The sequence below is a fragment of the Alnus glutinosa genome, chromosome 1 (genome assembly GCF_958979055.1).
Source record: "Alnus glutinosa chromosome 1, dhAlnGlut1.1, whole genome shotgun sequence".
Classification (NCBI taxonomy): Eukaryota; Viridiplantae; Streptophyta; class Magnoliopsida; order Fagales; family Betulaceae; genus Alnus; species Alnus glutinosa.
Genome location: NC_084886.1, coordinates 28,509,669 through 28,641,926, shown reverse-complemented (window position 1 = coordinate 28,641,926; position 132,258 = coordinate 28,509,669). Strand labels below are relative to the sequence as shown.

Genomic DNA, 132,258 nt, shown 5'->3' with positions numbered 1-132,258 from the left:
TCTCAGTTGCATCCGTCTGGACGTCTCAGCAACACGTCCGAACGCCTTTCAGTGTTTGACAAGTTAAAAGATTTCTTTCCAAAACACAGATTTTGGAAGACACCTGCAACCGTCCGGACAACGTGGCTATTCCGCCCGGACACTATCCTTGAAAAGGCAAGTCGTGCAGAAGATGTTCAACTGTTCGGACGTCAGACTTCATGGTCCAGACGCTCAGGCCTTAATATGGAAATTGCGTGCAGCTGAAGTGCAACCGTCCAGACGCTAGGGCAACACTGTCTGAACGCGGCTCTATGCAGAAAAGAATTTCAAGCGAATTTGGAATGCCGATCGCATAGTTGTTCGTCTGGACGCCCTTAGCTACCGTCCAGACGCCGCCTAGGAAATTCAAATCAGACACGAATTTGGTTTTCTATAGCCTATAAATATAGGCACCTATGCATGTATTTTGTAGAAATTCTGTAGTGAATTCCGTAGTACTTAGGGAGTTTATTTTAGAAGCTATTGTGCTGATCCGCTCACTCTCAAGCCGTTACCAAGTGTTGTTGCTGTGCTGAATTGAAATCTATCTTAGAGGTTGGCCCTAAGGTAAAGGATTCCATTGAAGACCTCTTCAAGGAGGTGATTTGGTTGGGAGGCGTTCGTGTTGGGTTATACGTCAAAGTTCAAGGTACTACCACTGCATAAGGGTATGTGAGTACTACTGCTTTGTAACTAGCTTTGTCTTTTAAATAGTAGATATTCTGAGTTTGGCCGCCCCGGAGTGGTTTTTTTCTTAATTGAGTTTTTACTTCGTCAACAAAATATCTGTCTTTTTAATTGCCGCATTGTGATATTTTGTTGCACACTATTGCACACACTTGGTAAATTAAAAGTCATCTTTAATTTTCACTACATATGTAACACCCCCAGCCCGCTAGGGTTAGGATTGTCAACTGCTTTCTCAATGGTGCAAAGATTTCTAAGGTTTACCACAACAATTAAATAAATGAGATAATAAATGCATGTAAGAAAATGAGTTAATTTAAAATTCATCTAATGTAGAATGGTTGATCAAACCTTCTAAAATAATATCACAATAGTAACAAGATTCGAAACGAATATTCCTCATGCTACTGCACTTATTTAATATAAAGAAAATTTATTCATGATTAAACTCCCTATAGGTTTCCTAGCCCCACATTCCGGCCGTCTAGTCTTGCTCAACACCTGAAATCAAAATAGTAAACTAAATGAGCAAAACGGCTCAGTAAGTAAATCTCCAACCAAAAAACAGTTGGGTTAAATTCATTTTCTTTAAGACACAATTACTTAAAACGTCTTTGAAATCACTTCAAAGCAAATTTAACACATATCACTATTTAAAGGATGACACAAATTTATTTCGAAATAAATTAATTTCCAATAAAGCTACGATAAAACACATTCATCTTCTTTAGAACACATAAATATATTTATTTCTAACTAATATCCTCCTAATAGGGCCCATGCACACTGTTACCCTCGCGTACTAGGGTTGAGCAGTCATTGCGACCAGTGCAACGCATGCGGCCATAGGTGTGCCCTCTAGCTATCCGATTAACTTCTTGGGTGCACTTAACTTGGCAAAAGCGATGGAATATGGCAGGGCCTCCTTCAATGGTTGCGCCTCCATCCCAGCGTCGATACTGACCCGTGTTTTCTTTTAATTCTCTTGGGCCAAAATTATCTCCTCCACACGTGCCCTCATCTTAAAAACTTTTCCCATTTTTTTTCCTTCTCTTGGTGCATCTCAAGGCAACGTGCAGGAGGGTTTTCCATATTCATATTTCTAGAATAGTACTTTCCCAATTTGGGAACTTTCCAAGAATAAAATTGAATGTATTTAGAAATTATTTCATGTTAAGAACTTTCCAAAACAAATCTCTTTTCTCAATGATATATTTTCCATAGACAACTTTTCATTTTCAAAAGCTCTGTAGAAACCTTTTTTGAAAGCAATGTAAATTCATAATAAAGTAATAAAACAATTATTCACATGTACATATCTATAGTGCTAAAAACAATGAACAAAATAGCAATAGAGGATATACTTACCTCTCTGAATGCAATTAAGAGAAATCCTTGACAGCTAGATAGTCACATGAGTAAAGGTTTAAACAAAATACTACCCTCATCCCACAGCTAGGAAAGCATACTAATACAACAATGGGTTAGGCTTGCTAGTCGATTAGTAATGGACTCATGAGATATTTGAAATTAATTTGTCATGTTATTAACTTATACATTTCAGTCTTTAAGAAATTCTTTCTAGATAACAAAATTATCTCATATGAAACTGTGAAATCTTTATACTATAACACATTTGGAATTAATGTAGAAAATATACTATGATATACACACCCTTGGACCCACAACTAGGAAAGCATACTAATACAACTATGGGTTAGGCTTGCTAGTAGATTAGGAATGGACTCATGAGATATTTGAAATAAACTAGTCATGTTATTAACTTATACTAGTTTATTGGCTACATTCTATTGACAAAAACATTACTTTGTTGGTTGCTATTTGAAACAAGGTTGCCGTATTATTTAGAATCTTTAGTTATATAAGCGTTTAATTTTCTAAGATGGGAAGAGCCTTATTATGACAAGTTCAGTGTCACAAGCATCAAGAAGGCAATTTCAGTAGTTACAGGAAGATTCTGCGCAATTTACAACTCAGCAAAAGTCGGATCCCTTGTTTCTGTTTGGACGACCTAGAGACACGTTCGGACGCCCTTCTGTGTCTAGAAGATTCTGCCAGCACATCAAGCATCTGTCTGGACTACAGGGAAACACCGTCCGGACGCTTTCCAGTGTTCGAGAAGAATCCAAACTTCCTTTTCAAACACGGATTGGGAAACAGCTTGCAACCGTCCAGCTGCTAGGGCAACATCGTCCGGACGCGACCTTAATAAGGAAAGCGTGAAGCGCAGTATGGAAGGCAGTTGCAGTTATCTGTCTGGACGCACTCAGCTTCCGTCCGAACCCGATCTAAAGAAGTACGTTTTGAACTCGACTTAGGTTTTCTTAAGCCTATAAATAGAGGCCTCTAGGCATGTAAAAATTATAGAATTTGGTATTGAATTCCCTATAGCTTAGAGAGGGTGTAAAAGGAGATATTGTGAAGATTTGCTAGCTCTCTAGCTGTTGCTGGTGTGTGGCTACTTTCTTCTTGTGAAGTCTAGCTTAGGGAGGAGCCTTAAGCTAAAGGAATCCATTGAAGACCCCTTCAAGTAGGAGACTTGATTGGGAGGCCTTCACGTTGGGTTATGTGTTAGAGTACAAGGTATGATCGCTGCATAAGGTATGTGAGTGTTACTGCCTTGTTACTAGCTTTGTCTTCTGAATAGTAGATATCCTGGGTTTGGCTGCCCCGGAGTAGTTTTTTTTTCTCTTGATTGAGTTTCCACTTCATTAGAAAAATATATGTCTCATTTAAACTCTGCATTTAGATATTTTGTTACACATTGTTTACACACACACGGTTAAATTAGAAGTCTCTTTATTTTTCACTCTTGACTTATATCCATATACATAAAGGTTGACCAGTATAAAATGTCAACCAAGCTTTTGTTATCCACAGGATTTGGTGGATGTTGTGATTCACAATGGTCAATGTGATAACCAAAGCGTCAATGTAAGGGAGCGACACCCCTACATAGTCGTCATCCGAAAACCCCAAAATTGGAGTCTCCTTCTTTCGAGATTTGAACGGTCTCTCCATTGTGAGAACCTCCCAACTCCTTGCTTGTCTAGCATAGGCTTTTCTGGCCGAGCTAGATTCTCCTCCTCCAACAAACCCACTAGCTATAGAGTGAATCTCAGCTATAACATGCTGGTCTCTAGGTTCTTGGTGCCCATGACTCCTACTTCTACTCCTCTCTCTCCTCGGTCCCTCCCTTATTCTATTGTGTTCCCGAGGCTCATTCTCTTGATTCATGCCATTCCAGAGCGTTCAGTCTTGGTGTCTATCTTCTCGAGGCAGGTAATCCCGAGGCTGTTGGTCCTGGTTTTGACCCTGTTGGCCCCGATGCTCGGCAAGAAATTGCATGAGCTTTTCGAACTTTTCAATCAATAGCCTTATGGCTATACAACCCTTATTATTGTGGCCATTGGCTTCATGGAAAGTGCAATATCTATCTTTAGTTTTCTCTGGTGGATTTCCCAGATCTTCGGAGGGAGGGCAAACTCGGGGTCCTTCTTGATTTGCATGAGGACCTTAGTAATCGCCACATTGAGAGGTGTAAAGTTATATTCTTTAAATGTCATGCACGGTTTAAAGTCTATTGTGTCCTCCACTTTAGGATTTTTCTTCTTCTTCTTATTCTTGCAGACCTTCGGGACCGAGAATTGAGGTTGCCGGGATCTTATGATAGCTCGAAGCGTCTCTTCTTGGTTTATGAACTCTTCCACTTTGTCCATAAACTCTAGCAGGGTGTTTCGCTGCCTCTGAGCCAACTTTGCCATCAAAGATCTATCAGTCCATATACCTTGATACAGAGCCGCATACGTTGTCTCTTCCATGGGGTTCTCCATGGAGAAAGGCCCGGCAAGCTACCTCATTTGGCATACCGCACGTGAAGATCCAAATGAGCCCGATAATTGTTTAGATGCTTGGTTGGATCTTCAAGCCCGGTGCAGGTTGCTACGCTCGAAACCTTAAATTTCTAGAGAAGTTGGACTGCAACTATCTGATTGGTGAAGGGCAGGGCTGTCCCATGCAGCAGGTTATCCACTAGAGAAATTTTGCCCTTCTCCTTTTAGAGAATCTCTTATTGAAGGATATTGCATTTCTCATCCAAATTTGCCACCACATCCCTCAAATTTCTTTTCCCTTTGTGACAGATCTTCTTGGGTTGTTTTTGCTAGTTGTCATCTTCTCTCCGGGGACTCGCTTCCCGGTCCTTCCACCCGTTGCTCCGACTGCTTTGCTCTTCTCCCTCATTCTCCACATTTATATTAGATTCCTACGGGATTTGTCGCAATAAACTAGCATTTTGTTCGGTAAGGGCCTCCATATCTTTGAACATTTGGGCGATTTAAGCTTGCAAGCTGGTTACTTGCTCCTGAGGGTTTTTTGAAGGCCCACCAGCCTCCGGTGGAGGATTTCTAGTTCTTCTAGCATGATTAATAGAACGTGCAGTCACCATTGTGTGTGTGTGTCTATATATATATTATGAGAAATGAATAAATCGTTCATACACATGGCTCTAAATAGTTTCCAAATTAGTGACATACACCTTTTGACAATGTTTTCTCTAACAGCTGCAAAATAAAAAACCAAAAGAGCTTGCTGGGTATGTCGACGAGATCTCACTCTGATGCTTAAGTCAAAATCTTGCAGAGCAATTCGTATATAATAGAAAAGCACAATAAATTAGCATTTGTGATACCTAATGGTGCAAGCCTATTTATAGGCAAGGTTTTAACTTTAATTCCGGATTGGGTGGGAACTGATTTCGGATGATCGGAGATTAGAGCTCATCTCGGGATTTAGAGTTTCTGTAAAGACCAAGAAAATAAATAGGGCATTTAGCAATTAATAAGTCATATTTATTAAATATGGGATTAATAATTATATTTTCGGTATTAATATTTATGTTAAGAAAATAAAATAAATCTATGATAAAATAAGAGAACTAGAGTGATAGTAATAATGGACCCAAATGGAATAAATGATTAATTGAATGGGTTGAGAGTAATTAAATTAAATATGGGGCCAAATGTTAATTACTAAATGATAGGATTTTAATAAGTGGGGTTCCTGATATAAATAATAAAAAGTGGGGCTTTAAAAATAAAGGAAATCTCCCCCTGCCACGTGTCAGCATCCGGTTGGCTGAGAGAAGGTAGCATTATCTTCTCCCAACCACACACTCACACGCGTGTCCCTATCTCCCCAATCTTCTTCCTTTTCTTTTCTTCTTTTCTTTCTTCTCTCCCCTGACTCACACGCCTCTCCCTTTTCTTTCCTTTTTCTTTTCTTTTCTCCCCTCTCCCGATCGCACGTTCCCTCTTTCTTTCATTTCCCTCTTTTCCTTCTCTTCCCCTTCTTCTAATCACACTCTGCCGCCACCCTTGTTCCAACACCTGAACCCTTTTCCTTTCATATTCCCTTCCTCTGGCACACGAGAGAGGCACTGTGAGAGAGATATGATGTTGAGATTGAGAGTCACTGAGAGGGAGAAACACTGGGATCGTGAGAGATGCAGAAACATGGATTTCGGCCATGGGAGTTTGTGTAAGGTAAATCCCTAGCTTTTTGTATTTTCATTTTGTGCATTGAATATATGTTTTGAAATCTGATTTTCTTAGGGCTTGGTTGCAAAGTTCCAAATGGGTATAAGGGTGGAAATATGTGAGTGATGGGTTCGATTCTGTGGGATTTCCATGGGTCTTTTCTCATTGGCTGAAAGTTTCTGTGATGTTGGGTGGTGGTTTGGCTGAATGGGTCTCCCCTTTTGGTCCATGTGGCTATCGGTTGAGGAGTGGATTTTATGGGTTGGTCTTGTTGATCTGGGCAATTTTCTGTGGATGGCCAAATGGTTTTGGTTTGTTGATTTACATTTATGATGTTGATTGTTGGGTAATTTTCTAGCTAGGCCGAATGGTGCTTTTTGTTGGGGTTTTGGTTTTGTTAAGGCTAGCCCATGTATAGTACTCTAAAATAGATTGATGGATTTTTGGTTGAATTTCCAAAATGATGCTTTGATGGGAATCAAAATCTGGTTTGTGTTTGTAAATGAGATGATGATGTTAGTTTATGTTTATTTGTTAGGGATTAAGTTTATTTATGTTTTAAGGTTGATGTTAACTGAGTTGGAGATGGAATTTGAGGGTTTGGTGTGGAGATCCCAAATAGGCATTCTTGGAGTTTAGTTTTAGGCTTTTGATAATTATTGTTTTCTATTGAATGTTGCTATGTGATTCTAGTAGAGAAATCTGAATTGGTTCTAGACAGTTTATGGGTTATGATTGGAAGGAGGAATGGTGGATTGGTTGTGTTTAGGTTGGCTTTGTGTTGAATTTGTTAGTACCTATTGATTTAGGGATTTATTTGGATATGATATCCATTGATTTTTATGGTGTAATAATAAAATGGGTTATGGACTTTGGTGGAAATTAGGTTATGTGGTATATGAGATTTTAAAGATAAAAGTATGGTTTGTTAAATGATTATAGTTAATCTTTGGTTATTGAATCCTCTTTGGGAAATGGTTGGATAAAGGTATGTGAATTGGTGTTGTGAACTAGGTTGTTTAGATGAGCCCATGGTATTGGCCTAATAGAATCCTTTGAAGTGACGATGATCTAGGTGAGGGATAGAGAATAAAATAAGTGAATAAGTAAATAAACAACAAACTATAAAATAGGTTATTAAATTAGTATGTTAGATAAGATTAAAGTCCTAAACCTAAACCACTTATGTGGTTAGTGACTAATAAAGGTTAAGCATTAAAGTAATTGTTAAGATGGGAATGCCGTGAAATGATAATTATCCATGTAACCCTTAGACAACAAATATGAATTAATAAGAATGTAGAAGTACATAAATGTACTTTGAATCTAGTAGGAGGTAATCTAGTAACTAATTCACCTATCCATGTACACTAAATATTTTAGTGTATCATCGGATTAGGTTTAAGCTTGTTAAGCGTTGTATGCATATATGTATGTATATGTAGATATGTATGTCTATGAGTCAAATCTACCTTGTTAACTTAACAAATAAGCAACGCGTTACAAATAAGGTTAACAATAATAATGTGGTACAACAATAATGTATAAACCAATGAAAATAGTAAACACACCTTAGCATTAATAAACATGATATAATGTGAACCTAAACCTAAATGATGACATAATAATAGTTTATGATATTTGGCTAGCCTTAGAAGCGGTTAATGCGATGCGTGAGCACGTGGGTAGTCTATGTGTCATAGAGTATAGAGTTCAATGGTGTAGTCTAACGATACCAATGTTTGCAGGATAGTGTCCGGATCGGAGACTTCAAGGTTTCTCCAATGTTGAGTTCGAGTCAAGAGTCCAACACAGTCAATGTGATATTTCACTCACTAAGAAACTATTATTTTTATATATTATAGAATTGCAAAATATATATGTTTTCTAATCTGAACCAACTGTATGTTGAATATATCTGTTTTGGTTGATTTGAGTAGTTTTGATTATGTTCAAATAATATCAATGATGTTGTGAAATGGTGCATGAATGAAGGGTGTTGAATTGATTTAAAGTGTTTGAATGTGTGCTGCGATTGAGATTTAAATTATGCAAAGTAGAATGATAAAATTGTATGTTGATTGGTTTATCGGATTTGAAGAAAGCATGATTTGCAAGGAATATGAGTATAGAGTTTGAATTACAAAGCATAAAGCATGAACGTAATAACGAAAGAGAGGGTAAGCCTCATAATAACGAAAGAGATGGTAAGCCCCACAATGAATAAAAATACTATCATGAGCATGCATATCATCATTTAAATTGTGTGATGTTTTCATGATACAGAATATTGTAGTTTTTATGCTAGACGTATTAGTATGCCTAAGAGTTTTAATGACAAAGAGCTTATGTATACTGCTATCGTCTGGTTGCATGATTTAAGAACATTGAGCTTAGATGTACAAGGGTATTTTCATTGTTTGGGTATGAGTAATACAGTGTTTTGGGAGTAGGTAGATGGATTGTCGTGGTGCATCAGTAAGAAGTGCTTGGATACCATAGTTTTACTCTGATAACTGCATGGACAACTATGTGCTATAGACATGAAGTTGTAATGCCCTATGATTTGGTGTTATCCGTATTCGGGGGATGATAGTATGCTCATATTAAAAAGCAAAATGGTATGTTTTAAGCTTGATGTACTTGGATGTGACGCTATCGGTTGGAATATCAGTGTGTTTTGGGAGTAGGTAGATGGATTGTCATTGGTACATCAATAAGAAGTGCTTAGATATCGGAGTTTTACTCTAGTAACCGCATGGACAACTATGTGCCATAGACATGAAGTTGTAATGCCCTGAGGCACGGTGATATCACAGTTGATGACGTTAGATCTCTATGCATTTGAGCTACCAATGTAAAAGTATTATTGTAGATGGGTGTGTACGTAATTGCTTCCGAGCCATTGGGACTTCTACGTATGGGTCTAACTACATAGTATGTTTTAAATGCTTTCTAATAGTCGGTGTTTGCTATAACAACTATGGGGGTTTTCAAACTAAAGTTTATAAAATTGGTAGCTGTTATAGTGCTCGCAAGACTATAGAGGAAAAGTTGGTTCATTGCGAAAACTCAGTTAGTTTAATATCACTGAGGTCTCGGTATGTTTTATACTGAGACGATGGGCTCATAATTCCACCTGTGCCGATATGGCAACCCCCGCAACCGTGCAGATTTTGATGTTGGCTGCAGGTACTCTAGTCATAGTTGATGGTCTCGTAGATGTGTTTTGGAATATTATGACTGAAGCTCGACGCGACAGTTGTAGCGTGATAGACCGCGGGATGTCCATTCTTTTGGGTAATTTGTTTATGGCTTGTGAAGCTTGTGTCACATAATCTTTGTCAAGCCATTTCTGTTATGTATTTATATTGAGGAAATACTTAAACAGATAGATGTTAAATGACTCTTGTTGTAATTAATTTATGATAAATGTTAAAGATGTGATTTCTGCTATTAGATTTATGTTTTTTACTGCATAGTAGATAGATATTATATTCTGATTTACCAGGTACATATTATGGGGTATGTTCCATATGTTGGCTTTGTGACATATCGTCGTGTCACTGTGAAGATCCGTTTATATTTTAAGATATTAATATTTATGCAAATGTTTTGTATAATAATAGAAAAAAGGGTCGTCACAGCTTCCAACGATATTCCAGGAGTCTCGGGATTGACTCATCCCCAAACTCCATCATTTCATATCGGGATGTGATCTTGCACATCCGGTGATACGCTCATCAATTATCTCCTGGATATGGCACAAATATATTTCACAGTATCTCTAGGATTTGACAATTCTGGAATATCCTCGATGAGCACTATACTAGCAGCGTATGTAGATGACTGCATCTTGATGGCCTTTGGCTTATTGGTAAATCTTTACGAGCCTATGTCTTTATGGGCTTATTTAGACTCGATAAACCTATTCATTGGTGGTAGTGAGATTTCCCAACATATCTAGAGAAGGAGAAATGCTACACATTCCAACACTTTTTTCCCAGAATTTGGTTCCAAACTGATGTGTCACAATTCTATGAGATTGTGGCACACTTCTCAAAATGATAGATCTCATGGGATTGTGACACATCAGTTTGGAACTAAATTCTAGAAACAAGTGTTTGGATGCCTAGTATTCCTCCTAAAGAAGAGAAATGTTATGTTCATTATCGCTTACAAACGCTTTGACGTGATAGTAAAATTCATGTAAAAATCATTTTTAAGTGATGAAGCGAGGGTGGAAATAATAATTGTCACGGATGCAAGACCCATGAGAGTTGTTAGCAATTCCTTTATGTAAGATGAATGATATTTGGCATAATTATGACTACATTTGCTTCTTCTTTTTTTTTTTTTTTTTTTTTAATTAAAAAAAAACTACAAAACCAAGTAAATGGATTGGGTTGAGTTTTGCGGTTTTTTTTTTTTTTTTTTTTTTTTTTTTTTTTTTTTTGGTGAAAATAAAAAAGCTATAAAAAGCAATAATTGTGTGATTTGGGTGCCAAAATATCATCTCTCTTTATGTAAAACAATACAATTGCTTTTGGTGAGTTGCTGAAAGTTGCCTCACCTATATTTACTCACAATAATTGCATACCGTCTTTATTTTTTTTTTCCTCTATTCTCCTTTGTCACCTCTTTCTCTTCCTCTCCTTCAACGTATAAAATCCCAATCAAAATCCCAATCAAAATCGTCTGATTCCTTTCCGTCTCCCACCTTTTTCCCTCCAACCAATCGCACCTGGCCCTAATTCCTCTGTTTCCCCCTCCGATCCTCTCTTTCGCCTATTGCTTGTCTATCTTCCTCCATGGACTCCGAGGACGATATGCACGATGCCAACGATGTCGAGTCTGTCGAAGACGACTTCTACAGTGGCGAGACCGAGGATACGCCCATGGACTACTACTGCAGCGACTACGATCACAACAATGACGAAGACGCCGAGGGCGAGGACGATGACGATGACGATGACGACGACGATGACGACGCCAATTTCGACTTCGACGAAGACGATATGGATGATTCCGCTGATATCACGTCTCGGCGGCCTGAGGTTAATTCAATTCTCATTCTGAATTTTCTGTTCGTTTAATTAAAGTTTTCCACTTTCAATGAATAGTTGTGTATTGTCGGGATTCTGTGTCGTTTGGTTGCTGAGAAAGTTTGGCAAAGGGAAGGTTGGATCCTTTGGTCATGGAATTGTTGTTGTTTGACCCATTTATGGCTAAGGTGATATTAGTTTCCTTAAGTGAACTGAAGGAAGGGTAAGGAAAATCAGATATTTAAATCCGATGTGTTATGTTGTTGACGGTTCCCAAATAATGAAATACTCGCTCAACTAGGAAAACGAAAGAATTAAAAAGTAAAAATATTAGGCAACTAGATTCTTTGGGCGTGGTTTAGTGAAGGTTTACTCTGAGGAAGAGCTAATTGCTGAGAAAAAGTATGGGAATTGAAAGGGGAATTGGCTATTAATGAATTGTGTATATTGTGCAGTGGTAGAACAAAAAGATTATGTTCAACTGAGCAATACCTTGGAGTTTATGGTTTCTGGTTAAATTGATTAATTCTGTAAGAAAATTATAATTCTTTCGACACTGTGATAAGTATCATTTGGGTCCTGGGAGAAAGAAATCTATTATCAGTTGAGCCTAGGGCAGATGAGATATGATACGTTTATAACCTTTGTACAACTCATGTACAATTTCAAGAACGTTTTTTCAAACTAACCATTGGATATGTTTTCCTACATGTGGGTCCTACATATTCAATGGTTGATTTTAAAAAAAAGTTGTTGGACTTGTACAAATGTTGCACAGAAGTTATAAATGTATCATATCTCAATACAGATAATGTGGTTATAGTTCTCTTAGAGTTCTGGTTGATTGCTGAGAAAACTAAGAAAAAGAGAGGACGAGGGAATTGGTTGATGAATCTTATGTTACGTGTATTTCTTATTTGTGAAATAGTGGAAACTCAATTCATTTTTGTCAAATAGAAGGTGTTGAAGATTTTTTATTTGGTTTCCTTTGATGATATGTTTCTTGGAGACCTGGAGCAAAAGGAAAGAAATTTACATTTATGTATCTCATGGTGTATATTGTTCTGGAATGTGAAGAAAGTTTCACATTTTTCTTAGAAATATAAATAAACGTCTAGCATGAATTTTACTTTGGTTTGGCTTTTTGTTTGTTCTACATGTTTTTCCCCCCTCCATCATTGTAGGGGATTTGAAAGTGAGTTGAAGAGGGATTTAAGCCTAATTTTGAGGAGTAACAGAAGTCATAGGCCTTTACTTAAGTTGGTAGAGGATGATTGGATAGGTTTTAAGTTTGTATCTTACTAAGCAAATGAGTGTTTAAGGGTGTATGCTTCTTGTGAGCTCTGGGTTTGAGGGTCTTAGGGTTGAGGGTTAATTTGGGTCTTTTTGGGTTTCTTCTTGTGGGTTTTTTTTTTTTTTTTTTTTAAGGATTGTTTGTTCTTGTGTACGTAGGGGTGTCTTACGCTTTTTCTATAAAATTTATTACTTATAAAAAAAATGAGTGTTTATCTATATTCTTTACATTTTGAATCATTAATTTTTTTTGTTAATGCATAATAATAAGATTATTATTGAAAGAAAAGGGCAAAGCCATCATACACAAAAAGTATACAAGGAAGCTGAATACCCTAAAGGCTACTACAATCTAAAAAATTAATCAAATCTACCAGATTCTCTTAGTCAAAATTAGGAACATTTACAATAACCCAATCCAAAGAGATCTCAGAAGGAAGGACTTGTGAAAAAGCACATTATACTTGCTATCTTCAAAGAGACGCCGATTTATTTCTCTCCAAATGCTCAACTTTAAGAGAGGAGGAATAACTTTCCAGACTGCCTCTTTGGGGTGTCCCCGCCCTAGAAATTTCCAGCAATGAAGAAGCTCTAGGATGCTACTAAGCTTGACCCAAGAAACCTTGAAAATGTTAAGAACCAAGTGCTAGAGATCAGCAGCATACTCGCAGTGGATGAGAAGATGCTTAATAGTTTCCTCATTATTTTTACGAAGGCAACACCAACTAGCTAGATGGAAACCCCGCCTTCTAAGGTTATCTGCCGTAAGGATTCTACCCATTGTTGCTGTCCATAAGAAGAAAACAATGCGAGGAGGGGCCTTAACCTTCCAAATACTTTTCCAAGGGAAAGAAGTATGCCCACCTGATTGTAACAAATTATAATCGCTCTTAATTGAAGTGTGGCTGTTAGATGGTCTCTACAACATACTATCCACTTATCTCGGATGAGTATTCGAGGAGTATAATGGATTGAGAAAGGAATCAAGAGATTCTAGTTCCCAATCATGGGCTGCCCTAATGAAGCTTTGATTCCAAAGGATTGTGGAACTGTAGAAGTCCATGTAGTCTGACACTAAGGCCTCCTTGTTAAAGGCTATGAAATAGAATTCTGGAAAAGAATACTTAAGAGCCCCTTATCTGCACCACAGTCATTTATCTTACCATCCTATAGTATGTGAATTTGCTTTGTTTCAGCCTCACTTATGGGTGTCTAGTAGTTTGGATAAATTTGAATTGGTTTCTTGTAGTAATATGTCAGAATTTCTCATTCCAATCCAGTGTCATTGGCAGTTTTGGGTGATTAGAGACTTGGTTGAATGATATATGAGTTGCTTAGTCTATGATCAATTTGTGTTATGTGGTTGCTAATCCTTGAAGATCTTTTGACAATCCCAAAAATCTTAGAGAGTGTGGTTTTGGTAATGTGATAAGGCTCGGTTGCTATGAATGTCAAATTTTCTAATTGATTTGTCTAAGCAATATGACAAGAGGGTGGAAGTGTGATCTCCCCACTTGTGGATTCAAGTCTTGCCATGTTTTGCAAACTTGACTATTGTTAATTTCAGAGGTAGTAGGGTCCTTTTCTGGTCTCATAGCAAAATAAGTTCCCTTTCTGATGCTTGTAAATCCTTTGGATCTAATGCATGTGTCATGCAATGGAGGATTTAATTAGACAAAGGAAACCAAGTAGTGCAAAATTTGTTTGTCTAGTCTATAGGGATAAAAAGCATTTTTGATTTTCCCATGCATTCTAATGTTAAAAAATCCTTATTAATGTTAGTCACCTGACTTTCGCCCGATTAGTCTTGTGAGTGGCATTTACAAAATTATTGCTAAGATTTTACCAAACGTGCTAAAGATGGTGTTTGTAAAGATTGTCTCAAAGTCTCAAAATGCTTTCATCCGGTGTAGGGAAATCTTAGATTCTGTTCTTATTGCCAATAAATGCCTTGAAAGTAGATTAAGATCTGGGGAGCCGAGCGTTCTTTGCAAGTTGGACCTAGAAAAAGCCTATGATCATTTAATTGGGATTTTCTGTTCTACATGTGTAGCACCCTTGACCTCCTAAGGTAATTTTTATGATGTTGCTTGCTGTGTTATATTTTTATTTATTGTTTGGTAGCTATTTCCTTAGTTAGCTCTTCTAATTTCGTGGGTTTAATAAACCCCAAGGAGTTGGCTCAAGTAGTAAGGGTTTTGGTTTTGGTGGCATTTCCATCAGGTTTAAGATTCGAACTCCTTTGGGTGTAAACAATTTCTTGGGGTTAGCACTCGTGCGTAGTTGGAGTATTACCCGATTCGTGTGGAGGAGACGGTTTGTACGGATTTAAGGTTTATCCACAGGGGTGGGTATACGAAGTGACTCTCTCTTGGAGGTAGGGGTGTGCATGGGGCGGGGCGGGGCGGATTTTCTCCTTTTTTGCCCCCGCCCCTCACCCCTACGGGTTGCGAAAATAGCACCCGTGGCCTCAACTGTGTTTACTGAAGTCACAGGTTTGCAGGGGATGCGGGGCGGTTTCTGTGGGTGCAGGTTTTACGGGTTTTGGAGGGAGATCGATCTTAGTCAGAGAGGCAGAGGAGATCTGGGAGATTATAAGTGGTCAGTGGAGGAGAAGAAGGATGAGTGGTTTCGATCTCTTTGGGGCAGTGAAAGAAGGACACCAGTAAATGAAGAAGAAGGATATGGGGCAGTTTCATAAATGAAGACAACAAATGAAGAAGAAGAAGGATATGGGGTAGTTTCGTAAATGAAGCCAATAAATGAAGAAGAAGAAGAAGGCACATGTACTTTTGGTTATGGATCCTTCCAGCCTTCCTATTTTACTTCACACTTTTCTCCTTTTTCTCCTTATAGCTGTATTTTTTGTTTTTTGTTTTTTGTTTTAAGAACTTACGCAAATGAAACAACGTACATCGTATGGGTATTTGTTCAAAACAACTGTAAGACACTTTCTTCACATGGACGAAGGATTCAAAAAGAAATAAATGAAAATGGCTTACTACATTGGTTCAAAACGCAAATATCCGTGCGTTTTGATTCCTTTGAACCAACACATGGCTTCCAACTGTACTCTTGTGCGTTTTGATTTTTTTTTTTTAAGAAAGTGCGTTTTGATTCTTTTGAAATTTGAACCAAGTAACCAACGCATGGCTTCCAGCTGTAGGCTATTTTGACCAGAGACTGCCACGTACTCTTCTTTCTAGTTCTAGAGCCTTCTGTGATTCTCTCTGCAAACCCTTCTCTTTTTATTTCTTTGGGTCATCTTCTTCCTCAGAGTTAGATAACGAAGAGAAGATTAGGAGATAGGCTAATCGAACTCAACGAAGAGTGAAGAGAAGAGCAGAGAAGAGAAGAATGAAAAAGACTTTAGAGGCTGCAGCGCAGAGAAGAATGAAGAAGACTTTGCGTTTTTTTTTTTTTTTACTTCTTGTGGCGCGATTGGGGGCGGAGTTAGGGTTTTTTGTTGTATAAGTATAAGATGCGGGGCGGTGTGGGGACTCGGGGATTTTTCATCATGCGACTTGAGTCCCGCCCCGCCCGGCATAGTTTGAGGAAAACTCAAACCGTGACCGCACAGAATAACGTGAAAACCAAAAATCACTGGTCGGATTGGGACGGTTGGCGCGGGTCGGTGCGGATCCACGGGTATTTGCCCACCCCTACTTGGAGGGGTTACTCGTCATAAAAAAATATTTCGTGGGATTAATAGAGGGGTTTGTTAGATGGATGAAAAAGACTTAAGAAGGGCAAGAAAGTCAAGAAAATCGAAGTCTAAAACCAAATCTGGCCAGCTGTCTTTTTCCCCAAAAAAGAAAGTTTCTTTGTTAAAACAAGTCCTAAATGTATGTCAACACACTCCTATTTTGTAGGAGCTGTTTTCCTAAGCTATTTAAAAAAGAAAAGAAGTTTAGTTTGAGAAGGAAACTTTATTTTATTGCTGCCAGCTTTATTGTCCCAAAACAAGTAAAGGAAAGTTGTATTTTTTTTTTTAAACACGTGACTCTATAGCTACTCTAAAACCCTAGTTGCCCTAAAACCTAAACTCCCCTGCAGCTGTTAGTTTTACCCATATATTGCCAGCTTATAATTTCAACTTAAAAACCCTAAAGTTATACTAAACTGCCACCACTTTTTAGCAAAACCAAGACCCTAATCTGTTGTTAACTTTAAAACCCTAAAAGTCACATTTTCAGCCTTCAATTACAACCCCAAAAACACCCAATGTCAGTTTTCAAAAGTTAGCTCTCTTTCTCTTCATGCTAAGACAGAAAAGTCTTCAAACAAAATCCCTCAAGGCTGCAACCAGCAGGTGATTTCTCCATGTTTTCTCCAACTTTTCTATTTAAAACTAAAATTCAGATTGCTTATAACCTATCTAAAGTTTTTTTGTCTCTTCCATGCAAAATCAGGGGTAAGTTAAGCCCCAAAACTTCTCGTAGAAGCTGCCAACTGCTGACCAGCTTCTAAACAAGAATTTTATACGTTTTATTTTTTTGATGAGTAGAGAATTTTATAAAAAGCGTAAAGGCGTCCCTAAGCATACAAGAAGTATACAAAAGGACACCAAAATAGGAAAGAGAGGGGAAGGGGAAAAACACCCGAAAAACCCAAACAGAAGGAAACCCAGAAAACCCCTACAAAACCAGCCCACAAAACCCCGAGACTAATATATCACATTAGGCCGCTTAGCCTTGCCCCTACTAGAACCAAAACCTCTAGCATCATAATTAATCGAGCACTCTAAATTCTTCACTTCACGACTCCCTTTAAACTTAGAAGAGGAAATTGAAGCCTCTAGACGATGCTCCGCATCAATTAGAGTCATGAAGTCTACAAAGCCCTTCACATTCCCCTCGTGGGAGACCCCTAAAGTATTAACACAGAAACTAAGATCAATCGCTGCCCCGGGAGGATCACCAATCTCTTCAAAACCACGTCCCCTTGAAGATTTGCCCACCTCTGAGAAAGACATAGAAGGCGGGCACCCAAGCACAGACTGGACCGAAGAGAGTTGAACCACTCCCACTTTTGACGGAGGAAGAGCCGCGCCACTTGGGAGAAGGAAGCCACGTCGAAGGATAGGCTGATAGCCCTCGTCTTGAGCAGCCGTAGACTTTGCACGAGTTGACAAGGGCTTGGAGACAACCCCACAAACTGGCCTGGAAAGCTCCTTAGGAGCACTGAAAGTCTCAAGAGCCTCTGCAAGCAAATGCTTATCCAATTTGCCAACCTTGTTCTTCCGAGAGTATGAAAGCACCGACTTGGATTCCAACCGGTAAACAGGCGAGCTAGACTCCGACATCACAGGGAGGGAGTAACGCAGCCTTTCACCTAGAGCATCCGCGCCTAAAGAGCAAACGCAGAGAGCTGGAACAAAGAGATCCGGAGAAGGAGCCATCTCAGACGAAGGCGACAAAGGAGGATCCCCACCCAGAGCTGACCTCACCAAAGCAGAGACACCAACGCCCTCGGAACCAGAAGTAACGGCCGACGACGACACGTTGGGAGCTTCAAAATTGTTTATAAGTATTTTCAATGATTTCTTCAAGTTTTTAAGAGTCCCCTTTCAAAAAATTTGAGAAAAAATATCCCCTTTGTGTTTTTCCAGCAGATTCTGTCTCTTCATTTTTCTCCTAAGTCATGGCTGGATTTTGCTTAGTTATGAGTTCTAATAAGCCGTATCATTGATGTATAGTTTTGTTATTATAAGAATCATAACGAAACCTATTAATATATTAATAACTAAATGAAAGTTGATGTTTGATCTTCTTATACATGCTGCCAGCACTAAAGGAAACTTGCTTGATCTGATTTCTTCTCTTAACTGACATGAATATGGTTTTTATAACATGACTGCATGATGTTCCTGAGTGTTTGACGTTAGCACAACATGTATGAATGATTGTCTTAAAGAGGAGAAATTGGGTTTGCCCCTTAGTGTGTAAAGTAATGTTTAGGAGGATCAAACAATGGAAAAGAATGAATGGCTTACGAGTGCGTTAACAATAGTAATTGTTGTAAATGTTTGCATAGGATGTTAAGTGAACAGTGTTGAACTTTTGAAGCTAAGGAGCGAGGTAAGTAGATATGATTGTACATTTGCTTTCTTCCAAATGTCAATGTTATGTTTTTTCAAAGTTATTTTCAAAGTATATAAATGCAATGTTAGCCTTTAATTGGTGACTACTTTATACTTTATACGTTAGCCTAAAGTAGTCACTTTATTTTTCTTTGCTTACCTATAAAGTAAAATGTTAGCCTTTTATTGGTAGTCACTTTATGTATCCTAAACTATATGTTGAAAAAGAGTTTAAATGCAAATGACTTTATGTGAATGCTTCTGCTACGTATTGAACATGTTATAAATATGTTATGATATTTGATAAAAGTGAAAGAAATGAAAGAAAAGGAAATGATTGCGTGAAAGAATGAAACATTTTAAAAATGTTTTCTTGGCCATATGAATGATGTGCAATGGTACTAGAGCTAATGGGCAGGGGCAACCTTCTTGTATGGTCCGTCGGGAATGTCAATGGCTCACTTGAGAGCACCCTAGTTTATCGAGTGATGTCCATATTCTAGATGCAGCTCTAGCTGTGGCCACGATAATGGAGCCGGGATCCCAGTGATTTATATATTTTTTTTATGAATAATTCAGATCTTATTGAGAAAAAAAAGGGTTAAACACGAAGATTATACAATATGGACTCAACCCTATAAGCTGCTACAATGTAAAAAGCTAATCAAATCAACCAATTTTGTAGAGACAAAGTTAGGAACATTAACAAGAACCCAACCCAAGAGATCTCAAAAAGGAAGATTTTAGAGAGAGCACGTTAGTCTCACTATCCTCGAAAATATGACGATTCTTTTCTCTCCAAATGCTTCACATTAAGAGGGCAGGAATAACTTTCCAGATAGCCTCTTTGGGATGTCTCCTCCCTTGTACTTTCCAGCAATGAAGAAGTTCTTGGATGTTGTTAGGCATAATCCACGAGACTCCAAAAAGATTAAGGATCAATTGCCAGAGAGTCGAAGTATACTTGCAGTGGATGAAAAGGTGATTAGTCGTTTCCTCATTCTTTTTACACAGACAACACCAATTAGCTAAAGAGAAGCCCCTCTTTTTAAGAGTATCCACCGTGAGAATTCTATCAAGTGCTGCTGTCTACAAGAAGAAAGCAACGCGATGAGGCGCCTTGACCTTCCAAACACTTCTCCAAGGAAAAGAACTATGCTCACTTGATTGTAACAGAGTATAATAACCCTTCATTGTAAATTTCTGGCTGCTAGAGGGAGTCCACAACAAGTTGTCCACTTCCCCCGGATGTGTCTTCGAGGAATATAAGAGAATAAAGAATTAGTCAGAAGATTCCAGTTCCCAATCATGTGCAGCCCTAATAAAACTTGGATTCCAATGGATAAAGGATCTGGATAGGTCTAAATAATTAGCCACAGAGGCCTCATTGTTTTGAGCAATGGAATAGAGTTCGGAAAAAGAATGCTTAAGTGGCTCATCATGCCAGAAACTAATTTGAGAACCATCACCAACCTTGTAGGATAGGAAATTGGAAAAAGAACCCCAACCATTTCTAATATTCCTCCAAAGGCTCACCCCATAAGGACCTTGAGCTTCCTCTGAGCACCAATCTCCTCTCTTGAGCGAATACTTCGATTCAATCACCTATCTCCATAAGGAATGCTCCTCATGCCCAAATCTCCAAAGCCATTTACTTAGAAGAGCCTTGTTGAATACCATCAACTTTTTAATGCCCAACCCCCTGCTGGAAATAGGGTCGCTAACTCTCTTCCAATTAACTAGATGTATTTCAAGATCTCCGCCTGGACCATCCCAAAGAAAGTCTCTCTGAAGGAGTTCCATTCGCCTTGCTATACCTGCTGGTAACGGGAAGAGAGAAAGAAAGTATGTAGGAAGACTGGATAACGTGCTCTTGATGAGCGTAAGACGCCCCCCCTATGACAAGTAGATCTTTTTCCAGCTAGCTAACCTTTTTTCCATTCTCTCAATTACCCCATCCCAAATAGCTCCCAATTTGAAGGGGGGCACCTAGAGGAAGACCCAGGCATTTCATAGGAAAAGAAGAAATTCTAGAACTGAGAATACTGGCCAGCTCCTCTATATTAGGAACCTCCCCCACTGCGATTAACTCAGATTTTTGGAGGTTGATCTTCAATCCTGAAATGGCTTCAAAGCACATGAGAATGTGATCCAGATTATAGATATGTTCACTATTTGCATCGCACATAATAAGTGTATCATCTGCGAACAAAAGGTGAGAAACTTCCAAAGAAGTGTTGATATTGTTAGCCCGAAAACCAGATACAAATCCCCCAACCATCGCTCTAGAGAGCATCTTGCTGAAAGCATCCATAACTAGAACAAAGAGAAGAGGCGAGAGAGGGTCTCCTTGGCTTAGGCCCCAAGAACGCTCGAAGAAATCATACGTTCTACCATTAATCAAAATGGAAAAGTGAGCCGTGGAAATGCACGCAAAAATCCGCTCTCTCCATTTAGCACCAAAACTGCATCACCTCATAACATATAAGAGAAAATCCCAATTGACGTGATCATAAGCCTTTTCCAGATCCAGTTTGCACAAAACACCAGGAACCCCCGATTTAAGCCTGCTATTGAACCACTTGTTGGCTAGTAGAACTGAATCTAAAATTTGCCTCCTCCCAATAAATGTGTTCTAGCTGTTGGAAATGAGATCTCCCATCACATGCTTCAATCTACTAGCAAGAACTTTTGCCAAAATCTTATAAAAACTACCCACCGGGCTGATAGGTCTGAAATCCCTAACCTCAAGCTGTCTAGTCTTCTTTGGGATAATTGTGTGTTGGCAACTCAAGAGTTTAAAGGAAAGAAAGATTTATGATGATGAATTATTTGTATTTCTTGATGTTTTGAAACTTTTTTGATAAGTAATAAGCCCATCTCATTAAAAGCAGGAGACGCCCCTTAGTACACTTGGAGTATACAAAAGAAAACACCTAACTAGAGAAACGAGTAAGAAAATCAAGAAAGCTAAAAGATAAGGGGAACACATAAGCTGTATTCCAAAGATACAAAGTATGATAGAAGGAGGATAAAAGCTCCTTAGAGGTCTTCTCCACGCCCTCAAAGCTTCTGTTATTTCTTTCCCTTTATAAGCACCAAAAGAGGCAAGTGATTTCCCACACCGTAGCACTCCTCGATCGGCCCGAAGACCACCAACAGGCAAGCAGATCGATAACCCATCGTGACATAACCCAAGACAACCCAAAGCGACTGAAAAGAGAATACCACAAAGCAAAAGCCACATCGCAATAGAGAAGATGGTCCACGGACTTCTCTGTCCTCTTATACATGCATCATCCGTTTATCATGATAACATGACGCTTCTTGAGATTGTCTAAGGTGAGGATCTTTCTAATAGCTGTTGACCATGAAAAGAAGGCCGCCCTTGAGGGGGCTTGGGTCCATCACACACACTTCCAGGGAAAGCGAGTACTTATAGCACAAGTCAAGGAGTGGAAGAAAGACTTGACCTTGAATAGGCCTTTTTTAGAAGGGACCCACTAAAGCTTGTCTTCGCTGCCTCTTCTAACTATAATTGAATGCAACACCTGGAAGAAAGAAGCAAAAATATCCACCTCCTAATGTTCAACTGGTTGGAACTACCAAAAACTCTAGGTTATTTGCAAAAGAGGCGTCTTTTGTAGCTGTTATACCAAATAGAGTTGGAAAAGCTGCCTTGAGAGTCATATCCCCACACCACAGATCGTGCCAAACGCTAATCCTGGTCCCATCCCCCACTTCGAATCTGGTGTAGCCTGAAAAAGTCTCCCAACCTTTTCTAACATTCTTCCATAGTTCCACCCCAAAAGCTCCTGCACATGGGAGAACCACCCGCCCCGTAAACAACCAAATTTGGATTCCATGACAGTTCTCCACCAAGCATCTCTTTCAGTACCAAAGTGCCACAACCATTTACCTAGAAGAGCATGGTTGAACATTCTCAAGTTATGGATACTCAACCCTCCCGCAGAGATCGGAGAGCGAACCTTAGCCCAGTTAACAAGGTGATATATAAATTCTTCACCAATTCCTCCCTATAAAAAGTCTCGTTGGAGCTTCTCAATGTAATTAGCCACAGTAGCAGGGATGGGGAAGAGGGACAAAAAGTACGTAGGTAGGTTGAAAAATGTGCTCCTAATAAGGGTGACTTTGACACTTTTGGAAAGATATATCCATTTCCAACCGGCCAACCGGCGTTCAATCTTTTCCACAATGACATCCCAAATAGACTTTGCCTTGTGAGAAGCCTCTAGTGGAATACCAAGATACTTCAAGGGCAGAGAGGAAGTCCTACAACCCAAGATGCCAGCCAACTCACCCATTTCGTCCACATTACCCACAAGAGCCAAAACAGACTTAGCCAGATTAACCTTTACACCAGAAACAGCTTCGAAAATTAAGTGTAGAACTCAGAGATAGTGGAGATGATTAGGGTGGGCCCCACAAAAAACCAATATATCATCTGCGAACAACAAGTGTGAGATATTTACGACTGGAGGCCTAGAACCCACAGAGAAGCCTGAGAGAAAACCTCTATCAACATTAGTAGTAATCATTTTGTTCAAAGCCTCCATGACTATAATGAAAAGGAAAGGAGATGGTGGATCACCCTGCCTCAACCCACGAGAGCTATTGAAAGAGCTAGTTGGAGAGCCATTTACCAAAATAGAGAAACGAACCGAAGATATGCAATGCGCTATCCAAGAGCACCATTTCTCCCCGAAACCGTATCTCCTCATCATGTACAAAAGGAAATTCCAGATGACATGGTCAAAAGCCTTTACAATATCCAACTTGCAAAGTAACCCATGATCGCCAAACTTGAGACGACTGCCCAAACATTTGCTAGCCATGAGGACCGAATCTAGAATTTGCCTACCTTTAACAAAAGCGTTCTGAGGCTTAGTGATGATCTTCTCCATAACAGGACTCATTCTATTATTTAGCAAGGACTTTAGCGATGATCTTATAAACCCCATTGATAAGACTAATAGGCCGAAGGTCAGAGATATCGATCGCCCTAGCTTTCTTCGGAATTAAAGCAATGGAGGAAGCATTAAGGCTTTTCTCGAAATAGCTATGAGCATGAAAATCTAGGAAAACCTTCATGAGATCGGTTTTGATTACATCCCAACAGTCTTGAAAAAAAGGTATAGAAAATCCATTAGGACCTTGGGCCTTATCTCTATTCATACCTTTCACCACCGCTAAGGCCTCCCTCTCCTCAAATAGGAGCTCTAGCCTAGAGGCCTCCTCCACCTCTAGAGTGTCGAAAGCAAGGTTTTCCAATCTAGGCCTTCAGTTGTGATGTTCTGAAAATAAAGAGTCATAAAATTGAACAATGTGATCTTCGATAACTGAAGGATTGAAAGTAATTGAGCCGTTGACAGAAAGCGACTCTATAGAATTGAATCTCCTGTTCGAGTTAGCAAGCCAATGGAAAAACTTAGTGCATTTATCGCATTCTTTAAGCCCTTAGTGCATTTATCGCATTCTTTAAGCCGAAGAACCCTTGATTTTTGCCTCCAACTAATCTCTTCTTGAAGAGTAATTTTTTTCCAGGTAACTAGAGATCAGACTTTTACTCAGCTTCTCTTTGGAGTCTAACGCTCTCTCTACCTCCAGTCTATCAAAAGTGTGCAGTTCCTGGAGGCGAGCATGTTTAAGAGAATCGATATTACCAAACACCTGAGTGTTCTACGTTATAAGATTGAACTTTAAAGCCTTAAGTTTTTGAGCCAGAATGAAACTAGGAGAGCCTTGAAAACTATAAGATGACCACCATTGCCTTACCCTATCCACAAAACCAGTTTCTTTCAGCCACATTCTCAAATTTAAAAGGTTATTTGCCCTCTTGAATACCACTGCAGTCAAGGAGAATAGGAAAATGATCTGATCACAGTCTAGGAACCATTTTCTGAAGGAGCCTTGGATAATTAGTTTTCCAATTCGGAGAGACGAGAAACCGATCAAGTCTAGACCAAGTGGAATTGTTGGACCACATAGACAGCCCCCTAGAAAGGGGAGGTGTTGCTAACCGTATTGAGAATCTTCAACGTGATTTCTTATGGGTTGGGCTAGGCGAATTCAAATATCATTTGGTTAGTTGGTCCAAGGTTTTTTCTCTGGTCTCAGATAGAGGGGTGGGGGTCCCGAACTTGTTATTGTTTAATTGTGCTCGCCTATGGAAATGGCTTTGGCGTTATGTGCATGAGAGAGAGGCCTAGTGGAGAGTTGTGGTAGACTCTAAATTGGGTAGTTCGTGGGGGTGGTTGGTGTTCTGATGAGCCTCTTGGGACATATGAAGTGGGATTATGGAAGAAATATTAGGAGGGGTTGGTGAAAGTTCTTCAGCCATACTAGATTTGGGGTGTGATATTGCTCCAAGGTTAGCTTCTGCCATGATTTGTGGTTGTGGGGAATTGACCCTTAAAGAAGCCTTTCCAGATTTAGATGGCATTGCTTGTGCAAAAGATGCTTTAGTAGCGGCTCAATTGGAGATTTCGGGTGTTTCCAATCAATGGAATGCGAGCTTTGCTAGAGGGCTCATGACTGGGATGTGGTTGTCTTTGCCTCGTCCTTCAGCGTTTTGTATATAGCTAGAGTGAGATGGGTAAGTGAAGACAAGCGTTGGTGGGTTTCCTTCATAAGAGGTTTGTTCGCTGTTAGATCCTCCTACAGTGTCTTGGTTTGCAATGATAGCTCTCATTTCCCTTGGAAGAGTGTTTGGGGGACTAAGGTTCCTTTGAGGGTGGCCTCTTTTGCTTAGTTGGTGGCCTTAGGTAAGATCCTTACCAGACTATTTGAGGAAATAGCATGTTATCATGGTTGATAGGCGTTGTATGCGTAAAAGGAATGGAGAGTTCGTGGACCACCTTCTTTTCCACAGTGAGATTGCTGGGGCCTTATGGGATGTTTTCTTCAGTCAATTCAGGCCGTCTTGAGTTATGCTTAGACGAGTAGTTGACTTATATGCGTGTTGGTGGACTGTTGGTAAAGCTTGGAGTACTTCTGTGTGGAAGATGGTGCCTTTGTGTCTGTAGTGGTGCTTATGGAGGGAAATGAAGGACAAATTTTGAGGACTAGGATAGGACTTTGGAGGAAACTAAGGCTTCATTTTTCTATACTCTGTATCTTTGGACAGTTGCTTTTGTTTCCCCTTTGGTGATTAGTTGTCATGATTTTGTTGCTAATTTTTCTCCTCTAGCTAGGTGTTTTCTCTTGTATATTTCCTGTGTACCTGATGGCGCCTTATGCTTTTTACGATATTTTGATTACTTACAAAAAAGAAAAAGAAAAAAAGGGAAGTGCTGGTAACCTTCTCTTTTTCGCTCTCTCTCTCTTTCCACAGCCACTTCCTTTGTGCCATGCTTCATTTGGTTTCTGAGATACTGGAGTAAGAAGGAGAAAAGAGAGGAAAGACGAGAAATTATATTAGCTGATTCTATAAATTGAAAAATCAACTCAATGGATCAAAAAAGTTAGCATAAAATATAAACTTCAACTCTTCAAAAACTGTCTTGCCTGATTACTAGTTGAGGATTTGGATTTTTAATGAATCTAGCAGCAATATTTGAATGTATGCAAAAATGCAGAGCTATAAAACGTTACAATTTCCCCTTTGATTTCATTTAATTGAATTTTTATGGTACCCTGATAGACTGCAAGTTGTAGCGCATGCACTCACGTGTATAGAAGGACAGACGTGTACTCAAAAGTTGAATACATTGTGGAACATGAACTTTGTATAGAAAAAGTTGGAAAAAAATTTCACTTCTCTAGATGTGTTGCTGTTAGGATCCAGCAACTGAAATGGAAAATTACTACTGAAATTGGAATATACATCTAGAATAACCCGCTTGGCTGAAATGACCTAGCCCAATAGGGAAATCCAAATTCATTGGGCCTTTTTATACAATCAAATAGACCCGAACCATAGAGTACTTACTATTGGTGACATGAAGAGATATGAGTTTAGATCTTTGATTGAGGGAGATGGCTGAGTGGACTAAAGTGTCAGATTGCTTATCCATTGTACGGGTTTTCCCAAAAAGCGATTTTGGAAAAAGTGGGTTTTGTCAAATAAATGGGTCCACAATTGATCTTTGCAATGGGTCACTGAACCCCCACTTTCAACTTAAGTGGGTAGGTCCCACCTTAAAATGACCTTTTGAAGTCAAAAAGGTGCAAACAAAATACCTACACTCATTTTGGATCCTGAACTTTGTACTTAGGATGTAAACACATGAAATTGGAAGTTCATGTCTCTTTGGAGCACTGACATTCAGATGATGCCTTATTTTCTTTCATGAAACCATGAAACCACGTGATGCAGTTTCTGTTAAATGCTTACAATATATTCGCTTTTGCCTAGGTTTCGGCATTTTTGTTCTGTTTCTTCTGAATTTTACGTGTTGTCTTTTCTTTCAGCAAAACTATACCATCTTAAAGGAATCTGATATACGGGAACATCAGGAGGACGATATCGCAAGAGTGTCCACTGTTCTTTCCATATCTCCAGCTGCTTCAAGCATCTTACTCCGCCACTTTAATTGGTAGACCAATCTTTTCTCATGCTTCTCGCCTGTAGTTGACGTGGAGTTGTCTCATTTTCCTCATATCTGTTTCTTTTTCAGTTTGTTGAGTTCTTCGCTTCTACAGCAGTATTCTTTTACAACTTAATGTGTAAAAAGTAACATGGAAGCTATTGCTAGAAATTTTAATTTTTGCGACTTTGGGTTCGCCATTTGTATGATTCAGATCTATATTTCAACTGTTTCTAGTATTTTTGTATTCTGAAGAAACTTGGAATTGCAGGAGTGTCAGTAAAGTACATGATGCATGGTTTGCTGATGAAGATCGAGTTCGTAAAACCGTTGGGTTGCTGGAGGAACAAGTTTTTCAATTTGCCAATGCTAGAGAAGTAAGCTATGCAGACATTTCACTTTGAAATTTTGTGCTGACCATGGCTAGATTTTTCCTCTCTAACTCCAAGGGGTAGCTCAATCGGCTAGGGGCTACGTCTTATGAAGTGGATGTCACTAGTTTGAATCTGCCCTTCCCCTTTCTCCCTCCTCATTGGGCCAATTGCATATATATATAAAAAAAAAAGATTTTTCCTCTGTATTCTGTTGTCTGTGCGTCACTTGTAATGCTGATTTTGTCTGCAGCAGCTTACTTGTGGGATTTGTTTTGAAATCTTTCCTCGTGATGGTATTAAATCAGCTGCTTGTTGTCATCCTTATTGTACTGCATGCTGGGCAGGTTTGTCCGATCATCCTTTATTTTTGTTTTATTTTTAAACTGAGTTGTGAATCTGCATCTTTTGATTTTGTTTTGAGTTTGTGCAAATTGGTGATTTTTTTGTCTCGATAGCAACATCTACAGCCATTTCTATTGAGATTACTTTTTGCTTCACTGTTTTAGTATTATGTTTTAATAATTTTGTGCAAATTGGTGATTTGTTTGCCTCGATATCAACATCTACAGCCGTTTCTAGTGCTGGTTCTGTTGAGAATACTTTTTCTTTTTTCTTTTAATTTCACTTGAGGTTATATTTAAATGTTATGTCGATTTTCTTGTAGAGCCATGGAATATTTTTAATTTGTAGTTCATTTTGAATATTTCCATGCTTTTTTGATTCAGGATCTTGCTTATGTCTTATTTCCTGCAGTAATTTATTTCTGTTGTAGGGTATATCAGCACATCTATTAATGATGGTCCAGGATGTTTGACGCTGAGATGTCCTGATCCATCTTGTGGTGCTGCTGTTGGTCAAGATATGATCAATTCATTGGCATCTGATGAAGATAAGGAGAAGTACTCTCGTTATCTTCTTAGGTCCTATATTGAAGACAGTAAGAAGGTATGTAGTGTATTTATTTTCTCCGGGCAGGTATGTATTGTATTTGAGACCTGACTTTTTGATTATAATGTATGAAATTTTATCAATCATGGGTTCACTCTGTGATTCTAAGTTGCACCCTTTTTAAACCCATGTCTGTTCTTAAATTGGATATATGTTTTTGAGATAGTTATCTGTCATCTTTTATATATATTGCCAATGAGCTCTACCTCAATTGGCACTTCCTCCCCTAGAGAAAAAGTGGGTGGAGAGTAAGGTCGTGTGTTCAACGCCCACTGACGTATGTGCAACTTACCAATAAAAAAATATTGAAGACAATACTGAACTAGAGGTAGTAGTCACTTGTGTTTGTGCCCTTTGGGTGTTCCAATTGTGATGTTCTTACAGTGGCAATGCACTTACTACTTAGCTTGAGAAATTGTATTGTTAATTACTGCAAAAGAAGTTTGTAAATGCTGCATTCATTTCAGTTTGGATCTATAGGTATATCTTCAAATTCTCTCTACTATGAGTTGGTATCTTGTACATGTCATGATCTGCAGTTCAATGCTGCCTGTGTATCTTTTTACCATGAAGTGGTCACAGCTGGAGCTTTCCTTTGTATTTTTAGTTTATTAAATAGGAAATTTTCTGTTTATCTCTAGGGTTGGGATTTGTAAGGTTTAAGCATCTCATGTGCTGGTATGGGTAAAGCTTTTTCTTCTTAGGGGAAACTTTACAAAAACCCCCTTGAACTTCAATGCGTTTTGAAATTACCCCTCTAAAGTTTAAAACTCAATTTAAACTATTGAACTTCTAATTTTTTGCAATGTTCTCCCTCCGTTAGGATTTTCTATTAAATCCTAATGGATGCCTTGAAAATGACAAAAATACCCTCATTTTTTTTTCTTTTCATTTAATAAGAAAAAACAAAGAAATTTGTGAGCTGACCCTGCTAACCCACGGCGGGGTCACCCACCACCCGCGTTGGGTGGTGACCCGCAGCCATCGGTCACCTTTTTTTTTTTTGTTTGTTTGTTTTAATTTTTACTATTTTTTGTTTTAATTTTTAATTTGAAATTAAGGGTAAATTTGAGATTTTATAAAATTTTCAGGGGCATAAAGGTCATTTCACTCTTTTGCCGTCCGATTTAATGCCAAACCCTAACAGAGGGGGGGCATTGCAAAAAATTAGAAGTTCGGTGGTTTAAATTGAGAGTTTTTGAACTTTAGGGGGGGTTGTTCAAATCGAGTGGAAGTTCAGGGGGGGTTTTGTGAAGTTTCCCATTCTTAAAGCATTCACAATGGCCTCTTGATAATTTCTCTAAATTTAACTATAAAAATCTACTTTTAAGGGTTTTAGCTAGTCACTTTTTAAACCATCAAACAACAAATTCTCTAAATGTTAGCTCTCCTCTCCGTCTCTTCGCAAGTGGTGGCGCGTGTAGGCCTGTCCCGCTAGCTTTCAGCATGAGATCGCCTTCATCTCTCTTCCTCTACTCTTTCACAACAACTTCTCAAGAAAAGAGAGGATCTACAACCCCAAAGAGATCTGGTAGTTCTGGGAAGCTTGCGTCACTTTGGATTTCAGCCATGTGAGTGGTGCATGGCGGCGTGGCTGCTGCGAACCCCTTTAGGGGTTGTCGTGTGCGGTTGGGTATGGAGAGCCAGTTCTTTGTGGAGGCTAAATCTTTCATCTTCTCTGTGGTGAAAGGGTCTGTTGAGTTAAGGGTGGTGGAAAAGAGGAATGGTTCTTTGGGTGGGTTCTGCTGGGCGCGCGTTGCATTGCTTGGTTGCTGTCGATGGTAGAAGAGGTCTTGTGAAAGCTTGGTTCCGAGGATTTCGTTAAATCATTCAGGGATGGTTCGAAGGTGACCATCATTCGGAGATGTGGGAATAGCTTCGGCCGGTTCTTGGAGGTGGCGGTGTATGCTGTGGGTGGCCAGAGAGAGATGGTTGTGTTTCCTGATGGCCATGACGGGAGGGGTTGGGGTCGTGTTTTTGGGGAGCTAAGCAAAGCATTGGCTTTTTTTGAAACCATGGTGGTGTCGTTATCTTCTAGTAGCGCTCTGGTGGGGAAGATTTTGGGTAAGGTCGCGGGCTTTTTGTCGTTCGTAGAGGTGCTGCACTCGTCGGCTCCTGTTTTAGATGGTGGGCCTTTGGTTCAGATGGCGGCGATGGTCTGGTGTGAGGTGGAGAAGATCATTTTGCTGGGTCGAGAGTAGGAGACGATCCGGCAGGTGGTGGATTGCTTCGGAATGGAGAGGTCCTCTGGGTACAGACCTTTATGCTGATGGCTCCAGGATTTGAGATTCCAAAGGGTGCAGTCTGGCGTGCTCCAAGAAGAGGGTTGCAGTGGATGATGTTGAGCTTGAAGGTGACACATCAGTGCAGGAGCTTGGGGGTTTTAGGAAGCTTTTGGTATTTTTGAAGTGTGGCTAGTTTGGGCTTGTGGGCATAGGGCTAAATTGGGCTTGTATTCCTTTCTTGGGCTGAAGCTAAAAATGGGCAGGAATGGGTTGGGCCGGTTGTTTAAGAGTTGTTTTGGGTTGGGCCGGATGTGTTTAAGGGTTGGGTCCAGTAGGGTGGGCTGTAGGCCCTATTCGAAAAAGACCACTAAGTCGGGTCTTGATCCGGTTCATGGTTTCAACGCTTTTTCTGTGGGTTTGAGCTTGAGTCCGGGTACGATTTTAGGCTCGGCATCTTCGGCAGCCGTTGTTGCTTATTCGGCGCCGAAAGCTTTGGGTTATTCATCAGTTGAGCTCTCGGTGTCTTTTGTGCACTCTTCTTCTCCCCAAAGGTCCCATCTCTAGCGGCCGTAGCGGAGAAGTTTTTTGTCGCTGTTCCGCAGCAGGTAGCCATGGGTTGCTCTTCAGTTGTTTCGGTGTTTTCTGCAGCTGAGCTGCTCTATACGCCGCTGGTTGATGTGGGTTTCTCGATGGGGTGCTCGTCATACGTAAGTTTGGCGCCTTCTGTGCACTGGAACTCCTTTCTCCCCCCAGGGGAGTTGTCTTCGGCATCCTTGAATACTTCTGTCAAATTTGAGGGGTTTTCTCCGGAGCCAGTAGGCATTGTTGGTGGGTTTGAATCTTTCGGAGCCACTTCTTCAAGGGCGGCTGCCTTGGGTGAAAGGCTTCTCTTGTCTTGTTTGGTGATGTCAGAGTGCGGGGCTCCCATCTACTCGTCAGATTCCAAGCAGGTGCAGAGATATTACCGGAAAGCGAAGAAAGGCAGGGTAGGTCAGGTGGACACTTCTCTGATTGTTGAGGCTGTGGCAGTGATCAATGTTCCGATAACGCAGTCTTTGGGTGTTCCTTCTCAGCCCCTTTTTGGGGCCGTGGACCAGTCCTCGACGGCGCTAGGTTGGGGAGGTGTTTTGGTTGCCGAGCCCTCGTTTGGTGGTGTTGGGCCTGCCTTTTCGTATCCGTTTGGTGTGGGGGGGTTCCTTCCCCCTTTTTAGTGGGTTTTGTTTCCATCGAGGCCGTTCTCCTTGGTGTATGGGTCTCCCCAGTTTTTACCTTGTATGTTTTGGAGGGACCAACAGTCTTCTTGGGTCTTCGAGGTGGGTGAATCTTCGAAGGGGGATAATCCTGAGGTAGGGGTGGTTGTATACCCCAGGGTAGTGCAAGATGCTAGGTCGTGTTTTCACACGTTGGGGATTTCTTTCAAGGGGCCTGAGAAGGGTTTTCTGAATTTTTTGACTTTAGTTGATGAGGGGCAGCGCTCTGTCTCTGCTCTTAAGAAAAAAGGGAAAAGAGAGGTTAAGAATCTTGAATGCTCGATCAATTTCGATGCTAGGGGTGTGGGTTCTAGCTGGGTTAGAGGCTAGAGGTTGGGAGTTTAATGTAGTCTTTCTTCTGTCTTTTGTGTTTTTTTGGTTGTTCTTCCTTTGTTTTTTATTTTTCTTTTGTTTTGGTGTCCTTGTATACTCCCTGTATGCTTAGGGGCGCCTTTACACTTTTTCAATGCTATGTCTTTTATTACCTATAAAAAAACTCTCTCAACGTTTCTATACATTAAATAAATACTATTTTTTAATTATTTACAATAATTACCATGAATACTATTGTCTTTAAATAAATACTATTTTTCTCTAATTTGGCACGGTTTGTAAAAAATATTATTAAAAAAATTATAACATTGTTTTTTTTTTTCTTTGAATCTAGAGAGAAAATTTGGCAAATGTTTTTTTTTTTGATAAGCAAAATATTATTGAAAATAAAAAGCGTAAGGGGAGAGCGCGTCTAGTTAGGGATTCGTTTCTTCTCGTCGCCTACCGCTTCCTCTGTCTTTCTTAGTCTTTCGTTTGGTACTTAGGTTTCGAGTTTCCATTTTGCTGGTCTCTTGGGGTGTGATTCTCGCAGGGGAGTCTGTCAGCGTGCTCTTTGGTTTGGGTGGTTCTTTTTCTGGCGATGTAATTTTTGGCTTGGCTTGGTCGTCGGTGCTCCGGGGGTGTTGTGAGATGGATAAGAAATTTTTAGTGGTGTTGAAGTCTTTTGCTTTCTCTGTTTTGGCTGGGGCGTCGGCGCTGAGGGTGGAGGAGAAGAGGAAAAATTTCTGGGAGTGGTCATATTGAATTCTTAGAGTTTCGAATGGCTTGCGTCGATGTTGGAAGTGTTGTTGGGTTTACCGGAAGAGCAAGAAATTGTAAAGTCGTTCAGAGAGAGATCGAAAATTCTGATTGCTCGAAGAGGTGGGAACAAAGATGGGCTCTTTTTAGAGGTTTCTTCATTCGGGTTGGGTGGTTGGAAAGGGTTCATTGTTATCCCTGAGGGTCGTGGAGGGTGGGGTTGGATCAAATTCTCTGATGAGCTGAGAAAGGTTGTTGATTTTCTCTTTGGCCCGATGGGTAGTGGGAGTGGTTCCTCTTCTTCTTCGGAGAAGAAGGAAGTGAAGGCTGTTCAGCCGAGTTTGGGTTTGTCTCCGACGTGGACGGGACCCTATTTTTCGGAGGTGTTGAGGTCGTTTTCGGCCATTGTTGTGAAGGAGTTGTCCATCGTGGGTGGCGGTCGTTCCAGATCAAGGGCTTCGTTGCCGGAGCCTTGTGAGCTTGATCTTCTTCCGACGGTGTGGCATGCAGAGTCTGTACAGAGAACAGCATTGGATTGCTTCTCGGTGGAGTCGCATCAGCTCATCCTGTTGGACAAAGACCGTCCTTTCCGTCCGCAGGGTAAGAAGCGTCCCTTTTGTTCAAATTTCAAAATCGAACATTCAAGGTTGCGGACGTGGCGTAAGTTGGGTACCGGGTTTTTTTTGGCTTTGGGTTGGGCCGTAAGGAATCTTTTGGACCGTTTTGCCGGGTCGGGGCTAAGTCATTAATCTTCTGGCTTCCGCGTGGCTCGTCTCATGCCGAAAGCTAAAGTCTCCCGTCCGTCGAGTTCGCCGCCGGAGATGACGTCGAAGGTGTCATCTGGGTTGATTCTGGTTTGACCTCCTCGTGGGGGTTTGGAGGTTGCTTCGTCGGTAGCCATAGAGGACGCGGGTTCGGCGATCTCGGTTTCTATTGGGGTTTCCATTAGGTTGGAGCCCTCATCGTCGGCAGTTACAGGGACGACGTCGTTTATGCCTTCCACCGGGGGTGAGTCGAGCAACGTCCTTACGGTGCTTTCAAGCCAGACTCCAGCCTTTAAAGAATCTTTTGAGGGTATGGGTATGGTGTCATCAAGTTCTTTTGGGTTCTGTCATCCTCCTCTTCCGGCACCGGAGTTGTTGCTTCCGGTGGCTTCGGCAGCTTCTCTGGGTTTCGTCTCCTTGTTGGTCGGTTCTGAGTTGAACTCTTCTCCGGTGTCCTCCTCCTCCTCCTCCTCCTCTCTAGTCCCTGCGGTTCCTTCTTTGCAAGCCCATGCAGCTTCTTCTTTACATGTCTCTGCAGATCCAGTAGAAGAGAAGAAGTCTGCTGAAAATCCTAGTCGGATTTCATCCACTGGTTCGACTTTGGGAGAGAGAGTCCGAGATGCAGTCTATTGGTGGAAGGAGGAGGTTTCAAAGCTTCAAGAGAAGAAGGATCAGCCTATTGTTTGCGATCAGAATTGGGAGAAGGATTGTTGGAGAATTGAGGCAGAGCTCTAGGGGAAGATTGTTGAGGTGTATCCGTTGGTGACTAAAGAATAGAGACAGAAGCATCGGGAGATTTGAGGTGAGATGATTGAGAACAAGAAACACAAGAGATAGAGGGAGCTTCGGAATCTACAAAGTTCTGTAAAATTACGGAGACATCAAAGCTTCTTCGAGGTGTAGGAGAGACAAGGCCAATAGGTCGTAGGGTTGGTTGCTTTGAGGGCTTTTTTTGTGGGTTGTTCTTAGGTTTCTTGGTTTTTTGGGTGCTGTTTGGTTTCTTTTGCGGGTAGTATTTTAGTTGGTTTTTTGTTTTCTAGGTTTTGTCTTGGGGGCTGTTTCTTGGGTTTTTTCTTTTTTTTTTTTTTTCTTTTTCTTCTTCGCGTTTTTCGGGTCAGCTGTGGTTCTCCTGTGTATACTTCTTGTATACGTAGAGGCGCCTTACGTTTTCCTTTCAATAAAATCTACTTATAAAAAAGAAAAAGAAAAAGCGTAAAGCGTCCCTATGTACACAGGAAGTATACACAGGATAAACCAAAGCTAACCCGAGAAAACCCAACAAGAACCAAAGCTACAACAAAAAACAACCCACAAAAACCCAAACATAGCACCCACAAAAACCCAAACAAGAAAACAAAGAAATAAACTCTAGGACCCAAGAAACAACCAACAAAAACCACCTAACATTTGCTAAAGAGTTTGTTATATGGGCCTATTTGTGGTTTTTGTTGAAAATATAGAGAAAAACTAAATATGAAGAGGCCCTTCTGAGTGCGCTTATGATTTAGGGTTAACTACATTTACCCCCTTCTAACTACCATCTTTTTTGCAATGTCGCCCTCAATGTTTAAATTTTTGCTATGGCGCCCCCAATATACCATTGGATTGCAATGTCCCCATTCTGTGATATGACAAAAATACCCTCCATAAGATAAAAAATGACTTAATGTTTTTTTTTCCTGAATTTTTTATCTTATGGAGGGTAATTTTGTCATTTTGGGCCGCAAAGGGTATTGCAACCCCAATGGTAGATTGGGAGGGACATTGTAGAAAAAATTTAAAATATTGGGGGGACATTGCAAAAGGAATGGTAGTTAGAAGGGGTAAATGTAGTTTTCCCTATAATTTGATATTTTTGCGGCATGGCAGCAGGCCACTCTCTCCCCCTCTTGCTATGTGCCTCTGTCGTCCTCTACTTTTTAGTTTATTAATCTTTGAAAGCGACAAAATATAGCCATGCATTCACGCTGATATTGATTCTTACATGGGTGACATCTGTTCAACTTTTAGGTTATTATTAGAGCATCCAATAGGTATATGAGATCATATTTTCTTGCTTTCTTCCTTGTCTCCTAGAGTTCTTACCATTTATTTTTTTCTGCTCCATTTTTGCTAGACCAAGTGGTGTCCTGCTCCAGGTTGTGAGTATGCTGCTAATTTTGAGGCTGGCAATGGAAATTATGATATTAATTGCCTCTGCTCATACGGCTTTTGCTGGAATGTGAGCTTCTTCTGGCTTGCTTAAAAGGATGTGGAATATGTCAATCTAGTTTCTATAGGAATCTTGCTGTATGCTAGATTAGTAAGCTCCTTCTGGTGAATCTGCAGTGTACAGAGGAAGCTCACCGGCCGGTGGACTGTGGTACTGTTGCAAAGTGGATTTTGAAGAACAGTGCCGAGTCTGAAAACATGAACTGGTAGAAATTATATTATAGCATCTAAAGTTGCATCTTTCTTTTGATTATTCTGCCTGGATTTATCTTTCCAATATTTGTATTGCGTTTTTTTTTTTTTGTTGCCTACTGAAAATTGGCAGTTCCTGCTGCATTGTATTGCAAAATCTTGTCTCAGTTCCTGCTGTATCCTATTGCAATTTTTTTGGTTCCGCGTGCCACCCCCCCCCCCCCCCCCCCCCCCTTCTTCCTCCCTCAACCCATCTCTCTCTTTCTCAACCCCTTTTTCCCTCAACTCTCTCAAAACTCCCCCCCCTCTCTCTAACAAAATCCAGCAACAATCACTACCATTCACACAAAATCAACAACCCAAATCAACACAAACTAATAAAAAACACATTACCTCTTCCTCTTCCTTTTCTTTCTCAAAATCTCTCTCCCTCCCTCTCTCTCTCTCTCTCTCTCTGTGATTCGGATAGGGGCTGCTGTGATTGAAGCTTTATTGGGGCGTTCATTTTCCAACTAACTACTCCCTTACAAACTAACTAAATGCCCCTAATCAGACCAACATTCTAACTAGGGTAACAAACCATTAGGTTAGCCCCATTTTACTATTTACATTATTATTATTTAATTTTTTTTTTCTTAATGTGTTTTGCCTTATGTTTTTGGTTGATTTTTATTCATCTATTGGTTAATATCATTATTATTATACCAAGTTTTTTTATTTTTATTTTTATTTTTCTTAGGTGGTATATTACATTATTAGATCAAATCATAAGTTAAGAAACGAAAGTTTTAACTTTTTTTTCTTTTTTTTCACATGCTTCTTGCCTCTTGAATTTCTTTCTTGTGTTGCATGTTCCTCAACAGTTGGAGAAGGCTTGTTTACTATCATTTCAACATTTGTTTCAATAGCTTTATGAAAATGTAATGGCATTGTTGATATGTTTCTAACTTAGCTGCACGATGCTACTTTTTTATGTAATGACGCCCAGGATACTTGCTAATTCCAAGCCGTGTCCAAAGTGCAAGCGGCCGATTGAAAAGAATCAAGGATGCATGCATATGACATGCACACCTCCCTGTAAATTTGAATTTTGCTGGTAAGTGCCATAATGAATGTTTTACTCTTTCAGAAATGATTGTTGTTAGGGAAATTTAGCACTCACTGAATTTTTAATTGAGCTAGAGTAATACCATATAATATCTGAAACTTTCGTAGACATGTTTATTAGTAATCATGATTTCACTTACATGTGTTCTAATGTAATTGCATATTTACTTTATTGTATTTCAATTCAGGCTATGCCTTGGTATATGGCAAGATCATGGTGAGAGGACTGGTGGTTTCTATGCTTGTAATCGTTATGAGGCCGCTAAGCAAGAGGGAGTGGTATGTGAGCTAAATATTTCTGTTTGGTCATTCAATCAATGGATACGTTAGTGTTCCTGGCATTTATGTTATCAATTTTGATTCTGCTACTCTTTAGTATGATGAGGCTGAGAAAAGAAGAGAAATGGCGAAGAATTCGTTGGAGAGATACACTCATTATTATGAACGTTGGGCGAGCAATCAATTGGTATACCCCACTTTTCCAAATTTATCTCTGTTTCTTATGTTATGCAATGGATCATTTGTTTGTTTTTCCCCCCTTCTTGGTTGAGATAAATAAATGATTGCCAGAAATTTTTTACAAACCTTTTCATCTGTGTATTGAAATTAACTAATGCTCCTTATTTATTCTTCCATGTCTATTTCAGATTTAAACCAATATTTCTTGGATGCCTAAATTAGTGAAATCTAACTTCGTTTGCTTCACGAATATGTGGCTTTGTAACTGTTGAAGCAATATATTATGTTTCAGCTTACTACCTCAAATTCTTGTAGTACTTTTGATAAGGTTTGGGTTTATCTGTCTTGGCGATAAAGATATAATAATCCTTTTATGTTATATGCTTTGGGTAATGAATGATTTTTGATTTAGTAGATTATGTGGTTTAGGACAGCCCTTAGGGTCAAAGTTTAGGGGCTCTGTGTTATTAATAATTCAATGTGTGCACTAAGGCTTTTGATTCTTGTGTTTTTGCCTAAGAAGGTTACATTAAGAGCTATGGGTTGAAACAGGGCTAACTTTACCACCTTTCACACGGTTTAAAGGTTGGAATTAAATGAAAAGCTTTGGGATTTACTGGCAGTAGCTAGTCAGGGAATTAGGGTGGTTAGAATCACAGCATACTGATGACAAAAACCTATATAGCAATATGAGTTTAGGGGTTTAAAAACTGCAACATTGGGTATAGTTTTAGGTGTAAAGCAAGGAGGGCTAAGTTCAGGGGGCTGTGAAAGGTATCAAGAGATCAGTATTTGGAATATTCTTGGGATCTTTTTGGATGCTAATTGATGGTGGCTTTTTCCTTGGGAATTTTAGAATATGTTAAGAGTTAATGAGGCTTGTAGACCCCTTGTTTGTCACTTAAAATTAAGGATAAAATTAAAAAAGGAAAGAAGGGAAGGGTAATTGATGATGATGATGATGTTGACCCCCCCCCCCCAAGAAAAAAAAAGAGGAGACTACAACTATAAAGCTAAATGTAGTGTGAGGCAGTAAAAAGCTTCTATCAAAATCTTTAAACCTAATTATCAATTATCAAATATGATTTTTTAAACATTCAAAGCTTTCTGTTGGTTTAGGCTGTTAGGTTTCCTTCTCTTTTATCAAAGGCTCTATAGTATGATGTATAGTGCATTCTTTATGAACAAGGTTTTGTGGAGTTATTATTCCAAGTTTTGTTTTTAGAAGTAATCAAGATATCATTAAAAGTGTAAGGCGTCTCAAGTACACAAGGAGTATACATGAGAAAACACCAAACTAGAATGAGAAAGAAGAACAAGGAATCATTATAACTAAATCACTAATGGAGAAACAAAAGCTGTTGTCCAAATCTACAAAGTATAGAAAAATAATGTCTTAAATCTCATTCTCAGTCCTCTCACGGTTCTTAAAACTTCTGTAATTCATTTTCCTTCATGGACACCACAAAAGACATGAAGACACCATTTTTCACACAATACCTATAACGCTCCCAATATTAATTAACTTATAATTAACTCGATGCGCTTCCCCAAATCTATTTATGAGGTATATAAGTTCCAGGGCATCTTGGACCCTTTGACCAGAGGTCTCACAACGGAAAACTAAGTCACTTATAAAACAAGATAGTCATTTCTACACCACATCACTTAATAACCATAACAAAAACTAAAGCATCATAACATAAATTAACACAAGGAAATCATCAAGTAGCTCGGTCGAAGACCGGTCACCAAGTCAAATATTACAAACAAAGTCTAATAATCATAGGAACATCAGAATTCATAAGATATCTAGGTCCTCAAATCGGTGCGACAAAACACATTGTACCACACCCACAAACTTCCTATGAACTTATCACCAAAATTATCGGGATATTCGAATCACAAGTAATCTGACAACCCAGGGTCCAACTCCTCAAAGACTAGCCTGGCAAGGTCATCAACTTCCTATTCGGTTCCCCAGGTTCCATCCTCTAAGGGAAAGTTCGCTATAAAACAGATCAAAGTGTAAGTTCACGTCTTAGTGAGTAATATACACAAGGAAAATGTCATCAGGTAGTGAACTCTACAGTTTATAAAAGATTTAGAAATCACATGCCGCATTATGCAATAGAGTTATTGTTAGAATAACAAGACAAAAAATCAGGTTGATGCATAATATATAAAATCACATGTGAACAAGTCATAACAATTTCCATATGGTATATTCGAACGTTTAACCCTCTTACGGGAGGTTTGCGCCCCCCATAAGACCTCTTGTATAACACAAGTGCCTTGATGAGGTACATAGCTAGCCACCACTAGTGGCCCGAATGGGTCCAACCTCGGGTAATCCACACTACTAGCAATGCTGCAGGTTGTGACCGCCATTCATACATGGCTGCGCTGATTACTCTGGCCAATGGATCCAAGGCATCATAAATCTACCATCTCTGGGCCGTAGGATCAAGCTTATATAATGTTATGCCCATGCTCTAGATACTTAACCCATTTTTTCCATGGTTGCGATGTCATACTATGCAATTAATAATTTCATGCCCTACCTTGGAGGGGTTCCTCGTCATTAAAAAAAAAAAAAATTAATTTCATTTTACATGCATGTACTTAGTTAAATGGTCACGGATTTCTTTACTTCAAAGAGATTTCTTATGGGATGGTCTAAATGTGGAGTTTAAATTCCGTTTAGTTAAATGGTCACATATTCTTTCTCCAATGTAGTTTGGTTGTTTGGGAATTCGAAATTTGTGTAAGTTTAATCAAGCACTATTGGGTAAATGGTTATTGTGATTTGTTACAGAAAGGGAAGCATTTTGGCATTTGGTTGTGGAAGCAAAATATGGTTGTTTGAATGGAGGTTGGTGTATTAAGGAAGTTGATGGGCCTTTTGATGTTGGAGTGTGGAAACATAGTAGGAGGGGGTGGAAATGGTTTGAAACTTACTAGGTTTGCAGTAGGAAATGGTTCTCAAATTAGCTTTTGGCATGATGTTTGGTGTGGGGATCATTCTCTGAAGGACGCCTTTCCGGAGTTATAAGGGATGTTTGGGAACCATTCTCAACTCAACTCAACTCTTTTTATTTTTATTTTTTAATTTTTAATTTTTTTTACTTTTTTTTAAAAAAAAATGAGAAATCATGTTTGGCTCATTCTCCAATATCTTTTCAACCCTTAATTTCTACTCTCTTCTTTCCTCGGTATTCGAAATTTTAAAAAAAAGTTCAAAACAAAACAAAACAAAACAATCGCACACCCAAATGTCCCCTACCTATTGCGTGATGTAAGGAGGCGAGGGTTATGGATAATAACCAGGTTTCCAATGGTGTTATTCAATGGAATGTACCTTTTTTTACGAGCTGTACAGGATTGGGAGGTAGAGGTAGTGCTTGCCTTTTTTGGGATGTTGTATTCTCTCATATGAAGACAAGATGGGGAGGATTGTATTCGTTGGATACCTTCAAAGAAGAAGTTTGAGGTGTAGTCGTTTTTTCACGAGTTATCTATTTCGGGGGTTTCTTCTTCTCCTTGGAGGAGTATCTAGAAAGTTAAAGTACCTTTGAAAGTGAGTTTCTTTCTGTGAACGGCAGCTATTGGTAAGATTTTGACCTTGGATAATCTGCAAAAGAGAGGATTAATAGTGGTGGGATGGTGTTGCATGTGTAAGAGGAGTGGAGAATCTATAGATCATCTTCTTCTTCACTGCGAAGTGTTATGAGACTTATGTAGTGAGCTCTTTACTCTTTTTGACGTTACATGGGTTATGCCGGAAAGGGTGATAGATCTGTTAACTTGTTGGAGAGGTTAGGTGAGTACTCGTTTAGTTATAGTTGTGTGGAGAATAGCTCCGTTGTGGTTAATTTGGACCATATGGAGAGAGTGGAGTGCAAGATGTTTTGAAGATCATGAAAAGTTGAAGGACGGGCTCAGAAACATTTTGGTCCAATCCCTCTTTAATTGGACTAGGGCTGTTAATATTTCTTATTTTTCTAACTTCTCTTACCTATCAATTTTTTTTTTTTTTTTTTTTTTTTTTTCTAACTTCTCTCAATTTGTGGGGTTTTGTTCTTCTTTTCGCCTTTTGTGGGGCCTTTTTTTGTATACATCTTGTGTATTAGAGTTGCACCCCTCTACGCTTTTCAATGAAATGAATTATTTATTGATTTTTTTTATTTATTTTTAATGCATACACTTATAAAACTCACACGATGCGTCATTCATTTTTCAAACGCCCCATTTACACGAAGCTAGGGTTTACGTTGTTAGACAAAATATTCTTGCGAGTGTAAAGCATGCACATTTGATAGTAAAAATAGACATGCTATAAAGCTTTGATGAAAGTTTTCACGCGAGTTTCATTTGCCTCAGTTGCAAAGGTCCTCTTGGTCCTCAAATTCTCCAATACCGTCTCCTGGGAAAGGTTTTACTATTAGTCACACACCTAGGCTTAAACGCTCTTAAAAATCCTAAAATTGGAACGATGGGCTTCTTGCTGATTCCATGGAAGCTTCGATGAAGACTGGCGGCTTTTGTAATAAGGCTTCGGTTGTAGAGCCTTATTCTAAGGAAGATTCTGTAGCTCCCCCTTTGAAGTCTTCTGCAGATACGACGAGCAATGAGAAGAAGGTAGTGAGCAATGGGAAGAAAGGCTTCCTTCGGAAAGGATTTCTCAACCAGAGGCCGTCTGTGTTGGCCCCTTCTACCAATTCCTCCTTGCCTTCTGAGTTGGCCCTGTCTTCGACTCCGGAGGACAAGGAAGTTGGTATTGTGAGGGACAGCGGCATTACCAAGTATCAACAGTGGCCGGTTGGGTTCGATCATTCTGAGGAGGCCCTGGTGTGGGAGCAGGATGAAGAGTCTTGGGATGGGGTGCCAATGGTTTGGGAGATGGATGATGGTCTTGATGTGGAGTCATTGGCAATTCACGATGCTATTTCAGAGGATTTTTTTGGAGATCGTTTGGTAGCTCGCAAAAAGACTGAAGGCAAGAGGGAGCTTTTGAATTTGAAAAGCTCCGTTAACTATGGAGATGTGAGCGCTCCCTCAAGTCGCCGAAAGGATAGGATCCCTTGACGTAGGATTGTGTTCTCCTTGGTGGGTTTTGTGATCTTGGGCTGTTCGGTTTGTAGGGTTTGTTTGGGATCCTTTAGGTTCTTTTGGGCTCTTCTTTGGCTAGCTTTTGGTTGCTTCTCTGTATACTTCCGGTGTACTCAGGGGCGCCTTACGCTTTTAAATAAAACTCTTATTACTTATCAAAAAAAAAAATCCTAAAATTGGACTTTTAGACATTCTGCCAGTTGACCGATCGATCGATCGTTGCTAGGGTATGTTCGATCGTTAAGAACATTTGATTGTTCCTGGCAATGTTTCGGGATGTTTGTTTGTTCACTAGGCATAAACTTTGAAAACCCAAAAAGGTCCTACCTTTAACTCAACTAGCATGTTCCAAGGCCCCGACATACTTCCTAACACCATTCTCAGCACAAACTGAACCTCAAAACAAGAACCTAACACCAAAGTTTAAAATTCTCTTACCAAAATTGCAACCTTTCTCCCAAAACACAAAGCTTCTTCCTCCTCCTTCATTTTTTTTTTTTTCATTCTCCAAAACACTAGGATCTACAAATCAACACCTTAAACAACAAGATACAAAGCAAGGTAAACAAAATGGTCCAAGTCTCCCCCAAAGATTTCAAATTTCTAATCCTAGAATTGCCATCAAACATCAAAACTTACTTTAGGACTCTCTAACGACAACCCCAGAAATGCACACACAAAAACACACTCAAAAGAAACTAAACAAGGATTAAACTAGCATAATACATGAAAAGAAACAAGCTTTCGGTGTAGGGTTTATCTCTCTTGAAGGTAGAGGCCCCAAACCCTCCAAATCCTTCCTCTCTCTCTCTCTCTAGGGTATGGGGGCTGAAGAGTGGCAAAATGGGGTCTAGGGTTTGACCTAGACCCTTAAATAGATTCACTCCCAAGAGTTCATGCTGAAATGACTAATTCTTATTTCCATGTCCATCGTTTGATCATTTAAAGCCTTGATCAATCGTTTCGCTCAAGGCCGTATTGAATCGATCGTTCAAGGGCACCGATTGATCGTTTTGGGCTTGAGCAGCACCGCTCGATCGTACTCAGAGGACGATCGATTGTTTTGCACAGGAAAATGTCTCAAGTGTTCAAAAATTTCATTTTTCTTCTCCTTTGGGACTTAGAACTAACCCAAACATACTTAGGCTTAAAAGTAAGGTGTCTTTAACATTTATCTTTAAGCAGGGTGTTTCATAGAAGCACTCCGAGTGCTACCGGCAGCTTACCAACTTGCATGTAAGTCAACTACTTGTTTAGTCTTAACCCAAGACAACCCAAATCAACGAAAGAAAACATCCCATAAGGTATTAACAACCTCACAATGGAGAAGAAGATGGTCTACGAACTCTCAATTTCTTTTACACATACAAGCCTATCAACCACGATGATATGCCGTTTTCTCATATTATCCATCGTAAGGATATTTCCTAGGGCCGCCAACCAAGCAAAAAAGGCCGCCCTCAAAAGAACCATAGTCCGCCAAACATTCTTCCAGGGGAAGCGAAAGTCGTCGTTGTGAACCAAGACACTGCAGAAGGATCTAACAATGAACAAACCTCTTCTGGAGGGACCCGCTAAAGCTTGTCTTCACCTTTTCGTCTTAGTCTAGCAAAAAACAATACCTTGAAGAACGAGGCAAAGACATTCACCTCCCTGTCATGAGCCGCTCTAGCAAAGCTTACACTCCACTTAATGGAGCCACCTAAAAACTCCAAGTAAGCTGCAATAGAAGCAAGCATTGCCAAATAAATTTGTAAATGCTTCCTTGAGGGTCATATCCCAACACCACAGATCATGGCATAAACTAACATTGGAGCTATCTCCCACCTCAAATCTGGTATGGTTAGAGAACTTCCCCCAACCTCTCCTAATATTCTTCCATAAACCTACTCTATACATTTCAATAGGCTCATTAGAACACCACCCACCCCCGAACTGCCAAATTTAGAGTCCACCTCGACTCTTCACCAAGCCTTTATCTCATGCACATACCACCATAGCTATTTCCCTAAGAGAGGTCGATTGAACAATTACAAAGTTTCGGACCTCCTACCCTCCTTTGGAGATCGGAGAATAAACCTTGGGCCAGCTTACCAGGTTACATTTGAATTCTTCACCTGGCCCGCTCTATAAGAAATCACGTTGAAGCTTCTCAATGCAGTTTACAACACCCGCAAGGAGAGGAAAGGACATGGAGTACGTAGGAAAGTTGGAAAGTGTACTCGTTAAAAGGGCAAACCTACTACCTTTAGACAAATACATAATTTTCCAACTAGCCAACTGATGCTCTATCTTTTTAATATTGCCGTTCCAAATAGACTTGGAAGGGGAAACCCCACATCCCATAATACCTTCCAACTCATCCACATTAGCAACATCACCCACAGGAACTAATTTTGAATTAGCCCTAAAAACTTTTAAGCCCGAGACAGCTTCAGAACATAAAAAAGTACCACAAATGATATAGATGATCGAGGTCAGCCTTACTGAAAATCAAAGTAATATCCGCAAACAAAGGGTGAGAGATATCAATCCTAGTCCCACAGAGAAGCCAGATACTAGTCCCTCACTCACTACAGCAGAAATCATCCTACCCAAAGTCTCCATCACAATGACAAATAGCAGAGGGGCAGAGGGTCCCCTTGTATTAAGCCATGAGAGCTACTAAAAAAATCAGTGGAAGCGTTGTTCACCAAAATCGATAACCACACAGTGGAGATATAGTTTGCTATTCAAGAGAGTCACTTTCCCCCAAAACCATATCTCCTAATCATGTACGAAAGAAAATCCCAATTAACATGATCATAGGCTTTTTCTAAGTCCAGCTTGCAGAGTATCGGGAAATGATTAGAGCAAAGCCTAGGAAGCCTTATATGGGACAAACTCAGAAATTGAGCTTCCCAGGCTTTTACTATCGAGGCATTCATTGGCAATAAGAACATGATCTAAGATTTGCCTACCCCGGATGAAAGCATTTTGTGACTTAGATATATTCTTCCCCAACATCATCTTTAGTCTGTTAGCTAAAATCTTAGCAATGATTTTGTAAATGCCACTCACAAGGCTAATCAGGCGAAAGTCTTTGGGATCAATAACCTTTGGATTCTTTGGAATGAGGGGGATGAATGTAGCGTTAAGGCTCATTTCGAACTTACCTCTAGCATGGAAGTTACGAAAGACCTTTATAATGTCTTCTTTTAACACATCCCATCAAGCTTGGAAGAACGAAATAGAGAAATTTTTAGGGCCCGACACCTTTTCACCATTTATTGCTTTCACGACCTCCAACACCTCACTTTCATCAAATTCTCTCTCAAACCATATAGCCTTAGCCTGACCAATAGAATCAAAGGAAATGCCATCCAACAAAGGCCACCAGCTGAATTGCTTGGTATACAAATTTTTATAAAATTGGATAATATGCTCGCTGATCTCCACCCAGTTAGTAGAAAGTGTGCCATCAATCAATAAGGAGTTAATGGAGTTCTTCCTCTTGTTGGAGTTGGCCACTTTGTAAAAAACTTTGTGCACTTGTCACCTTCCCTTAACCACAAAGCCCTAGCTTTCTACCTTCAAGTCACCTCCTCCATGAGAGTGGATCTATCTAACTCGCTTAAACTTTTGTCTTCTTCGTTCTCTTCTCGTCGCCTAATGCCCTCTCTTCTTCAATGATACCAAGAACACATACTTCTTCCCAAAGGATCTTTTTCTTTCTCCCTACATCGCCAATCACCTCATTTAATTTCCTTAAATCAACTTTCAAAGCCTTGAGCTTACTTGCCACACTAAAGCTCAGAGAGCCTTGGAAGTGATATAGTCCCACCACTGTTTCACGCTATCACAAAACCATCAGACTTCAACCACATGTTCTCAAATTTGAAGTACCTACTTCCTCTATGAAAATCACCAAAGTCAAGGAGAATCGGGAAATGATTCGAGCATAGCCTAGGAAGCCTTATTTGGGACGAACTCAGAAACTGAGCTTCCCAAGCCGGATAACAAGAAATCTGTCAATCCTGGACCAAGAGGGAGACTCCTAGTTATTCGACCTAGTACAAGTACTACCAACAAGAGGGAGGACCATCAAGCCTTGATTAAGAAATGAAGTCAGAGAATTCCATTATAGATGGGCATAAGTGTGCTACTCCTAATCTCTCACTAAGAATTGGGTGACATTAAAATCACCCCCAATACACTAAGGCAAGTCCCACCAATTGAGCAAGCCAGCCAACTCATCCCAAAGAAGCCTTCTATCTCTATCAGAATTAGGGCCATAGACACAAGCAAAGGACCACTCTTCTTTCCACTAGCATGGTTAGAAGTCTCAGATTTAGAATCATAATTTATAGAGCATTTCGACCTTTTTAATTCCCTATTGCCTTTGCTACCAAGTTTAGAAATGGAACCCGACACCATTTGAGAACGACCCACTTCAATAACTGTATAAATCGCCATAAACGGCTCCTCCAGGCCCACACACGAAACCCCCACAACCCGATGAATTTCCTTTGCTCTTTTCAAAACCCAATCTGAATACATCAACCTGATACGACCAAATTTTCCCACCACAACTGGGGTATAGGAGCTTAGGGAAGTACACAACACGGCTTCCTCGCTATTCAAAAGATCCACAACTCGACAAGGATCCGAATCAAGCACAAACTGACTACTCCTTCTGACTGCAAAACTCCATCCCAAACAAAGTAGCGTAGGAGATTTACCCCCTTATCACCAATAGGACTTACCTCCCACAGAAGACCCGAGGAAGAGCAAGGAACATCTTGATCATCGAGTAGGTTTATCGGGGGGGAGGGGTAGAGCGCCAACAACAACAACTGGTTCAGCTTGGGTATCACTAGAAGCTCAGCCATGGCTGAATGGGTTGTACCCACAACTCTTTTGGGCAGTACCATCGGCAAGAAGAATAGGTAAGCACAAGAGGCTTTAAAACCATGCCCACATCTCCAAAACTAGGTGTTGCCACCTCCTTAGCTAGGTCTAGAACGCGGTGATGATACAAAACTTCCGGCGAGTTCTGATAAGGATTCCCCCGGCAAGTTTCTTAACATTCTCTGATCTCGGCAAGTATTGGGAAGGACGACCAGTGAAGTTTGGCCTCCCCATCAACACAAACATCTCCTTCTCAGTGAGGACTGGGTCACAGTAAGAAGGACCACCGGCGTTGATCTTACCGAAAGGATCACTACACCTCACGAGCTGCCCTCCCTACACGGTAGTGGCCGTTTGCAAGACTACAACCCAGGAATGACCACCGGGTTGTGGGAAACCCGAGCCCTTCTTCATGCCTAAGCCCAATTTATTAGTTTTGGGTTTATACTCTTTGCTCTTGGAGATTGAAGACGAGCCCAAAGCATTCGTGCCAGAGTAATTTCTCCACTTTAGCAATTTTGGTATGGGCTTAAGGTGGAATTTGACCCGAATGCCCATTGAGCCCATTAGGGCCTTCTTCTTAAGGTCATGATCGTCAGGGGCCACATGTGGTTTGGACGGGCTTGCTTTAGCAACATGCTTCAACTTAGCAGCAACATAGCCTTGGCCGAAGTCTAGCCACTCTAAACATCTAGCTACATCCTTAAAAATGCGCTTCAACGTCTCTCTCTAAGGGTGCATGGCTCGAGACTTTCACCAGAACTAGCTCTGTCGAATCTTGGACAACCTTCATTAGCTGAAAATGTGGGACTACCTCCAAACCCGGACGCTCCTAGCCGCCCCTTCAGTGTCTGTCCCCTCAGGGCAAACATTTTGGAGTTCTTAACGAGCTCTTCCTGATGTCCCCTCAGGGCATACGTTTGGATTCAATACCTTTGCGTATGGTCTCTTAACCCCACCCCACCTCGCCGAAGAAAACGGTGTTGGCTCCGTCTGATTCTTGCCCACAGCCATCCCCTAGTGGCCATCAAGGATTGACGGGAGGAAATTTACAACCAAGCGAAGCTCTGCCGCAAACGTCCTCCACCCTACGCCGTTTCTCCCTTCTGGCACTAGGATATGTCCCCTCTATTTACCTCCACTGTGCTCCTCGACGACCACGAACCGCCCGTGCTTGTTTGAGCATCATTGGGCGAGAATATCAGGGAAGCTAGTTTTGGATCGTCTCCAATACAACTTTGATCCCCTCTACTACGGTGGCTAGCAACCACCGACAATCAGCTTTACCCAAGAAAACAGAAGAATCCAAACCCCAGAAGAATTTCCCTCCACTGCCGGCCCAAACGGTTTGGATTCAATTGAACACCATCCACAGAACCCCTTAGCTTATGTGTCCAAAGCAAAACAAAATTCTAACAAGAAGCATTCAGTGGACGCCTAAGTAATCAAATGCATAGGGTTGGGGGGGAGGGGGGACAGAGGTGTCAAGGATTTTTTCTTAAAAAGGTATGGCTTATTATTTATAGAAACAACTGTATTGTAGTAATTATTAAAAAAAATATCATTTCTCGAGATTGTTTGGTTGTTTTCATTTCAGTTTTTTGCTATCCTTGGATTCAAAATGTTGCATGAAGTCACTATGTTGGAATTTTTTAATATATAAAGTGAGATCGTTGTATGATGTTTGGTTTTCTTCATCTCAGCCTTTTGTTATCCTTAAATTCAAAAATGTTGCATTTAATGTAACATCTTTTTTTTTTTTTTAATGAGAATTTAACCTAACATCTTATTAATATCATTATATGTAAATTGGTTTTAAGTTTAATCTGCAAATTTATGTTATTTTTTTTGGCAGTCGAGGCAGAAAGCTTTGGCAGATTTACATCAAATGCAAACTGTGCATGTAAGTGGTCTCTCTCTCTCTCACTCACACACACACACACACACACACACATTCTGGTGTTTGTGTGCGGGGTTGGGAGGGTGGTTAAGTGGATGTCGATGTGTTTGTATATGCTAATTTTATTGAAGTAACTTTTTAAAAAGCTTTTTATGATGTTTTTTTATGTTTTCCAACATCAACAACTTGATTGCTTCGTGGCAGTCTCTCAAATTTTTTTGAAAAAATTATTTGATTTCTTTCTGGTTATATTCCACTTAATAAAAGGAAACACGTTACGAAGAAATTATGATCAAGCATTCCCTTTGGTATTGTTTTTCCAAAACATGCATTCGACTGAACTCTGGTATTCCTTGAGGAGAATGCCCTAGAGAATTTTGTGATGAGAAATGTGCAAGTGTATTTTTTTAAGGGTTGTAGTGCTGAATATTGAACAGGTTTCATTGAGAACTCCCTTGCAAAATGAATAGCCTAGCTGATTGGTTTAACCATCAATTTATCTTCTTGTATTCTGAACTATTTTATTTCATTTTGATGATATGAAGATATCATTTTACATCAGGTTCGTAGAAGTGTTGGTGTTTCATTGCTTAGAAGATCTGCTGTTGATAGAATTACTGAATTGTAGAACAGTGTATTATATATAATCTGCTTACAGAGGGGGAAAAAAACATTGTGCAGTTCTCTGTTTACATTATGCCATTTCTTGTAATGAACTTTTAGTGGCCTTATGACTTTAATTGCGACTGGAGGTTGTATAATGACTTGTTGAATTTCTTGGTTTTTGGCAGATCGAGAAGCTTAGTGACCTACAGTGCACACCTGAGTCTCAGCTCAAGTTCATTATAGAGGCTTGGATGCAGGTAATTTTTGTGCTCATCATTAGAGATATGCAAATTTTTTTTATTTTTTATTTTTTTTTTTCCTCTCTAGGAATCAAATCAAAAAAATATTATGGCCTTCATATAATCAGGGCATATGCGTAATGATGGCTTATCAGCAAATATGTTTTCTCATAAGTTAGTCGGCATAGATTAGGTACACATTTTTTTTAGTTCTGATCTTTCTACACTTCTGAAATAACCGGCCCTTGCTTTCAAAGTGATGGGTTTCGGCATTCAAAGTCAAACGATTCTTTAGATTCTCGAGGAACTGGGCGAAACAGGGAAGCTTAAGCTTTGGTAAAGAGATATGAGAGTGAGGCTAGCTTTGGGCATCCCCTAGCTAAGCCCTAAGAAAAGGGATGTGTTTAGGTCCAGAAGCCTTTTCTTTGGGAAATTACACTTGGCCCTCTTGGACTTGCACCCCATTTGCAATTACCTCTTCAAACTTTAAAAAGTGACAATCGACCCCCTTAAATTATCAAGTACTTTGAACTTGTTCTCTTTGTTAGCATTTTCTATTAACTTGGATGGAAAATGAGTCACGTGACCCGTACGTAACTCAATTTTCCATTATATCATTTAAAAAAAGAATACCGTGTAAGGAGGTCTCCATGGCCCTGGCTAGGTTATTAGCGATATCAGCATCCGCATCCGCGCGGTTATTATCCACTATTTGCATATGAGGTAATAGGCGTTTTGGGCCTTGAAGTGAGGACTTTTTCCTCCGCCCCTGTCATCCCAATCCCATCCCAAATAGCCAAAGAAAAAATAATCAAAACCAACAAAAAGTGCATAGCCCCTAAAAAGATGAAAAATTAAGTCGCTTGCGCCTTATGGAATGCTATTTTCAGCCGCTTTGGGTTGTCTTGGGTGATGCCTCATAGGGTGGTTGATTGGTTTGCTTGCTGGTGGACGAGTGGTCGCTCTCGAAGTGCTGTTGTGTAGAAAATGGTGCCATCTTGCCTTTTGTGGTGCCTGTGGAGGGAACGAAATGATATAAACTTTGAGGATCAAGAAAGGACGTTAGAGGAGCTCAAGACCTTCTTTTATTCTCTTTATACTTGGATAGCTGCGTACTTAGCTTCTTTAGTGATTTATCTCGTTGCTGGTTGGGGTCAAATTATATCATGTTCCTATGGCATTTTGGACGAAAACGGGGTTGAGCTATGTAGCAAGCACTGTTGCGAGGCCACTCCACACCGACAAGCTCACAGGCGAGCACTAGTCTATTTCTTATTATCAATGCTTGAACTGTACTATTTCTTAGGATCAAAGGTTGCTTCCTCTTCTAGTAGGGGTAGAAACCATAGAGTAGCAAGCACGGCTTAGGCAGAAGCAGTTTTTTTTTTTTTTTTCCTCCTCCTAATTAATCGTTTTTCTTGTATACTTTCTGTGTACCTGAGTTATGCTTTGAGCTTTTAATGGTAACTCACTTATAAAAAAAGGAAGAAGAGGAAAGTCTCATCCCCCTTTGTTTCCTTTCAAATCTAGTGTATATGCAAACAACATTCTACGCAGCAGAGAAAATTCTCAATCTCTCAGCGACCAAATAGTGGAGCAATAACAAATAGAATCTAACTCAAACATCAAAACACACCGAAATTACCTCCATAAAAATCGTGTAGAAAGAGTGGGGATCAAACTCAGATTTGAAGAAACCCTAGAGTATGTGCATAGAGATAGCGACAGAAGTCGAAAGGGTGCAATCTGCGATGAGATATGGCGTGTGGCGTTGCGTGAGGGATGGATTTGGATTGGGAACTGAAAGTATGTGAGCCGTGACCTGTAGCGGTGAGGCGTGTAGTGAGGTTTGACTTTGAGATGATAGTGAAAAAAACCTAGCATAACTTAAAGGTCCTAAACGTACCGAATCCAGAACGACCTCGTTTTGTGAATTTAATTAAATATGTATAATAGATATATTATATATATTGGGAATGTGCATACTCAAGTTTTGTTGAGCAACAAGTTTGATGATACTCAAGCTTGTATTGTAAGCGATTACCATATTCGGGAATATTTTCATCTAGTTAACAGCCCCAGGTGATAACAAAAAAGAAAAATTGTGCTAAGCTGTCTTTCAATTTGTTGATTGGTTGCTTTCCCTTGGTAAATTACAAATAAATAAAGCTAAAAAATTTGACAAAACTATTTTCTGACTTCATTTTTTCAAAGATGCACTTACGGTTTACTTTTCAAGTACTTAATCAAACCTGTTTCTGATGATTATGTGACTCTTCATTTTTAACTCTTTGCATTAGTGAAAAAGACCAGTCTGTGAGAGCAAACGTTGGGTAATTTCGACCCACATGGACATGGTGGGTCTTTTACCCACAACTTCACTTTCACCTGTTCTTAAGGGGGAGAAGGGTAATATTTGAGGTAGAGCTTATTATTGCTTGCACAAATCTTGTATTCCCTACGAATGTAATCAGACAACACTATTCATGTGGCAGCCATAGTTGAGTTACTGATTTGGTGCTTGATTATTAGTTCTTCCATCTAAGCTTTAAGCTCATAATAGTAGCTTTAAGCTCATATTAGTTCTCTCGCCTAAAGTGCCGGCCTCGTCTCATCGACTCTTGTTACTAAGGAAGTTGGGGTGGAAGGGATTCTATCCCTTTTGGGTGGTTGCGGCACTCCTAACGATGAAAAGGGTGAGGATTCCAGGATTAATGGTCTGACCTAGTCTCAGAAGTGGCCAGTGAGCTTTGGCCCGGATGGGGAGATTGTTGGGAATTAGATTGCAAAAACAATATTACGCATCGGAAAATAAAATTTTCAAATCCGAAATGAACGTTATGAAGAACAAGCGAAGAACAATGCTATTTTAAAATAAATTGCAAATCAGAAACACTTACTTGAATGTGTTTAAAAATAAATTGTCACTCCTTGGCTATATGGGTAAAATTAAGCTCTTTGCTCCTCGACGAAGAAGGTGTGATGAACCTTCAAATCTTCTTACCAATGACTGATGATAACCAAAAGCGTGGGCTCTTAACTTGCTATTCAAAATATTAAACTTATTCTCAAGAGTTAACTCAAGAATATTAGTTCTTAATTTAAAACTAGAGAAAACTATTAGCAAAATTGCATACCTTTGAAGAGCTACATGCATATCTATTTATAGGCTCAGAATACTAAGAGACTGGGAGATGCAAGCAATGTGAGACAAGCTGTAAAATGAAGTTCTAGATAGACTAGAACTCGAAGTGGTGGACGGCTAAGCTAGGATTCATCCTAGCCTTCCACCTCATCACATGTGATGCATGGGTTAGGGATAAGCTCCTTGGCCCATGAGTCCTATACTTGCTCCTGGGCTTGGGTTTTATCTCAAGGCCCAATCTCTCGCATCCAATGCATAGTTTCTTTCTAGCCCATGTTTTTAATTAAATAAAAACAACTAGCCCATTGAATAAAAAGCCTGAATTGGTTAAATTTAAATCAGCTTGATGAGGGACCTAAAGGAAAAAATAAAAACTAGCCAAAATAGTTCCGACGTTTCCAGTTACTATTAAATTACAATTGATTCCATTAAACAATTGTAATTGCACTCCAGTTTATATTTTTTATTTAATAATTAATCCTTTAAATTTACTTAATTTTGACTTTTGATTCCTCCATGAAATTTTTCGTAGCATAATTAAAGCCAAGATACTGCTATTTAATTCTCTACCTCTTTTTCCTTGAGTTCTCTGATTTTATATATTATTCTCGTATTCGTGAAAGCCTTATCACATATACTTTGTATTTCAGTATCTCATACCAAAATGCTCCGGCTAGAGACTTAGAATAATCCACACCATAAAATCAACCTTATGGGGAAATTTATTATCCTTTTAATAAAGGACTTGGATTCCTTCTTGAGAAAAACTTTTCACACAATGTTAATTGCGATTACCCAATTCATTAAGTATTTTGACCATCAATTTGATCTCACCCATTAATGCATCAAAGTTATCTACAATTAACATCTGAGCGCACAAGCTTCTTAAGATTTAGAATCAATATCATAAGTAATATTCGAAGTATAAGTTTTTCCTTTTAACAGTATTTTCATGGAAAAACAACTCCCAAAGTCCATTCAGTGCATAACACCTACACATCAACCCGGAGCCTCCAACTTCGCCTGATTAAGATAAATCACAAAGATTCGATGTGCAACAGTCTTAACAAATGGAATGTCCAATTTCATTACCAACTATGAACTAGCCGTAAGTTTAAGACTACAAGGTTATGGACTAGAATCTTGTGTGATAACTCTTACTCACACCATAGACCATATTCAATGTAATCTAAGGGACCTTACATGTATATCATATGATAAATTCAAACATATATGTACATGTAAAATAATAATAATAATAATAATAATAATATATATATATATATATATATATATATATATATATATGCCAAATGTTCAATATTATACAATTTAGCAAAAGCTACTTAATATAATTTGAGTTTTGGACACCAATTCTATCAGAGATCGTAATGTGGGATCAGGGTTACAAGATTTGGAATGGGGAGGATGGAGAATCCTTTTATCCTTTGGGTGTCTTACATCCCGACATGCCCTTGGATTGGGCGATGGATGGTGATGAGGCGAGGATCCGTCTTTGGCAATCTGGATGCTATTGAAGAGGAGTTTCATTGGGAAACCATGGTAGTGCGCCAAAAGACCAAAGGTAGGAGGGAGCTATTGAATTGGAAAAGCTCTATTAACTATGACGATGCCCTCTTAGCGTTCGAAAGGCAAGGCTCACATGATGTACTGTTGAGTACCTCATGTAGGTCTTGGGTTTTAGGGTCTAGCGGGTTTGTTGGGTTTCTTTTTTTTGGCTGGTTTGGTTTTTCCAATGTATACTATTTTTGTATTTAGAAGCGTCTTACGTTTTTTTTAATATAGTTTTATTAATTTTTTATATATATATAGTAGCAGTACTGATAAATAATGACAGTTCTAGCAGTTGTAGTAGTTGCAATGTTATGGTGGTTTTATTTGGCTTGAAATGCTGGCAAAACATTTATGCATATATCTAGAAATATACATTGCCTTTGTATTGCATGCTTGCAGATAGTTGAATGCAGGCGAGTGCTGAAATGGACTTATGCATATGGGTTTTACCTACCTGAGGATGAGCATGCTAAAAAACAGTTTTTTGAGTACTTACAAGGTATATGTTTATTGCTAAGAAACAGTTTTCTGAGTACTTGCTAGGTGTATGTATGTGTGACAATCTTGTCTTCAGGTGAGGCGGAGTCTGGTTTGGAAAGGCTTCATCAATGTGCAGAGAAGGAACTACAACAGTTCCTCAATACTGAGAGCAAACCACCAAATGATTTCAATGACTTCCGTACAAAGCTAGCTGGACTGACCAGGTATTTATTGTGTACTAAATATAGCTGAAAGTGAGTTTTCCAATTGTACATTGATTATTTTTCTGCATGGTAATAAACGATTAAGTACTTTTATTGAAACAAATGAAACCATATGAATTTTTCTATATTTCTTAGAAGCACCTGTGATCATATCTAGAATTTAGATTTTGTTTTAGCATAGCAGAGTTTTGTCGTGTATATATATTTGACTTGTCAATGTGGTTTAGTTATTTCTGTCCCAAGTATGTTAGAAAGTTCCTCTATAAGTTTCTGCTATCAAAAGAGGGGGAAAAAAAGTGTATGCAAGTCCCCCCCCGACCTGTTTTTTTTTTTTTTGTTAAGTAATCAAAATTTATTGGGTTAATTACTTTTTACCCTCATGAACTATCAAGCAATTTTAATTTGTCCCATGAACTGACACATGTTACACTTAGCCGTATTGCATTACCATTTTGTTACAAAAAACTTCCATTGTTAGGGAATCTCATTCAATTTGACGGAATATGCCCTTTTTAGACCGTTAAAGGACATAAACACCCTCAAATACAAAAAATTAGAAAAACAAATAACAAAAATTTAAAAACTAATAAAAATATTCAAAATTAAGAATGAAATAAAAACAAAAAAAAAAGAAGAGAAAAATAAAAAAAGAGAACCTCAAAATGCTTGGGGGGTTGTCCGGCCACTACCCCCACCGCCCCCCAGGTGTTGGGGTTGGTATGTATTTTTTGTTGGTAGCAAATTTTTTTATTTTATATTTTTTTTGAAAATTTTAATTTTAAGGGTATTTATGTAAATTTAGTTCTAAACTTGGTGTATTTTCATCATTTAAAGTTTTTAATTTTAATTTTTAATTTTTTTTAAAAAAAAAACAATTTTGACTAATGGATGGGGGTTCTGTACCAAAATGGTAGTTCAATTTTGCTGATTGTGACAAGTGTCAGTTCATGGGGGCAACTCAAAATCATGTGAGTTCATGGGGCAAAATGTAATTATTTCAAATTTATTAAAAATCAAAAGAGGGCAATCCAAGTATACAGAAAATATACAAGAGAGAGAGAGAGAAACACCTAACCAGAAAAAAGAACTAAGAAATTAAGACAATTAAGAAAACTAGAAATATGAAGACAATCATAGGCTGCTGTCTGTTGGTAAAGGGTTTTGAAGAAGGCCTTTAGCTCAATCAGCATCATCTCACAATCTTCAAAATTTCGATCATTTCTTTTTCTCTAGGTACACCACATTATGCAAGGTGGGATTATCTTCCTCGCTACTACACTTTGAACACTATTAAACTGCCTTCCCCAACATGCAAAGTGATCCACCACCCGCCGAGGCATAAACCACTCTAAACCAGAAAAGACCGAAAACAGAATACCGTTCTTCTATTTGTAGTTGTTTTATTCTCTAATGTTTCCCATATATTCTTAGGACCAATTTCCCTGTTTTCTACTATGTCTTAATTTTTTTTTTTTCCTAAAGAAATATTATGAAAGCTTTAAATGAAAGCATGTAAGATGTATAGAAGGTTGAAGTATCCCAAGTCACAACACTACCAGACTTATAATTCCAGACCATTCTGAATGTGCTTCAAATATCTGTTAGGGCAATTTCCTTGCTTCCTCTTTTGCTCTTTCATGCCACTTGAAAAATGCTTTGAGTTTGTATTAAATGAAACTTTGTGATAAAGTCTCATATAAAAAGCTTGCTCGATGCATAGAAGTATGCAAAATCCCTAATCTATAAGCTTGAATGGTAGTGGGCATCCAACCTGCCCAAGATGCACTGTCCTAGTGAGTGGGAACTTTGCAAGATGATGATATATACTCTGGTGTTCTGTCTGATTCTGCTTTAGGCGTTTGTTATTCATATGTACAGAAACGGGAGAATATGGAAGAAGTTGAGCCCCGGAAATTGGGTATGTCACTGGAATGTTCTCATTCTAGAATTTTGGTAGAATAGAAATGGCATCCACTTCCATTGCTTTAATGATGGTGCTTTGGATGTTGCTGCCTGATATCCCCTGCTAATGGAATCAGAACTTTTCATTAGCTTTCTTGTTGAGATAGTCTTTGATTTTCTTTATTAGTTGCTTTCTAACTGAAAAATTCTTGTAATGTGCGATATGACTACTATATTGTTTGTTGGAGTGTCTGCCATGCATGTTATTTGTCCCTTGCCCATTTTTACGATTGGCTTTACTTGGATACGCAATCATTTAGGTAGTTGATGCCTTCTCTGATCCAATTTTCACATCTTTATGTAATTGCAACAGTGTGACTAGGAATTACTTTGAGAATCTGGTTAGGGCGTTAGAGAATGGTTTGTCAGATGTGGACACCAACGTGGCTTGCAGCAAGTCAAGCATGAAAAATGGAGGGAGCAGCAAGGGGCGAGGTGGAAGGGGAAAAGCACTTACTCGAATGGGTGGTTCAAGCAAAAGTGGTGATGGTAGCATTTATTGGTCTTGTGAGCAATGTACCTATGCCAATGTCAAGTCTGCCACCAGATGCGAGATGTGCAACCAGCAGCGCCGATGAAAATTATAATCACATATAGCAACACAAATATGGAGAGCAGACCTTTCAAACAAGCTGACAACAAAAGCGAGATTTGAGGGGATAGCATGGTGTGGAAACTGGAGGGTTTTGGGATATGAGGAAAAAAAGGAAAAAGAGAGTGAAGAAAAACCAGATAAAAGACGAGCCTCTTTCGTGTTTGTGTTTGCAGTGAACACTAACTTCTATAATTCTGTATATAGTTTCCATCTATAATTTCTGCAACTTTCATTTGTTGCTGATTTTAATGTATTACACATTGCTTAAAAGTGAATGCAAATGATTTTTTTTTTTTTATTTATTTATTTATTTATTTTTATTTTATTTTATGTTGTTTCTAAAATAAACCAGGGCGAAAACTAGGTTCTTCATATGGTTTTTCAATGCGGTTTATGGTAGCTGACTAGCCGGGAAGATCTGTTTGAAATGAATACTGTATTTGCTTCAGGTTTGGATGTTTAAAATGTAAAAAAGCATAGCATTTATGTTCCACATTTCATTTATACTATTCATATACATGTTTTAACCCAACAACGAAAAGCACTGAAAACTATTCATCTACTCTTGCCGGTTACTTCGAAAAGTATTTCTGCGGTAAACTCTGGCGGGTGAGTACACATCGATGGAGCTGGCTGGCACGTGCAACACAAAACTATGAGAATGATCCTCATTATGTCTTAAGACTCTTTACTTAAATGCAAACTATGAAAATTGTCCTTTTTCTTTTTTTTTTTTTTTTTTTTTTTTTGTGTGTGTGTGTGTTATTGTTGGAGCATGATAGCCTTATAATTCAAAACAATAACCTTCATAATTAACATTTGTTATTTTCCATCAACTACTAAAACCTCGGAACTCGAAACTCATCATCTGATGGTAATGAAGCATCTGTACAAGCTAAAATATATATATATATATATATATCTTTTCTTTAAAGTGGAAATTTCAATTTCCAGTTAAATGATATTTCATCTTCGTGATTTCAATAGTCAAACACACATTTTTGAACAAAATCATGGAAAGTGTCCCATTCGAAAATGCGTTTGGAAAAAAAAGGTTTAAAAACATGAAAAAATTTAAATTTTTGTGCAGTAGACAAGGAATGGGTTTTTAAAAATGCAACTATTTTAAAAGTCGAACCACATTTTTACTAGCTAATTTTTTTCAAAATTTTTGATTTTACGAAATTCTTAATGGCGTTGGATTATTATTAACAGTGTTTTCAAAGGGCATGTTTTGGAATCGGTAAACCAAACGGACACTAATAGCATGCAACCTAACAACAATCTCATCATCAAAAGAATCCATTTCCAATATTTCCTCAAAACCAAGTCAAATAAATAGGAAAACAGGAGTGAGGTAGGTAGGTAGGAATATTTGAGATTATGTTTCCGTTTTCCATTTGTGTTTATGGGGGGAGAAAGGGACAACATATAATTAGTCAAATTTTAGTTCCATAGATTTGTCGTTGAACAATTTGAGGCTTAGCGCATTTAAGAGTGCTCTAGAATATTGGCGAGAAGCCATTTTCCAACCCATGCCTGTCTTCATCATTGCCTTGAACTCATTATAGCTGATTCTACCGTCCTGCATGTTAATTAAAATTCGAAGAAGATCGATGTTAAATAATAATAATAATAATAATAATAATAAAAAAATCCATGGAGATAGAGGATGGATGGATGGATGATCTGATCTGATCATTGTTACCTTATCCAAGTCAGCATCAAATATGATGTCTTTGATGATCTGATCATTGTTAGAACCAACGCTGTCATCCACCAAAGTCTCTCTCAACTCATCAAACTCGATGTACCCGTTTCGGTTCTTGTCAAACACACTAAAAGCTTGAGACAGAACTTCATCGCTGTCAATCTCTTTGAGGTGAACAGACATCGTAACAAATTCCTCACAGTCTAGTGTGCCACTTCCATCAACATCCGCCTTCAGTAGATATAAATATATACATATATATAATATAATATATATATATATATATATATATATATATATATATATATATATATATATATATATATATATATATATATATATATATATATATATATATATATATATAACTTAAAAGGTTATTCAGCAAAGACAGACATGAAAAATTCAGCCATGTATAATATATGTACGTAAGCATATATACATATATAAATTGTCATGGATCATCTCTTCATTCTGCTTACATACATGCAATTTGATGCTCCTGAGCTTCTGCATCAAATATGAGTTTTTAAAATATAAAAGAAAGGTAGGTTTATATATATTGTCCATTGAATGCTTTTCTATTTATTCACCAAAGAATTAATGGTATACTTTTGTAGTGATCGAGAACAAACAACACAAAAGGCAAGTCCGTCTATGTACAGTAACAAGCTAGGAAGGTCTTAAGTAATTAAGCAGAATATATACTCACAGCATTCATTAACAACTGCACATCAGGATCAGCAACAGGGTGCCCAATCATATGGAGGCCCTCTTTGAGCTCCTCGAATGACAAATTTCCATTTTTGTCTGTGTCCATCATATCAAACGTCTGTTTTATTCCAAATATTTGCTCATCTGGCAAGTTCTCTGCTACCACCTGAAGTGAAGAAAGATATATAGCAATTAATAGTGCTTGCTTCAGGAAATTAACCCACCTTTAACTCCAATAAAGCATTCAGAAACTTACTCTAAGAACTTTCTTCTTGAATTTATTCATCAAGGAGAACTGCTTTATCCTTATTCTGACATCTTCTCCCAAAGAAACATTACGAACATGATTTGTATTTTTTATCCAACTATTTTCTTCATATAAGAAACAGGAGAATGATTAGTTCATTTGTTATATGATTAACATTCAATCCTGTCCATAATTAAAGTTGGCATAAGTGCCAAACAAATTCTAGCAAGGAAAATACAGACATTTCATAATAATTGTCAAAGGACCATTAATCAATGAATACTTTAATTTCATTCTAATAATATATATATATATATTATAAATAATTCAATCTCATTAGAAAGCATAGAGATCGAGGCGCAACCCGTGTATACAAGAAGTATACATTAGAGATTAAAAAGAAGAACAAAAGTCTAAAAATTCATTACATCCAGAAAAGTGAGGCCTATTATACACGCCATCATCCATGCATAAAGGGATTTGAACCTCTCCAAAAGAACGTGTTAGATGGGTTAAAGGTATGACCTTTTTGGATTTTGGAGGTTTCTGTACAAATAACGATCGACCGTCTTGAGTACTGATCTATTGGTCAGAGCATAATGATCGATCGTAGTAGAAACGATTGATCAGTAACAGTAACGAACGATCAACTAACTAAATCTCTAAAAGTATGGTTTTAGGGTTTTAGGTGCGTTTTAGCTTGGACGTGTGATTAATGATGTAATCTTTCCCAGACTTTGGAGTTAGTGATTTCGAGGATGAGTATCAAGGAGACCTTTATGACCAAGGTGAGTTAAGCTCGCATGGATACTGGGTGTCACTCTTTTATGGCATACCTATTTTATAGGTATCAAACATGCATGTTTTATACTCATAGGAAATACTTTGCAAATATTGTGAACTCTATCTTTTGGGTAAATGAAATGTTTGGAACATTATGTTGCATCGTGTGAGTTTTATAAGTGCAAGCATGTAAAAAATAATGATTAATTGGTAGTTACGGGCTTACTATTATATGGGTTTGATCTTATGGTCGACATTTACTTTTATTGTTGCTGACCTTGGATCCAATGGACAATGGTTGTCAGTAACTGGCTTAGCCGTGTATAGATGGTGGTCACGCCTTGCGCATTGCTAGTGGCATGGATCACTCAGGGTCAAACCTGGTTGGGTCACTAGTGGTAGCTTGCTATGGTTCTTCACCGAGGCACCAATGTTATATCAGAGGTTCTACTGGACACGTAAACATCACCGTAAGAGGGTTAAGGGTATTGATAGACTATATAAAGGTTAACTATAACTTGTTCACATGTGATATCATATATTATATTTATAATGTATCAATGTCATTTTCTGCATTGTCATTTGACAAGAACCCTGTTGCATATTATTGCATGTGGTTTATTAAGCTTTCTATAACCTGCTGAGTTCATTGCATGATGACATGTTTCCTGTGTGCTAATTTACTAAGTCGTGGACTTACGCTTGTTTTGGTTCTACTTGTAAAACATGTTTGTATTATAGATGGCTAGCCATTAGGTGGCGGACCCTTTATTTCCAAAGGCTTTGGAGGGTTTGGCTAGGATGGTGTTTGAGGATTTAGACCCCGGCTTGTGCTATTACCTATGTTTTGAGCATAAGGGACATCGTGATAAGTTCATAGGGTTTGTGTTGTTAGTGTACGATATCCAATGTCACATTGCCGTGTTGGATTGTCTATCTGTAGGCCTCGATGAACCAGACTATAGGCTTCATCGTGATTCAAATTTAAGCTTTAAAGACATTTATTATTCGAAGTATTGTTCTTAAGATATGTTTTGGAGACATCTAACTCCCATTGTCTGGATTTTGAGATATTTTAGATATTTAAGTTGATGATTGGTCCTTGACCGAGATACTTTATGATTATGCTTTTGCTATGTTAAGTTATGTTATGATGTTTTAGTTATTTCTTTGGTTAATATTATTGTGATGTGGTATTGTGATGACTATCTTACCAGTTAAGTGATTCAGTCTTCCGTTGTTGCTCTCTAATGAGGGTTCTAGATTTCTTGAGGCTTATTTATTTAGTAAATAGGTTCGGGGAGGCACACCGAGTCAATTACCAATTAATTAATTTTGTTGAAGTGTTACAATATTACCCCTCTAATTACCTTTACCTCTAATAGAGTGACCTCCCTTCAGATCATAGTTAATGGAATATGCCAATTTTTTTAATTGACGGTTTCCTCTGTTAACTGACTTAGAAACTAAGCTTGAAGAGCTAGCCGAACCATCTTGTTTTCTACTAGCTTCAACTGCAGTAAATAGGCCAAGATCTAATCCTTTGAACCCTCACAAGACAACTCGACAACCTGCCAAAGAGGATGTTCGCACCATCTGAAGTGCATGACCTTCTTTACTACAATTCCCCCCCCCCCCCCCTCCCCCCACCCCAACCCACCAACCATTCCTAAAAGGAAATCTTTCCTCTTCCCCCATATCAATAGCCCATTTTAGAGCCTTAGGAACACCAATCTTATCTGTCGCATCAGAGCAATTAGCCTTCTCTGCTACAGAACTACCTAAGGGCTTATCCCTTTCCAACGAACCATTCATCTACAAATTTAATTCCTTAATCCTAGTAATGTAACTATCAAATACATTTTATTTGAAATAGTTTTAGTAATGTATTTCATGATCCTCTCTCGTCTCTCTCCCCTCGCCTAAACTAGACGCTAGGTTCCTCTCTCCTCCTCTCTTCCTTCCCTCTCTCATGATGTTGCTTCTTTTTGTTGTTGCTTGGCTAGAGTTTTCTTTAGTCATTTCTACCTCTTACGAGGTCCAATATGTCGCCTTAGGCAATTTATCCTAGACCCCCCCCACCCAAAATTGCAACCTTAGCCTCTCCACCGTCGGCCTGCATCCTCCTATGACCCTCCTTGTCAACTCAACCGCACAGATCTGTCTTGGTTTTTAGATTTGGTTTTTTCAAATCTAGATCTCTCAGCCTACATCAGTTTCGTTCATCAACGCGCCTCTCCATCGTCATCTTTGGCCTTCCCACTTCCTGTCGATGCCTCCCACTCCTCCATCGAGCTGCCACACGCCTTTATGTTTACGCCTTCTCCGCCTTTGAAGTTGCTAATTCCTGGGTTTGATGGTCTTTTTCCATTATTTTCTGTATATTTCTGTTGAGTGTTGTTGTGTTATTGTTTACAACTTAACTCGAACCGTTTTGGCGTCAGACTCTTTGTCTGTGATGGAGATCCTGTGTCCGTTGTTCTTTCTCTTCTTAGTTTGTTCGGTTTCCTTTGAAGCTGGATTGGATCTAAGTATTTAGGGGTTTTCTTACTCCTGTTGGTTTTATCCATCTTAGTGGGTTGCAGTTTTCATAGGCTGGATTCCCAAGTGACTTCCATTTCCCTGGGTTTCTTTCTGGACTTTGAGGTGCTTGTATCTTGGTTGGGTTATTGAGTTGTTACCTTGTTTTTGTTTTTGTTTTTGTTTTGGTTTTTCTATTAATTGTTCTTGTAAGTTGTTTCTGCAAAATCTCAATCCTAGCCACTAATCCATCATCGACAGATAAACCTGAAATAATACCCAATCCCAAGTTTCTAACTTCTCTCTAACCTCTTCATTTCCGGCATCTCGCCTGTTCTTACTACATGAAGCCTAGGATTTTTGACATCTACTGTCGTCACGGGTTAAAATGTCGACTGACCCACCCATGCTGGAACACCATCAACAAATCTTGATGTAACACCTGAAACTCCATCGAGCCTATCTATTTTGCTCACTAGAGAAGTCTTCAAACCTGCATGAGTACCAACTATCTCCCTAGAAGAGTGACTTGGCTCCAAAGTCTTACTGTACCCATTATAGAACCGACGCATCTTCCTTAATTCTCCACTTGCTAGTTGGTTTAGTTATAACAAGTTATTGGTAGATTTCACCATTTCTCAACCTTATATTGTTATCTCTCATCTTATCAAGTTGGCCCTCAACATTTAAAACATTGAGAACATTGTGGGTTTGTGGGCCTTGGTGTGAATGCTCTTGGACAGATTATTTAGATTCTCCCCTGTAGCATTGGGCTTCATACTCAAATGCTATCCTAATTGATAAGAATCCAAGTCCACATCTCCCATGGATCTAGTTCAAACAACATTTGACTCATGGGAATCAACCAAACAAAGGCCCAACCTAATTCTACCCACTTTTACATTCTCATCAGCGGAAGCCTTCCCCAGCGCATTAAATTTAGGTCCAACAAAAACCCACCCCAAATCTTTCCAAACAATAATCCACATCCCTTTTAAAGGAAACCAGCAAATTCTTTAGAGACTATAATTTAAATACTTCACCCGAATCAACCAAAGATATCTTCAAGTTGTCATCTCCTTGATTACTGTGATTTCCATATAAATCGTGCTGCTCCTTCCTTCCATATCCATCCTTATCCTTCAATATGTGCTCCTCTGAATTACCCAGTCTATCCTACATAAATTCTCAATTTCATGAAACTGCCCTTTCCCTACCAAAGCTTCAATGTACAACCTTCTTCCATGATCCACCATCGGGTCTTTCTTCGGTGGCAACGACGGTGTACCTTTCAGCCCACTCGACTTTAAACTTCCATACAACTTTTGGGAAACCATGCCTTTACTCTCGTCCTGTGCAACCGAATCAAAAAGCGCTACCACCCATCTCAGCTTGAAAACAAAATTCCTCCACCCTTCACCTTGTCGTCCCATTGGAACAATGGTAAAGCCTTGCTGCCCTCATCCATATTATTCTAGTGCCATGTACAACCCATCGCTAAAATGGAAGATAAAGGAAAAAAAAAATGGAGGAAAAACGGAAAAATACTATTATTTTCTTTGATGATAACTCGATACCGTTATATTGTTTATATAGAAAAATGATATAATCTAATATGAAAATAAAATCAATTAGAATAAAATTAGATAACAATGGAAAAAAAAAAAAAAAAAAAAAAAAAAACCATATTAGCCGTTTGGGAAGTTTCCTTCGTTAACACTCCCCCTCAAATCAAGGCAAAATGTCTCGCATGCCTAGCTTATCTAAGATAGAATGAAAAACGTTATTGGATACTCATTTCGTCAAAATATCTACCAATTGCTCAACCCTGCACGTAAGTTTTCCTTGATAAAATCTCTATCAATTTCAATGTGTTTAGTTCGATCATGTTGTATTGAATTGTGAGGAATATTAATTGCGACCTTGTTGTTACATATAATCTCATAGGCTCCTTCAAATCATATCCAAGTTATTTCAATAGAATCTTCAACCATAATAACTCACATATCCCATGGGCCATGGCTCAGAATTCAACTTTTGCACTAGATCTAGAAACCACTGATTGTTTCTTACTACGCCAAGTAACAAGATTGCCCTCCTTCCCCTCCGCTCCCCCCCCCCCCCCCCCAACACACACACAAAAGAGTGCAATAACCTGAAGTAGATATTCGATCCATGACTAATCCAACCAAATCTGTGTTCGTAGAAGCTTCTACTTTCACGCGATTATGTCGAGCAAATAGCAACCCATTCCCTAGTGAATATTTCAAATATTGAGGTATTCAGTAAATTGATTCCATATAAGACTCCTATAGTGAAGGAATGCATAAACTGACTCACAACAATGATTGCATAGGCAATGTTTGGACGAGTGTGTGGCAAAGTATATCCCATAAGTTTGAATAAAGCCTTCTTCCACCAATCACGCCTTACATCTTTCCACTGACTCATTAGCCTTATGCTTCATTGTAAATACCCATTTGCATCAAATTTCTTTTTTCCTTAAAGGAACTCGACCAGCTTCAATGAGTTATTTTTGTGCAGAGCTCTTATATCTTCCTGCATCACTTCCCTCCACTTGGATCATTAATTGCCTCTAGTAAATTTAGAGGAATAGACACGGAAGAAATTTTGGATACAAAGGAATGATATGAGAGTAAAAGATGTTGATAGGATACAAAGTTAGATATAAGATATTGGGTACAAGATCTAGCCCCTTTACGTTGAGCAATAGGCAGATTCATATCATCGACAATGGGTATTTAAGAATTTAAATCAAGGGTAGATGTAATATTACGTGAGTTAGGGTCATATGTTTGGCAAGTAGCATTAGGAATAGCCTTACTTTTTAGCGCCTGGAGTAAACTCTTTGTAACACGCAAGAAAATAATTAGGAAATTGTTTAGTTGTTAGCCCAAAACATTAAGAATAAAATTATACTTAAGAAAAGATGGAAAAAATGTTATTCAATGTACTCGTTTGCAATAGGCATTTGAACGGTTTTTTTTGTTTAGTAGAATTCAACACAATACCTGAGCTTCGAGTAGGAGATTTGTAGTGTGGAACTTTGATTTCTCCATTCAATCAAGATATGAGCAAAACTTAATTTTATTGATTTGGGTCAATTTGGGGGTTTTTGTTGTAAACCATAGATTTATCTAGTGTATGGGCTAATTGATTGTGTGATAGTGATTAACCCTAAGTTCTCTTAGATTTTTAAGAAAGTTAAGTGCTTGAGATGTTTGAGCGCTATGGGTTTTACCAAAGTTAGAGTGTTGATGTGGGTATGAGTTTAATGGTGTATTGCAATGTGATATTGCAGTGTGTGCTTGTGTTATTTATCCTTCTTAACTGTCAGATGATATTTGTAGTAAATTACTTATTGAGAAAAAAAAACAGATTTTACTTGTTTTTAAAGCATGATTATTATGTTTCACACGAGCTGAATATTTTGTGAATGAATAGGACTATGTGTACTTCTGAGGATTTTACATGTGTTAAGAACTATATTAAGGAAAGATGTTGAATATTGCATGGTTAAGGAAACAAAGGATCACTATTTTACGAATGCATCATGATAATGTACACCCATGATGAAACGAGAATAAGAGATTAATGTATTAGGACAAGTCCCCAGCATCACTACTAAGGGACAAGTCATCGATGTTGCTAACCTAATGATGATATGAAGGGACAAGTCCCAGAGAAAAGTGTAAATGTTAAGCGAATGACAAGTCCTTGAGAAGCCGTCGGGAACAAGTTCCCTGTGAGACATGAGAAATAGTGGAGAATATAAATGAATAAATTAGTGCATTGTATAAGTTTTGTATTGACGTTATGAAATGAATTTTATGAGATTGTTATTGATGTTTATGAATTGCTTTCTTTCTTAGATATGCTAGTATGAATGTATTTCGCTTAATGGGTTAAGAAATGCATGTATATGTGTGTAGTTGGGTTTTATGATATAAATGATATGCTATGGCTTAGATGTATTCATATGTATATATTTTGAGTGTGGGATGTGAAGTATATATATTATTACAAATAATATAAAACAATGTAAATGCTTATTTCTCTATAGTGTTTACTTCATCAGCTATGTTTTGCTTTGATAAACTGTAAAATCCATCGTAGCTATTCTTGTATACTCATGGTAGAAAACTCCACGAAAGATGACTCATTATCTAAAGTCAGAGATTCTTATACTTATTAAGACTGTGGACTCACATATTCGCCTATATTATTGTGGTAACACCGCACAGATGTTGTCGTTGCAGGTGTTGATGGCAAAGATGATGACCTGATAGCCATAAACTTGGGCTATTATGATTGAGGTCATTGGAGGCCTTGGGTTTTGTTAGACTAGTTCCATTAGTTTATCTTTTGTTGTACATCATTTTTTGTTGTTGTTATACACTTATGATGTATTTAGTATTGTGTCGCATGTGACACTTAAGTCTAGACAACGTATTTTGTTTTGTAAAGATATAATGTAAAATTTTATAATTTAGATGTTAAAGAAAAGAAAAAAAAAAAAAATTATGATGTGTTGTGACAATGGGTTGATCACATTTGATGTTATGGTTAGTGTAATAGTGTTTGCCTCTTGCGCTTGTTACTTTGGGGCAGTGGTCAAGTCGTCACACTCTCGGCTCCTCCACTGGTAGTGGCGCATACTGCTAATTAGCACATAGCTGTTGTTTGTTGGGAAACTCATCAACAAGCAACTGTTGTTTCTCATGCTTAGGCACATGAGTAGGGACAGACAAAGGACCACTCATAGAAGACTTCTCTTCAATTGGACTCTACTCTTGAAGAGAAGTGCAGGTGGATGAAAAATATGCGTGCAACTCAAGTAAGGTAACATCCATTGTGACAAAACGCTTCTGCAAAGGAGGATGATGACATTTATACCCCTTCTGAGTAGCCGTATAACCCACAAAGATACATTTGTGAGCATGGGGATGTAACTTTCCCCGAGTCGAACCATGAATGTGAACAAAACAAACACAATCAAACACCTTTAAAGAAACATCTTCGGAAGTAGATAAAGGCGAGAATAACACTCCCCCTCACGTGTGAGACGAGACAACACGTGATCTATTTTAATTGAAATGGGGAATAAAATATAGAGTCAAGTGTCAAATTCAAGACTTTTGTTTTGATACCAAGTTGGAAGATAAGCAAAAAAAAAAAAAAAAAAAAAAAAAAAAGGGTAAAAAGAAGAAGGGAAAAATACTCTTATTTTCCTTGATGATCACTTGATGTTGGTACATCGTTTATATAGAAAAGTGATACAATCTAACATGAAAATATAATCAATGAGAAATAAATAGAAAAAACATTAGATAAAATGGAAGTAAAATCATATCAGTCGTTTGGGAACTTTCCTTCTTCAACAGGCTATTCGCGCAACTCTGTGCAATATAAGCCCTGCTATAGGGATACCTAATATAGCACTTTCCTGCCATTTAGTAAATTATATTCTACATTCTTCTTTCACTTTTTTCTTTTTTTTTTTCTTGCGATCAGAGCCGGCTATATATAGAAAAAAATTAGGCGGTCGCCTATGGCCCCCAATTAATGAATATTAATAAAAAAAAAAATATTTGAAGGCTTAATTATAGTTAACATTCTTTAATTAAGGCCATAATTACAGTAATAAGTAATTAAAACGGCATTAATATCATTTAATTCTCCAACATTCCATTCTTGAAATAAGTCTTAAAAAATTGATAGTATTAAATAAAAGAATCAAATAATATTCAAGAGATTCTTAAATAAAACCCATTTCCCAACTTTAAACGTTAACTATTCTTAGAAATAATGGAGAGAGTCAAAATAATAATAATACTCAATTATGTTGTGGGTAGAAATTTTTTAGGCCTTGTAATAAGCATTGAACAACCAAAATTCCAATCATAATTTAAAAGAGGTGTTTCCAATTCTCCCATCTCTTCCTCTAATTGAATAAGAAAAGTGAAGTAGGATCTTACTGAAGGAGCACCCTGTAGTATATGGGTGACGAGTGAAAGGAAATCCAAAATCACGATCCACTTTAAGGAGATAATAATATGTTTATGAGGAGATGCATAACTAATCTTAATATCCATCAAATCTGAATTTTTTTGGATTATAATTTAATTTAATCCCACTCGGATTATGTAATTGCATCCCATCAATTTAAAGGAGCCTAGGTACAATCCAGACAATGAAGATTAGACATATGTGTTAGGTTTTTTGATTTGCCTATTCGGGTCCCAAAACAAGTGCCTTTGTATTTTTGTGGCATTGGGTAGATTTGTACTTAGGATTTGGGTTGAAGATTACTCATGAAAATCAAGTACAAAAAGCAGTGTGTGCAAACTCGTTTGCAAATGTCAGGATAGGACCTTGACAGCTAGAGAGTTTTATGCACTCCCCCATGCTAACTCGTTGCTTATGTCCAGACATGATGAGTCGCAGAGAATTTCATGCACTGATGTCCAAACATGAAACTGTTTTTAGGATTGGAACCCTAAGGATATTCGGACATCTTATTAATATGTTCAAACCAACTTCACAAGTCTATTTAAAGAATTTGAAAGCACAGTTTTCTGAGAGCTAAGCAGAACTATTTACTTCTGATGTTGATTTTTTCTAAACACTGAGTGCTTAACATTGTTATTTGTGCCAAGAGATATTGATGGTATGTGCATAGAAGACTAATTCTTGGGTTTGGAGTGTTCAAACCACGTTGTTCTTCTACATCAACAAACAGATTGAAGTCTACATGTGGGTCGGTAAGGAGATCAAGAAGAAAGATTGGACATTGAGGAGTTGGAGCTGCCATGGGCAGGAGGTAAGTGAGGAACTTGTCTGCGCACATATTGTCTTAATCATTACTGAGGGTTGTAAGTGTACTATACCAATGTATTGAATCTTTCTTAGTGTTGATTTCATGCGTTTGGCTGCCCCTGGGTAGTTTTACCTTTGATGTGCTCAAAGTGTACGTTTCCACTTCGTCAACAAAATCTTAGTTTGTTAGTGTGTTGATGTTTATATGCTTCTTTGTATGGTTATTGTGAGCGTTAGGATCTAAATTCTGCGTCTCAATAAATTCAATCTAGGGAGTCTTGAGCTTTTTTGGCAAGCATGTAATCTAAAGTAACAACATAAAGATATTTTCATGTGCAGGTAAAAGGGTACATACCAAGGACTTCTTGGACTGTCATACGGCTGTAAGGATTTGGATCAAGCATACACTTCACTAGATCCTTTGCTTCCTCAGAAACCTTTGGCCAAGGATCCCTCTCAAGATCCACCTTACCCCGAATAATTGCCTGTGCAATTCCTTCCTCAGTTTCTGTGCTAGTTGTAAAGCCCATATTAGGATGCATGAACACTGAATTTAACTTTTTTAAAAAAAAAAAGCTAACATGATAAACGTTATACAGTTTTGGAAGGAACTTACCTGCCCAAAAAGGGGGAACTCCACAGAGCAAGATATAAAGGATAACACCTGCACTCCATACATCAACTTCTGGTCCATAATTTCGTCTTAGGACCTCTGGAGCCATGTAATATGGACTCCCAACAATTTCACTGAATCGCTGACCTACCAACAAGTCAGTGAAGATCATAGTTGAAGACAATTAGTACTTAATTAAGTATGCACAAAACTAGATATAAAGGATACCAAATATTACTATCCAAGAAAGATTAAGGGATACCAGGCTCATAGAATATTGAGAGGCCAAAATCAATTGCCTTTAGCTGAGCAGTCTCACTTGCATCTGTGAATAAGAAATTCTCAGGTTTGAGATCCCTATGTATGACTCCCTGCTCATGGCATACCTGAGACAAGCATAAAAGCCAAAGCAATCATCATTGTTCCAGTGACAAAAACAAATAAAGATTTGTTTTTCACACAATTGAATAATATATATTTGATTCTCTAGATGTAATTGGTCATCACTTACTTGAAATTTCATCCTATGTTGGAAAGTTACGATTCAAATGATTAACAGTCCCCTAGACTTGACTAACGGCTAATTTACTTTTTTTTTTATTATTATTATTAATTAAAAAGATAAAAATACAATAGCTATGTAAATCAGCTAACACTATCAAATTAATGAAGAGAAACATTCAAAAAGAAGTGCATCAGATCAGAGGGCCCTGGTGCAAATGGAAACAACACCATTTATATCTTCTTAAATTTAAGTTTCACTCCCATGCGTTTCTGATTGCAGGTTGATGGCTCACTTCACTTGTTAATGTAGACAGGATAACTTTCTCCTTATTTTCCACCAATTTCACGACCAAGATTCTTGGACATTCAAGGGCATGGCAATGCTTTTAAGTCTTAAACTCCCCCACTAAGACCTTCGGGAACTACCATTACCAAATATATAATTCATAATCTAATACTATTGACCATATGTTCCCTTTATTAGCGTTAAATCACCACTTGTCCTAAAAGCTTAAGCTAATAAGAAAATGTAAATTTTTAATCATTTAATCGATACTTTAATCCCTCGCGTGTGGGCTCAAATTCTTTTTTAATAGGTAAAGCTCAACACGTGTAATATTTAATTGAAATTTGAGTAAATTGATGGGGTCAAGGTTTGAACTCAAGACCTTTGGTTCTGATACCATGTTAAACTACCAACACTTGTCCTAAAAGGTTAAGCTAATAGGAAAATGTATATTCATTTAATCAATACTTTATCGATCAGTACTTCAACAATGCAACAAATTATTTTACAATACACTTCTGGATTAAAATACTTAATCCAATATTTCCATGCATTTCTTAAACATTTCTGGATTTTTAACAAAGTAACGAGCTCGAAACAAGAAACATAATTTCCATTTAACACGATACAGCATCAGGATCTTAATAAACAAATAACCTTATAACAATATTAAAACTTCAAAAGAATGAAGAAACACATCAAAATAAGAATCATATATTATTATATTCTATGTCCTTTGGATTCAAAAAATAATCGCTGCCTCGAATAATTTAAGCATGATTTGGAAAGAATTTCAATTGAGAAAATAATAATAACAAAAAAAGAAAAAGAAAAAGAGTAAAAGTGAAAAAGTTGTACCTTGCAAACCTCGATAATGGTCTTGGTAACGGTAGCAGCTGCGCGCTCCGTGTAATGCCCGCGCGCGACAATCCTATCGAAGAGCTCACCACCCTGGCAGAGCTCCATGACAAGATAAACAGCCTCCTTGTCCTCATAAGCCTCCTTGAAGCGCACAATATTGGGATGCTTCGGCAAATGGCGCATGATGTCGACCTCGCGCCGCACATCCTCAAGGTCGATCTCCGTCCGGAGCTTGCTCTTGGGTATGGTCTTGCACGCCAAGGCCTCGCCCGTCTGAAGGTCAAAGCACTTGCGGGTGATGCCAAACTCGCCCCGGCCTAGCTCTTTCCCGAACCGGTATTTGTGGAGAATGTCACCGTCGGCGGGGTTGCGGAGGACCGAAATGAGCCTAGACACGCGAGACGGGTCGGGGCGGTATTCGGGTACGGGGTTGGAGGAGTCATTGCGCCTCTTGAAGGCACCTGCTTTTGCAGGTGTGGCAATGCAGCCTCCCATGGGGGATATGGTGATTGTGGATGCTTGTTTGTTTTTGTTAAACTGGTTTATTTAATTAATTAATTATGGGAAATTAGATTATGAACATGGAGCGCACCACACGGGAAGAGTTTGAAAAACAGTTAATGGTTTCGATCGGTTGAAGTCGTCCCGCCATTTTGATAGGGATGTTTGAAAACCGTTATGTTATTACTGATGGTTGGACTTGAATTGTATGTTGTAAAGATAGGAGAATGAGGTGGCTTTTTTTTGGGGGCGGGGGGGTTTCTAATTAAAGATAGGTGGTTTTTAGTCAAAAGTAAGCTGATCCCATTTTCTAAATTTCTTGTGAAAAGTTTTCAGCCATGTGTTTCTATCAGCTTTAACTAATTAACCCAGATAACCAATTTTGTACGTGCTTGTTGGTATCACCATTTGCTTCGATCAGGTGGATAGATTTTCAATGAAATTAGTCATATTTAATTAAAATCAGCTCTTTCTCGATGGTTTATGATACCTATTAATTATCATGACGACCCTTGTTCAGTCCATAACTCTGAATATTCTGGAATATGGTAGAGCAAGCAGCAAGGGACATTTCAACAATGAAAATGAAAAACAGCCGGACACCACAACATGGGCAACCAAAATTAGCCATCAAAAGGTCTGGAAATTTCCTTTTCGTGGCATTGAGATCAGGGACGGAGGGCCAAGCCACTGAGGCATGAATTACAAACTTATTAAAATAGGGATAGGGGTCAAAGCATGAATAAGAAATATATTAAGATCGAAGACGAAATAAATATATAAAAACGAAATTAGCATCAATTCAATTTTGACAAAAATATATATATATATACACAAAATAAGTGTTTCATAATACATCAAATTTCAGTCAAAACACGTATCAAAATAGAACCCGTCATTTTTTTGAATCCTGAAAATCATCTATAATTGAATCTATGCTAATTGTTGCAACAACTTCTCTTTCGATGTACACCGTTAGAGAATCCGTCATAAACTCATATTCAATTTTGTTGCGACGAAGCCTAGTTTTGACAATATTCATGGCTTAAAAATGCTCGTTTTGTAGTTACAGTAGAAACGAGAAGAGGAAGTACAAGTACAACAACTCGAAAAATAAGTTGGTAGATAGTTAATTTTCCGGTACTAACCAACCATTGGCACAATTTAGAAATATTTGACAGTGTTTGGAAACTCAAATGTTGAACTACATTATGCTTATAATGGTTAAGTTCCATTTCCAACTGTTCCATTTCAGTAAAGTCTTACGGATAAAACTTGTTTACCAACTAACAAATATCATCAATTCTTAATCTTAGTTCTACTTCTTCGACTTTTCCATTTCCAAACTCAATTTTGGCAAGTTCGAGGTTTTTTTTTTTCTTTTTTCTTTTCTGAGCAGCTCCTCAGTTCTCCCCCATTCACGTTTTTTTCTTCAATTTTTCACCATATGACTTATGGCTTATAAGGACCGGAAAAAATGAAGAAAATATTAGGGTTTTGAGAACTTACAAAGTTACAATCTGACTATCTAAGTCTCCGAGACGAGAGATCCGTCTAATATATAGGTCGCCGCCCTGTCACTAACGAAGATAAAACGAAGTTGAAGCAGGCTGCATACGACTACCGGCCGGCTACCAACCGCCAGTGGGATAAGTGACAGACGACTAGACGAGGTTATGTGAGGAGTCCATGAGGTCGAATTTTTTTGAAATTTTGTTCTCTAATTTTTTTTTGCTTATAGATTGTAGTTTGGCAAGAGGGCTTTTAGGTTTAATTGGGTAAGGCTAAAAAAATTTAGTGAATATGGCTAAAATTTTTATTAGGTAGGGCCAACATAATTTGTTAAGAAGGGGTCAATGGACTAAAATTAAATTTTTTTTAGAAATTTTTTTTTCAAACTTATAAATTTTTTTTCAATAAATTGGGGGGTTGGGGGGCGGCGCATGGCCCCTACTGCCCCCCTCCTCTATCACTGACTGAGATCTTCCTCTATTTGTTGTAACGACCGAGAAAATATGCTTGAAATGAATTACTAAAATACTTGTTTATGAGGTACGAGAATTCCCTATATAACTGAGATCAAATGGGATTGAAAACGGAAAGAGTTATATGAAAAAAAAAAAAAGAAAAAAAAAGAAAAAGAAAAGTATGCTGGCAGTTGAAGCTCGGTCGACCGAGGGGCTCAGTAGAAGGAGCTCGGTTGACCCACCAAGGTGTACAGTAATACCACAAATAATAAAATAAAAAGCAATAATCTGTTTTAATCATGACAAGTTCCTTAGAATAATTTATTTATTCAAAAATCAAAACAAATAAAAAAAATTTAGGGTTAAATATTATTTAGCTACTTAATTAAGGTTAATGCTTGGGTGAAGTGAATTCCGGAAATTTTGCTGCTCCGTAGCATTGCCCCTCAATTAATGGTCATTTTTTGATAAAGCACCACGAGCTGACATGTGTCATGATTTGGCTCTTCAAGCTGCCAATCTATTATGATTTAGGCCCCTTCGTCAATCTTAACTATTATCTTGGATGGAAAATCATATTTAACCAAAATGTTTCAGAAAAACCTTTATTTTGATCATTAAAAAATAAATTACCCGTTGTATTTATTAATTAGGATAAAAAAAAAAGACTATTTTTTTCTTTAGAATTTTTTTAAAAAAATCTAATGATAAATGCAAAATAATTTTTTGTAATTGACCGAAATTACAAATCGTTCTTAGTAAAATAAAAAATAATTCAGAAGTTTTCGGGGTTGGCCAAAATAACAATTTAGTCTCTGTAATCAAATTCCGTCAAAACACTCAACAGATTCCGTTAGTGTATCACGTATCATCACCAATAGAATAATGACACATGTCACTCTTTTAAAAACAAATTATGAATAAATTAAAAATATAAATATATAAAAATTAAAAACTTAAAAATTAGTTTTTGAGATAAATGCAAAATCAATATGTGTGGTTGGCCTAAATTACAAATCGCTTCTTGCGATATAAAAAATACTTCAGATGTCCTCGTGGTAAGCGAGAATAACAATTTAGTCCGTCCAGTCAAATTCTGTCAAAATACTTGACCAATTTTGTTAGTATATCACGTCATCACCAATAGAATGTAACATGTATCATTCTTAATAATAATAATAATAATAATAATAATATATTAACATAAAAGAACATAATATATAAAACCCAAAATTAAAAACTTAATTTTTTTAAAAAAATAAAAAAGAAAAAAAAAAGAAAGAAAAGAGCAGGTTGCGCCAGCCACCTCTGGGTGGCTCACCCCCTCCCCCAAAGGGCAACCACCTCCTATCTCTTTCCCATTTTGTTTTTTGTTTTTTTTTTTTTCAACAATATATATATATATATATGGTAAATATCTAATAAACCCCTAAGTCAATACGTGATTTGAAATAAGTCCCTCACTATTTAAAAATCAAATTTTGCTACTTAAGTTTGTCGCTGAAATCAGCCTTTCCGTGATTTTTCCATCCATTTTTCCAACATCTATTAGGATGAATCACCGTTTATCCACATATGCATTGACACATCAGGTAAAACGACGCTGTTTTAGGATATCAATTTATTTGCAAGTGATGAGTGCCAAATATTGTATATTTGGACCTCTTAATTTGCATTTGCTAAACCTTTAACTTTATTATTTTCTAATGTTTTTTGTTAGTTTTAGTATTTTGTAGGACATTGAGAGAAAATGTAATTTTTATGTGGAATTACAAAGAAACGGGTTCTTGTTGATCCTGTGTAAAGCTTCAGATGAAGCCAAAATTTAAATAAAACTTAAGGACCTGTATCTTTTGCTTCAAAGAGATATCTACAAAAATGACTACACACTTATTTACATACAACAAAGAATTAGCATAATTTACTAAATACTATACTGTAACATTATTATTGTTCTCGACTTCCAACTTAACTTAGACATTATGACGACATATAAAATTGACTGATTATAATACCACATATTTCATGTGGACATTATTACGACATTTATTAATTAATGCCCAAAATATTCTTTAATTAAAATGAGCATTATAACATCTGTAACATTAAAATGTTTATATATTTTTATATTAAATAAACATAATAATTCCATTAATATAAATAATGAGTTTTACCTTTTAAAAACAACTAGATAGCTCAAGGGTATATCCCCAAGAGATAGTTCAATCAGTTGGGGACCACGCCTCATGAAGTGGAGGTCACTAGTTCGAATCCCCCTTCCCCCTCTTGTGTGGACATGTCAAAAAAAAAAAAGATAGCTCAAGGGTATAAATATAAATAATCCTTATTTTAACCTTTATAAAATACGGGCATAATAATAGTATTAGTATATCAAATGCCTAATAGTATTTGAAAAGTATTTGGGCAGCGCAATGATGCTTTTATAAAATATTCATTTTTACTCCGGCATCACGATGGCGTATTTATTAATTAAATACTCCGCTTTGAAAACTCTATTTAAAAATACAACTTAAAACATTAGAATATAACCTATAAAATAATAATATTAAAACAAAGTTTAAAAAGGCTTACCAAATATCTCAAAATGAGATATTTCTTTTTGGAAAAACACCAAAGCCGGCCGAAAGAATGGAGACTTTTCTTTTTTTTTTTTTGTTTCCTTTTTCTTATTTCCCTTTTCTCTTTGTTCTTTTCTTCCCTGTTGACCCGAGAGAACAAGGAGGAGTTCTTCTTCTTTCTCATTCTGTTTGAACTGAAGCAGGGGAGAGAAACAGTGAGTTTCAGGAGCAACCAAAAGAGAAGAAAAGAGGAAGGAGCTGCTGGTTTTCTAACCCCTTTGGGCTGCTGTGAAACGAGGGAGAAACAAGAGATGAAGGGGACCCTTGTTCACTGCTGCAACCCGAAAGAGAGGATACCTCTTTTTTTTTTTTTCTTTTTTTTTTTTGCTTTTCCTGCAACATAAGTGGGTTAAACCCACAACTGGGCCGAGATTAAAAAATAAATAAAAATTAAAAAAAAAAAAAAGAGGGGAAGAGAGAGACAGTACTAGGGTGTAATTCTGGGCCGGTTATAATTGGTAGGAAAACCGGCTCTAGGCACTAACTGGCTCCAGGTAACCGCTAAATCGAGAAACCGATTTAGTACCCAGGTATTTATAATCGGGTAACCAGGTACCCAGAGCTGGAGCCGGTTATTTATTTTCAAGACACCCGGTTATAACTGGATAACCGACTCCGTAGGGGCGGAGCTAGGATTTAGGATTTGAGGGGGGCCAAATTGAAAAAAAAAATTGGAGGGGCCAAAACTATAAAAATAACAAAATTTAGGAGTAAAATTAAATATATATATATATATATATATATATATATATATATATATATATGGGCTTTTTCTTTGGAGGCAAAGGATCGATTCAATATTGTTCAAAATAAAGGTCCTTGTAGAGCTGTAAAACACACTAACCTCGAGGCTCACCCTTCTATGACCTTGGTATACTCATGCACGTCACACGAATCTCACTCTAACTTTTCATTTGAATCATTTCTTTCTTATTCTCCTTTAAGCTTCTTTTACTTTTATTTTTGATGAATCCCTGAAGCTTCTTATGTAATATCTCTTTCTTTCATCCTTCCTTTTGTCAACGGATCATTTTCAATTCACTATAAAAAAAATTCCCCTTTTGCCTAGACCCCTAACAAATGATGAGAGCCACAGGTGTTGGGCGCACCGCCCAAAGGAGTCGTTCAACCCACCGCCACTGTCAACTCCTCTAGAGCACCTCTGCCAGTTCGAACGAGACTCTAATGCCAGCTTCGCTAGCAGCCGGCCCTCCGTCGGCATGGGCCACGCTCCCTCCGCCACAGCCTCCTTTGTTCTCTACAAGAACCAGTCTTCTTTGGCCCAGTTTACGACATTGGATTTGGTCGTGAATTTTTGCTGTTTAGTTGCTGAGAAAATGTGGGAAATGAACCGAATTGAAATTCTGGCTGCTGTTTGGTTGTTTTTCATTGTTTTTTTTTTTTTTTTTTTAAAGTCACCGAACTACTACAGCAATGACGTAGAGGAAATCACCGAAACGCTGGAAATCGAAAAGAAACAGAGGGAAGCAGGGAGATGGGGAAACAGCAACGCAGCACCTCACAAAGAGATGGATCAGACCAAAAGAGGGATGAAGAGGGTTATGGGGAGAACTTTACTTCGATTTGATCGAAGACAAAGGAAATTTTCTAAAGGAAGATGAGATTACAATGGGGTGAAAGTAGGTGACAAAGACTTAATTTTTTGAACCCGGATCCTCTTCGGTCGAAAGGAATCAAAGAGGAGCCGGTCCTTTATGTACAGTAATATTTTTGTAATTTCACAATAACGTAAAATTACAAAAATATCACTGTACATAAAGGATGCTAATGCTAATTTTTTCCTTACTCGGGGTTAGAGAGAAGGAGGAGGTTAAAGCAGTGACCCATTGATTTAATACTGAAACGAGATACTGTAGGCGATTTCAAGAGACGTGACCAGTGTGAACAGTAATGAAACAACTGAAACTCTACCTTCAGGCATGAATGTTATGGAGTGAAAAAGAAGAAGCCTTGTGCAGTCTTGTAGAAGTATTCGAATCCTTTTTTTTTTTGTTTTTTTTTTGTTTCTTTGTTAAGAAAAAGCTAAAGAAGTAAGAAGAAAATAAGTGGAGGGAAAGTGATCTTAACCCCAAACGTAATTCTTAAAAACTAAATAAAAACTATGGCTTTATTTGTTAATGCTTTTTGAAGAGTGATTTTTGTTTTTGGTTTTAAAAAATGATATAAATTTTTTATAAACCGGTTTGTAAGAAATTTCGTACAACCCACATATAAAAGTGACATGTATCCTTTAAAACATGTGAGAATCACATATTTTTCTATTAATACTATTTAAATAGCATGTGAAAAGCACGTTTTAAACATTTACTTTTTCACATGTGAATCATATACGTGGGTTGTATGAAATTTTCTATAAATCGATTTGTAAGAAATATCTGTATTTAAAAAAAAAAAAAAAATATCATAACGTGACATAAAAATTAAAGTAATTTTGAGTATTTTATATTTTGAATTATTTATCATTATTTTTGTTTTGAAAAAGGAAAAAAGAAATAAAAAAATGTTGAACTAACTGAGCAACTTTCAAACTATCAAGTAATTACCGACCGAACCAAAAAACACGCAGGGAGAGGACCTGAAGTCAGCGGTAGCATTTTCCTCATCAGGTTGAAGTGAATCCCAGTCTGAGAGTCTCAATCTCACACCAAACCAAACGCATAATGGAATCCCAGCAGCCAAACATGACCCATGATGGAGTGGCACAAAATTTCTGAACGATCATGTTTACGTGTCAGCTGGTCGAACGGCTCCGTTTTACACGTTGGGAAGGCTAAAACGACGGCTGACCAACCCGCCGCTTTCCTTCCCTCTTTCCACGAGGACTCATGCCCAAAAGCGAGAAACTTGTCTGTCAAAAAGATGCCCTTGTCCTCTTCTATTATTTACGCAAGCGCCACGATAACAGCTTTAGCCACACTGGCCACTTTGATCTTTATAGTTCCAAAACGAGGGGTATTTTTGGGAATTACGTTGCAACAGCTCAGGTCTGAACCGAAGCTTCTTTGTTCCATCTCTGTAAGCGTGTTTGTGTAACTTTGTTATTCGGTTTGACTTGGTGGGAACGATCCCTTTGCTGTGAAATTGCAGAGTTTTATTAAGCTTTTGGTCTCTGAGATTGTAATTTGAAAAAAGGGTCTTGTTAGATTCGGATTTTCGTGTTGAACTCTTGCTCGTCACAGTCATTGTCTTTGTCGGTAAGGGTTTTGCCTTCTTTCTTTAGCTGAGTTCATTTTTTAACTTTCTCATGCAATTTATTCGATTTTTCTTTCTGGGTTTTGGTCTTGGCTGTGAAAGAAGAAGTGGGTCGTTTGTATTTTTGTACAATATTCTAGTTATCGTATGGTTTGTGAGTTTTGAGGGGTTATGTATTGTGGGATTTGTTAATATAATCAGGTCAAGCGGGTTTTATTTTCCCCAAGTTTTTCGTTACTTTTGTTTTCTGAATTAGTCTTGGTTGTTCGTAATTGTACTATAGCTGACTTTTTTTTCTTTTCTTTTCTTTTAATCTGGATTTGTTCTTGGATGTAATTGAAGATACGGATTAGCTATATTTTTCTACGACTCTCTGGTTTCTAGTTGTTAATGAATTTGAAAGTATCTTTCTGGGAATAATTTTTTACTTTCTATCATGTTTGATTTTTCTTTATGCTTTTTCCTTTTTGGATGGTCTTGAAGATGTTCGCTGGTCTGTGTCTAATGTTACATTTTCTGACTGTTACTATTATTTTACTATGTTTCCTTTTTAACTGAATTTGGTTATGATATTCTCGATTGATCTTCAAGAATCTAGGTCTCTGGCTTTGCCTGGCTGGATCTTCACGAATCTAGGTCTCTGGCTTTGCCGGCTGGATCTTCACGAATCTAGGTCTCTGGCTTTGCTTGGCTGGATTATACTTTCCTTCATTTTCTTCGGTTTCTATGTTGGAACTCCGTATTTTCTTCAGAGTACAAGTTGCACAATTAACTTGTTCGCTTATTAAAGTATTACTTTCCATAATTATTACTACTTAGGTATTTGGATGCTCCCATGGTATCTTAATGGCTTGAATACGTTTCATGTATATTCTTTGAGGTTCTGATAGCTGGAAAATGATTCTACTAGTTCTCTTTAGACCTTTTCCACCCTTTGTATTGTATAATTAAAAGGGTTCTCATTAGTGTTTGTGATCACAGATTGTTGTTCCCTTAACCGGAACTGCTATTGATTTGTTTTTCCCCCTCCTTTTTGAGTACTTGTTTATGATTGTGGCTTGAAATTTCTACGTTCTATCCTCACTCTTTAGATATTTTATTCTTGTATTAGTGTAGAATTGTTCTAAGCACGATTATTAGGTCTCTAATTATTTTGAAATAAATTCTGGTTATCATACATCAATTTGTTAGCATCATCATGTTTAATGAGTTTGAATAGGGGAGAATCAGAGTAGCTTTGTCTATTTTTTTCTTTTCTTTTTTAATTTTTTGTGGTTTCGAAGCTTCTATATGGAATTCTGTAAGGAGTGCTCTGTCTGTATTTTGATTTCAAGTATTGATGATTGCAGGTTATTCTTTACCAAGGACAGTTTTCCAAAGGTCAAGTACAATGCGTGCACCAGCATTGCTTGCACATTGCTTGCCAGGGTTGGTGCCCCAGGACCGAGGAAGTCAAAGCATGTCCTCCATTTCGGAGAGAGATGTGCATCTCCCTTCACCGGCGGTTGAGATCCTCCCATCAAAGGTACATCCCCTATCCCCATCATTAACCATTCCAGTCTAAATGTGTCAGGCAAAGGAAGATTCATCACCATATAACAAGATTGTTTCAGCTGGAGCTTTGTATTTTGGGTGTGTGTGTGGGTGGTGGTGGTGGGGGGGGTGGGGGGGGGGGGGGGGCAGAGATTATAAATTGTGTTCAGAACCATAACGCTTCCCTCTTTCTACATTGCAGACAGCTCACCCCTACAAGTATGCTGGGGAGAATGTAGACTTGCAAGGGCTCAATATATTCAAGGTATGTCCAACCCTTATTTGACAGTTGGGCTTGTCAGCATTTATATCTTCTCTTGTTGTAACAAGTAAAATTCTTTGTGGAAGATGATCTGCAATTGTTTGTTTGGGAAATTGATTAGTTTCCATCAATAGCAACTGGACCAGGCTAAGGCTATTCCCTTCATTGATCAATGTTTGAGGTCCATTAAGAGATAGAGGTGTTAATGTAGTAAGGATTCTGATATGGGGACAAGGTGCCTGCTGGAATATAAACTGTAGGCTTGAAACTTGTACTGAAAAATTCAGTATTTATGCTGCTGCCTTTTTTTTTTTTTCCCTTCATTCTTGTTTGCCAAGTAGCCCGGGAGGGGCTTCCTGATTTGGGGGAGCATGGGATACTCAAGGTTGGTGGGATGAGTTAAAAGTATTAATATTCCCCTTTCCGTGGAAGAACAAAACAAAGTAGAATCTTGGTTGGTGTATTTGTCTTCTTTTCCTTTTCCTTTTTCCGTTTCCTTCTTTTAAGGCCACTTAAGTTATGTGTATATTACAAAATTTATTAGCAGAGTTATTTTGGTTCTTCCTACTTCCTCTGTTCATTTAAAAATTAATTTATATGATATGTTTGTTCCTGGGAAATATACCATCATATTGATTTCATGGGAAACTTGTTTCATTACTTTGTTATTTTGAAAAAATGTCAGAGAGAAAGCTAAGGAGGTGGCTGCCCCCACCCCCAAAGTCTCCATTCCCATGGATTAAAATTGTGGGTCTTGGTTTGTTTCTTCAATTTGAGTTATATGAATTTGATTTATGACTTGTGAACTGTCACAGGTAAACTAAAAGTTTGTAAATCTAACAAAAATTGGGTTGTCTTTCTAAAAACCCAGCCTTGTGGCCTATGGGGTTCTTCGGTATTCAAATCTTTCTAGTTTTAAAGTTGAGCATTATGATTGACAACCTCAGAGCACATTCCTTGCATATATATTATTTGTATAAGAACGGTATGTTGAATAAGCCTGCTTGATGCCTTTTCCAAAAATGTCCTACAGGGAAGAGTTAGTGTTGCAGATATCATCGGCTTCAATGGTTTGGAAATGATTTCCTCCAAACCTAATGGTAGGTACATGGCATTGCAGTTTTCATTTTCAATATGAAGTTGTCCAATTTGATTCTGCCACTGATTAGGCTTAAAAAACTTTATAAGTGCCGTTCTCTGTATAAGGATTGGATATAATTTTTTTCTTAGTAGTCTCGTTCTCCATGCAAGAATGGGATATTATATCAAATTACTGATTTGAATTTAAAGTTAAAATCTCTTCTGGTTTTGAAGGATATCTGAAATCTTGGGACAGCTCTATTGATCTTGTTAATGTCCTTAAGCATGAGATTCGTGATGGGCAACTGAGCTTTAGAGGCAAAAGGGTCCTCGAGGTAATTTAGTCATAGAGGAATTTCAATTACTTGCTATTTCATGCTTCAATGTGACTATTTTCATTACTTTTCTACACCATTTTTAGCTCTATAGCAATGAAGGTTGTTGATTCCATGAATTACTATTTTTTAAGCTTTTGTTTTTCAATATTCAACCTAAATTGGGAAAAGTGAAGTATCCTTCCGTGGTGTTCCCGGAGGGAAAGATATGTAGTAGCTGGGATCATTTTGCTCATGGCCATGTAGTATATTGCCTCATTTTTTTATATGGCTGATTCATTTTCTAGAGGATAACACATCCAAAGAATGGTTGATTTGCGTCTGCTGTTAGAATTCTTATCTATGTTGGTTTGATTCGATATTTCTATGCATTCAGACAAGTAATTTACAATCCTCTGAGTTGCATTGAAATTTTTTAACTGGGTAGTATAATGGTATGGAAATCTTTTTACTTACACTTTTTAAGAGTTCTGGGTTATGATAAGCTTCCTCACTCATGTGCTTCTGTCAGTACTTTCTTCTTTGATGCATTAAAAGTTGAGTTATGTACTACGTTTGTTAGTTATTTATGGTACAGTTTGAGAATTAATTTCTCTACTTGGTAATTCTTACAGCTTGGCTGCACCTATGGACTTCCAGGGATTTTTGCTTGCTTGAAGGTAAATCCCATTAATTGGAGCCTTGGGTTCGTTACTTTTGCTGATTCTTTTTTCTTTTTGATAAATAAATTCTATCCTTGAAAAGTACATAGGGTCGTTACTTATCAAAAAAAAAGTTTATAGGGTCGCAATCTTAGTATACCAGATGTATACAAAGAGAATCCCCATCAAATACTAAAAGTACAAAAAGCCACAAATTCAAAAAAGCTAAACATGAGAGATATTGTACGCTCCCCGTCTAAGTAAAAAGTGATTTGACCAAGATGTTCTTAAGCTCTTCCATTGACTTCTCCCCATCTTCAAACATCTTGCACTCCGCTCTCGTCATATGCTCCACATCAAGCACTACGTGGTTATCCTCCAAACAGCTTGAACTGAACGACTTCTCACCTGACCTCGCCAACAATCTAACAGCTCTATCACCCTTCCAAGCATAACCCATTTCACTCCAAAGAGGATAAAAATCGCACACCATAATTCTCTTGCCACTTCACAATGAAGGAAAGGATGTTCTATAGATTCTCCACTCTTCTTACACATGCAGCACCACTCTATCACTATTCGGATTATTCAAAGTCAAAATCTTACCAAGAGCCGCCGCCCACACAAAAAAACTCACCCTCAAAGGAGCATTAACTTTCCAAATACTTTTCCAAGGAAAAGAACCCCTCCAAATTAGATAACTTGTGAAAAAACGACCTCACCTCAAATTTCTTCCTTTTTGAAGGAATCCATCGAACACAATCCTCACCACCTTGTCTAGATCTGAGGGAATTCAGCACACCAAAAAACTCAATAACCAAATCCACTTCCCAATCCTATAGAGATCTTAAAAAAGGTACATTCTACTGAATAACATCATTGGAGAACTGCATATTATCTGCAACCCACGTCTCCTTTCCTTACCACGAGCAATACTAAACAGCTACAGGAAAGCTTCCTTCAATGGTTGATCTCCACACCAAACATCTTGCCAGAACCTAATCCTAGATCCATCTCCCACTTCATATTTGACAAAACTTGGCAAAACTCCCCACCCCAGCCATTAATATGTTCCATACTCCAACACCAAAAGACCCCCTACCTCCTTAGAACACCAACCTCCACTCAAACTATCATATTTTGCTTCCACCACCAATCGCCATAACACCTTCCTCTCTGTAGCAACCCGCCATAACCATTTACCCAACAATGCTTGATTAAATTTAATCAAATTTCTAACCCCCAAACCACCATATTGCAAAGGAGAACAAATTTTTGACTGTTTAACTAAATGGAATTTAAACTCCTCATTGATACCTCCTCATAGAAAGTCCCTTTGAAGTTTCTCAATCCTATGAAATAGGAAACAAAGACAAATAGTAAATCGGTAAATTGGACAAGGTACTTTTGATCAAAGTCAATCTACCTCCCTTCAACAAATATGGCCTCTTCCAACCCGCCAACCGCCTTTCCATTTTTTCGACGATACCATTCCAAATAGAAGTTGACTTGTATGGCGCCCCCAAAGGAAGACCCTAAATATTTCATTGGTAACAAAGCCACCCTGCACCCTATACTGGCCAAACTTTCTACGTCATCTACCTCGCCAATTGGAATGATCTCTAACTTCAATAAATTAATCTTTAGGCCCGAGACCGCTTCAAAACATAAAAATAGACATCTTAGTTTGCAAAGATGTTCACAATTGGCCTCACAAAAGATCAAAGTATCATCCGCAAACAACATATGCGACGCGACCATTCTTGCATTACTTCTCGATCCTACTGAAAAGCCATCTAAAAAACCCGTGCATTGTTGCCGTCATTATCCTACTCAGCGCCTCCATAACAAACTAAAAGTAGAGGAGATAATTTGCTGTTTCTTTTTTTAACATGTATCTAGAATTGTGAATAAAATGAATCATTTTACTTGCTCTTTTTCTTTTTCCCATCAGCTTCCAGTTACAATCTCTGCTGATGTCTAAAATACACAAAGCATATTGTTGATTTAATATGGGAACTTGTACAAAGTATCACGTGAAAACCATGAGCATGTTGCTGAGAGGCAACATCAGATGGTGGGCATTTAGAATGTTTTTCCATTTAATAATCAGATGATTGTAAACCATTGGACTTGAAATCAACCTTCAATGAATTTAGATGGCTTGCAATATGAAACAATATGATTATATCGTCTACATATCATATCAAATATCATCTGCATACCAAAGATGATCCGCTCTGGTCAAGTTGTAGTTTATATTTAAAGGCAGAACATCACATAGAATTAGACTGCTTGGGAAAGATATGCCCTTTGTATTGAATTTTTGTAAAAGCATAATCCCTTTGAATTGAGTAGGATTCAAATTTGTTGGCTTAAATCATCGTTGAGTTGACATTGTCCTTATCAATGTAAAGACAAAGTTACACAAAGACCTCCTTACATTTGAAATACAATTCAAGCCAAAGCTCATTGGCACTTAGTAAGATACATTTCAAAATATACCATTTAAAGCTAATACATTGTCAGTTGTATATGCATGTCACAACCAGAAATTTATTTAGAAAAATTAAACAGACCAAGGGGCATCAACTAGATGTGCAACAGATCAACACAAGTGAACTTAGTTCTTGAATGATGTACTTGCTTTATATCTGATTCATTCATGTTCAGGGAGCTTGCACAGTCCACTTTCAAGACCTCAATGCGGAAACTATCAGATGCACAACCATACCAAATGTCCTTGCCAATCTTGAGCAAGCTCGGGACAAGCAGAGCCGACAGCCAGAGAGCCCCTTGACTCCATCAAGACAAACTCTGGCTCCATCGGTGCATTTTTTTGCAGGGGACTGGGAAGAACTCCCCACTGTCTTATCTGTGGTGAAGACTGAAGGATTTGAAGGGACACCAGGGATGAGCCTAAGCTTCTCTGAGGAAGATTTCATGGATGGATGTAGTAGCCTAGATGGTAGCATGACGGGGCAGGAATCCTCCTCGAGGCGATCAAGAAAGCTTTCGGGAAGTCGTGCATGGGAGAGGGCCAATGAGACCGATCAGGGAGAGGGTGGGTATGATGTTATTTTGATGACAGACATCCCATACTCGGTGACCTCTTTGAAGAAGCTATATGTGCTGATAAAAAAGGTAAGTTTCCTTGTCTCTTATGACTCATTTGGGAATATTACGGTAAATCAACATACATGCTTCCAATCTTCTTCATGACAATGTGGCAAAAGATTTCTGGTAATCTGAACTTCAATGGTATCTGGATCTTATAATATTCTGTGATTTGTGAGAAGGTCAGGGAAAAAGGAAAAATTTAAAGATTATTTCTTTTTGGCATATTTTATTCAAATCTGTGAGTTACTACTGAAATTTGTTTGATATGGTTGGGCTCTCTATCCTTGACAGATTACTCAGGGAGTTGGAAGATTTTTAGATATTTAAGGGTTGGTTGTGATAACTGATGCAATCTCTAATCCTGTTCAAGGATTGGAAATTTATGCTTATGAACTTAGGTAACATTTGATAATAATATATAAAAATCGGTGGTAGTGCCAGTGGCATCTAATATATACATGATTTTAATCTAGCTTTGTGTGCGTAATGAGACCCTGTTACCTGAAGTTGAGTTACACACGTTTTTTGTCCGCCCCAGGGCAATTGCTTGTGTTGTTGATTTGCAAATGTTGAAGCATGTCACAGTGTGCTTCAATTAGTCAACTCATTTTTCGTATTTTCTTTGGATGGCTAGGGCGTGAGGCCGCCATACGGAGTGGTCTACTTAGCCACAAAGAAGAATTCTGTAGGCTTCAACAGTGGAGCACGGCACCTGAGAAGTCTGGTAGACGAAGAAGGCGTTTTTGGAGCGCATTTAGTCAAAGAGATGGCGGATAGAGATATTTGGAAATTCTTTCTCAAGTGAACAGAACATACAGCAAATGCAGAAAATTAGCAAAAAAAAGGAACAAAAATGATATTTGTTAATTTGTATGACATAGATCACATGCATTCTTTTTTTCTTTTCTTTTTTCCCTTTTCCTTTTGGGTGGGGGAGTGTTTAGTAATTAATGGAGTCGAAATGGGGAAGTATGTGTATCCATCAATCCAATCGTCCTGCCATGGCTTCTATAATTTTGTGTTACCCTTTTCTTTTCACAAAAATGTGCTCCTGGTTGAAACTGTAAATCCCAAGATTTATAAATTTTATAGTGGAAATAATATACTAATTTTGTTGTTTTTCTGTATTTTTGTGTACTATTATTGTTGGGTTTGGCTGAACCGGAGTTGAAATTTGAACGATCCTATATTTACAGTCATTACTCGAGCTCGCAATTTCACATTTCAATTTCTTTCTTTTAAAATGATATATAGTTTATTTGTATAAAAAAGATACATAGGTTTTTTTGAAAGTGATATAGAGGAGTCAAATGAGTTGGATTTTATTGGTGTAAGGAGATTTTTAGTTTCTTTTTAAAGTGATATGCTCGAGATTTTGATGAGAAATTGGAGATGGACAAACACCAATCTAGATTCTGTAATTCTATGTTAATACACTGCTAAATATAATTAAAATAAAATAAATTTAAAAAAAAAAAAAAAAAAAAAAAAAAAAAAGAAAAAAAAAAGAGAAAAGGGGCAGAAAGAAAAATGCAGAGACAATTGATAGGCAGAAGATTGAAAGATTTCTTCCAACTCAATCTAATTAAGAAGCCCATGGTTGAAACGCAATTTCCCAGCGATGCATTGCCACTCTTATTGGGCAACAGCTAAGCATTATTCGTGTCAAGTGGTTTAAATTTTTCATTGAATTTCTAATGCCCCAAAAAATAGGACGAGTGTCCAGGATAGTTCAGGATTTTGTTTGGAGGGAGGAGTGTCCATTTTTTTCTCCAGGATCTTGTTTATTTCTCAGTTTTATCAATAATATTCATCTTAAAAAAAAAACAGCTAAGCATTATTCAATAATGTCAAGTGGTTTAAATTTATCATTGAATTTCTAATGCCCCAAAATAGGACGAGAAAAACAAGGTTTCATGTACATAAAAAAATTTCTGATCGTTAAAAAGATAAGATTGTTATTTCAAGAGATAATACGACGGGATCTTGATAGCACCGCCACAACAAATTACAAATTCTCTTAGCTAAAACCCTCCTATTAGCTAAATATACCCAACCTAATATCAGGCCTTTTTCACCTCAAAATAAAATATAGTTACTCCATTTTGGTGTGTTTTTCCAGACTAGGCTAGTAGATTTGTATTTGTTGATTAAGATTTCTTCGTGTAGATTTCTACTACTACTACTACTACACCTGAAAAAAGCAAAAATTACTTCACAAATATCACAGTGGACTTCCTCTAACATTAATATTTCTTCATGACTTATAAATAAAAAAAAAAAAAAAAAATTCTTCAAGCAAGGTTAAAGCTCTTTGTATACGGAGGAAACATGAATTAGTAGACAAGTAGTGTATTTAAGTGATGTAAGAAATAAGGAGGCCTCTTAAAAGTTAGTGGCTACTACGAGTTTCCCCTCGATTTTCTATCAATCTTCTCCACACCATCTTCCCGCAATGAATCAAAGTCAAGATGGCAATGAGATAGAGGAGAGGAATACTGATCATGCAACCCCCTGATCCAAAATTTACCAGCGTCTGAGAAAGCATAAGCCAAAAAAACATATCACTAACTGATTAACTTAATATATATATATATATATATATATATATATAAAATATCATGAAATGAGTATCCCAGTTTCAAGCAAATTTCAATTTGATACCAATGATCAACAACTATCATGCTTATTTGTTACCATCACCACAAATCCAACGGTAAAACCCCCTTCGTATTCTACCACTAAAATGACAGCCTTTGAATCTTATAACAAGTGACGCCATTTTTTAGTCTCCAGGGATGTATATTTTCATCCAGCTTACCCTTATATAACTCAGGAAAATGGTTTCAGTTGTTCATTCTCTTGTCTAAAATTCAATTTTGGACAAAAATTTTATCTCAGATAAATCTGAGTTATACAGGCAATATACAAAATGAACAACCTAACTAAAAAGAGTAAAGCGAAAAAAGAAAGTCACTAAAACTAATCGCTAAATGAGACACATACACCGCCGTCCAAAGATACAAAGAAATAACATCTCTCATAGACTTCTCCCTCTCCTCAAAATTTCTATCATTCCTTTCCTTCCATAAACACCAAAAGAGGCACATAGGCACCATTTTTCACACTACAGCGCTCCTTACCTACCAGAGGACCACCAATAATCATACAAGTCAATGACACGTCTAAACATAATCCAAGACATCCCAAAGCGATTGAAAATAACACTTCAAATAGCATAAGCCACATTACAATAAAGAAGAATGTGGTCCACACATTCTCCATTCCTTTTTCACATGCAACATCTGTCCATCACGATGATGCGCCACCTCCTAAGATTATCCAAAGTGAGGGTCTTCCCTAGAGCCGCCGACCACGCAAAAAAGGCTGCCCTTAAAGGAGCCTAAGTCTGCCAAACACTCTTCTAAGGGAAGCTGCTACCTTCCAAACAAGCCAAAGAACTATATAAGGATTTAACCGTGAATTTTGGAAGGATTCCACCACAGCTTATTTACACATCCTCTTCTCACTTTACTGGAATGCAGCACCTGAAAAAAAAAAGAGGCAAAGCCATCAACCTCCCAATCCTGTGCCACTCTTGTGAAGCTCACATTCCATTGGTTGGAGCCTCCCAAAAACTCTAAATTATCTGCAATAGAGGCGTCCTTCTCACGTCCAAGACCATATAAAACCGAAAAAGCTACTTTTAGAGTTGTTTCCCCACACCATTGGTCACGCCAGAAGCTAATCTTCGACCCATCCCCCACCACAAAACTGGTAAAGATGGAAAGTTTATCCGACCATTTCCTGATATTCTTCCACAACACCACCCCCAAAGACTCCTACGGGCTCTAGAGAACACCAACCTCCCCATAAACTGCCAAATTTAGAGTCCACGGCTACTCTCCACCAAGCCTCTCTCTCAAACCCATAGCGCTACAACCATTTACCTAAGAGAGCATGATTAAACATCATCAAATTTCTGATACCCAACCCTCTCTCAGAGATTGGAGATCAAACCTTAGACCAACTCACCAGATGATTTTTGAACTCATCACCTAACCCACCCCACAAGAAATCTCGTTGGATCTTCTCAAGACGGTTAGAAACACTCGTCGGAATAGGGAAGAGAGACATGTAGTACGTAGGCATATTAGCGAGAGTACTTTTGATTAGAGTAATCCTACCACCCTTGAACAAATACATCATTTTCCAACTGGCCAACCGATTTTCCAGTTTCTCAATAACGCCATCCCAAATATGCTTAGCTTTATAGGAGGCCCCCAACAATAAGCCAAGATACTTGATCGGCTGAAAGGAAACCCCACACCCTAGGATTCGGGACAACCTTCCAAGCTAAGTAACATTCCCAACAAGAACCAAATTTGTCTTAGCCAAATTCACCTTTAAGCACAACACAACTTCAAAGCACAAGAATAAGCTCTGCATATGACGCAAATGAGAAGGAAGAGCATCACAAAAAATCAAAGTATCATCCACAAACAGAAGATGGGAGAAGGAAGTATTGCCCACTGAGAACCTATACAGTGACCCCCCAATAATCGCAGCAATAATTATTCTTCCCAAAGCCTCCATCACAAAAACAAGCAGCAGAAATTTCCTTCCAAAACCACACCTCCTCAACACATACAATAAGAAATCTCAATTCACATGATCATACACTTTCTCCAAATCCATTTTACAGATGACACCTGGCTCGCCAGATTTGATTTGAGCCTACTATCAAGGCATTCATTGGCAATAAAAACCGGATCAAGAATTTGTCTACCTCTAATGAAGGTACTTTGGAACTTAGAGATGATCTTTTCCATAACCATCCTCAACCTATTAGCTAAAGTCTTGGCAATAATTTTGTAAATTTCCCCCATCAAGAATAAAGGGACGCAAGTCCTTGAGATTGGTAGCACCTAGAATCTTCAGAATAAGCGAAGCATTGAGACTCTTCTCAAACTTAATCTAGCATGAAAATCACTAAAAACCTTCATAATGTCCACTCTCAACACATGCCAGCAAGCTTGGAAGAACGCCAATAGAGAAGCCGTCAGGGCCCCGCACCTTGTCACAAGTCATCACTTACACAATCTTCCTCACTTCCTCCTCTCCAAAATTTCACTCCAACCAACAAGCCTCGGACTCCCAAATGGAGTCAAAGGACAAACCATCCACAATCTTCCTCACTTCCTCCTCTCCAAAATTTCACTCCAACCAACAAGCCTCGAACTCCCAAATGGAGTCAAAGGACAAACCATCCACCAATGACCTCCGACTACACTGCTCTGTAAATAACTTTTGGTAGAGCTGGCCAATTTGCTCGCTAATCTCAGCATGATTAGAAGAGAGCCTACCGCCAATCAATAAGGAATCTATAGAATTATACCTTCTATTAGAATTGGCATTGGGATGAAAAGATTTAGTGCACTTATCCCCCCCCCCACCCCCCCACCCCCCCTCCCTCCCTCCCTCCTCTCCTTAACCACAACACCCTAGATTTCTGCCGCCAACTCACCTCCTCCATGAGAGAAGAACTTTCAAGCTCACTAACAACTTCAGCCTTCTTGGTTAACTCCTATGCCCCTAAGGCCCTCCCTTCTTCGATGACATCAAAGATTTGTAATTCTTCTAGAAGACTCCTCTTTCTCCTCTCAACCTTGCCAAACACCTTGTCATTCCATTTCTTCAAATCAAGTTTCAAAGCCTTGAGTTTACGCGCTAAGACAAAATTAAGCATACCTTGGAAATAGTACGATTCCCACCATTGTTTCACCAAGCCCACAAAGCCTTCCACCTTAAGCCACGTGTTTTCAAATTTGACGGGCCTACTCCCCCCTTAAGGCATCGCCACAATCAAGAAGAATGGGGAAATGATCTAAACAAAGGTTGGGGAGTCTTCTTTGGGACACAACCAAAAACAACTCCTCCCATTCCGGGGAGATAAGGAATCTATCAATCCTGGACCACACGGGGAGATCATGCGAAATTGACCAAGTAAAAGCACCACCACCAAGGGGAAGGTCCATCAGATCCTGATCAGAAATACAATTTGAAAACTCCAACATGGCAGAACGAGAACTAGCCGCACCCAACCTTTCACTCGAAAAGCAAGTGACATTGAAGTCCTCCCAATACACCAAGTCAAATCCCACCAATTGCGCAAGCCAGCCAACTCCTCCAATAAAAGCCTTCTATCCCTATCCGAATTAGGGCCATAAACACCTACAAAGACCCAAGTGGAATGATCAGCAACATTCCTAAAGGAGACAGCCAAAGAGTAGGCCCCCACACACTCATCCACCTTCTCTACCACCCTATTATTCCTCAAGATCAGGATGCCTCTTGAAGCCCCTCTGGAATCCAAACAACACCAATCAACATGACTACAAACCCATAAACTGCGCACAATACTACGCGACATAGATCAAGCTTGGTTTCTTGAAGGCATACAATGTCCACCTTCCAATTCTAGAGCAAATTCCTAACTTTCAAACATTTAGACCTGTTCAACCCTTCTCACGTTCCAGGAAAGAATCCTTAGCTTCATAAAAACACCGCACAAGCCCTCACCTTTCCTTTACCACAATTAGAGCACTTACCTGGAGTATTGTAGTCCACTAAACACTCCAAATTCTTGAGCACCCTTTGAACTTTCGAACCACGTTTGGAGGAGGTAGCCAGTGACTCAAGCCGGCGTTCCTCTTCAAGAAATGTCAAGAGGGCCAAAAGTTGATCATGATGACCCTCACACGAGATCCCCACAATGGGATAAATTGCCTTCGCACACTGCACAACCCAATTGAAGTGACCCGGTTCACCCACCAAACATGGAGAATAAGAACCCAAATGAGAAAGTAGAACGCCTTCTCCATCCCTATCACTCTCAACCTCAAGGCACACCTCCCTGTCAACCTCATCTCCAAGGCGCAAATAACCAACACAACTAACCTCTTCAAAGTATTGACCCTCCTCTAGAGGTGAAGCCAAAACAGATAACCTAGGAGACTAAAAACAAGGGGCAAGAGCAGCAAAACCTAGAGATTGAAGAGGACTCCGGATTCAAACTCAGAACCACTAGCAGGTGACACCACAGAGGTAGAAGAGCACCCCTCCACCTCATTCTTAGCCGGGAAGCCTATGAGAGAATCCACCCCCGTGAGCCGCAAAACTCCCAAAGAGAAGCTCTCTACCGGAATGGACTGAGCGACAAAGCCATCAGCGAGAACACCCCAAACCGAAGGAGAACCAGCTTGCCGAATGAAGTGACAAAAGCTCCCTCCGGCGATATCTGGGCTTCGTGTTGACCATTGTGCAGGAGCAAGAAAGAATCACCGGCGATATCTGCCTCCTCCAAAGAAGACCTAGCCAGCCGGACGTCAAGATTTGTAGTCACCGAAACGTGCCCAACCACTTGCGCAGACAGACCTACGGCCTTAACACATGGCAAAACGAGAACCGAGCCACTGGCAACCTCTAGCCTTGCCAGAGACGACCCATCAAACCAGACAGCATAGACCCCATCACCAGAACCAAAACCTCCACCGACGTCAAACGGCAACAAAGACCCGCAACCCACGCCCAAACTCCGACTTAGAATTTCTCTTGAGAACCCATCTCTTCCTCCCCTTCTTACGCCCAACACCTTTGGGCTTAAAGTCAGGCCCACACATTTCTAACCCTTCTAGAATACTTTTTTTTGATAAGTAAGAAATGTTTTATAAAAAAAGAATAAGGAACCCCTAAGTATACAAGGAGTATACACAGGAACAACCAAACCAGCCCACAAAAAGAAACCCAATTAAACCCACAAGAACCTAAGCCCTTAAACTCAAAACCCACAAGGAGCACTCAAAGCAATCGAAAAAATAAATAAATAAACCCACAAGGACCTAGCCCTTAAACCTAGAACCCACAAAGAGCACTCAATGCTACAGCACCTAAGCCTTTCATTTCCTTTTCCTAGAGAGCACGCTTGCATCGCCGTAGTTAATGAAGCATTTCAGATTTTACACCTCTCTCCTCCCTTTGATCTTAAGACGCGTACCCTTATTAACCCGATGGAAATTCTCTTCAATGGCATCCAAGATCGCAAAGGACGGATCTTCATCCTTAACAACATCTAACACCCAATCCAAGGGCATGTAGGGAGAACAGACACCCAAGGGCTCGATCCACTTCGACCTTTAACTTCACAAGTTGTCCCTTCCACTCCCAAAGTAGAGCATGCGACTTCCCCTTTCCTATCAGCCTGCGCTCCCCCACGATATCATCACCGAAATGGCAAGCTAGCTTACCTCGAGCTGCAGAACCAAGCATTAGATTGAGACAAACCCAGTAGATTCTCAACATTAGTGAGGTCCTTACCCAACAGATCCCCTAACCCCATCGTCACCTTCTCTGTCGATAAGAGGCTGGCCACTAATCTCAGCACCTCCACATAAGACGGCACACCTTGATCATCTTCCCTAATAAACCCAATCCCTCTGGTAAGAGCAGCACCTTGAACCAACCCTAGCTCAATTATCTTCCTAGGGTCCTTCATCACCGACGGCTAAGGAAAAATCCCAGTCCCAATTGAAGCTTCAAGAAATGCATTCACCTTACCCAACTCAGTGACAAAACAGCTCCAGCCCTGCCCCTCACGACCCTCAAGAATCAGAATGAGCCCTCTCCGACCACCCACTGCATAAACCGCCACCTCCAAGAACCTGGCGGCAGTGTTCCCACCTCTCCTAACAATGAGAACCTTCGACCCCTCCTTGAAGGACTTGACAAACTTCTTATCCCCTAGGAACCACAACAAATCCTCCATCATCGATACCAACCAATCGATACCAACCAATTTTTTGGGTTTGAGGTCCCAAAAAATCTAGAGATCATACCAAGATATTTGTCAGCAAATGTGTTTGCATATATAAAATCATGCTTATATTTGATAATATGATTGCAATCTTCTTAAGTTTGAACAATTAGTTTTGTCAAGCACTTAGTATGTTGTTTTCTCTCTTTTGTAACATATTGAAGGTTAATGTTTCTACTTGATTTTGTAAAGCCAGTTTGAAGTCAATTCCAGGAAAGGCAAACACATATTATGAGGCTGTCCAACTTCAAGACTATTGAGGATTGATAGTTACTAGATTTTTGAACATAGAACGTTACAAGACATACAGCATGGATTTGTAAGAACATGTTCTTACCGCCATTCCTGCAACGAGATGAACTACAGGAACAAAAAGTTGGTCCACTTTATTCCCTTCTGCATATCCATTAAACGCAATGACCATTGAAAAGGTGTGAATCGTAACAAATGCCAGGGAGATGATTGCTGACACAAATAAGGCAATGATTGTCAGACAAATAATCCTTATAACACCAATTTTCAGAATATCTGTCAACTACAATCGATTCACACAAATAGTAACCAATCAGAAAAGTCCACTTCAATCATTCCTTCACTTATTCTAATCTACATGTTGCATAAAGTTACAATATGCTCAAGTATTTAAGTTTTCGTAAGTTTATAACATATGGATGCATGTAAGAAACTGATTTTTTTATTTAAAACAAAAAAAAAGCCCTCAACTCACCAGAAACAAGAAAAAATGGTATCCTAGAGCACCTGTCGACGACAAATGTAGCTGGACCAAATGCTGGTGTTAAGAGGCTGAGACAGAAAAAAACAGCATGGGCCATACCATGACCCAAACCACCAGCTGCACGCAATTAAATGAAATTAGCATATCATATTAGAAAGAGAAGATGTTGAGACTGCACAAAATGATACTTATTGAAGAAAATTTTCCAAAAAAAAAAAGCAAGCTGGAGAGGAGTGAAAATATTGCAAACAATCACACGTATCTAAAATTTCACAGAGGGACAAGAAGGTTCCCAATCTTGATATAAACGCCTACCTTGACTATTGTGACATATGCTCAATTGGTAACACCATATAGTTGGCAATCACCATTTGAGAATATGTAGAACAATTTCAAATTTGTTGGAGTTTATTAATCTCCTAAATTTTAGATGCTATATTTTCTTCCTAGGTGATTCTCTTGTATATCTCTTGTTCCCTAGGGTTGGGTTCCTCTTTTGTACTATTAATCAATACAATTGCTTGCCCAGAAAATAATAATAATTAAAAACATTGTTTATTTATTATTAAAAAAAGAATAATGTTATTTAATATACTATTATACGACTGTCATACAACTAAGATAACATGGTAGTGAAAATCAGCCTTTGGATTAACAAAGGCTTGTAAAAGAAAAAATCAGTGGCTGATTTTCACTGTCATGTCATCCCAGTTGTATGGCAATCATATAGTAGTTTGTTAAATAGCATTTCTCTTTAAAAATAGGGATAATTGCACCGGAGGTCCCTGTGGTATACCATAATTATTTTTCACTCCCTATGGTTTAAAAAGTTCACTGGAGGTCCTCGTGATATGCAATAATTACAAATCGATCCCTGGCGTCAAATTCTGTTAAAATTTTTAACAGATTCCGTCAAATGCCACGTCAGCGCCACGTGTCGTCATCTTATTGGTGACACGTGGCGCTGACATGTCTAATTTTAATAAAATAATATAAATTTATTAAAAAATAAATAAAAAATACTTATTTTTTTAAAAAAAAAAAACAAAAAAGAAAAAAAAAAAGAAAAAAACAAAAATGGGAAAGGGGTGGCCAGGCCACCAACAGCCCATGGGGGTGGCCGCGCGCCACCCTCAGAGGCCGCCGGCGGTGGCGCGCGGCCACCCCCAGTGGCCGGGGGTGGCGCGCGGCCACCCCCAGGCCATTGGGGGTGGCCTTCGGGCCACCCCTAGATCTTCTAAGGGTGGCCCGATGGCCACCCCCGGCCACTGGGGGTGGCCGCGCACCACCCCCAGAGGCCACCTGGGGTGGCGCGCGGCCACCCCCAGTGGCCAGGGGTGGCCATCGGGCCACCCTTAGTAGATCTAGGGGTGGCCCGAAGGCCACCCCCTGGGCCTTGGGGGTGGCCGCGCGCCACCCCCGGCCACTGGGGGTGGCCGCGCGCCACCCCCTGCAGCCACTGGGGGTGGCGCGCGGCCACCCCCAGTGGCTGGGGGCGGCCAGGCCACCCCCAAAGGGGTGGCTGGGCCACCCCTTCAGCTTCTTTTTTTTTTTGTTTTTTTTTTTGAATTTTTTTTATAGAAAAAATAAGTATTTTTATTTATTTTTTAATAAATTTATATTTTTTATTACGATAGACACGTGTCGCCATCTTATTGGCGACACGTGGCGCTGACGTGGCATTTGACGGAATCTGTTAAAAATTTTAACAGAATTTGACGCCAGGGATCGATTTGTAATTATTGCATATCACGAGGACCTCCAGTGAACTTTTTAAACCATAGGGAGTGAAAAATAATTATGGTATACCACAGGGACCTCCGGTGCAATTATCCCTTAAAAATAAAAATAAAATAAAAAAGATAAAGAAAAAGAATGGTGTAAAACATTCTCAACCTAGAAACAATAGTGAGCGTCTTAGCAATCTTTCAAGGCATTGGGCTTTGGGCGTTTCAAGAGGCCTTTGCATAAGCCCAAGAGCAAACCCATCTTCAGGTGTGTCCTCAAGCAGCTGAAGTCTAGGTCTCATTTAGGTTGCTCTTCCCCGAGTTTGGATGCAGATCACGAGGTTCGAGCTCCCTAGACTCTCCAGCGTCCACATCTAAAGATTCCCGCCATGCCAGTGACTCTCCTCCTTCTACGAGTGTAGATGCTGGGTATGGACTTGTTCTGGGTGTTGATCCGTGGGTATCGCCAAAGGTTCTAGGTTCTTCTCCGATCGATGTTCGACCATGGTGTCAATGGGCCCTCTTCAGCCACCGAGGTTGCATCGAGGAAGGGTCCTTCATCAGAGTTCTCTTTTGAGCTTGCTCTTGAGGTTTTGACAGGGATGAATTCTTCTCCGAGGACCACTCAGAAGGAAGTAGTGGTTGCCCCTCCTTCAGCGACCGTTCCGACGTCCTTTGTGCATGCCTCTCTTTTTTCGGGGGTCTCTTCTCAAGCAGTCACATACGCAACCATTGATTTTGTCTGTCTTGGTCCGACAGGATGGGCTTAGACCGAAGACTACTTTGCTTGCTACACAAGTAACGTCGACGGCTGCTCTCTCATGGACTCTAAACCGCTATTTTTAAACTTGCGCAAGCTTAAGGTCTTGAATCTGTTTTACTCTTAGTCATTTTCTGGGATGACCTTGTCTCCTCCAACGGAGGCTCTTTCTCAAGCGCATGGGTCTCCTCTGGAGTTGGCGATGGATGCTGCCCAGGTTACGATCTCTACTTCTCTGGTGTCTATGGTTGTTTCTCAGTCCTCGTCTGTCCTGGTGAGGCCAGATACCGCCAGTGGGTGCTTCTCGCCAGCTTCTCAACCTTTAGCCTTTGTTTTGGCATTGTTAGTTGACAGTGCCCCACTTTTTGTTTCTATGGCGTCAGCGTTGAAGGTTGTTCATCAAGAAGCTACAGCCACCGCGAGTCATGTTGATTGGCAATCTGGGATTGACTCGGATGAGGAGGAAGACAATTTATGGGCCGAGGGAGAAGATTACTCGTGGGAGGGTGATGAAGCCTTTCCCCAGGCTCATAAGGAGGGTGATGATGTAGCTGTTGCTATGTTTCTGCCGGGTGCTTGGTATTTCACCCAGGCTTTGGATGGGATGTCTCGGGTCTCTCCCCCTCTTCCTTCGAAGGCGGTTTCCACTTCCAAGCTGAAAGGCCAGAGGGAACTTAATAATTTGAAGTGTTCAGTTAATTATTAGGGGTCCAGCCGCGGTAAAGGCATAAGAAAGTAGGGTTGTTGCCTTGGGTTGTTGGGTTCTGTGTTTGCTTGGGCTGTTCTGTGGGTCTTGGATCTTGGGTCTTGTAGCTTTTTTTTTTTTTTTTTGGTGTCCTTGTGTATACTTCTAGTGTACTTTAGGGGCGCTTTACATTTTTTTAAAAAAAATCGCTTGATTATATATATATATATATATATATATCTTTTAACTAATAGTAAGGGTTTCATCAATTTAAATAGAGCTTTTAAATGAGGTTATGTTGATCCCTTCACCAGTTTCAGTTGTTCTTATTGTAATCAAATACAACTTGACATGGAAATTTTTTCCCACATAGGAAGCCTTGTCTCATGTAGTAATCAAAACCTTTGAAGTTGTGCAAATTATATCCTTAGGAGACCCTTTGTACGAGGAACACCCCCCCCCCCTCCCCTCCGGTTGATGTACTTTCAATTAACAATCACTATCTGTTCATCTTTTTTTCTTTTCTCTTGACATATTTTCATCAAGAAACCATGCTACTATTTTCAATTTAGATGTCTCTCTTGTATACTTCCTTCCCTCTTTGCTTTTTTAATAAAAATTTGATTACTTATCAAAAAAAAGAAAAAAAAAAAATACTCCTGGCAGCAGCTTAGATCCTGCTATCTGCTAAACCATGGTAAAATATATCCATAATGCTCAGCAATTACTTACAAATAAAATTCAGTAATCGACATATTACAATCTAGCAAGCAACTATCCTTTGGAAAAAACCAACAAAAAGCACTAAGCAGTAACTACCTAAATTGCATCTTGCAAGGATGACAGAGATTATTAACAACAACCTGGTTTTTGAATTATTGATGCCAATAAAAACAAAGTATCATTGCAAGGCCAACTCAAAGGTAATCTATAGGAACATGGGGTCACAAGAAGCAATCTCAACGACACAAATAGGAGAATGAAACAAATATAAAGCTTACCCAGTGCAATTTGCATCTTATCTGTCAGAAATAGGTGTGGTTTTGAGACTCTTTCAGCAAAACCATCCAGTATGTCTTCCAACCTCCTATATAAAAGTCCACCAGAGAAGGTAAGCCAGGAGGAAAAGAATGAGAGAGAGAGAAGAGATATCACAGAGATCACCATACCCTACAACATAAGACCAAGAAAATCATGGCTGACAACATCTGTGTCTATATAGGATTCTAATAAAGATTCTTTTCCTTTCTATTTTACTTTTCTAATAGCTAGAAGATCCCAACATATATCTCTATAAACATCAAATCACAACGCTCTAAGAAAAAAAAAAATGAAAGACTTATATAAGTATCAGAGCGAAAGAGCAACAATTACATTTCAAGCAGAAAGGTTATCATCCTGACAACATGGGAGAGGTTCTTCGGAGCATCAAGGTTGTTCCAATATTAAATTTTGTTTTTGCGATGTGTTTTAATGTTCAGTTAATTTAATAAAATAATAAAAGCTAGAAACTACAGCATTTAGAAACAAAAATGAAAGATTTATATAAGTATCAAAGCGAAAGAGCAACAATTACATTTCAAGCAGAAAGATTATCATCCTGACAACATGGGAGAGGTTCTTCGGAGCATCAAGGTTGTTCCAATATCAAATTTTGTTTTTGCGATGTGTTTTAATGTTCAGTTAATTTAATAAAATAATAAAAGCTAGAAACTACAACATTTAGAAACAGTCAGATTCCTAGTTTTTGCAAAACAAAACTTTTTTCATTTGTAATATGCAGAAGCAAAGGTAATAGTCTGAATACAAGTGACTGAGAAATGATTGACATATGAATAACCTTCAAAAGGCTAACAAACTGTGGCTGCATGTAAGAAAACATGAGCAGGGAAAACTTGCAGAGCAATTAGGCAGAACCAGCCCCATAAGTAAAAAGCTACCACAGAAAATTACAGAATCTTTTTTCTTTTCTTTTTTTTGATAAGTAATCAAAAGCATAGCTACCAAATCCACTTTACTATGAACTCCCTCTGGTCCATAAATTACACCCAATTTTACTTTTAAGCATGTGCCGCTAATGGACTCCAGAAAGATTATTAAATTACCAACATTTGCTAGCATTGTTTTAGTCTCTGGGTTTTGTGGGCTGGTTTTGTAATGATCTTTGGGTTTCCTTATGTTTTTGGGTTTTTCGGGTGTTTTTCCTCTCTCCTCTTGCTCTCCTGTTTTGGTTTCCTCTTTGTATATTTCCTGTATGCTTAGGGGCGCCTTTTACGCTTTTTATAAAATTCTCTACTTACTTATCAAAAAAACATTTGCTAGCATTGTGGATAACAACTCACTTTTGCCAATATATCTAAACTTGCCTGCCCTCCCTCCCTCCTGATATCCCTTTTCTTACCCTCAAATTCACTGTAAGTGCTTTTGGAAATTATCCAAATATTTTCTCCATTCCCCCAAATTCTGAATTCTTCTATTCCCTTTTCACAAGCAATGGTTTCAACCCAAATCTATCATTTCATACAGACGAGAAATTCAGAGCATGAAATTCTACAAGGCTTAAAAAACTCCAGGCTGTGCTTAGTAAGTATATGTTCACTGAAGAAACAGGGCCTCATCCAAGCAAATGATGAATAAACAACATGTGCATGTATCTCAATGTGGTATTGCTAACCACAAAACAGAGAACTCCAGAATAGCTTAAATTCATATAAATTTTCAAAGAATAGTAACATATATGCATTGGAAGGAACTACCACGATATGGACTTACTTGTAGACTTTCCAGAAAAGAACCCGAAGCCCTTCTTGAAAAGCAACAGATGTGAATATAAGTAGTCCATAAGGCCACCAAGTCGTTGATTTCAGCGGAAGAAAACCCCTCCACACTCCCGACAGCAAAATCAGACTTATTAGCCACAAAAGCGTACTACATGCATGAAACAAGAAAGACTATAAACAGATTATGTGAAAACCAACATGTGGATAATGTGCTCCTGTCCTTTTGCATTTCGTTTTTAAATTATTTTTCTTGTATAAATCCCAAGTATGAGGAATGATATAATATCTATAAACTATAATTGGGATATAAAAAAAAAAATTTAAAAATAATAATAAAAAAAAATTAAAAAAAAAAAAGAGAGAGAAAGGAAGATAATATTCTTAGGATAGAAATTTCCTATAAACCGGTTTGTAGGAAATTTTCTACAATTCTCATATAATATTGACATGTGTCTCTTGGCATATGAGAAGCACATGTTGTTTTAATAACATATATTTCTCATATGCTTTTTTAATAGCTTTAATAAAAAATTAAAAAAATAAAAAATAAAATAAAATAAAATATATTTCTCACATGTTTAAATGACACGTCATTTTTAAATGTAGATTGTAGAAAATTTTCTACTGACCAATTTGTAGGAAATTTATGTCCATATTGATATTGTTTGAAGTCCGTCCTGGAAAAGCTCATTCTAACCCCATCTATGCACATATAAAACTTGCGCCAACAAGAGTTTTTGCAATTCACGTTAAACCCTTTCACTTCCTATTGATCTTAACAAAACTGAATTACAAATCATGCATGTAGACATACATACATAGCAGCATGTGTGTTGTGTGTGGGTTTATATGTATAAATATTGTCATTAATTCAAGCTAAAATCTGATATGGTAAGTTGATGCTGACGATTTCCAATCTAAAGCCTAACAAATCATCATCTTGACAAAGAAACAACTATTATTTGAGCTTAACGCAGGAATTAATTAACAATGAACTCAGAAGTGCCTCATTCAATTCATCAAATTCGTCTTCCCTGAGTGAATCAGCTACTCCACATTAAGATAATCAGACTACCACTCTGTTTGGTTGCCGTGAAAAAGGAGAAGAAGAAAAAGAGAGAGAGAGAGAGAGAACCCGATCCAATGGCTAATTGCTATTACATTTCCCCTCCCAAAAAACAGAGAATAAATAAATTAAAACATGGTCAGAAACTATAATTAGAAATAAGAAATAGTTAAAACAAGAGGAGGAGGGGAATGAAGAGAACGGCGTCGTACCTAGAGAGGACAGTGAGGATCAAGAAGGGCTTCTTGGAGATGACGCAGGCGAAGAGGGAAAGAGACGGGCCTAGCGCTAGCAAGGCGTACCCGATCCCTGCCGCTACTGTCATGTCCCCCCGCACTTCTTCTTTGGGGTTCTGAGGAGAAGCAAGCGAGAGCCCACAGTCGCACAGAAATGAAAGTGGAAACTGTGGAATGGCTGCGCCTTGAAAAACAAAAAGAAACAAATAAATAAAAAAGTTGAACGGGTGTACAAAATACAAATTACTGTGTTTGGGCCCATACACAAAATATACTAATATAGCGAGGAAAAAAAAAAAAATTCTTTTGCGCCAAAATAAAATCAAAGAAAAAGAAAAGTTTTATTTCTTTCATCGCTATTAGAAATATGGATAATTGCATTACTGGTCCTTGTGGTATACCATAATTATTTTTCACTTCCTATGGTTCAAAAAGTTTATGGAAGGTCCTTGTAGTAAGCAATAATTACAAATCGATCCTTGGAATCAAATTCTATTAAAAATTTTAACATATTTTGTTAAATACCACGACAGCACCATATCAAACCAATAAGATGGCGACACGTGTCTATCTTAATAAAATATATATATATATACTTATTAAAAAAAAAATGGAGGGCAAAGGGGTGGCTGGGCCACCCCCAGTCAATGGGGGTGGCCGCCAAGGGTGGCACGCGGCCACCCCTAGTGGCCGGGGGTGGCCTTCCATTGGGGGTGGCTGCCCACCACCCCAGCTACCCCCACCCTATTTTTGTTTTTTTTTTTTAAAAAAAAAAAGTTTATTTATTTATTTTTTAATAAATTTATATTTTTTTATTCAGACGGACACGTGTCGCCATCTTATTAGTTTGACGTAACGCTGACGTGGCATTTAACAAAATCTATCAAAAAATTTAACGGAATTTGACTCCAGGAATTGATTTGTAATTATTGCTTACCACAATGATCTCCTATGAACTTTTTGAACCATAAAGAGTGAAAAATAATTATGGCATACCATAGAAATCAGTGGTGCAATTATCCCTTAGAAATATGTGCCATTCATTTTTAAGCATTTGATTCATATGAAAAATTAGTGATGCCTAGCAACCTCCAGCGGTGACTAGAAACGGCCAACAATTTTTGGCAATCTCCAGTCAAGGTAGAAAATGAACTATAAGAGAGAGTGCGTGAGAGAATGACAAGTTCAAACTTAGAAAATGGTTTACAATTTAAAAAAAAAAAATAAGGAAAACAATTTTGCTAAAATTAAATAAGGTTTTCCTGGTCAACCAAAAATATTTTTGGTTTGTCACGATTTTCAGTCTTACCAAGCACTGAAAAATAAGGAAAATGTTTTTCTTTTCAGAAAATGTTGTATGTTGAAACAAACAAAGCCTTAACGAAAAGTAAAAATTTTAAGGGCATCTCTAAATTGTTATTTGCTCTTTGTTACAACTGATCATGATTTTTAATATTGTTGGAACAGTTTCTGATACGGTGTGATCATTACGCTCTCTGGTGTTCTTTACATCCCCCGAACCTAAGATCACTACAAAAACTAACACTATTAAGAGAACGCACCGGCGTGGCCGGTAGATCTCACTCCAATGCTTAAGGCAGATTCTAAGGAAAACTATAAGACTACCATTGTCACGCTCCCTGATAAGTGCTGAATGTTACACATTCAAGCCTGTTAATTCATATATGTTAATCTTTTAGTTTTGCTATAGTTTTATGTTTTATGTTGTTTTTCTGTTTTCTTGCATTTTGCAGGTTTTGGAAGAAAAGCACTCAAAATCCATCAAGTTCCAAGCTTAGAACCGATTGCTTCAGAATATTGAAGCCGGCAAATTCAATTTTGGAAAGATCCAACTCCAAATCAATTTTGAATTTGATTGCTGTAGAATATTGAAGTCAGCAAACGTATTTTCTTTGGAAAGATCCGAATCCAATTCAATTTTGGATTTGTTTGCTACAGAAAAGAGAAGCCAGCAAAATCTGTTATTTTTGAAAATATTCTAGAATGAGCATTTCTCTGTAATTTAACAATAACTTTCTTTCTCAAGTATCAGATTGCAGTGAAATTAGCAGCGTTGGACAGCTAATACAAAAGTTAAGAAATATATTTGAAATAGGTTTTTCTTAATTTGAATGTTTACTATGTCAAAATCGTCCCACAATATAGGGCCCAAAATCTAGAAGAATTTGGAATCATTTTCCTTCTTGGATTGGGTTTTCAGTCTCCTACTTGGATTAGGAGACTGACTTTCAATTTTTCTAGGTTTCTAGGGTTTTCCTAATCCCTATAAATAGGCATCTAAACATTAAAGAAAAAATACACAAGCTTTAGGAGATGAATCAGAGGCTAGATCAAAAAGGGTTTTGGTTTTTCTTTCTTCATTTATTTATTTTTTGTATGTATATACTTTTCGTCCAAATTAGTTGTAGTTAATTACTCTTGTTGGGGCTGGATTGAAGCCCTAATCATGTTTCTTTAAGGTTTTCATTTGCCTTGCTATAACTATTTGTGATTCTTAATTGATTATTTTTAGTTTTCTTGAATTCCTCGCACGTTTATGCTTTATCAACATATGTCTATGGTATGAATTTGTTATTTATGTCAATTTATATGACAAAATCCTGGGCATAATAGATTAACGAAAGAACCTCATCACAGGTTCTTGGATTAATCAACATGAAGACAACTGAAATAGATGCAATGTTCCAGGCTTAGTGTGTTTATTGATTTCCACAGTTTTATGCTTTCTTGAAGAACAACTTTGTAGATGCTATGCTAAATCCTTCAAAGAATAAAAGAGTTAGGTCTCGTTTGGTTTGCGGAATGACTATTCCATTAGGAAAATGAATAGTCATTCCTAGGAATAGAAGGTGGCGAAATGGAATGACTATTCCTAATCTTTAGTTTGGTAAGAATACATAGATTTTAATTGGAATTCAATCAAAATTACTAAAAAAGCCCCACATTTTTTTTAAAAAAAAAAAATTGAAAAGAAAATCAAATTATTAAAAAAACAAAAAAAAAAAAAAGAAGAAGAAGAAAACCCATGGGTGGCCGACCACCGATTCGCTTCGGGGGTGGCCGCAACCACCCCCGGAGTGGTCTCCGGGGGTGGCCCAAAGAGAATCAGGGGTGGCCTGGCCACCCCCAAAATACTTGTCGGGGGTGGCCGGCCACTCCCGAGGGAGTCTGGGGGTGGCCTGGCCACCCCCAAAATACTCGTTGGGGGTGGCCGCAGCCACCCCCGATGAGAATTAAGGGTTTGGTTTTTGGTTTTTGGTTTTTTTTTTTTTAAAATAAAATATAAAATAAATTATTTTTTTTGGAAAATATTGCATTTACCCCAAGGAATAGCTATTTCTCTCATTTTTGAGAGGAATAGGTATTCATCTTCGTAAAGGAATAGGTATTCCAATGGGAATACCTATTCCAAGGAATAGACCCCTACCAGGGGTCTATTCCGCGAACCAAACGAGGCCTTAGAGTAGATGTCATGTCTAACTCGTTGCTTAGGAAAATAAATAGTTTTAGGAGTAGATGCCATGCAATTCTGCATATCGTTTCCTAAAAAGAGTGTGATTAGTAGTGAATATCGGAGCCCTACATGTTTATTTATTGATTTTAATTATGTTGTTTACTTTATTTCATTGCAATCATATTTTACTTCATTCAAAATATTTATCTTAGGAAATTCTCTTTGAACACAATTTATCAACCCTAGTGGGAATGATCTCATACTTGCTCTCTATACTATCGTTTTGATCTTATGCACTTGCGAGTAAAGCATACATTTATTCACCTATTATTTAGTTAGATATTTGCACAAGTTTTTGCCATCGTTGCTAGGGATTGTGTTAAATTGTGTTTTTAAAGTTTTTCCTTTTATTTTAGTTATTTGTGTTTATGTTCATCTAAAAAAAAAAAAAATTATTATTCTCATCTGTTTTGTCTGGCTGAAAACTATAAACTTAGCACTACTTGAGAGGTAGCCCAAAAGGAGAATAGGGCACGGGCACCACATCCCAAAAAGCAGTATTGATGCTGCTGAATGCAATGCCATCTATTTTTCTTCTATTTGGTTTTTATTACTTTGCTCTTTACTTTATTTTGTGTTTTGTTTGTTTTGTTTTAACTTGCATACAATAGTACTGCTGCTACTGCATGCATATTTCAATTTTGTTTTGTATTTTCTTCTTTATTTTCATTTCAAGTTTGGCTATTGCACAAAACTGGTGCTCGAGCCATGGGACGCTATGCTCGAGTGATATCTTCCAGAACAGTGGTACTAAGGCCACTTCATGTCCGCCGCGGTTGTAACTTTGGAACCTTTTCTTTTTATTTCTTTTTTTCTTTTTATTTTCTATTGGTTGTTTTTAGTTTTTGTTTGTTTTCATATTTTTAGTTTTTCATTTGTTTTGTTTAATATTTGGTTTTTCAGGGACAAGTGTTCTTGCATTCAAGTTAAGGGGTATGCTATGAGCCATACCTCCCCATTCAAATTTCCAATCTCCCTGGTATATCACTTTTAATTTTATCTACACATTGAGGACAATGTGTAATTTAAGTTTGGGGATATGGAAAAGACACACACACACTTTGTCCAAAAATTTTGAAAATGCACATTCTTGTTATTTTTGCGACTTTGGCTGATCTAAAAACTGTAATTTGAATTTCATTGGTGAGCTAAGAATGTTAAACACGTGATCATTTGAAAAAGATTCTAAAGCCCTACTACTTACTTTTGGCATCTAAGGATTCACTTATTTCAATTTAAACTATCACGAGCACATTAGCACATAGTTTGTGAGGTATGATATGTGAACCTGACTATGTATGTTTCAATGTCTTGGGTGAAGCTGGGTGACTTGTTGGATGGATACATTGAAATATATATATAAAAACATTTTTTGAATTTTTACTAAGTAACTGGACTTCTTGCCTCATTAAGCAATGAATGTTCATGTCAAAATGTGAGAAATTTGGATTGACTAATCCCATGGCTAGTTTAGTTTCATAGCCTTTTTTACTCGAGTTAGTAAGCTCATTGGGGTGTTTTTACACCTAGTGCCATAAAACCATCTTGTTAGTTTTGTTGGCTGGATTCTATTGACAATATCACTATTATGCATTGTTGTTGATCTAAACAGGGATGCCGTATATTTCAAAATCTTCAAAGTATTTAAAGTTTATTTCTCTAAGATGGAAAGTGCCTTATTATGACAAGTTTCAATGTCACAAGCTGCAAGAAGGCTATTTTAGTGTTCAAGGAAGATTCTGTGTAAATTCTAACTCAGAAAAGTCAGATCATTTGTTTCCATTCGGACGGCATAGTCATGTGTTTGGACACCCATCAATGTCGAGAAGCTTATGAACTGTTCAAGGTTGCATCCATCCAGATGTCATGGTAACACATCCGGATGCTCCTCAGAGTTCAAGAAGATTCCAGCTTTTCTTTGCAGACACGGATTGGGAAGACAGTCTGGACGATATGGCAACACAGTCTGGACGCCAAGTCCTTAATAAGGAAATTGTGTGCAGACAATTTACAACCGTTCGGACTCTAGGGCAATGTCGTTCGGATGCGGTCCTTGATAAGGCAATTACGTCCAGACAAGTTGCAACCGTTCGCACTCTAGGGCAACATCGTTCGGACGCAGCCTTAATATGGAGAGCGTGAAACGCGTTATGAAAGACGGTTGCAGTTATCCATTCGGACGCACTCAGCTTCTGTCCGGACGCATCCTAAAGAAGTTCGTTTCAGACTCGACTTAGGTTTTCTTAAGCCTATAAATAGAGGTCTCTAGGTATGTATTCTTTACAGAATTCGGTATTGGATTCTCTATAGCTTAGAGAGGGTGTTTAAGAAAATATTGTAAAGATCTGCTAGCTCTCTAGCTGTTGCTGGTGTGGCCTACTTTGTTCATGTGAAGTCTAGCTTAGAGAGGAGTTCTAAGCTAAAGGAATTCATTGACGACCCCTTCAAGTAGGAGACTTTGGTTGGGAGGCATTCACATTGGGTTACGTGTCAAAGTGCAAGATACGATCGTTGCATAAGGGTATGTGAGTGTTACTGTCTTGTTACTAGTTTTGTCTTTTGAATAGTAGATTTCCTGGGTTTGGTTGCCCCAGAGTGGTTTTTCTCTTAATTGAGTTTCTACTTCATTAACAAAATATCCGTCTCATTTAAATTCTGCACTTTTAATATTTTGTTACACGTTGTTCACACACACACACCGTAATTTAGAAGTCACTTTATTTTTCACATCTAGTTTGGAAAGCATTGGCCTAACACTCGTTACATGGGTCAATTAGAAAGCATAAAGGAACTAAGCATTGCACAGGTTGACTAAAAAGAAAAAGAAAAAGAGAAAGAAAGAAAAATGCACTCTGTTAGTATTTTATGTTGGCTACATTCTGGATGACAAAAACACTTTATGTAATGGTTGCAATTTAACAGGATGATCGGTTCTTATTCAGAGTTTTCATTTATTCGGACAATGTCCATTTTCAAAACATGTGACTGATCACAAGTTTCAAGAAGATGTCCATGAAGATTCCTTGCAAAATTCCAAGACAGAAAAATCGGTTCCTGTGCAACCGTCCGGACGAGCCTTTGAAGGAGTCTGGATGCCCCGCAGTGTTTAGCAGATTAAGTTGAAGATCTCTAGACGTCAGAGCAACACCGTCCGGATGATAGGTCAAGCTTTTCCAAATTCTACACGAAGTTAGATTTCAGAAGTCAACACTGTTTGGGAAGTTTCTGCAAGATGTCCGGACAACGTGGCAACACGTTCGGACTCTGGCCAACATTTTAGAATATTTCAATGTTCCGTTCGAACGCGGAAAGGAGTTCTAGTGAAGATCGTCCGGACGCTCGACCAAGCTATCCGGATGTATACTTGTTATGGAAAGATTTGCACTATTCTGAAAGGCAGTCGCAGAAGACCGTTCAGACGAGGCTAAACTGTCGTCCGAACGCCCGATAGTCAGAGCTCGAATTTGTCCAGATTTAGGAATTTTGTAAGCCTATAAATAGAGGGCTCTAGGCTTGTAAAATGTATGAATTCTGTATCGAATTCCATAGTGTTTAGAGAGGGTGTTTAGGGAGAATCGAAGATCCGTTAACTCTCTAGTCGTTGCCGGTGTGTGCTCAACAGTTCGTGTGAAGTCTATCTTAGGGGTCGGCTCTAAGGTAAAGGAATCCATCAAAGACCCCTTCAAGTAGGAGACTTGTTTAGGAAACGTTCACGATGGGCTTCGTGTTATAGTTAAAGGTATGACTACTACAATAGGTTTTGTGAGTACGAGTGCTTTGTAACTTACTTTATTTTAAAATAGTGGAGTTCCTGGGTTTGGCTGCCCCGGAGTGGTTTTTTTCTTTTCACAGAGTTTTCACTTCGTCAACAAATATCTTGTCTTCTTTAAATTCCGCATTTAAGATATTTTTGCTGCACACAAACACACACAATTGGTTGTTAGAAGTCAATATTTATTTTCAATTGGTATCAAAGCTTGGTACACTCTGTTTAAGATTTATTTCTTGAGTGTGATCTTTTTTACTTCATTTTTTTTTTATATAATGTCTCAATCTCTTCATTGCATTCCTGCCTTTGATGGCTAGAATTATGGGTATTGGAAAGCTCGTATGTGTTTCTTTTTAAAATTTATTGATATTTGGCAAATTGTAGAAACTAGTTGGATTAAACCAAAGGCTACAATTGCCGAACTATTTGTTGCTCAAAATAATGCACGACTTTTTAATGGTAAAGCCCTTCATGCTCTATGTCAAGTGCTATCCCCATCTGAATTCGCAAGAATTTCAAATTGTGAATTCGCTAAAGAAGCATGGCAAATCTTCGAAACAACATATGAGGGCACCAAACTTGTTAAATCTACCAAGCTCCAGATGTTGATTTTTAGATTTGAAGAAATTAAGATGTTAAAGAATGAGACATTCAGTGAGTTTTACACCAGGATCAACGACTTGAGAAACTCGATGGTGAGTCTCGGGAAAAAGGTCTCTGATGCAAAACTCATCAAAAAGATTCTAAGGTCTTTGCCAGAGCGTTTAAGGATTAAAGTGACTTCCATTGAAGAAAGCAAGGACTTAGACTCTATGAAGATTGAAGAGTTGGTGGTAGGGGTGGGCGCGGGCCGGATTGGGGCGGATTTACACGTTTTCTACAATCCGCCCCGCAATGAACGGGTTTAAAAATTGGGATCCGCAACCCATGTAGTTAATGGTCAATCCGATGGGCCACGGGTAGCACGGATTGGGGGCGGGTTTTGCGGGTTCGGGTATTCTTTTTTAAAAAAAAACTTTCTAGGCCCAAAAAAACTTATTAAATTACTGAATTAAAATCAGTTTTTATTTTCTGCCAGTTATCACCTTAAAGGCCTAAATGTGATCCATTAGTCCATAAATGGGGTGGTGAAGCGCTGAATCTGCATGCTCCTTAGCATTTAGCAATCAAAGTAAATTAAAAAGTAATACATATTCATATATTGTAAACGTAGACCGTAGTATTTGGACTTAGTCCAACAAATTTAAAATAAAAAGTTCCAATAAAAAAAATTAGAAACTAAGTCCAATAAATTTAAAGTTCCAACAAAAAATAACAAAACTTAGTCCAACAAATTTAAAGTTCCAACAAAAAAGAACAGAAACTTAGTCCAACAAATTTAAAGTCCCAACAAAAAAAAAAAAACAAAAACTTGGTCTAACAAAAATTAAAAGTGCCAACAAAAGAACTGAATAAGTAATTTAGTAGTCCCATCAACAATTGAATGCTCTAAACCAGCAACAAAAATCAAGAAACCCTGCATGGCAGCATCTTCAACTAATCATCTTCAAACAAAATGCTGACGTTCTTCAAAGTTATTTCTACAAAGGAGAATGAACAAAAAATGATTTACAATCATAATTCAAATTTGATAAATAGAGTAAGTGAATATTTAAATAATAGAAAGCTTACCTGATTCGAGCCTATAACTTTCAGCATCATCAATTATCTCTGAATCATAATCATTGCCACCGCTTATGGGTTTTGACCTTAACCAGTTCTGTGAACATAACAAGGCTTCAACTGTTGCTGGAGCCAACGAACTCCGAAAAGGGTCCAAAACACGCCCTCCAGTATTAAAAGCCGACTCTGAAGCAACCGTTGTAATAGGAATTGCTAAAACATCTCGTGCAATTCGGGCAATTACTGGGAATTTAGTTGAATTCACCTTCCACCAATTCAAAATATCAAAATTAACATTCATTTTCTCTACATCCTCCATCAAATACCGATCTAGTTCCGATTTGCTTTCTACATCACTTTTAGAAGCCCGATACTTTTGGAACTTACTCATGAAGTGAAATGAATTGTCACTACTCTCACTTTCATCTATTGTGGTTGACGAATCACTACCATTATGAACCCGAGAGGAACTCCCACCATTGTTGTCATAATGGTCATATAATTTATCCAAGTGGTGCCTCAATTTTGTAATCATTCAAGTTGCTTGCTCAACACTGAAAACTTCTTTGAACCAATAATCTAATGAATCCAATTTGGTGCGTGGATCAAGAACAACTGCAACAAACAACATCAAGTTAACCCTATCAAGATCTCCCCAATACTTGTTGTACTTCATCTTCATTTTCTCCGCCATGACACTTAATACATAATCTCCACCCTCACTAAAAGCTTGTAAATGTGCTTGGATGCCACAAATCTCTTGGAAGTACATATTTGATGTCACATACAAAGAACCAAAAAGTCGCATGGTCACATCATAAAAAAGTTTTAAAAACTTGAGAAAAACCCTAACATTTACCCAATCCTCAAAAGTGGGAGGTCCCAAACCCCTTCTCCCTTGCCCTCCCTCAAACAACGTAGAAACAAAGTATCCATCTTCTTCCTCCATTAGATGTAAGGCATTTTGACATTTTTCAACAGCTTCTAACATCTTATATGTGGAGTTCCATCTAGTTGGAACATCAAGACACAACAAACGCTTAAACTAAATTTTTTCTTTCTCCATACAAGCCTTAAATTTCTCAAATCTTGAAGGTGAAGACTTCACATATTTCACTGCATTTCGAACCTTCACAATAGAGTCACTAACCTCTTTTAAACCATCAGTCACAATAAGATTTAGTATGTGTGCACAACACCTCATATGCATAAACTCATTATCCAATATGGCGCCCACCTTATCTCTACTTTTTCTCTTCAAGTACTCAATAGCAGTATCATTGGCACTAGCATTGTCAACCGTGACAGTAAAAATGCTACTGATACCCCACTCAAGCATACAAGACTCTATCTTTTTCCCAGTAGTCTCTCCTTTGTGATTAGGAATTAAAGAGAAATTTATAATTCTTTTATGTAAATTCCAATCACTATCAATAAAATGGCAAGTGACACACATATAATTAAGGTTTTGGATTGAAGTCCACGTATCAGTGGTGAGACAAACCCGAGCACCAGTTGTCAAGAACATTGCCCTAAGCTTTTCCTTCTCAGATATAAAAATCTTCATACAATCCTTCATTACAGTATAACGGGAAGGAATTTTAAACCTAGACTCAACCGTTTTCATAAAATCGTGAAACCCTTCACCCTCCACAAACTTAAATGGCAACTCATCCACAATTACCATCTTAGCCAATGCCTCCCTTATTTTTTGAACATTATATTTCGCAATGACAAGATTGCCAACATATCCTTCTCCCATTTGTCCTTCATTCTTAGCATCAAAACTCAACGTTGACTGTGACTTATCTAATTTGCCAAACCTACCAGGATATTTCTTGCAACTATTTCTGATATGTGATAACATGGATGAAGTACCTAGCCTTCTGGGGTGACAACTAAACAATTTGCTACAATAGTTGCATTTTGATTTAGGATCTTTGGGATCACCCCCCTCTACCTTGGTAAAATGTTCCCATACAATTGATTTTTGCACATTTGATTTAGATTTTGGTGGGAGAGCTTCAACTGAATTAGGATTCTGAGTACCAACATTACCAACGCATTCAACATTTTCAGTATTAACGGGAGGCATAGTGCTATCTAAAAGACTAGGAGTAGGAATATGGGAAGCCGAAGCACCAACACTAGAATCAATAGTCTTAGCACCATTATTCGCATTACCAGCCATGAATCTACAATTGGTTTTTTTTTTTTAAAAAAAAAAAAATCATCAACAATTTATAAAATATTGAACTTTATATATATAATAAAATAAATAAAATAAAAAAGATTCATAACAAATACATATACAATTCAGATAATTCGCATATAACCCAAGTTACCCAACCAACAGATTACATATACAATTAAATTTAGGATTTGCATAATTCACAAAGATTTAACATGTTAAAGATTCTCTAAACATAGCATACATGATCTTTCCAAAAAGCCCTCAAGAACATATGTAAATAAGGATATTATAACAAAATATACACGGATTAAAATAAAACACATCAAGATGAGATCAGATTTTGTTACCCATTGATACTCTAAGACTGAAAGACTGAAGTTGAATTGGGGCGAGATCAACTGAAATATATAAAAGAATTATTGTCAGAAACATCAAACATGCTCTGGTATAATATTATTATAGCAAAATCAAATTTTTTAAGAGAGGAAAATATACAAAAGCAGCTGGGAAGATGTACATATTCAGTTATTCACACACTACAGTGACTACACAATAGACCTAGTGAATGGCAGAATGATCTGAAACATCAAACATCAAACTGATTCAAACATGTTCTATTTTTTTTTTTTTTTGAAGAATATCAAATAGAAAGATCAAACATGCTCTGTTATTATTATTTTTTTTTTTGGATCAAACATTAAACATGCTCTGTTCAATAAAATCTAGATCACAAATCCAACAAGGATTTTACCCAACAACACAGGCCACTCACACCAAAGGCCAAAATAGTGGGCACTGGGTTCTCTTACTCAACAACCCCAGAAGGCTACTATATGGATGACCTTAAATCTGCATCACAAATTTATCAGTTTCTAAAGAATGTATATATGTGGAAATCAGCCCAGAAAATGCGAAAATCACTAGGTGGTCTAGAAAAAAAAAAGTAACAAGTAGAAATCATTGTAGTAGACCCCATCTTCATCCAGTTATTGATGGATATATATATACTCTCCAAAACACCATAACTAAACAGTGATATATCATATCTTGCATTCAGTTATTTCATGTTACAAAACACACATTGATGATTGATCTAGTGGGAGGGGTTTTAGGATTAGATTTGAATAATTTAGAGAGAATATGTTATCACTTATCACATGGTTTCACACCAAAGGCCAACAAGGATTTCACCCAACAACACTGTCAACAGACTCAACACAGGCCATTCACACCAAAGGCCAAAACAGCAGCCAACAACCAACTACATCACCGAAACAGAGCCATACAACCCTAAAAACACCGACTAAACAGATCAAGTTCTGCAGAAACAAAACACATAATACAGCAGAGCATAATCATAATATAGTTTGAAAAGGAGCTGTTTTTGAGAGAGAGAGAGAGAGAGAGAGAGGGAGAGATTGAACTACCTAAACCAACAGCCGGCGGTGGAAGTTGAAGAGTGAAGATTTTTTCAGCACAGAGGCGTCGGGGTACAAATTGTGTGGAAGATGAGCAATGGCCGACGGTCAAAGCTTTAAATAGTGAAGCACCCATTAGATTGCAAACCCTAAACCGTAAAGAAATCAAATTATTGGCTAGAATTGGAAAGAATCAGTGAATCTTAGGGTTTTTTTGGGGCAAAATCTGGTTTGAGGATCAGAGGATGGATGGGGTCCATGGGGAGGCGCTGAGTCGCCGACTCTAGTTTGAGGTAAAATTTGTTTCACGAGAATCATTGAATCAAGGCTTCGTTTTGGCCCTTTTGGGGGAAATCTGAAATTTCATACCATGTATAGATAGCACACGGGGCGGGGCGGGTCTGCGGATGAGGAAAAAAAGAATACCGCAGCCCGCCCCAAAACACACGGATCATCAATTTATGAATCCGTGTTTTCAAATCTTTGCCGTATATCCGTCCTTTGATGGGTCGGATCGTGCAGGTCGGTTCGGTTTCACGGGTACGAGTAAATTTTGCCCACCCCTAATTGGTGGGATCTCTTCAAACTTATGAGTATTCCCTACCCCCAATCAAGGAAGCAAAAGGGATGGCCTTCAAGGCAACTAAAAGCAAAGTCTCATCAGATGAAGACTCAGACAATGAAGAAGAATTAGCCCTGATCTCCAACAGGATCAATAAATTGATGAAGACTGATAAATTCATTAAAGGACTAAGGGAAACTCCCAGTGAAGCCGAGCTAGAAGAAGATCCAAGAGGTCAGAAATGTTGTGAGTGCTTCGGCTTTGGGCACATGAGAACTGAATGTGCAAATCTTAAGCGGGCTAAGGGGAAGGCCTACATTGCAACTCTCAGCAATGAGTCTAACAAAGAAGAAGAATCTCCTGAGAAGTGTCTAACACGTGTGGCTCCACGTGAAAACCAGGACGATCTTTACTACGCTGAGCATGGTGACGAAGAACTAAAAGAGGAATATTGTGTCATGTTCATGGAACTCATGAAGCTGAGAGAATCCAATCAGAAGAAGGTGATAAAGCTGAACACGATGAAGACAGAAAAAGACACATTATTTCAAAAGATCACGGACTTGGAAGATAAACTGATGAATGCATAGTTACAGTTGGAGAAGTTCTCAGACAACAAGATAGCTCAGATGCTGACAGGTTAGAAGTGCTCATTTGACAAAACTGGTCTCAGGTATGTAGCTATTGATTCCTCCAACATTGCTTCTACTTCCAGAACTATGTTTTTGAAGCCCTCAGGTTCAGAGCCTCAGAATGACAAAGGTAAGGCTATTATGGTTTCTTGTAAGAATGATAATACCACTCATGTGAAGTTTGAGTATTCTACAGAGAGAAGCTTACCTACATGTCATCATTGTGGGATAGTGGGACATATTAGACCAAATTGTGATTAGTTAAAATTTCCAAGAACTTGGAATAAAAAGAATGCTCCTAAGAAGGAAAAAGATGTTGAAGAACATTCCAAGACAAAATATGTTCCTCCACATAGGAGACAACTCATTCAGAAGTTTATCCTGATTTGCCATCATTGTGGGTTGAGCGGTCACATCCGACCCAAGTGCCCCCACGTACTTGTTCAGAGGTCTAAAGTGAAGAAGGAGTTGCCAAAGAAAGATTCTGCTAGCACCAGACCTCTTAGGAAGCATCAAGCTTAGAGGAAACTATCAAGGTATGCTTCAGTGTACAAAACTCCCATATGTCACCAATGTGGAGTTTATAATCATGTCAGACCCAGGGGTCCTCAGCCTCAGAAGGACCCACCTAGAAAGACTGGACCTCATACAAGATATCCTGCTCCAATGCATTAGCGACAACAGCAGAGGTTTGTACCTGTAAAATAGGCCTAGTTGCCAAAGAAGAACAAATCTTAGCATCATGAAGAAAAGCCGCAGAAGCCTAAAAAGGATCCATCCTATGAAGAATTAGCCATTGCTGGCAGCTTTATGAGGAGCTTGATCAGATATATGGAACTGCAGCAGAAGGATGGAGGACAGGATAGGGACACTCACTTCCCTAGGGGGAACATGCCCACCTAGTAAGTGAGGTCACACATGCCTAGGATTGTGGTTCCTAAATCCTAGTGCATGTCAGGTACAATTGTATTGCATCTTTTATATTGTCATATCTTGTGCATACTCTGCATATTTGTTATGGAACCAATTATTTTTCTATCCTTATTAAGTTTCTCTTGCTGTCTTGAGAAATTTATGCAGGTATTTTATAGGAATGACAAACAAAGCATGTCAGGCGATTATTTTTCTGTTTTGGTATAGTATAACCTCTCTCTCTGAGGACAAGTTTGCTCTTACCTTACATGCTTGGACAAAACTTTTTTTTTTTTTTTTTTGTGTAGTATGTATTTTTTTTTTTTTTCAACAAAAAACAAGGGAAGGGGGGGATTTGATGCAAGGTTTCTTCTAAAGTTTTCAGCTAACTCATGTATATTTATATGTTTTAACAATTCTCTATGCTTTGATAGAATATACATTCATATGGTTAAGATTTTAAGTTTGATATGTGCTGAGTTTTCCAACTGTATCTGATAAGCGTTGACTGTTGCACATTCAAGCCCCTTAACTTATATATGTTAATTCTTTAGCATTGTTATTTGTTTGATTTTGTATTGTTTTTAGATTTTAAATAAAGATACAATTAATTCCATTAATTTTGGGCTTAAAGCACACTTTGAGAAGACCTAGAAGATATGTTTAAGCTTAACCAATCATAATAGAAGACCTATATGATGTGCTTAAGTTTAATCAAATCAAGAGAAGGATTAAATCGGAATTTCTCTATTAAGAGTCAAAATCGGATTGGGTTCAAATTTGGATTTTGCACATATCTCAGTGTTTTGATCATAACTTTTGACTCAGATATTAGATTTCGATTAAATTAGTGTCTTTGGAAAGCTAAGAAAAAATTAAACAAATATGTCAGAAATAGCGTTTCCCAAATTCGGATATTTACTATGCCAAAATAGCCCCGCAATAAAAGACCGCAATCCTGGACGAATTTGGAATCCTTTTCCTACTTGGATTGAAGTTTCAATCTCCTACTTGGACAAGGAGACTCAAGGGACGATTTTTCTGGAATTCCAAGAGCTTCTAGGCCTCTCCTAATGTCTATAAATAGGCCTCTAAACATTGAAGAAAGACACACTGCTACCTAGATCAAATTCAGAGAAAAACTTCTTGAAGGCTTGAAGAGTTGAAGAGAAGTAATCATGGCAAGAGGCCATTGCAGCAGCGTCATGAGCGGCTAAAAACCTTTGTAGGGTATTGATGTAGCCCTATCCAAGCACAATGGTTTGATTGTATTTTAATTTAGAGAATTTTAGTTTATGCATGTTGGTTGTATAATTATGAAAATTGCTACAATTTGATATTGTTCTTCATCTTTTAAATGCAATTGTTCTTCAATTCATAATCAATATTGGTAGAATTCTTCTCTTGTCTTAGAAAGCTTTTTACCTTTATTGAACTCAAATTATTCTTATTTTCTGTGATTATGAGAATAATGATTATACAACGGGTTTAATTGACATATGATCAAGAGGATTAGATAGGTCATGCCTAGGGAAGACGAATCGTATTACATCCTAGTTTAGTATAATTTAGGTAGACGATTCGTGCCAACCGAAGATGGGTTATACTTTTCCATTGATTGTATGTATCCTATTAAAGACGTAGCTAATCCATGCCTAGGGAAGACGGGTCGTACCGCATCTTAGTGGTTAGGTGGACGGTCCGTGCCAACCGAAGATGGATTATACTTATTCTTTAATATGGTAACTTCTTGTTTATTTATAGCATGCATAAAATGAATTTCTCTAATTAAATATGATTAACCATTGATGTGCGGATATTGGTGAAGTCAATACTCTACTCTTTCTCTCTCTTATATTTCAAATTCACTTTTACGTTTATTTTATGCACTTTAGTTAAATTACAAATTATCTTTTCTTTAGTTATTTTTAATCTTCACAAACTTGATAGCAATACCCCTACAGTCCTTGAAGTTCGACACCCTCTCTATAGCCTTATCCTACAATGATTCGTCCTATTGCGAGTGGTTATTTATTATTGATATATTTTGGTAAACAAAAGACCACATCAGTATCTATTAGATAGATAGTTACTTTCCTCATGTGATGAAAATGTGCACAATCCAAGGCTCCCCTAAGGTATTTTTTTCTCCTCTGATTTTTTTTTGCTTCTAAAAAGTCTTTTGAGGTAGTTTTTTTTTTTTTTTTTTTTTTTTTTTTTTTTTTTTTTGTTTTTGTGCTAGGATGGTCAAATTGACCAACTTGCTAGTTGAAACTAGAACCCATAAATTCTGGCATTCTTTCTAGGTTGCAGCACCAAGTTATAAAAAACATTCAAAACTGAATAAATATGGATAAATTAAAAGATCCACTGCTTTTGTGCTATAAATCTGTCCTTGAACTTGTCCCTATTGAAACAGTCTGTGACCAAATCATTGCGGAAATAGACGGTCACTAAAGGAACAAGTAAAAGAAAAGTGTTGCAGCTTAGGGGGAGTGTATCAGATGAGGGTGGCTAGGCCCTAGTATGATAAGGTTTGACTTTTGACTGATCCAACTATGAACCTTCTCTCTTTAGTAATTTCAGTTGCTTTAAATCATATCAGCGAAGATCATACCTTATTGAGAAAGTCTTCACACACACACACACATTGCATGAGTTTAGTAGACTATTGAAGAATTTCTGTCTGGAGGGAAATTTATGTTCATTGATTACTGGACTCTTCTTTATATGTTTGCGTATTTTTGACAAGCTATCTGACTGTTTTCTCAGGTTTAGACACATGTGTGTGCTGATTTCTTGTTGAAGACCTAACCTTGTTCTTTTCTCTTATTTTCGGTTATGGTTTTTCTTAATACTCTGTTTACCCTTTGTCTTTGTGTGACAAAAAGGGGGAGTATTTTTTTATTTTTTGGACCGGGAATGTATTTCCAAACCGGTCAAGTGTTTTTTTGTCCCAGAATGGCCAAATGGGGAGTTTATTAGTATTTTATGTTGGCTGCATTCTAGATGACAAAAACACTTTATGTAATGGTTGCAATTTAACAGGATGATCGATTCTTATTCAAAGTCTCCATTTATTCGGATAGTGTTCATTTCAAAACATGTGACTGATCACGAGTTTCAAGAAGATGTCCATGAAGATTCCTTGCAAAATTCCAAGACAGAAAAATCGGTTCCTGTGCAACCGTCCGGACGAGCCTTTGAAGGCGTTCGGACGCCCCGCAGTGTCTAACATATTAAGTTGAAGACGTCCGGACGTTAGAGCAACACCGTCCGGACGATAGGTCAAGCTTTTCCAAATTCTACATGAAGTTGAATTTTAGAAGTCGACACTGTTTGAGAAGTTTCTGCACGTCCGGACGATGTGGCAACAAGTCCGGACGTTGTCCAGCATTTCAGAATATTCCAGTGTTTCGTTCGAACGCGAAAAGGAGTTCTAGTGAAGACCGTCCGGATGCTCGGCCAAGCCGTCCGGACAAGGCTAAACTGTCGTCCGGTCGCCCGATAGTCAGAGCCCAAATTTGTCCAGATTTAGGATTTCTGTAAGCCTATAAATAGAGGGCTCTAGGCTTGTAAAATGTATGAATTTTGTATCGAATTCCATAGTGCTTTGAGAGGGTGTTTAGGGAGAATCGAAGATCCGCTAGCTCTCTAGCCGTTGCCGGTGTGTGCTCAACAGTTCGTGTGAAGTCCATCTTATGGGTCGGCCCTAAGGTAAAGGAATCCATCAAAGACCCATTCAAGTAGGAGACTTAGTTGGGAAGCGTTCACGATGAGTTTCGTGTTATAGTTAAATGTATGACTACTACAATAGGTTTTGTGAGTACGAGTGCTTTGTAACTTGTTTTATTTTTGGATAGTGGAGTTCCTGGGTTTAGCTGCCCCGGAGTGGTTTTTTTCTCTTCACAGAGTTTCTACTTCGTCAACAAATATCTTGCCTTCTTTAAATTCCGTATTTAAGATATTTTTGTTGCACATAAACACACACTTGGTTGTTAGAAGTCAATATTTATTTTCACTCTCATTGTTATGCCTTGGTTATTAAATCCTATAGGGACCCTAATAAACTTTAAGATATTGAGGCATTGTACATTATAATTAATTTGAAGCCTCATGATTATGTATTAGTTCACCCTATACTAAATTGAACTTGAGATGCCTTAACCAGTCATTTGTAAGTGATTAGACTTTGGAATTCCATTTTATTTTGAAGATGGAGTTTATCTTTTTAAGCTTGCTAATGAATGAGAATCATAATTTCGGATACTTCATGTTGTGAGTTTTAAAGTACACGCAAGCGCACGCATCATATGCAATATAGTGTGTGTGTGCAAGTGCGAGGTCCAATCCACATGGAAATGTGTTGCTAAAATAAATTTATATTTTAACTACTTTTATTTTAACCTAGTTCCAAATTTTTGGGTTTAAAGATGTAAAATAGCAAACTAAAATTAAAGTTGATAAAGAACAAATGATAAAAAAAAATACTAAGGTTTTAGAATTCGCCTGACCAAATCAAACAACACACTCTTGTATTTTATTTATATACCCGATAAACTTTTAAACTTTGTTCATTGTCTAAGTTCCCTAAAAATGTAAGTTAAATCATTTAATGAATCTAACTCAAAGATAAATCACAACGAATACCCATTTGAAATCAAATCATCCATTGTATTCGTTTGATAAACAAATCACAATGGATATCCTCTTTCAATCAAATAAATCGATGTATCAATTGGTTAAAACACATTAAATAACTTCTTAATAACTAAACATTCATTCTAAAGACATAAATCAATAAAATGAATGGGACTTAGATAATGTTTCAATAAACATCGGATTGTACAAATAGCATAACAAGAATGTGTGTGCTATCAAAGGTGAGGTTTTATCCTTAACCTTAGTTGAAGATTTTAGCCTCCCATGACTAAAAACAACACACTAACTTGAGTTAAAACTATTAAAGACATTGAACAAAAAGCCCAAAGGGACTCGGGTGTAGCAAACAAACAAAAAAAACAAGAAATTAAATCTACCACTCAAAACTCTACTGTAAAAGGAAGGGAAAACAGGAAATAGAAGCAACACAAACCTCTAAACTACACTACAAATTAATGTTTACAAAAGAGAGGAAATAAAAGGAAAACTTAAGTACCGAAAGAAGAAGAAAAACCAGCATGAACTGGAGCTACCCTCTAGTCACAGTCTGATTTTTACAAAGGAGTAAAAAAAAAAACTATGTTGCAAAATACAAAGAACAAAAACTAGCAAAATAAAACTGGAATAATAACAAAACCAGCGTGAATTGGAGCTACCCTCCAGTCACATTGTGGACTTAATTTTTTACAAGAAAAGAACTTGTTTAACTGCAGGTGTCTCCCTCTTTTTATAAGGAAAGGCTGGGTTTTTAAAACAAGCTAAAAAATGGCGCCTCTTGTCTTCAGATTTCTGCAATTTCTGCTGAATCCTGCAGGTTCAGCTTGTGTCTTCTATTTTTTATTTTTTATTTTCCTTTTGCTTGTAAAGAATTTTGGGCATTGCCTTCCAAAAGAAAGAGAACTTGTTTCTTTCTATTTTTATTGTCTTTTTGGGAAAAATAGGCCAGTTCGGTGTTCCTTCTTTTGGCTTTTGTTTCCAGTTTAAGTCCCTTGAAATTTCGCACGTCTTGGTCTAGGTTTTACACACCTCCTAGCCTCTTCACGTGATTTCAGACTTGTTGCCTTTTTTCTCCTTCCGAAAATCAACTAAACTTGGTTCAAGCCTTTCATGACTTCATGTGTATATGCACTGACACATGACTGCTACAGGTTGAGGAAAAAAAAGGAATCCACTTGCTGCCATGTACACATTCACCTCAGCTCTAGTTTCGGTGTTGCAGACTCCTAAAGGAAAAGAACTTGTCTCCGCATAGCTGTATCTCGGTCCCTATCACGTAAAGAGCTACTGGTCACTGCCCTTCCACATGTATGTCTAGTTCCTATCATGGATAGAGGATAAAACCTAGATATATATATAGCTGCAAGTCTTCAGGAAATCTTGGGCAAATCGTGGCACATGATTTCAGACTTGCTACTTCTTCTATTCAGTCCTTAAGGTGTGGGTTTGCATGGAAAGAATCGGTTCTGCCAGGTAAGTTCACGTGTGTCCTTTTTTTTGGGTCTTCCTTGCACTGCACGAACTAACTCTTCTTGGGTTTGTGTCTCTTTGCATGTGTATCTTGCATGGGTTGTGGGTTTGATCAGCCCATGATGCAAAGAACAAAAATAAACTCCAAGCCTTGGTCTTTTGACCACCCCATGATGCAGAGAACGTGTTGCAGAGAACAAAAAGGGTTAGGTCCTTTTTGTAAGCTTAGGCTTCTTTAGAAAATTGGAACAAGGAACAAGCAAAATATTCATTTCCCGCTTCTTTGCAATTCCACATAAAGACCGAATTTTTTTCTCAATGACCTACAAAATAAAAAAAAACACCAAAACTACCTAAAAACATTAAAAAATAACAAAACTAAAGGTTTAGCAAATGCAAATTAAGGGGTCCAAATATACAATATTTGGCACTCAGCACTTCACTCTTTTGGATAACATGGTTTGCATAAGGTTTGTGGGTATCATTCCTGGCAAACCCTCATGAGACTTCACTTGTCCACTAGGGAGCCTTAGAGGTTTAAAATGCTTATTGCATATGTTAAATGCAATTGTCTTTCCCATGATAGAGGAGGTAGACTAGTTATTGTTTTAATTTTTATTTTCAGTTTGTATTGCTAAGAAGCTAGCAATATGTAAGTTCGGGGTTGTGATAAGTGCTGAATGTTACACACTCAAGCCCCTTAGTTTACATATTTTAATCTCTTAGTTTGGTTATAATTTGATGTTTTGTGTTGTGTAGCGCCCCATATTTTAATTCCTGACTTAAGAGATCTTAATTTAATATTAAAATTAGATTAGGGGTAATTACATTTTCCCGCCATGAACTACCAAAAAATGCGCGATGCCCCCATGAACTACCAACTCGACTAAAAAAGAGTATTCAACTACCACAATTACATGTTTTGCCCCTTTCTGTTAGCCTAACTCGTGAAAATACTTAAATACCCTCACTCAATTTCAAAAATGACCTAAATGCCCTCAACATTTTTTTTAAAAAAAAAACAAACAAAAACAAAAGGAGAAGGGGTGCTGTCGGAGGGGTGGCTACCACCCCTTAGGTGGAGGGGGTGGCCTGCAAGCCACCCCCAGAGGTGGGTCCGGCCACCCCGCAACCTGGGGGGCTGCGCGGCCACCCCTTAGGTGAGCCACCTCTGGGGTGGCTCCAGGCCACCCCAAAAAACCTAGGGTGGTCGCGCGCCCCCCCAGGTTGCGGGGTGGCCGTGAGCCACCCCAGAGGTGGCCGGACCCACCTCTGGGGTGGCTCGCACGCCATCCCATATTCTTTTTTTTTTTTCTCTTCTTTTTTATGCTCTTTTATATATATATTAGTTTTAATATTTTTTATTAATAAATTTGAACCAAATTAATAAACCATTTTTTTTTATCAATTGAGGGCATTTTTGTCTTTTAATCAAAATTAACGTCCAAAATAGGCATATTTCGTCCATGTTAACCGGTCTAACTAACGAAAGGGGGCAAAATGTGTAAAGTTGATAGTTTGATGCTCTTTTATGGTCGAGTTGGTAGTTCATGGGGGCATCGCGCATTTTTTGGTAGTTCATGGGGGGAAAAAGTAATTACCTCATTAGATTAATATATATATAATAGGCATAATATTAATTTTTGAGGAATTTAAGAGGTTATGTGAATATTTATAAAAATAAATTTTGATTAATTATATTATTTTATAAACCCTGATTCTATTAATAAGGAAATTATTATTAGGTTCTAAAAATACTACTGATTTATTTAAATAATAAATAGATAGATTTAAATATTCAATGAATTAATTAAAATAATAATATTATTGGTATTATAATATTATTGGTGTGATGATATTAATTATTGGATAAACTATAGTTAAAATAATAAATGGATCTAAGTTATGACTTTATATGAAGATAATAATAATGACTAGTATGGAAAATAATGATGGGTTATATAAAAATGTAATAAAAACCTGATGTTTTAAATATCTACTAAGCTTAATGGAGAAGTTTAGAAGAAAATATCTATTAAACTTATAAGATAAGTTACCCCTCACCCTTTATAAAAATCTAACACCTCTCCCTTCAGTTTTTAAAAACACTCGCACGTCCCTTCTCTTTCTTTTCTTTTCTTTTTTCTCTTTTTCTCTCACATCTTCTTCTTTCTTTCTTTCTTCTTTCTCTCTTCTTTTCTCCCTGATTCTCCCTTCTTTCCTTTTCTGTTCTTCCATCTGAGAGACCGAGAGACGAGAGATCAGAGAGAGATAACGTAAAGACCAAGAAATTAAATAGAAAATTTGAAAATTTAATAAATTCAATTTATTAAATAGATGTGGTTTATAATTATATCATAGGTAATAATAATCGTGTTATCAAAATAAAATGCTTGAGATAAAATAATAGAAAGAGTAGTAATTATTATAGTGGGTCCTAGTTGAATAAATAATTAATTACATTAATAAAAGTGTGGTTTAAATATATGTGGGGTCAAATATTAATTATCAAAAGATAGGATTTTTAAATTAGTGGGTCATACTGTAATTTATATAAGCTAGGGGTTTTAAAAATAAAAGTAATCTCCATTTGTCACATGTCATAGCCTGATTGGCTGTGGAAGATTTCATCATCTCTTCCCACCCACTCACAACTTGCCACGTGTCACCTTATCTTTTATCTTTTTCTTTTTCTTCCCATTTTCCCCTTTTGACCGAGTCTCTTCCCTCTTTCTTTTCTTTTTCCTTCTCCCTCTCACTTGGCCTCACACGCAGCTCATTCTCCCTTCTTGCCTTTTCTTTTCTCTTCTTTCCCTTTCTTTCCCTTCTCCTCTATTCTGTCACGCCACTGCCGAGAGATGGAAAGATATGCCGAGAGTGAGAGGGGCGATATGTGAAAAGAGAAGAGACAAGCTGAGATAGAGATTCATGCTAATGGAGAGATCCGGCCATGAGATGAAGAAGAAGAAAAAAATGGGTCTCCGGCCTAGAGGGATTTTTGAGGTAAAAACCATCTTCCCTTTAGCTTTTAGATTTGATCTTTGATGGATTTTCTGCCTTGGTGATTGTCGGTTCTTGGACCGGTTTGCTTAGAAGTTTGATTTTTGGGGTTTGGTATTTGTTGTTTTGGCCTCCAATTGAGGTTGTGTATGTGAATAAATTGATATTTGTTGGTAAATTTGGAAGTTAGGCTTTGTAGTGTTGCTAGTCGTGAATTGGGAGCTATGCTTTTGGATGTGTTTGTGGTAGTATACATGTTAGGTGTTTGATGTTAGATTGATTTTTGGGGGATTTGTGTGGGGATACCAAATGGGCTTTTGATGTTTGTGGTTATCTTGGCTTTTGATTAAAGTTGGGATTGGGTTCCATGGAGTTTAGAACCAATTGAGTTAAGTGCTTATATTTATGGTTCTTTGATTTCCATAGAGTTGTTGATGGGTTGATTGTTGTGGTATTTTTATCGATTGATTTGGGATGCCTATTGTTAGATTGGTCTTCTATGGTGTTGAATTGTTGAATGTGGTTTATGTTTTGGTAGTTTTAGTTGGTGTTTTAATTCTTTGATTTCATTAAATGATTGAGTGGTTTGGATTGGGTAAGTTTTGAAATTTTTTATGATTTGGTTAAGTGTTTTAGTGGAACCCAAATCTGGTTTGGAAGTTTTAAATTGAGTGATAATGTTTGGTTATGGTTGTTTGTTAGAGAATGAGTATAATGTTTATGGATGGGTTTGATTTTAAGTTGTGATTCTTTGATAAAGATTGATCATTGATGGAAATGCTAGTTGGAGTTGGTCTCTTTAACGGAGTGGGTGCAGTTTTTGATGAAAGAGTTGTTGGACATGTGGTGTAGATTGTTGGCAGTCTTTAATGGCTATGGCCGATTGTATGTAAAAGAGGGGTTTTGATTTATTTTCATGAATGGCCATTGATATTGAAGGTTTAGAAGTAGGAGAATCATGGCTTCTTGTTAGATTGAAAATTATCATGGGCTATGATTTATATTTTATGAATCTTAAGGGACCGTTTTGATAAATTAAACGATTAAGAATAATGTTTATTTTAGAATCTAATTTGATGGGTAGCTATGGTAAACGGCTGGATTCTTTACAATGGATTATTTGGATATTTAGTTAAGTTTTGATTATTTGGCTAAGCTTTTAGAATTGATGATGTTTGGCTTAGGCGTTCACTTGGAGCTTTGGAATAAGGTTATGGCTCTATAATCTAATCACTTAAGTATTTATATAACAAAATAATAAATAGTTGAATAGGATAGTTGAAGATGGAAATGTCAAGGGATTTATAGTTTAATCCAATTAAGTCCTAAACCTAAACTACTTGGATGGTTAAAAACTAATAAAAGTAAAAGTATTAAATGAGGTGGTTAAAATGAGAATGTCGTAGAATCGTAACTAGCTTAAATAACTTTAACACAACCAATATAAGTTAGTAATAGTAGTAGTAGGTGAATAAAATAGTAAATATATTTAAGGTTAATAAACGTGATAAAAATGAATCACTAAGCCACTCTTTGTGCATATTCGGATTAGGGTTTAGCTTAGTGAGCATTTTATATGTGTGTATATATATATACACACAGATGTATATACATGTACATGTACAGGTATGTAAGTTAGATATATGTTATTAACTTGATAAATAAATAATAAGTTATAAAATGGGGTTAGCAATGATAATGCAATGCTACAACAATAGATAAGTTAATAAAATAATAAACACGCCTTAGTGTTAATAAACATGAAATAATAGGAACCTAAACCTAAGTGTTAATTTAATAATAGTTTATGATGCATAACTAGACTTAGTCACGGGTAACGCAACATGTGAGCACACGAGTAGTCTAAGTGTCATAAAATGAGTTCAATAGTATAGTCTAATGATACCAATGTTTACAGGATAGTGTCCGGATTGGAGACTTCAATGGGTTCTCCAATGTAGAGTTGGAGTCATGAGTCCAATGCAGCCCAGGTGAATATTCTACTAACTGAGAAGTGTTATTTTCATATATGAGGAATTGCAAAATATATATTGTTTTATAAACCTGAACCAACTGTATGTTGATTATGATCTGTTTTGGATGATTGGAGTACTTTTGAGTATATTGAAATTATGATGATGTTTTGAAGTATGAATATGATATGTGGAGTTTGAATGAATGGTGTAACGGTATGTATGGTTAGGAGTTTTGAAAACTGTGATTGCAATGGAACATGAATGTGATTTTAGAATGAGTATAAAGTTTGAAGATTTATATTATGCAAATTGTTTAAGAAATGACATGTTGAACTGTTCATGTTTTATAAAGAAAGCAAGTGTTAAAGGCATGATTCATGAAATGTATACTGTTTTAAGCATGAAGCATAAGCATATGACATACAACATGGTTACTTACGTGCCACAAGAGCACATCATGGTGACTTACGTGCTACAAGAGCACAACATGGTTCCTTCCATGCCATAAGAGCACAATATGGTTACTTACGTGCCACAAGAGCATAACCTTGAGCCACGACTCATAGTACATGCATATGCATACATACATTGTGATTTGATGGAATGTGTTGCATGTTTTATATATAGTAGTTTTGCAAGACGTATTATTATGCAAAAGAGTCTCAATGGAAAA

At 38.0% G+C, this 132,258-nt stretch overlaps 5 protein-coding genes across 20 annotated transcripts in view; 3 read left to right on the top strand and 2 right to left on the bottom strand.

Annotated features, from left to right (window-relative positions):
• Positions 1–10,817: 10,817 nt before the first annotated feature.
• Positions 10,818–58,860, top strand: LOC133878154 (probable E3 ubiquitin-protein ligase ARI7). Of its 2 annotated transcripts, none has more exons than XM_062316665.1 (15): positions 10,818–11,323; positions 27,120–27,244; positions 27,507–27,612; positions 27,860–27,953; positions 28,382–28,554; positions 35,984–36,088; positions 36,196–36,284; positions 37,259–37,366; positions 37,566–37,656; positions 37,754–37,843; positions 49,694–49,741; positions 50,530–50,601; positions 55,703–55,802; positions 55,878–56,007; positions 58,283–58,860. In XM_062316665.1, the coding sequence occupies exons 1-15, from the start codon at positions 11,078–11,080 to the stop codon at positions 58,545–58,547; spliced, it is 1,842 nt and encodes a 613-aa protein (XP_062172649.1). In that variant the 5' UTR covers positions 10,818–11,077; the 3' UTR covers positions 58,548–58,860. The 2 variants fall into 2 exon arrangements, with proteins under 2 accessions (XP_062172649.1, XP_062172656.1); XM_062316672.1 differs by having other exon boundaries at positions 10,819–11,323; positions 27,863–27,953.
• Positions 58,861–59,874: 1,014 nt separating this feature from the next.
• LOC133858742 (calcium-dependent protein kinase 24) lies at positions 59,875–74,138 on the bottom strand. Its single transcript, XM_062294208.1, has 8 exons — positions 73,641–74,138; positions 72,255–72,378; positions 71,996–72,139; positions 71,735–71,887; positions 61,246–61,361; positions 60,988–61,155; positions 60,273–60,506; positions 59,875–60,149 (listed from the first exon to the last, which is right to left on the bottom strand). Exons 1-8 carry the CDS (start codon positions 74,136–74,138, stop codon positions 60,000–60,002), a joined length of 1,587 nt encoding a protein of 528 aa, XP_062150192.1. The 3' UTR covers positions 59,875–59,999.
• A 7,277-nt stretch (positions 74,139–81,415) lies between these two features.
• On the top strand, positions 81,416–90,061 carry LOC133878113 (uncharacterized). Of its 6 annotated transcripts, none has more exons than XM_062316655.1 (10): positions 81,416–81,755; positions 81,859–81,965; positions 82,562–82,636; positions 83,313–83,488; positions 83,699–83,761; positions 84,792–84,858; positions 85,073–85,173; positions 85,788–85,832; positions 88,488–88,958; positions 89,569–90,061. In XM_062316655.1, exons 4-10 carry the CDS (start codon positions 83,354–83,356, stop codon positions 89,737–89,739), a joined length of 1,053 nt encoding a protein of 350 aa, XP_062172639.1. In that variant the 5' UTR covers positions 81,416–81,755; positions 81,859–81,965; positions 82,562–82,636; positions 83,313–83,353; the 3' UTR covers positions 89,740–90,061. The 6 variants fall into 6 exon arrangements, with proteins under 6 accessions (XP_062172639.1, XP_062172632.1, XP_062172616.1 ...); XM_062316648.1 differs by having other exon boundaries at positions 82,555–82,636; XM_062316632.1 differs by lacking the exon at positions 82,562–82,636.
• Positions 90,062–91,175: 1,114 nt separating this feature from the next.
• LOC133878097 (gamma-secretase subunit APH1-like) lies at positions 91,176–105,985 on the bottom strand. 2 transcript variants are annotated; one of them, XM_062316605.1, is made up of 6 exons: positions 105,773–105,985; positions 104,487–104,642; positions 102,716–102,801; positions 98,534–98,659; positions 98,144–98,271; positions 91,176–91,448 (listed from the first exon to the last, which is right to left on the bottom strand). In XM_062316605.1, the coding sequence occupies exons 1-6, from the start codon at positions 105,883–105,885 to the stop codon at positions 91,437–91,439; spliced, it is 621 nt and encodes a 206-aa protein (XP_062172589.1). In that variant the 5' UTR covers positions 105,886–105,985; the 3' UTR covers positions 91,176–91,436. The 2 variants fall into 2 exon arrangements, with proteins under 2 accessions (XP_062172589.1, XP_062172582.1); XM_062316598.1 differs by having other exon boundaries at positions 91,176–91,470; positions 105,773–105,984.
• Positions 105,986–129,183: 23,198 nt separating this feature from the next.
• Positions 129,184–132,258, top strand: part of LOC133858752 (uncharacterized) — a 7,082-nt gene continuing 4,007 nt past the window's right edge. For 7 of the 9 annotated variants that reach the window (XR_009898576.1, XR_009898573.1, XR_009898571.1 and 4 more), the window contains exon 1: positions 129,184–129,612. Coding sequence is in view for 1 of the 9 variants with exons in the window: in XM_062294218.1 (XP_062150202.1) it covers positions 129,538–129,612 (75 nt within the window). In the remaining 8 variants the exon portion in view is untranslated. Of the gene's footprint in view, positions 129,613–131,527; positions 131,601–132,258 lie in introns of all 9 variants that reach the window. The other 2 variants (XR_009898570.1, XR_009898572.1) reach the window with 1 other exon arrangement.

Excerpts from the sequence above, each read along its gene's own strand:
- LOC133878154 (XM_062316665.1), top strand. The coding sequence starts at position 11,078 with ATGGACTCCGAGGACGATATGCACGATGCCAACGATGTCGAGTCTGTC. Across the intron at positions 37,367-37,565 it reads TGTAAATTTGAATTTTGCTG|GCTATGCCTTGGTATATGGC; the intron begins GTAAGTGCCATA and ends ATTTCAATTCAG. Across the intron at positions 56,008-58,282 it reads AAGCTAGCTGGACTGACCAG|TGTGACTAGGAATTACTTTG; the intron begins GTATTTATTGTG and ends TAATTGCAACAG.
- LOC133858742 (XM_062294208.1), bottom strand. The coding sequence starts at position 74,138 with ATGGGAGGCTGCATTGCCACACCTGCAAAAGCAGGTGCCTTCAAGAGG. Across the intron at positions 72,379-73,640 it reads CCATTATCGAGGTTTGCAAG|GTATGCCATGAGCAGGGAGT; the intron begins GTACAACTTTTT and ends TGCTTGTCTCAG. Across the intron at positions 71,888-71,995 it reads AGTTCCCCCTTTTTGGGCAG|AAACTGAGGAAGGAATTGCA; the intron begins GTAAGTTCCTTC and ends CAACTAGCACAG.
- LOC133878113 (XM_062316632.1), top strand. The coding sequence starts at position 83,354 with ATGCGTGCACCAGCATTGCTTGCACATTGCTTGCCAGGGTTGGTGCCC. Across the intron at positions 83,489-83,698 it reads TTGAGATCCTCCCATCAAAG|ACAGCTCACCCCTACAAGTA; the intron begins GTACATCCCCTA and ends TCTACATTGCAG. Across the intron at positions 83,762-84,791 it reads AAGGGCTCAATATATTCAAG|GGAAGAGTTAGTGTTGCAGA; the intron begins GTATGTCCAACC and ends AATGTCCTACAG.
- LOC133878097 (XM_062316598.1), bottom strand. The coding sequence starts at position 105,885 with ATGACAGTAGCGGCAGGGATCGGGTACGCCTTGCTAGCGCTAGGCCCG. Across the intron at positions 98,272-98,533 it reads ACCATTTTTTCTTGTTTCTG|CAATCATCTCCCTGGCATTT; the intron begins GTGAGTTGAGGG and ends TATTTGTGTCAG. Across the intron at positions 91,471-98,143 it reads ATCTCGTTGCAGGAATGGCG|ACGCTGGTAAATTTTGGATC; the intron begins GTAAGAACATGT and ends ATGCTTTCTCAG.